At 38.1% G+C, this 144,179-nt stretch overlaps 4 protein-coding genes across 6 annotated transcripts in view; 2 read left to right on the forward strand and 2 right to left on the reverse strand.

Moving 5' to 3' along the window:
* The first annotated feature begins 1,767 nt into the window (after nt 1-1,767).
* Nucleotides 1,768-72,285, forward strand: ZDHHC2 (zinc finger DHHC-type palmitoyltransferase 2). The gene is made up of 12 exons (XM_065899852.1): nt 1,768-1,894; nt 29,812-29,838; nt 30,950-31,044; nt 49,313-49,433; nt 53,763-53,832; nt 54,571-54,603; nt 60,382-60,502; nt 62,641-62,773; nt 66,066-66,192; nt 66,465-66,557; nt 70,348-70,460; nt 72,245-72,285. The coding sequence occupies exons 1-12, from the start codon at nt 1,768-1,770 to the stop codon at nt 72,283-72,285; spliced, it is 1,101 nt and encodes a 366-aa protein (XP_065755924.1).
* Nucleotides 72,286-81,859: 9,574 nt separating this feature from the next.
* Nucleotides 81,860-98,060, reverse strand: CNOT7 (CCR4-NOT transcription complex subunit 7). 2 transcript variants are annotated; one of them, XM_065899795.1, is made up of 7 exons: nt 97,852-98,060; nt 96,039-96,249; nt 94,008-94,201; nt 90,467-90,628; nt 87,584-87,728; nt 85,136-85,246; nt 81,860-83,503 (listed from the first exon to the last, which is right to left on the reverse strand). In XM_065899795.1, exons 2-7 carry the CDS (start codon nt 96,153-96,155, stop codon nt 83,375-83,377), a joined length of 858 nt encoding a protein of 285 aa, XP_065755867.1. In that variant the 5' UTR covers nt 96,156-96,249; nt 97,852-98,060; the 3' UTR covers nt 81,860-83,374. The 2 variants fall into 2 exon arrangements, with proteins under 2 accessions (XP_065755867.1, XP_065755868.1); XM_065899796.1 differs by lacking the exon at nt 96,039-96,249 and having other exon boundaries at nt 82,777-83,503; nt 97,852-98,022.
* A 343-nt stretch (nt 98,061-98,403) lies between these two features.
* VPS37A (VPS37A subunit of ESCRT-I) lies at nt 98,404-134,502 on the forward strand. Of its 2 annotated transcripts, XM_065899933.1 has the most exons (11): nt 98,404-98,528; nt 110,947-111,021; nt 112,923-113,037; nt 113,570-113,670; nt 124,177-124,402; nt 125,877-125,947; nt 128,495-128,622; nt 128,703-128,761; nt 128,840-128,908; nt 132,555-132,698; nt 134,422-134,502. In XM_065899933.1, the coding sequence occupies exons 1-11, from the start codon at nt 98,404-98,406 to the stop codon at nt 134,500-134,502; spliced, it is 1,194 nt and encodes a 397-aa protein (XP_065756005.1). The 2 variants fall into 2 exon arrangements, with proteins under 2 accessions (XP_065756005.1, XP_065756006.1); XM_065899934.1 differs by lacking the exon at nt 110,947-111,021.
* A 9,674-nt stretch (nt 134,503-144,176) lies between these two features.
* MTMR7 (myotubularin related protein 7) overlaps nt 144,177-144,179 on the reverse strand; it is a 94,136-nt gene continuing 94,133 nt past the window's right edge. The window contains exon 14 of the mRNA XM_065900067.1: nt 144,177-144,179. This exon is cut by the window's right edge and continues 1,065 nt beyond it. The gene's annotated coding sequence lies outside the window, so the exon portion shown is untranslated.

Consider the following 144,179-nt stretch of genomic DNA (forward strand, 5'->3'; position numbering starts at 1 on the left):
AACACTGATTTTCTCATTTTGTGGAGGTATATCAGTCCTGGTACGAACTTTTGTTTCTTGTTTTTAGAGTCTTCGGACTGGGAGCATAAATTTGATATCCATGGGAAAAGTTGAGTATTCCAAGGAAGTTATGTTCTTATATTAACCTACCCTATAGGATATCCATAAAGGATATAAGGCGTTATACCAATATACAGTGATTCACTGGGATAGAAATGATCTCAGAAAGATAATCGCAAAGACATAAGAGCTTAAATTTCTTTACGCAAATCAGTACTTTTTATCTGTTCATTCTACAGATGAATACGAAGTAATTTCATCCAATATGGTTGCTGTGTAGTGTACACACACATATTCATTAATGTTAAAATCGGGCACATTATATGTAATGATTATGCACATAATTCAGAGACACTCCATTTACTGGGGTACTTCCATGCGGAGTCAGGTGCGTTCATAATCAGAGGAAAGGAGAAAGAAAACAATCTCAGAAGCATTCGTTTCTTTTCCGTTTCACCAACCATAAAGCCGGGCCTTCAGTCTCACTACCTTCAGGATTCTTTCGGGGTTTTTAGCAACCACTTTAGAACCACCTGTATGCTAAGTTGAGAATTGCCACCACAAAAGAAAACACTGTAGTGAAGAACCGGCTGGGAAAAAAGCGTACACCAAGAGAAGCCCCGGCCTTTCCGGAGGCGGCGGTGGCGATGGTTTCTCCTACAATCCCTAAGTGGCTTAAAAGAGTTCAAATTCTCAGAGCACATGATTTGTGTTTCTAACTCCGGTGGTTTCTGGATTCACAACCCAAGGTGTTCCTTCTCACGCACAGTCCACGGCGGACGTCGGCCCCGCAGCCCCTGTTGGTGGTGCATTCCCGCGTCCCCCCAAAACGCCCCGTGCAAAGGGGGCGCCCCAGCCGCTCGCGCCAGCCTCCGGGACTGGAGCACCAGCCCCGCCCTCGCTGACCCCCGCCTGTTTAGCGGGACCCGCAAGTAGAGGCTTCCCTTCCTAGCAGGAGGCAGGGACGTTGGCCCCGGCGCCTAAGGACGTCGTCGAGGCGCATCCCCAGGGGTGGAGGCTCGCCGCGTCCGCGCGGGGCCGGCGAGGAGTCCGGCCAGTGCACACGACTCCCGGGGCTGCCCCTCCCCGGCCATGCCCCGCGTGTGTCTCCGCGGCCCGCGTCCGCCGCCAAGGGTCCTCGCCCCCGGCCCGGCGCGTTCGCTCCAGCCCAGGGGCCAAGCCGGAGGCGGAAGGGCCAAGGTGGGCGCCTTCACTCCCCGCCTCGGGCGCCCCTGAGGTGCCCAGCGACGAGGGCGCGAGGCCCCGGGGCGCAGCGGGGACAGCCCGGAGCGCCGCGAGAGGCCGCCGGGGGGCGCAGCGGGCCGCGCCGGGCAGGCGGCCGCGGGGGGGCTGGGGCGCGGGCGGGACGCGCGGAGGCGGGGCGGAGGCTCCCGCCGCCTCCTCCTCCCGGACCTCCTTAGCCTCCGCCTCCCCCTCCGCCTCCGCCTCCTCACCGTCCGCCTTCTCCGCGCCCTCCTCTCGCAGCCACCGCCTCCGGACGGAGGAGCCGAGAGTCCGCGGCGCCGGCTTGGGGCTGCGGGATGGGGAGTTAGCGCCACGGCGGCGGCAGTGGCCGCGGCGCAACCGGCCGCCGCCCCCAGGCCCGTCCCGCCGGGGACGCCGGGCGCGGCCAGCCAGCCCCGGAGCCAGGCCCGCGGGCAGCGGCGGAGGCGGCGGCGGAGCTGGGCAGGTGGATGCGGCTGGAAGATGGCGCCCTCGGGCCCGGGCAGCGTCAGGCGGCGGTGCCGGCGGGTCCTGTACTGGATCCCCGTGGTGTTCATCAGCCTCCTGCTCGGCTGGTCCTACTACGCCTACGCCATCCAGCTGTGCATAGGTGAGTGCGCGCCCGCCCTCGCTCGGCCCTCCCCCCGCCCCCGGAGGGCCGGCCCGGCCACTTAGCGGCCTCTGCGCTCGCCCCTCGCCCCCTCCGCCGCCCACTCGACAGTCCCGGGACGCCGAGCGCACGGCGCCGCGCGCCAGCTTTCCCCACCCCGGAGCCTGTCGCGCCCCATGCGCCGCCAACTGGCTGCTTCTCGGCCGGCGCCGCGGCCGAAAACAGCCTCGCGGCAGCCTCCTTCCGCTCGCGCTACCGTCGCCTTCCCCTCGCAACTCTCCGGCTACGGTGTCACCTCCACCCCGACGCTCGCGCAGCCCAGCCACCCCCGCCCTCGGCAGGACGGCACTCGGGACAACGGCGGTGTCCGCCGCCCCAGCCTCCGCCGAGGGGTGAGGCCCGGAGAGGCTGCGCTGGAGGCTGGAGGGCTCCGAGCTGGGCCCGGGATCTGAGCTGCGCCAGACCGGCGCGGGGGACGGTGGCCTCGCGTGTCAGAGCTGCCCGTTTCTGGTTGTCCTTAATCCACTTTTAAAAAATTTGTGACAGCCCGCAGGGGCGTTTTTGCTGCCTTTATGATCTTTGAGCGTTGCCAATTGGACACTTGTTAGTGAAGTGGAGGTGGGTGGGTGGTCAGCTACTATAAAGTATTTTCGAAGATACATGCAGTACGCAAGACCGTAATTTACATGTTAGAATAATAGAAGGAAGAAAGGAGGCGACCATCTGATGTTTCTTCATCCGGAGAGCCAAGTGGCTCCAGTCCAAGTTTTAGGCTCCAGAATCGGTTGGATGGGGTATTTGCAGCGCTGAAGATGAGAAGAAAAAAAGTTGATTACGCACGATTAGGGAATACAATTCTGTTTCTTAATGTAAGCCGGTTTCTACCTTAGAGGTTTTGTGAAAACTCATCTGTGTTATCAGAAAAGGTGATAAACCAGAGGATGACCTTTCTGCCAGTGACTTGTGAACGCTTTTTGTGTTTTGTGTTTTCGCCCTCGGGAGCATTAGCTTCCCGTGAGGCCAGGAGAAAGGTTAAACGGTGGCCTGTTTAGTTGAACCTTCTCAATTTAAGTGTTTTGCAAGCTGCAAGATTCAGTCATAGAATCTTCTCTGAAGCCATCTTACCTCAAAATGTTACCCCTTGTGAGAAATAATAGGTGTCAGAATAATACACCAAAATAATTACTGGCAAAACTTTTAACAGAATTGAGACTAACTTCCCATTTCATATCGTTTTAAAATTTGATATTATTACTATATTGTTTATTGAATTTAGAAACAATATTTCAGTACAAAAGTAGCTTTTTAAAAAAAAAAAGGATTGGGTACCAAAATCAAGACAGTGCAACTGAGTATGTAGCATTCAAGTTATCAAAAATGTACAGGAAAAAATTTTCAGAAACGTACTTTTTGTATTAACTGTTAATATTAAAACAACTTGCCTTATTGAGGTATACTGAAATGTTACATAACTATTAGAAACGTTTGTTGTATTTCATTCCTTCTCTTAAAGAGAAGCAGTGAGCAGTTTCGATTACTGTAACCGGTGCAAAAGAGGAAAGTCTCAGAAGAAGACCTCAGTTATCAAAACAGGCAATTTATTTGCCTACATCCTCACAGTAAGATAAGAAGCTTAGCCTGATGCAGTCTCATGCCTGTCAGGAAGAAACACATGAAGGCTGGGAGAGCTTTTCTTCCCTTACAATTATCTCTGTCCCAGCTGAGTTCTACATAGTATGTCTTACTGTATTGAGTGGACAGGTGATGGGGAGGAACTAAATGGAAAATCGCTGTTTTATCTGGATATTATTTTTATATATTTTATATATTTATATTTTAATTTCTGTAAGTTTAAGGTAAATCTAAAGTATCCATGAAATCCACATCACTATTTTAGTAAGTGAAAATTTGACTGAGAGGGGAATGCCTCTTTTTAAACTGCCTAAGTGACATGGCCTGTTTTTGATACTTTCCCTGGAGATCAAAAGTGAAGTCTCATATCATTTCTCATCACTGCCTCCCTCACCTGGTACAGTGCGTGTCATGTTGAAAGCAATAAATAGCCTTGAATAAACAACAAGAACAAAATAATTCAGAGGCAATCTCTCTGAAGTTGTCAGAAAGTAGTTTTTATATTAAAGCTATAGAAACAAATTGTAAGTAATCGTATGAAACGTCTAGATCCTAGAGTCAAGAAGACAGAGAAAATTGAAAATGAATTTGATTCTAGACGCTGTGACAGTTGAGGGGTAAGCTCTAAAAGCTTGGATAGTCTTGGTTGGGTGGGAAGTTGAAATTAACTGTACAGTTCCCTTACAGGCACTGGGAAAGGGGGCCACTGGTGTGGCAAGCACACAAAAGCAGGCTTCTCTCCTTTTCACAAACAAAGCAAAGAGGAATGCCAGCCTTCCCAACCCCCCAGCGTTATTCGCATCTCTGACGGCCCTGCCCTTTGTGGATTCTGTTGCTCTTGGAAGTTGCTGTTTACCATCAGATTTTCCAAATTTTACCCATAAAACATTGGCCAGGGTTGGGACCAGGGGATGGGGGTTGGGGGTTGGGAATTAGAGTGAGTAACAAACAGAATAGAAAAACAGGGCGGTTTACCCTGGCCTTCCCTCTGTATCTGCTGTCAGCAGAGATGACCCTGAATATAAATTACTTTGTGCCCTTTGCTGAATTAACTGCAGTTTAGGAGTGGTGCTTACCCTGGTATCCTTGGAAACTGGAGATAATGATTCTCCTTACAGTTAGTTTCTATATTTAACGATGTGGATGTGTGTGGCTCTCTAGGCACTTTTTCAATTAGCATAATGTTTGCTTAGTGTTTGTATTTAGAAAAAATAAACTCATATCTCTTTGGACTATGTGTACATAAAAAATATACGGGATGTACATATGTTGTATGAGAGTCAAGTATTTGGGGTTAGTTTCCTTCCTCGTCTACCAAAGAAGAGAGAAAATAGAGCTGCTGCTATGTGCTCATTTCAGAACATGTTTATCTAGTTAATTGATTAACTAACTGATCTCTTCTAGTCCCTCCTTCTGCCTCCTACTACTCTCTCCACTCCGGCTTCTTTTGTGTCTTATCTGTCTTTGGATCCCTTTAATTACTAGTTAGCTCATTTTCCATAAAGTAAGATAAATTCAAAGGGTAAAATCTGTAAGGTGGGTAATTAGGATGCAGAACAGAGGGAATGACGGTAATCTGCAGGCGTGCTTGGTTCAAGGAACATACTAAGCATGGCGTATGTGTTTTCCAGATCCATTATGGCAGTCATTGTGTTAACTTTGTGGAATACGGTGACTGAAGTTTTCCCTTTTAAGTGCTAACATTTAAAATTGTTTTAACTATTTTTATACCTTTTAATTTGATAATAATTTCAAAGTTACAGAAGAGTTTCAAGAATAGTACCAGAAAGCTCCACATACCCTTGTTTAATAATTTTGGTTTCCACTTTTCTAAAATGTATTCCTTCCCTGCCTTCACCTTAGGCAGGTGCCATGAAACATTTATTATTAAGTTGTGTGCTCATGTGGTTCTGAGTTTGCTTATGGATTTACTGAAGTCATTTCAGAGAATCATGAAGATTGCAAAGCTTAAAGATCATTTAGGCCAACTCTCTGGCATTTGTAGATGCGGACATTAAATGTCCAAGAGTTGCTACCAGTTCTATGTCCTTTTTCCAAATTAACCAATGTGACTTCAGCTTCTGTGGTACAAATGTTAAAATGTCTCCCTTTCCTTGCAAACCCCTCACCGAATCTCTCTAGCCCAATGAAGTCCTTTAGCAAGTTCATTAAACTTTATTGTTGTTGTTTAATAAGAGTTAACACAGCTCTGAAAGTAAGGGAAACAGCCTTTATATAATGATTTCAGAATTTTCAAAGGGTTTATAGTTTGGGCCAGATAGTTACAACCACTCAACACTACTGTTGTAGCACAAAAGCAACTTTAGATAATTTAACAAATGGGTGTGACTGTGTTCCAATAAAACTTTATTTATAAAAATAGCCAGCAGGCCAGACGGCCCTTGGGCAATAGATTGCTGACCCTGGATTATGTTAGAAGTTAGACCATTAGAATATTGGGGTTTTACTCATGGGTTTGCAGTCTTTATTATTAATAAACACCTCTCAGAAATGACTGCAACCTCTTGTATTCCACAGTGATTATTGAAGATGTTCAAGAATTATAAGATTAGTCTACATACTTAGGGATCAGCTTAGGAGATAGAAAATTACATTTTCTTTCTTTTAAGGATATCTTTAAGGATAAAACATATAAAACCTCATACGTGGATTCTCTTATGATCTACCATTAATTCAAGGCCATTGCATGTTCAAGGATGGAGACTGAATGGGGCTCTAAGTTGTTTTCCATCATGAAATGAGTTTGAGCCCCACAGAGAAAGAACTGTGTTTTTGTTATTGGTAAACTATCATTTTTTAAAATTATGCAGGACATTAAAACTTTTTTAGAAAAAACTACTGACAAACGATCTTGAGAATACAAGTGTTACAAGTCTATAATTATTAAAATAGTTTTAAATGACACAGAAAGCACATCCATAGAAGATGTACACATGCTATAAATGTTTAATGCCTAAATACTTAGAAATTATTTCTTGTTGACAGTTGATTTAAAATATATTAGTTCTTTAACTTTTCTTGATATTATCAAATACTTTCAAGATTTTTAATTGTCTAAATAGAGGGATAACTCAACATTTCTTCAGATCTAAAATTCAAATGTATAAAATGTGATATACTCCAAATTCTTGACCTGTGTACCATTTGACTTTAATATAAATGGTCAGTGGGGAAGGAGAAAAAAAGCCTCTGCTTAATGCTTTCTTGGTTCCACTTAGTGTGTCAGAAAACTTTTTAATTTATATATTGGACAATGCAGCATTACTGTTTGCTATTAAATCCTATTAGAGATGACATGACATAAGTAACGCAGTTACCATGGTACTTAGCATGCAGAGGTGCTCACTAAAAGTCGAATGAATTAATGTCTTTGATTTTTATGAAACAATTGTATGAAGTAAATAGGTAAGAGAAGAGGGTCTAGAAGTCCAAACTCAATTTAAAGTTTGTTGTGGAGAATAAAAGTTTACTTTGAAATGCTTACTGAGAATGCCGTGTCCATGCCATCAAATTAAATACTTGCTCAAGTGTTTCCAGTAGTTAAGCAGAAGCTGAAGGGATGGTTTCTTAGGTCAAGATAATTGTCTCTAGAGAAGGTGCATTTCTGCAAGGTTAGAAAGAGGCCAGCTTCAGAGGGGTTTGAGCAGGGTTCATTCAAAAGTGTTTATTGAACCTTTGTTATGTGCTAGGCACTTTTTCCCCACAGAGATGATTTAGAGGAGAACTGAATAAGACATCTTTTCCTCACAGCTAAGGGGAAAAATTGCCTCTGGAAAAACAAAACAGAACAAAACTGAAGCCTTCCCTCCAGCTTGCGCATGAGGAGAAGGGTTGGTAACTTTCAAAATGCGGCTCCCATGGCACAGGGGCAGGAAGGAGAAATGGAAAATGAAACACCCCACTCCTGGGAGCCTGTGAGTTGGTTGCTGTACCAGTGTTAAATCAGAACGATCAGTACAGCAGGTCAGAAGAGCCGATGGAGAGCATTTCACTAGTGATGACTGTCTAATCATAGTATCAGTCTACCACATATAAATATCTCAGAGCGAGATTATGACCAGCAATTTTTGCCTCAGCTACGTACTACATGGTTGTTTCAGTTGCCTCATTTCTACCCAATGCTTGGGCAACTTTTACTGTGCTCTCAGCTTAGGGCCTGTGGCTTGGTGAGTAAATGTGAGAGCTTCCTGAACACACCTCATTGAATCCATGGGAAGACTGGAGAACCTAGCTTAGAAAATGAGCAGAAACCAAGAGAAGGTGGGTGAAGCAGAGCTGACGTCATACCCTTGGAAAGAGCTGCTGCCCTAGTGGCCAGCCCTCCCAAGCCCTGGAGCCATCCCTGCGCCCTGTGACTCCATAAAGATGGTTCTGGGAGCATCAGCTGGCCGAGCTGTTGTTGTGCCCACATCCCAGGCAACAGGGTTTATTTAGCAAGAGCAGGTGTTTGATCTCTTTGGCCTCCGTAGTAGGAAGAAGTGCCAGGAGGACAAAACCCAAACAAACCAAGAAGACAAATATTCCAGAGATTAGTATAGATGGAGCGTTCTCAGTGAGAAGATTCTCAGTGGACTTTGTTTGCTTCGTTTGTTTTTCTTTTTCATCTTGATGGAAAATTTGTGGTTTTTCTTCTCAGAAAAATGGAACCAGGACTTACATGTTGTAATTTATACTGCTGATTTCATGCATTTTGACTGTTGTATCACATCACTCAGCCTTCTTTCCTCTAGGAAGTGGTGAGTTCGTGGGTCCCCTGAGACTCCAACATTGTCATGACTGGAGAAATACTATCTCATCTTACTTGCAAAATGATAGATTTGCCATAGATTCTTAATGTTTTCCATTGGGCAAACAGTTTTACAAAGATTGTTCAGAAAGACAGTCTTAATAGTATGTGGAAGCCTACGATGTTATATTACCATGTAGATATATACCAGAGAATTAATAATAAAAGCATAACATAATTGAATTAATTTCTTTAATAGTCCATTAAACATTGTTGAAATATTTTTCTCTAATTCTTTTAAGGGTAATTTTATGTTATCTTAATTGTTATCTCAGTCAAATGCTGAGAATGGAAAAGGGTGGAATTTGCAGGGCAGGGGGTGGGGTGAGGGCAGCTGGGAGGAAGTAGATGACCTGGTTTCTTAAGAAGCATATGTTAGCAATAAAGTAACTGGCTATGATTGCCTGAAATTTTTCCTTTCAAAATTAAATCACATTTGAAACATTTGTGTAGCATTTTTCCTAATTTGACTTTTCATCTGACTGTGACTTTTAAATTCAATTTTAAATATTTGTGCCAGAAATGTTAAAAATCCATTTTTATTTGGGAGACGCTGGAGCAAAACTATCTGCTGCATTTATCATCTTAGCGCTTCTCTGCACTCTAAAAAATGCATACTGATGGTAGTTCATTTTAGATATGTTGTTGATTACATTTTTAAATGCAAATGAAAGAGAAGTGCTTTTACAGATCACTGAGCTTTATTTCTTTGCCAGTATTTCTCCATGGTATCCTGAAATTTCTCCGCATGTAGAGTGTCAGTTAAGCTTTCCTGCTATAAAGTATTTTGACCTCTGGATTTATTCACTAGCACCGCCACCCTAAAGGAACAGAATGGTCCAGATCAGTTCTTCAGTAAAATAAACACCAAGCAATAATCAAAACACCTTTTTCTCTACATCCTTTAAAACCAAATACCCAAAGAGTACAATAGTTTCAAGGTAATTTGTTTATCTTCATGGTCATCTTACAATAGCAACAGTCCTTGTAAAAAGCAGCTCATGTATTTACAAGAACTTTATAGATTTATTTGATTATAACTAGGTGAAATTTGGCAGACCAGAATGCTTTGTAATGCTTATCTATTTTCTCATATATATAGAGATACAATTAAATTTCTGACTCTGTTTATTGCATTATGTAAAAAGTGGATTTTCACTGTATTTGAATGAGTATGTTTAGAATGAGGTGACTGAAAACCCAGACCAGACTGTGTCCCTGATGGTTTTGGGGGTCCAAAGGTCATCTCAGGAGAGGTAGTAGGTGGCTGAATCTGAAGTGTGGCTTTTCACCAGATTGGTAGGGATGTGAGAGATGGTGCAACTTAAAGTACAGTCTCTGTAATGTCCATATAATTCACATTGGGAATATGGTAGTGGGAAAAACAGCCTGCTCCAAAACAGCTGATGCTGAGCCCTAATGGGAGACACCTGGTACCATTTACCACCGGAGAAAAAGATTTCAGTGTTATGAGCCTCAGACTGTAAGTCCCAAACCTGCTCTGAATTGCAGGGACTAATTTGTGATCAGGGTTTTTACTTGGTGGCCACCTCCATGTGACATGTTGTAGGAAGAAAGGCAGTAAGGGATTTATGTGCTTAACTATGACTAGTGATTATACAGGACACCTCCAGGGAGGTCCATTAATGTGAAGGGATGCAGGGCAGAGACCAGCTGGAATTAATCAAGGTTTTAATTATAGCATATTTTTAATGAAATGCAGCTTATTTCAGGACTAGGACATACTAAAAACTAAGATATGCACAACTGAGAGCTGTATGTAGGTTGGAGGAGGTGGAGAGCAGTGATTCATTTGGAGGCCCCCATAAACTTGCATTTTAGCAAGCAATTTTAAAATCCAAGAATAGAATGCATTTCAAACCATCCATAATTTATTGAGTACCTCCCTAATTTGTTCATTCATTCAGAAATATTTGTTGGGCTTCCCTGGTGGCTCAGTGATTGAGAGTCCACCTGCCGATGCAGGGGACATGGGTTCGTGCCCCGGTCCGGGAAGATCCCACATGCCGCGGAGTGGCTGGGCCCGTGAGCCATGGCCGCTGAGCCTGCGCGTCCGGAGCCTGTGCTCCGCAACGGGAGAGGCCACATCAGTGAGAGGCCCACGTATCGTAAAAAAAAAAACAAAACAAATTAACGGCTCTTAGAGTTTACATTCTAGTTGGAGGATAGGAAGAACAAGAGACACAGTAGCTTATGTAATGTGTTAGAGGCTCCTAAGTATCATGACAGCAGAGCAAAAATGATGGGGAATGCCAGTGGAAGTTTTCCTTTTTTAGTTTTTAGATCACCATAATAAGTCTAGTTGTCATCTGTCACCATTCAAAGATGTTACATAATTACTGACTATATTCCCCACACTGTACTTTGCGTACTTGTGACTCATTTATTTTGCAACTGGAAGTTTGGACTTCTTAATCTCCCGCACCTATTTCTCTCCTCCCCCCACCAACCTCCCCTCTAGCAACCACCTGTTTGTTCTCTGTATCTAGAGCTGTTTAGTTGTGTTGTTCATTTGTTTTGTTTTTTAGATACTACATATAAGTGAAATCACATAGTATTTGCCTTTCTCTGTCTTATTTATTTCACTTAGCATAATGCACTCTAGATCCATCCATGTTGCTGCAAATGGCAAGATTTCATTCTTATTTATGGCCAAGCTATATTCCATTGTATATATAGACCACATCTTTTTATCCATGCGTCTGTGTGTGTGTGTGTGTGTGTGTGTGTGGGTGTGGGTGGGTGGTGGGATGGTCAAGGAATTTAAGCAATGACTCAAAGATGCTGAGGGATTGAACCATGCTTGCACTGGGAAGAAATGCATCTCAGGTGGAGGGAACTGTCAGTATGGAGGCCCTGAGGCAGGAGTGTGTGAGCATGTTAGAGGAAGAACAAGGTCATTTTGGCTGGAGGGGTGTGAGCAGGGGGAAGGGACGTAGGTGACAAGGTCAGAGAGGTGCAGAAAAGGTACAGATTATGGGACCTCATAGGCCATTGTGAGGATTTTGGCTTTACTTGGGGTGAAACAGGGATCCATGGCAGAGTGCTGAGTAGCACAGTGACGTGCTATGACTTATGTTTAAAAAGATCTTCCTGGCTGCTGCGTACTCTGGGCTATCTACTTCATCAATCCAGGTGAGAAATGATGATCTGTCAGACCATGGTGGGGACAGTGGGAAGGGAGAGAGGTTGCCAGCTTCTGTATTTATTTTTAGAGACAACAGGATTTCCTGACAGACATTTGGGAGTTGTGAAAGAAAGGAAGGGGCCAGTCGATTCCAATGTTTTGGCTTAAACAACTGGACGAATGGAGATGAGCTGAGATGCACAAGATGTAGGTAGGGTGGAGCTGGGTGGGGATGGGGTGGCCGTAGATCAGCAGTGGTATGTGGACATGGAAACAGAGATGCCGAGTGAGTAGTTGTGTAGATGAGTTTGGCATTGGGAAGAGAGTCTGGACGGGAGGAGTAAATTTGGGAGTCCTCAGCGTTTAAATCGATTTAAAGACTTAACATCGGTTACATTTGTCCCAACAAGAGAGTGAACGTAAATTGAGCAGAGGTGAGGACCGAGGACCAAAGATGACCAGCACTGAGAGTTGAGGAGATGAGTAGGAACCAGCAAAGAAGACTGAGAAGGGACGACTAGTGAAGTGGAGGAAAACTAAGAGGATGTGGGGTCCTGAAGCCTGGGGAGGAGAAGGTGTCAAGGAGGAGGGAGCAATCGATGTTGACAGATAAGCTCATATGTTAAGTAAGTTAAGGACTGAGAATTTAACAATGTGAGATTGAACTCTTGTTTTTTTTTTTGTGGTACGCGGGCCTCTCACTGTTGTGGCCTCTCCCGTTGCGGAGCACAGGCTCCGGACGCGCAGGCTCAGCGGCCATGGCTCACGGGCCCAGCCGCTCCGCGGCATGTGGGATCTTCCCAGACCGGGGCACAAACCCGTGTCCCCTGCATCAGCAGGCGGACTCTCAGCCACTGCGCCACCAGGGAAGCCCTGAACTCTTGTTTTAATTTATTACTGACTATGCTCTGAAGACCCCCGAATTTAATTTTAAAAGTTTTACCAAAATGAAACACATATACCAGTGTGTGAGTCACTGGGATATCTGGATTCCTTCAATCCACATTAAAAAGACCTTATTCTATTAGACAAGCTTAACTTTCTTATTATCTGAAGATTACCTATAGAAAATTTCATGAGAGCAGTAACCATGACTGGTTACAGTAGTAACCCTGATGCCTGACACAGAGTAGCATTCAAGACATACTTTTCTTAAATGAATGGATGCCCACTGAACTTGTTTTAATTGAGCCTTTTGTGATCGCAGTAGACATTTCAAGCTTAAAAGAACATGAATCTTTTATGAGAGACTTACCTTATTATTATTTGATCACTCAGATGTTCATAAACGAGTTTGTAATATTTTTATGGTTTCAAATTATTATGGGCCAAGTTGTACCCTCCCCCCCATTTCATATGTTGAAGTCCTAACCCCCAGTACCTCAGAACATGACTGTATTTGGAGATAGAGCCTTTAAAGAGGTAATTAAATTAAAATTAGGTCATTAGAATGAGTCATAATACCAGATGATTGGAGGAAATTTGGACACACACATGTAGAGGGAAGACCATGTGAAGTCACAAGAAGTCAGCCAAGGAGAGAGGCCTCGGAAGAAACCAAACCTGCTAAATCTTGATCTTAGATTTCTGGCCTCCAGAATTGTGAGAAGATAAATTTCTGTTGTTTAAGGCACCAGTCTGTGGTACTTTGTTATGGCAGCCCTAGTGAACTAATACACAGATATAATAATCAAATGCCTCTTTCTTTTTCTTTCTGAATATTGAAATGTAATCATCTATAATAAGGATTTAGATGACAACATTAATTTTATAACCCATTTGAAAAGTTAAAAGATTAAGAACAATTTAGAATATGCAAAATATTTGCCCTAATATATAAGTATAAAATAATCACTAAAAAAATGAGTGAAATGCATTTGCAGGAAGCGCTCACACTTAGCCAGCATTGCCCAGAGATGCTACATTCCATTTTAAAAGTTTTCAGCTAACTAAAATCTCCCCTTATAATGCTAAAATTTTTACCCATTTTAGATTACAAAAAAGAAAGACTTTCTAAAATATTCAACTCCCCCTTCCTTGCCCCCAGCCTTCTTAAATAGAGTATGCTGTACGTAATTTAACTTTAATTTGAAGCTGTCAATCTGAGGTGGATACATGTACGCAGTTAATATCCAAAAATACCCAAGACCCTTGAAGTCTTTGGATTTTGCATTCATTCACTGAAAAAGGCCCAGGAGGTGTGGAATTTGTAATTTTGCCTAGGTGTTCTTCTGAATCTCAGACACTGAGAATCTGGGAAGGCTCACGAATGAACCACTTCAGTGGAAATGCCTAGCTAGACATCTGCATCTCAGCAAAGCTTTGTTTTTCTTTACTTACCACTTCTGAGCTTACTTTCTTGAAAAGATCAAACAACAAAAATCCTTCATTGTAGAAATAACCAGAGATGAGAAAGAAAACTTGAGCTACAGGTGAATATTAGTTTAATTTGTGGTTTGAGAATAGTCTCTGGAGCAGGTGATTTTTAAATGTTTTGATTGTGGTAAAATATACGTAGCATAAGATTTTGCCATTGTACGCATTTACCATTTTGACCGCATTTTAAGCGTGTAGTTCAGTGGCGTTGAGTACATTCCCACTGCTGTGCGACCATCACCACCATCCACCTCCAGCCATTTTTAATCTTCCCCAGATGACACTCTGCATCCATTAAGCAATAATTCCCCATGCTCCTTTTCCCCCATCCCCTGGCACCCACCGTTCTACTTTCTGTTTCTATGACTTTGACTATTCTAGGTACCTTATGTATGTGGAACCATGTATTTGTCTTTTTGTGTCTGTTTATTTCACTTAAGCATATGTCTTTAAGGTTTATCCACGTTGTAGCATGCGTCAGAATTTCATTCCTAATCGTCTGTAATATTCCATTGTATTATATACCACATTTTGTTTATCTGTTCATTTGCTGGTGAACATTTTGGTTGTTTCCACCTTTTGGCTGTTGTGTATAGTGCTGCTGTGAATATTCGTCTGCAAATACGTGTTCAGGTCTCTGATTTCAGTTCTTTGGGTATATACCCAGAAGTGGGATTGTTGGATTATATGGTAATTTTGTGTTTAATTTTTGAGGCCCGCCATGCTGTTTTCTTGGAGCAGGTGATTTTGATGGAACTGTGATTCCAGAGAAGCCTGTATATACCCTTGTAAACATATCTAAACCTGAAGGTCTCTGGAAGTGTCTGTGAGGTCCATATTCAATGTCACTGGAGTAGTTTTTAACTACCTTGCCCTTTCACAGTGCAGCAGGAAAGCTGGTGGCCAGGGAACTGTGAGTAACTCCATTTTGCCCATGCAGTAGCTTTCTTCATTCCTAGGGACTGTGTCCCTCATGAGAACACCGGCCATCAGGTACGGCCAAGGCAGGAATGTTGAGAGCTGCTGGCCTACTGTACGTAGTCTAAAATTCAACAACAATTTTTGGGTAACCAGAGCACTAATGATAACTGGTAGAAATTTTATCTTTTTAAAGAGCAACATGTTATGAGTTTAAATGGTACATATACTGGGTAAACATGAGCTGGTGGCATGAGCTGGTGGGGAGAAGTCGAGGAAACATACCTGTGTCTCTGGATGCGTCAGTATCCCACGGTGTTAATTATGAGCTAGGTCCTTAATACACAGCACAGGCAGTGAACACAATTCATGAATGAATATCAGGGCAATTGTTTTGCCTGCAGATCTAGAGTAAGTGACCGTGGTTTCAGGAACAGAAAACAAAACTCAGCACATTAATTGGTGGAGAGATACAAGTAGGAAACATGAGATGCAACTCACACACTGAGCGGAGAAAGAGACTCAGTCCAAGTATTGATGAGTGTCTTAGTTCTGTACACAATTGTGTAGAACTTCCTGTTTACATTATGAATACATCTAGTTAGGATTAGGTGGTACTTGTATACTATTGTGCTCTTATACTGTGCCTTAAGCAGTAGTAGGGCCCGTCTTTCATCTGTGACCTGCCAGTTTACAACTATGTCAAATTTGCTTTTGCTGCAACTGAGTATAGGTACTATCACTGCAATTACTGTCCGGCGGGCTGTGCTAGTGCTGTTGGTAAATGCAGTACAGAGTAAGGGTATGATTTGCTGCAAGTAAGAGGAACAAGGCATACTGTAATTCACGCTGAGATCAAAGAAAGATTGCGTGAGAAGTTTACTTCATGAATATATGACAGTGAAGTTATAAAAGAAAATACTGACTCACCCTTCAATACCCAGTACAGAAGGGTGAGTCAGTGAATAGTTTAATACCTTTGCATGTTTTAATAGATGTTGCGACTCATTGCTCGACTGCAGTAATTACTGCTGGTGCTGATATTGTTTTAAATCTTTTAATTCATCCCTTCAAGTGTGACACTGTAAATTCTATTCTGATGAGCATCGTAAACACAAAGGTTGGAATTATAGCTTTGTACCTTTCTCTGGAGTACTATAGAAGTGTCAGATAATTTACATGAACCTAGAAATATTGGTTTAATTTTTCAATATGTTATATGTGCTCTGTTGTAAGTGCCCTGGTCATTTGGTACTCAACATGTAGCTGCTAACCCCGGGAGATAGTTTTAGAAGGTTATCTGTTTCTGTGGAGAAGCACACAAGAAGCACTGACTTTTCTACAGAAAAATCAGAAAAGCTAATGTTCAGTAGTGAAAAAAAAATTCTCTCAGTATTGTCCTCTGTGATAATTCTGAGTATACCAGGTAATAAGGGATTGATCTAATGACATTAAAAAATACACTACAAAAATTGTTTCCATCTGATCTTATATGTGTATTTTTAAATGCTGAAATAACCAAAATACAAGTGGGGTTTTTGCTTACTACGAATAAATAAATACATACATATATAAGAAAGATGAGTAGTTAACACTGAGCAAAATAATCATTAAGGCCCTTCCAGTTCTAAAATTTGGGTTCTGACTAATGAGGGGGATGTTTTCAGGATTTAAAGTCTCTGCTTGACCTTCCCCCAATAGTAGACAAGCATTATTTGGGAACCGGGGAGAACTTTGCTGAAGGTGTATTGTCCGTACCATCCTGCCTGATTCAGAGGAGTCGGTCATGCCTCTCAGGGCCAACCCAAAGAAGGTCATGTGGAACTGGAAAGAAAGGGGACTGGAGTTGAAAAGACCCAGGCATTGTTGGAACTTGAGTTGAGCTGTAGCCACGTGTGGAAGAGGGGGGGACCCGTACAATTCTGTCTAACAGGGTAAATAAACTCACCTGCCTTGAAATCTGTACAACTTGCTGGCACTGGGAATCTCCTCTATTTTAACTGAGACAGAGGGATTGTAGGATTCCATTAGAGTAAGCTTAGAAGTGAGGGCACTAAGTCAGGGACCAGCCCTGAGATCAGTCCCTTGTTTAACAGTACTGCTTAGTACCCTCAGTGAGTCAGGAATTGTCTTTCTCTTTGCCAAGAGGAAAGTGGCAGTGAGTTTTCTCAGGGCCATAATAGTGAGACAAAATCTTCATTCCCCTTTCAAAACTACTGAATCAGAAGACCACACATCCCTAATGATTAAGTACAAACATTCGGTGTGTTCCCAGCCTTCAGTGGGGAAAGTCAGAGTTTACACCAAATGTTTCTGCAGAGCAGAGCTTAGGTATTGAGAACAATGATGTGGTCAAACTGCTAAAGAAGGGGGAGAGAGAGAGAAGAACTTCTAACTTGGAAAATTTCGATAGCGGTAGGAATTACAAATTCCCTTTCCGGGACAGTTGTATGTTCCTTCACTCTTCATTGCCAGTTTCTACAAGTGAGGGATCTTCCTGTAAGGGAGTGTACCTGGGCTGTACTGACCTCAAGAATGATCTTTCCCTCTGCTACTGAGAAGGCAGGTCAAGAAGTCCCAGTCTCCTCTCCTGACTTTCTTCCATGCATCACCATCTCACTCTTATCCTTGGAACCTGGAGCTCTCTTCCTTCCCCAGCTCTTGAATTGAGAACTCAGGAAAGCCGAGCTCTCGGCACTGAAATATAACCAAATATTTGAATTTTTTTGTGCCCAGAGTTTGTAAAATGACCTGTTTCCAGGTTATGTTTAGGTTGGTTGGTGGAGGAAGGGTGACAAAAAGAGGACGTCTTAAACCTTGATCTCCAGAACATCCCTCATCACAAGTAACAGGTAGCGGCCCAGGTGTTAAACACAGAGGGGCCACTGTGTGGGAGCAACCAGAGAAGGAACAGCTGCCCAGGACAAAGAAGCCTGGAAGGGATATGCAGTCGGGGGCACCAGATGTCACACATCCTGGGAGGGCAGGTGGAATCCTTGAAAGAGCTTTGGAGTCAGACAGACCTAATATGTAGATCCTAGCACCACAGGTTATGACTGAATGACACTAGGAAAGTTATTTTACTTTTGGGAGACTGTTTTCCCAACTTTTAAAATTATGATAATAATGCCTTCCTTACAGATTGTTGTAAGGTTTAAATGAGATAAACATTTGAAAAAAATTAGCACAATTCCTGGCATAGAGTTAACATTTAACAAAACACTCCCTTTAGTTTATTCTTGCCCCTTGTCATCTGACTGCCCCCACCAGCCCAGTGATGCCCTGTCACCCCGACCTAGCCTTCACCCTGCTCGACCTGCAGGCTTATTTCAGAGAGTGTTTCGGGCTGAATTGTGTCTTCCCCCAAGTTCATAGGTTGAAGTCTTAACCTGCAGGACTTCCGAATTTGGAGATAAGGACTTTAAAGAGGTAATTAAGTTAAAATGAGGTCATTAGGGTGGACCCTAATCCAGTATGACTGATGTGCTTGTAAGAAGAGGAAATTTGGTTCTAAAGATATACAGAGAGAAAACTATGTGAAGATACGGGGAGAAGATGCTCATCCACAAGCCAGAGAGAGGCCTCAGAAGAAACCAGTCCTGCCGACACCTTGATCTCAGACTTGTATCCTCCAGAGCTGTGAGGAAATAGCTGTCTGATAAAGAGGCCACGGAGTCTGTGGTAGTTTCCCAGACCCCCTAATACAGGAGTCATCACTGAAGACTTGGGGTGGGAGGAACGTCTGCTCTCGTAGCCCGGCAGGTAGGGGAAGAGAATGAGGGCAGCCTCTTATCTATCCTGGCAGAAGGAGGTGAGTTTGGAACATCCGACAGCCAAAAAGCCTCCCCAGACACAGAGTAGCTGATTTTCGTAATATTGTTAATTCACAGTTTTGTAATATTGTTTCAGGTACATTAAGCGTTAGAAAGGCTTTTGATGGCTGATATGGAGGCATGACCACCCAGATAACATACGACTTGCATAACCTTTTGGATCATAACCTGTTTTTTTTTTTTTTAATAAAGTACAGTTGATTTACAGTGTTGTGTTAGTTTCAGGTGTACAGCAAAGTGAATCAGTTATACATATATCCATTCTTTTTTTAGATTCTTCTCCCATGTAGGCCATTATAGAATATTGACTAGAGTTCCCTGTGCTATACAGTAGGTCCTTATCAGTTATCTGTTTTATATATCATAGTGTGTATATGTCAATCCCAATCTCCCAATTTATCCCTCCCCCCACTTTCCCCCCTGGTAACCATAAATTGGTTTTCTACATCTGTGACTCTGTTTTGTAAATAAGTTCATTTGAATCGTTTTTTTAGATTCCACACATGAGCAATATCCTACGATACTGGTCTTTCTCTGTCTGACTTACTTCACTTAGTGTGATAATCTCCAGGTCCATCCATACTGCTGCAAATGGCCTTATTTCATTCTTTTTTATGGCTGCATAATATTCCATTGTATATATGTACCACATCTTCTTTACCCATTCCTCTGTCAACGGACATCATAACCTGTTCTTAAGGTTCCTCTTCTTCCTGTGTCTTGGTTTATATTGACTGGTTTACTGCCATTCATTTTTTTTCTTTGATGTTGCATTGTGCCATTCTTCTGGAGAAGGTCTCCCTGACCATTTTTCCATGGTGGTTTGATAATTTCTAGCACACAAAACATCTAGTTTAGATCAGTATAGTTTGTTAGATATAAATCCTGGGATAGAGGCAGGGGAGATGCATCAGACCACCTGGGAAATCCTACTTCTCCCCAAATTACACAATTTCCTCCACTCTTCACATTGAGATGCTGATGCATGCCAGACCCTATCAGAACCTGGACGGGCCTTGGTGGAGGCCTTGGCATTTCACTGTCCAGAAAATTGTAGCACTACAGCAAGCTAAAAATGCATGGTGTGCTTCTTTCTCCAGGTTGTTTATAAAACTGTTAACACTAAACGTTGGGGGAACTCCTACTCTTAAGGTTTCACTGTTCGGTGATTTATTTATGCTCCATATTCAACTAACATTTATTGAGCTCCTCATATATGCCAGCTTCTATTCGAGGTGTTTTTACTTACATTACCTAGTTTATTCTCAAAACAACCCAATGAGATAAATATTGAGATAAAACTGAGGAGAGAATAAGTAATTTGGCAGAGATAAAACATCAAACTGGACAGAGCCAGGAGGCATACCTCAGTGAAGGACATAGAAAAGAAACAAATAAAAACAATCACAGACTGTGCTAAGTGCTAAGAAAGAAACAGTGTGTGGTGGTAAGGATTGTAGCCGGGTACTGGACAGGAGGACCTCTATGAGAAACTGACCTGTCACTTGCAAGCTGAAGGACGATCAGGCGTGAGCCAGGAGTGGCAGCAGGTGAAGAGGGTAAAGACACTAAAGTTTAGTGTGTTCTGGAAGGTCAGCCTGTTTGCAGCTTAGTGAGCAAGAGGATGAGGAGTGAGAAGTGATCTTGGAGAGGTGGGTAGGGGCCAGAGTGTGTTGGTGCACTGAGGCCTGAGTAAGGAGATTGGACTTTTAGTGTAAATTCAGTGCAAAGCCACGGAAGGGTTTTTAGGGAGATGACATCAATTGACATTTTAAAAGAGACCATGGTTTTCTTATCCCAAAATGAGTATTTAAGGAGCCGTATGGGGATCTGACAAGGAATGTAGACTGCCTGGCCTGTGTTTGTGGTTGGGATTGTGACGTCTGGCTTTTATGTAACCGTGAGAACCCACATTGGAAACCATGTGTTTTCGGGTCCAGATAATGTGAAGCCTTACCCTTATTCTTTGTTTCTGTTCTGAAACTGCTTTCCTGTCCTTGACAAAACAGTTCCTACAAACCCACCGATTCTATTTGTAGAATGACTTTTGCCCCAAGTTTTTATTTTTATTCATCTATTTACTTAAAAAATTTATTTATTTTATTTATTTTTGGCTGCATTGGGTCTTCGTTGCTGCCTGCGGGCTTTCTCTACTTGCAGCCAGCGGGGGTGGGGGCTACTCTTCGTTGCGGAGCGCGGGCTTCTCATTGTGGTGGCTTCTCTTACTAAAATGGTCTTGCAGTAGTGTCGCCAGTATTCATGGGAATGATTTGATGTATTCTACTGCCCCAGTTTTGATCTCTAATACATTAAAAGTGAACTAGTGCTTCTTGGAAAGTAGCTGAAAGGACAAAGGATTCTGCTTCAAGGGGTTTTCCCTGGCCGGATTCACCAAAGAATTCACTGTCAGTTCAACAAAGCATTTCAAAGAGAGAGTAATTAATTCTGTTAGAGTAACTTGAGTACCAAGAATTAGGGGGGGTATTGATGACCTTGACAGGACTGATAGCAGTGGAATGTTGGGGGTGCAGAACCACTTGGTGGTGGTCGAGTAAGTAACAAGAAATTAGGGGGTAGGGACTTCCCTGGCGGCGCAGTGGTTAAGAATCTACCTGCCAATGCAGGGGACATGGGTTCAAGCCCTGGTCCGGGAAGATCCCACATGCTGCCGAGCAACTAAGCCCCTGCACCACAACTACTGAGCCGACGCTCTAGAGCCCGCGAACCACAACTACTGAGCCCATGAGCCACAGCTACTGAAGCCCACGCGCCTGGAGCCCGTGCTCCGCAACAAGAGAAGCCACCGCCATGAGAAGCCTGCTCACCGCAACAAAGAGTAGCCCCCGCTCGCTGCAACTAGAGGAAGCCCGTGTGCAGCAACGAAGACCCAACGCAGCCAAAAATAAATAAATAAACTAATTAATTAATTAATTTAAAAAAGAAATTAGGGGGTAGAGGCAGTGTGTTTGGATGATTGTTAAAATAAGTTTTCCTGTGAAAGGGCCAGAAAAATGGGGTGGCAGCTAGAGACTTGAGGTCAAAGGACAGATGTTAGGACAGGAGATATTAAAGTATATTTGTAGCACTATTCCTATTTTCATCTTAATTTTCTGAATCTGAGGGGCTTCTGTTTCTTAACTGAAAATGTTTTACTGTTTTAATGTCCTTGTTTTTTCTGTTAGTTTCAACTTCTATGTAAAATGTCCCCATGAACTCTAAGCTTTTTGAGCAGAGGGATGGAGTCTCATTTACCATTTTGTCCTCAGTGGTGTAACTATGGTAGAGTCAGTGATTGTTTTTCAATAAATGAGTTAAAGATAAGTAGAAAAAAATAGAGCTTGGCTATAAAGTTACCCTTCAGATTCATTCATTAGAACCAATTCTTTACTTTTGGTGTTCTTCATTATCAGACTGAATATATGGGGCTAAGGTATATCTGTGTCAGACTACCCTAGTGGATTTATACAGAGAAGGTACTGTGTTTATGCAATAAAAGTAAATTATTCGTCCAAAACAGAGTTTGAATTTGAAGGCAAGAAAAAGAAAATTCAGATTAAGAAAAGAAATAAAAAATCACAGCAGTATACATTTGTGATGAAAACACCCCAAAACCAGATTGTTCTGGAAAAAATTATGTAACTGTTCTTTGCTAATTTAAGAGGGAAAGTACTTTTTTTTTTTTTACCTACTATGAAGGCTTGTTTTAGTATCTGAAGTTTTGGATGTACTTAGGACTGAAAGTTGAACTAGATTCAAGTTACTGACTGACAGTGGTAGCCTGCTACTCATCAATAGATAACATTTTTGACAGCAAACTCTCAATTGTATAATCACTGAAGCAAAATTTTTAAAAATCAGTTGGTAAAATATAGGACTGGAAGGATCTTTGAGGTGAACCTTTGCTTTTAATCAAGATTGAATTTAAATCAATCTAGACTAAATCGGCTCTAATATTTTTAGAGCTCTTTAGAAAATAGGGTTGGATAGCATCCTTAGGGAATCATATGGGTGTATATATAAAGTTAATTTGAATAGGATTATTTGCAGTCAAGCTTTTAGAGTATGACAAAGGATTTCATTATTGTTTTCCCTCTAGCAGGTACATAAAGTTAGTTTATGTAGTTACTTTGCTGGCTATAATTCCAATTTATTAATTTACAGTAAATAATGAACTTGGCTTCAGAACTTACACAGAAGATCAACACATGTCTTCTTAGTAAACTGTTTCTAGAATAAAATTAGATTCTAGATGCAAGGTGTGATGATTAATTTTTTAATTTAATTTTATTTTTTTTGCGTTACGCAGGCCTCTCACTGTTGTGGCCTCTCCTGTTGTGGAGCACAGGCTCCGGACGCGCAGGCTCAGCGGCCATGGCTCACGGGCCCATCTGCTCCGTGGCATGTGGGATCTTCCCGGACCGGGGCACGAACTTGTGTCCCCTGCATCGGCAGGCGGACTCTCAACCACTGCGCCGCCAGGGAAGACCCAATGATGATTAATTTTATGTGTCAACTAGGCTAGACTGTGGTGGCCAGTTGTTTGGTTAAACACCAGTCTAGCTCTTGCTGTGAAGGCATTTTTTTAGATGTGATTAACATTTAAATCAGTGGACTGTGAGTAAAGCAGGTTACTTTTCATAATGTAGGTGGGCCTCATCCAATCAGTTGAAGGCCTTAAGAGCAAAGACTGAGGTCTCCTGAGGAGGAAGCATCTCTGCCTCTAGTCTGCCTCTAGTCTGCCTTCAGACCCAAGACTGCAGCATTAACCCTTCCCTGGCTCTCCAGCTTGCCAGCCTGCTCTGTAGAGTTTGGACTTGTCAGCCCCCATAACCCTGTGAGCCAGCCCTTAAAATTCATATTCATTCATGCTCTACCCTCTCTCTCTCCTTCCCTCCTCCCTCCTCTGGCCTCCCTCTCTCTCTCTCTCTACACACACACACACACACCCTATTGGTTCTGTTTCTCTGGAGAACTATATTTATACAGGGGTTGAAAAGCATTCTCTATAAGAAGGCCAGATGGTAAATTTTCTTGGCTCTGCAGGCCATACTCTTCCTGTCACAACTACCCAACTCTCCATTGTAGCACAGAAATAGCCATGTAAATGAATGCGTGTGTCTCTGCTCCAAAAAACTTTATTTACTGAAGCAGGTGGCTGGCTATATTTGGATTGAGGACTGTAGTTTACTGACCCCTGGATTAAATGACTGCTTGATAATTCATGTGGAAGAGATAAGTGAGGTATGCCTTTAATTTTTTTTGTATGCATTTTTAAGGATGTTTACTCAAGTCAGGTTTGGAATAAGAAGCAGTTTTTCACCCTTTTGTATATTAGGGGTTTCTACTTTGGCTGACAGTCTGACTTTTCAACTTTGGTTTTATCTGTTTTATTTTTACACAAGAGTTTCTTAAAGATCAATACTACAACAAAAGTATCGTGCATCAATTCCAAACTGATGGCTGACCAATCAGCCTTTTCTCTAATGCCCCCCTCTGTTTCTTAGAAAAATGACTAATGAGGGAGGAGGAGGGTTAGCAGAAAGGGTGGCCAGAAAACACAACTGGCCCCCCGACCTACCAGTCTTGCAGTTATATTGACAGTTCCAGATTCCAAGATGTAATTCTTTTTTTTTTTCCTGGTACGCGGGCCTCTCACCGCTGTGGCCTCTGCCGCCGCGGAGCACAGGCTCCGGACACGCAGGCTCAGCGGCCATGGCTCACAGGCCCAGCTGCTCCGCGGCATGTGGGATCCTCCCAGACCGGGGCATGAACCCACGTCCTCTGCACCGGCACGCGGACTCTCAACCACAGCGCCACCAGGGAAGGGAAGCCCCCCCAAGATGTAATTCTTAAAGGCCTTCATTTTCCTCTTGGCAAAAGGAACATTCTTGCAAACACTGGTAATAATTTATCATTCTCACTTTCTCCCTTCCAATAGACCAAGAAAGTACTTCAGTTCTTTAGGATCTTTCAACAAGGCAGAGTTCTTGTTGCCTATTGTACTGCACTTAATCTGGGAGGAATGTTAAGTCCTGCAGGTAGATTGAAAGTTAGCCATCTCTAAAGCAGCATATTATCATTGTAGGCTATGGAACTGGAAAGAAATTAGGCTAATCCAAGATAAAATTAGGCAGTTAAGTTTTTGAAATGAAAATTAGAATCTTGACCCATGGTGTTACTATTGTATGTATTTAGATGGTCACCATATGTATGAAGGGTAAATATTTTAGTGTAACAACAGCAGTGCTCTTATTCTCAAGAGTAAATTGCATCTAACTTTTTTGGAATGAATATAATATTTAGGCCTTTAAAAAAAAAAAGTCATTGTTCTTATTCATTAAGTTGAACAGATTGTGTCACATCCAAAATAGATCTTCTCACTTTTAGTGAAGTTCTCACATGGACTGACTGCCACATCAGGAATGAAGTCTTTATGTCTCATCATTACCCTGTGTAAGGATGAGTACCACCATTTTTATTTATCACGTTTCTGGAACGACACATCTATATAAAAAGGCAAGATATGGAGATCTAAGTTATTTTTCACCTTTTATTTTTCACTTTGTAAAGTCTATTTTTAGTCAGAATTTTGCATTGATGTCTTTCAGAGGTCTGTACAAATACTACTTGTCTCTTTGTAATTTGTAGTCCCCTTTCCTATATGTTATCTATTACAGTTAGTATTTGCAAAATTAAATATCATGTATTAGAATTGCTTGTATATTTGGGGGGCTTACTGTGTGCCAGGTACTATGTTAGGTACATTACATGTATTACCTCTTTTAATTCCACAACGGCTCTGATGATATTGCTGTTGTTATTACTACCCTCACTTCATGATGGAATATGTAGAATCACTGTGTAAACCAGCAAGTGGCAGAAATCGGATGGAGCTTTGCCGGTCTTTATCCAGAGCCTTTGCTCTTTAGTTTGGTTGTGCTTAGTAAGGTTCTTCTTCACTTTGACAGACTGAACTATTAAAAAGTAAAGTACTAAGGAAGAGCCAAAATTAGGAGGGAAAACCCCTATAAACGTATAAAACCTTTCTATCTTCTTTTAAAGTTGCTTGAAGTCAAGTTGAAGCCAGTGTCGTCTTCAAGCTTTTAATTTTTAGAGGATCATGAACCACTTGGTCGTCTCTGTCTCCTTTGTGTAATGAGGTATTGTCTTCACTTCTGGGGATGTATGCTAGCAGGCAGTACAGATAAGATTACTCTTGGTTTTGCAAATTACTAGTTGAGTTTCTACGGTGTGCTAAGACGACAGGTAAAAGAAATAACTTTGTTCTTGAAATTTTCAAGTCAACAGAAGAAAGAATTAACATTTCTCATAGGTGTGCTTTGGGATTCCACTTTTATGATTCAAATTAATGGTGTTTTCTTCTGTTTGTCTTTTTTTTTAAGTAAATTTATTTGTTTTATTTATTTTTGGCTGCACTGGGTCTTCTTTGCTACGCGTGGACTTTTCTCTAGTCGCAGAGAGCAGGGGCTACTCTTCGTTGTGGTGCGCGGGCTACTCTTCGTTGTGGTGCGCAGCCTTCTCATTGCAGTGGCACGGGCTCTACGCGCGAGCTTCAGTAGTTGTGGCTCGCGGGCTCTAGAGCACAGGCTTAGTAGTTGTGGCGCACAGGCTTAGTTGCTCTGCAGCATGTGGGATCTTCCTGGACCAGGGCTCGAACCCGCATCCTCTGCACTGGTAGGCAGATTCTTAACCACTGTGCCGTTTCTGTCTTTATTCAGTAAACATTTACGGGGCAGATGCTCTATGCCAGTTGTTGTACTTTAATAAGGAACTAATTTTAATAAGATCCAGCAGAGCCCAAATCATAATATTTTTGTCACATGCATAAAACTTTAAAATTGAAAATAAAAGAATTTCTCAGATAGAATTAACTAATGTGCTACTCATTGTGACTTGGAGTAAAGCTCATCTGCCTCCATTTTCTTTTAATAAAAATAGAAATAACTATATTAAATTACCTCAAAAGTCATTTTTACAAAATATGTTAATGATGGTTATAAAAGATTTGAAATTTCTGTGTGTGTGTAGTTGGAGAATAAGCATAATTTTTAAATAGACCAAACTGAAATTCTGTGAAATAATAAAATTAAATAATACTGAATAAAACTCAAAATTCACATTAAAACCCAATAGATCTTTGGAAGATCTGTCATAAATATGATCAGTATTGCTATTTAATTCTCATGTTGATGTAAATAGTCAAATTACATTTGACTTACCATCTATTTTTTCCAAAAATGAGTCTGTAGTTCCCATATATTATCTTTATATACATATAACATATGTGGCTAAATTATAACCTTTTCTTCAACAGTCATTTATGAACAAAATAGAAAATAACATTGTATTCTATGTGGTTTTGTCTGAGAAAGGAAATGCTGAAATTGACAACTCTTCCACTAAATTGAAAATTACGAGGTGAACCATTGACCCACTAAACAGGTAAACATGGTTGAAAGAACATTAATTTCCTCAAGATCATAAAGCAAAACCAAGTATAGTCCATATATCTGTTAGTGAAATAGGTCGGTTTGAAAGTTTTGATACTGCTGTTTAATCAGGGATAAACCATAAGATTTTGCTAGTATTTATTGTCTTTTTTTTGCTGCGGCATGCCGCATGTGGGATCTTAGTTCCCCAACCAGGGATCGAACCTGCGCCCCCTGCGTTGGAAGTGTGGAGTCTTAACCACTGGACCGCCAAGGAAGCCCCTAACCTATTAAGTCATTTGAAAGTAGTTATACACAACTTTATTTGGAATGTAACAAATATGGGATTACTTCCCAGGGTACTATATAAAAGGCTCTCAATAAGTAAAAGAGAAGTAGACCAATGGGAAAGTGGTAATTTAATCAGAAGAGATCGGAAAAGCCAATCATTTTACTTTTTAATAAAAATTTTTAAAAGTTCACTAGTAATCAGGGAAATGAATACTAAAACAGTGATTTTTTATTTTGGCCTAAAATGTTGACAAAAATTAAAGACATTTTACATTCATAGGAAATTGGATAGGTTCACAATTTGGGGGAGTGTAATTGATACAGCCTTTTTGGACCTTCACATTTAACTCTATAAATGTTATCAGAATTATTTACCATAAGCATGCATCCATGAGTAACTTGTTTAAATGAAAAAAAAAAAGAAGAAGATCTGTGAATTTTGAAGTACATTAAGAGAAAAACAAACTGTGAGGGGCAGAAATAGCTTTTTAAAAGATGTCTTTGAATGCATATCCCGTCAATATAATAATGGTCCAGGGCAAAAAACTTCTCACCTCATAATAATTGTACTTTTTCTTTTCTTAATGTCATTTTGTTTTACTGTTTCAGTTCTGACAGCTAGAGTCATGGGTTAGCAAATACATTTTCTTTAAAACACCAGCACCTCTGAAATGGTCATTAAGGGTCATTCCTATATAAATGCACGAATGCATTAAAAGTGCTTTTGCATTTCATTAGATTAGCTGAAGGAGGAAAAATGTTGATCCAAGGAAGAGCTGTAGTCAGTTTTGGAGCACTTTGAAGACAGGGAAGTCAGAGCCTGGAGAGAAATGCATGAAGGGAGAGGTAGAGGTCAGACAGAAAAGCCAGGTTGGTCCTTCCTCTGGCCTCACATTAACGTCTTCACGTATTCTATGAGAAAGTGCGCTATGACTCTCGCCTCTGGTGGACAAGCACACTTGTGGAACAGGCCATTTGTAAGTCAAAGATCACCTGTGTCTGCCTGTCCCATCATGGGGATCAGAAAGGTAAAAGGAAATTGAGAGACCAGGAAATGTTTAAAGGAGCCACATCAAGGTTGGTGAGAAATCTGGAAATCATCTATTTTTCGGTACACGGGCCTCTCACTGCTGTGGCCTCTCCCGTTGCGGAGCACAGGCTCCGGACGCACAGGCCAGCGGCCATGGCTCACGGGCCCAGCCGCTCCGCGGCACGTGGGATCTTCCCAGACCGGGGCACGATCCCGCGTCCCCTGCATCGGCAGGTGGACTCTCAACCGCTGCGCCACCAGGGAAGCCCGAAATCATCTATTTTTTAGGTTAAAATAGAACACATGAAGGTCTGCCATTTAGATTTTCTGTTTATTGCTACAGATTGGAAGCCTAGATTCCATAGGTAGAAGCCACAAGAGGCTCATTTCGGCACCCTCTGATCGTACAGTCATTAAGAGCAATCCAGGAAGGGAGTGGGTTACTCTCCAAAACAGTGTCTCCTGCTCACTCTAGAAATGGCTAAACGGTAGCTCTCCTGTGAAGGAGGTTGGTTGGATCAGGTAATCTTAAAAATCTCTCACAACATTACCCTCTGATTTCAGTGCTGCTTAAGGCAATGAAAGTATACTCCAGGACAAAGGCCCAGAATACTGTATCCCTTTAAATAGCCAAGGAGGGACAAAACTACGTAAATGAAGTCAAATCTTCCCTTGCTACAACTGAGATAGGCCAGAGCTTCCTGAAGACTTTAGTACAAATGGAGGATGACCACCACATGCGAAACAAAACAAGTAGACAAACAGAAGGCAAGAAAACTGCCAGAGTGGGGCTTTTTGTCCCAGCTTGTCTGAGCTCTGTGGTCCCTGTCCTCAATCTACCTGCCACCTTGCGATATTTACAGCAGCCCTTCAGGGATGGCAGTTTCTCGGGCACGTGGTCTGGGCCCCTTGTTGTACAGTAGGACGCAGTTAGTCATCGGGCGTAAGAATTCATCCTTTCAGAAACACGGCAAGAGAAGTGTATGCCGTGGACACAACATTTTTTTCCTTCTGGAAAGCTAACTCGGTGGTTGCCAACTTATGAAGAGCAATCAGTGTCACTGGCAATGTGATGAGCTGGAGAGCTTTCATCCGAGCTCTGTAGTTGGAAGGAAACCCGAGAAACCGATCGATAAAGGAGTGAGACCCGCCAGGGCCACGCTTGGCAGGGTTAGTTTTCTGCGTGGCAGCCAGGGCTGGAGCACCAGCGGGGGCCTCGTGGAGGGCGGCCACCCTCCTTCCCTCCCCACCTGCCTCCCGTAGTGCTCATCTCTCCTCGAAACAACGTTGAACAAATATTTAAAGAACGTTGGTTTGAAACAGAGCCACATTATTAACCTACCCAAGTGTCTTCTGTCTCTGTCAGGCCCTCTGTTTGCCATAAGCTTCTTATAACCTATTGCCTGTCTCTTTTCTCTATTTATTTCTATAGTGTCCATGGAAAATATTGGAGAACAAGGTAAGATATATCACTGCCTTCAGTCTAAAATTTTAAAAATCGTTGGCAAAAACAAATAGCATTCATTTTGATTTGGTTGGAGTAAGTCATACTTGGAGAATGTTGGAGTCAGGATGGGTTAAAGGCGTCTCATTCTCTCAGTCCCCAGACTGAATTCTCTCAGACGCTTGGCAGAGAACTTAAACCTGAAATGGCAGTCACTGTGCCAGGTTCTTATGGCTCCAAGATAACAGGAATATCAGCAATCTCCTGTTTCAACTCAGAGTCTGACCCCATACCTGAGTCACCTAGATAATTCATGAAAAATATCATTGGGTCTAGTCATCTCACACCGATTTAAGTGCCTTATGAGGTAACTGAATGTTTTAATGGTTCTATAATAGGAATATCAGCTGCTTTTAAAAAGCTAAAATGGCTGTTAAGGTTTAAAGATACCAAACATGCTATATTTTAAATTAAATTAGCATATTTTATTCAACTGTATCTTACACAAGTAAGTTATATATTAATGTATTATCCAGAATTAATCATCATCACTGTGTACAAAATTAATATTTCAGCTTTGCATAAGACTTCAAGGCTAAAATACCACACAAAGTGTGTTTATGTACACTACCTTAAAAAAATATTCAGAATGCTTTTGTTAAGAATTGTCCCATGTGATCAGTAAGAAACTTGAACTGTTCTTGAGGAAATCTCTCTTTGTTCAGAAGATCTCTGTTTCAAACTACTGTCCTTGAAACAGGCCCACCAGGTTTGACTCCAGCTGAGCAAAATAGGCAAACCGCTCAAGCAGGAACTGCTTTTGCTATTCTTTGTTAGTGAAGCAAAGTTCTTACAGCCTGAATGTCTTAACATTCGTTTAACACTTTGTTTATTACTTAAAGTTGCAGGCATAACTGCCTTATTTTTACAACTCAGGAGAGGTCCCCGTAGCCATTTTGCCGATAGATGGGCTTGTCTACAGATGGGAGGGTTCTAATCATGGGCTAGTAAGTAATTAAATAATTAAATTATTTGGTTATTTTAGAACAAGCACATCTTTTGTGAATACCATGATTTTAGCATGTACTTGCATATTAAAGTGATAATTTTGTTTCTCTCATTTTAGTTGTGTGCCTGATTGCGTATCATCTACTTTTTGCAATGTTTGTCTGGTCGTATTGGAAAACTATCTTTACATTACCAATGAATCCTTCAAAAGAAGTAAGTTAAAATATTAGTATAGTTATGTCCTAAAGATGGAAGTCTGTAATGCTGATGTCTGAAGAATGAGTTTTATGTCTTTTTATTAATGTTGCAAACTTAGTGTAGTGATTTTTATATTAATGTGTTAATTAAATACTTGAATTTTCACTTGATAAATATTATTTTTGCACTGGATGAGTATTATATTTACAATATTAAATACGTTATACGTTCCGTTTCTACTTTAGAGTGAGGCAGAAGGATGGATGGATGGATAGATAGATAAAAAGATAGAGCTGAAGGTAGACATATTTCTATTATAATTGTCATACTAATGGTGCATTAGTTGGCTGTCAGCCACCAGAAACAATACCAACAAATCAACGACTTAACTAATCTTCTCTACTTTATTTTTTTTTAAATTAATTAATTACTTTATTTTTGGCTGCATTGGGTCTTCGTTGCTGCGTGCGGTCTTTCTCTAGTTGCGGCGAGTGGGGGCCGTGCATGGGCGTCTCAGTGTGGTGGCTTCTCTTGTTGCAGAGCACAGGCGCTAGGTGCGCGGGCTTCAGTAGTTGTGGCACACGGGCTCAGTAGTTGTGGCACACGGGCTTAGTTGCTCCGCGGCATGTGGGATCTTCCCGGACCAGGGCTTGAACCCGTGTCCCCTGCATTGGCAGGTGGATTCTTAACCACTGCGTCACCAGGGAAGCCCGATCTTCTCTACTTTCAAAGTGTAGCTAGTCTACAGCTGTCAGGTACCCAGGCTCCTATCCTGTTGCTCTGACATGTATAGCCTCTGTTCCCAACATTACCTCTTGGCCGAAAATGGCTGCTTCATTTCCAGCCATCATGTCTACATTCCAGACAGCAGGCCAGAGAAAGTAGAAAAGAAGAGTAGAAGTAAATGTCCTTCTCTTTAAGGACTTTCTGGAAGTTGCTGATGCCATTTCCACTTACATTTAGAACTTAGTTTTATGGCCACATTTAATTGCACAGAAGACTGGAAATTTAGTCTTTATTCTCAATGGCCATGTTAACCACGTTAGAAGGAGTAGATATTGGAGGACAACGAGCAGTTTCAGCTACAGAAGGTTTTAAATAGAGTTATATGTTCAAATATGCATTTTGAAAAGATCATTCTGGCGAACTTTTTGTTTCCTGGTTTTTTTTTTTTTTTTTTTTTTGCTGTACGCGGGCTTCTCACTGTTGTGGCCTCTCCCGTTGCGGAGCACAGGCTCCGGATGCGCAGGCTCAGCGGCCATAGCTCACAGGCCCAGCAGCTTCGCGGCATGTGGGCTCCTCCCGGACCGGGGCACGAACCCGTGTCCCTTGCATCGGCAGGCGGACTCTCAACCACTGCGCCACCAGGGAAGCCCGTTTCTGGGTGTTTGATCCTGGTTAAATGTCCTTGAAGCAGAGGACTGTGTTTTACTCATTTTTGGACCCTTGGCACTTAGTCTAGTACATGGTATTGAATAGAAATAAACTCTGCTCCAGTAATAATAATGTAGTTTTAGTAGGCTAATGTTAAAAAAAAAAAGAAGTCTAGGCATCACTTAGAATTGTTTCCTGAAGTAATCTGTTTGAAATGCAGCTGTGGTCAAAAAGGCCAATAAATATGCTGTATGAACTGGGAAAGGATATTAAAAACAAAACCACAGATATTTGCACAGTATTAATGGCATGCTTGGCCTAGAATGCATTAGATATATAGCCTTTTTTTCTTCTTCTCTCTACTTACTTTTTTTCCTACCTCTTTTTCCTCCCTCCTACCATGTTCTCTTCTTTCCCATCATCTTTCTTACCCTCATCCTGGCCTTAGTTGTAGGTTTGAAGGAAAATGCTGACTTTTATCATAGGTCATCTCATCCACTCTGGTGGTTTGCCTGTGACCTCTGTGTTGACATGTCCCAGATCTGTTTCTAGCCTGACCTCTCCCACGAATTTCAAATTTATATATCTCCCTGCCAAACATAGCTCCTTGATCACTGCACTGACACCGCAAACACAACACATCTGAGACTGAAGCCACCACCCTCTCCTTCCCCAAACCGTGACTCATCTGTTTCTTCTACGGGTTAATGCCACTGCCAACCACGTTGTCATTCGAGCCAGAAGCTTGGCATCCTTGCACCTCCCCCAGCGTCCAAATCCTGGAAAGGTTTGCACTTCCTAACTTTTCTTTTTCAGTTCAAGCCCCTTTCTCTTTATTTTCCATCCCTGCCGTAATTCAGAGTCTTGGTCACCTCTGTCATCTGAGACATTGCAGTCTTCTCTGTGGTGTCACCCTTGACAATCTTGCCTGCATTCCCTTCGGAGAATTCTGCAAAAATCCATCCTTCACTCTGCTGCTTGTGTCTATTCAGTGACTCTGCCCATCCCACAGGGTGAAGGCCAGTCTCCCTAGTTTGGCAACGATGACCCTTGTCCAAATTTCTGACTCCTCATTTTGTACTCTAGTCGTTCTTATGTACATGGTTTCCTGTGTACACCATGCCATAGTTTTCTTTCTAGAATATGCTTACCTCCTTTCTCATCAAAATAATTTTATTTTTATTTATAGTGGCAGCTCCTTCTAGGTCTCCTCTGCTGGTTCCTCATTATCTCCTGAACTTCTAAAGCATTGGATTATCCTAGAGTTCAATCTCTGGACCTCTTCTCTTGTTTATCTACATTATGACTTTATATACTATCTCATCGCTTTCAAATTACTCATTAGCCTGATCCTCTCTCCTAAACTCCAGACTCCTTTCCTGCTTCTTATTTGGCATCTAATAGGAATTTCAAATTCAAATTCCAAGTACCTGAAAATAAACTTCTGATTTTTTACTTGCTCCCCAAATCCTTCTATTCCTACATTTTTCCCATCTCAATAATGGCAATTCCATCCTTCCACTTGTTCAGATCAAAATCTTGGAGTCACCCTTCGCTACTCTTTTCCTCTCAGACGCCACACTCAATCAGTCACCCAATTCTGTAGGCCATACCCTTAGAGCACGCAAGTGTTAGTTCGTGCCCCTCCATGCTCCCACCGTGGTCCAAGCCACCAGCATCCCTGCTGGTCTATGTACAGCACCCTCTCAGCACGTTTCCTTGCTTTTGTGTTTGCCCTCTTCCGTATATTTTCAGCACAGTACCAGAGTGATCCTTTCAAAACACAAGACAGGGCTTCCCTGGTGGCACAGTGGTTGAGAATCCGCCTGCCGATGCAGGGGACACGGGTTTGTGCCCTGGTCCGGGAGGATCCCACATGCCGCGGAGCGGCTGGGCCTGTGAGCCATGGCCGCTGGGCCTGCGCGTCCGGAGCCTGTGCTCTGCAGCTGGAGAGGCCACAACAGTGAGAGGCCTGCGTATCGCACACAAAAAAATAATTAATAAATAAATAAAAACAAAACACAAGACAGTTCATATAATTCCTCTGCTCAGAACTTTGCTGTCATATCTGAGCTCACTGAGAGTAAACACCTAATTCTCTACTGTAACCTAAAAGGCTGCACGTGGCCTGGCCTTACACCACTTCTCTGACCCTCTGTAATGCTGTTTTAGTCACATTGGTTTCCTTGCTGTTCTGTCAACACACTAAGCATGTGTCTCCTTCAGGGGCCTTGAGAGCTGCTATTACCCCTTGATCTGGAACACTCTTCTCACAGATAACTGCATGGCCAGGTCCTTCATTTTCTTGCTATCTCTGTGTCTCTGCTCAAGAGTACCTTTCAGGCATTCCATGACCACTTCCTCCAAAATAGCAAAACCCTGTCCCTGCATCCTTCTAAACCTTGCCTTGCTGTATTTCTCCCCATGGCATATCATTCTGTAATTTATCCCATGGTCATTTTTTATACCATCCCTAGAATATAAGCTCTACAACAGCATGAACTTTATCTGTTTTATTCACTAATCCATCACCAGTACCTGGTGTCTGAGCAGTGTCTGACCCCTAAAAGGTACGCAATAAATATTTGTTAAATGACTGAAAGTTGAGAAGTTATGTGTATAGAGGCAGGTTTGTGTTTATAGCTTTGGTGGAAAGTTGAAGTGACTTCTGATTTCTCCATAAAATTATATGTGAGATCGACAACTAAGAATAATGGGGGAAGTAGATTGACTGAGGTTTGGAAGAGCAGAGAAGGTTTGAAATAGCAGTTAGAGAGAGAGGAAAAATGAAATGATAAAAAACGCGGAATTGAGGGAGTAGTGGAGTTTCATAACAGTGAATTTACAGTTTTGTACCAGGCCTTGTTGGATGACTTTTGTACAGAAGACGTATACCTTATTTGATTCATATTACTGTAGGAGATGGATATTATTTATTACCATTTTACAGTTGGAGCAGCAGGCTTGAACATGAGCCAATTATCCTAAGGCATCAAGCGCTAGTATGTGGCAGAGCTAATAACATTCAAAGCAAAGTCCTTTTGACCATGGAGGCTGCACTCTTGTCACTACACCATGCTCTAGCATGAAGAGTGGACCCCACATCGGGGGCTGTGGAGGGGACGTGTGCCAGGACATCAGTTGGTGCATGGAGGAAAAAAATAGCCAAACTTCTATTTATATGCTGTTCTTTTATGTTTCTCCATTTTAAAAGTTTCTTATATAAGATACATACTATATTTGCTAATAGCACATCTGTAAATAAGTAAATATGCATATATTGGCAGTGCAGTCTCAAATCATTTTTTACTGGTAGGGGTACATTACCAAAAGAGTTTGGACAGGGCTTCCCTGGTGGCACAGTGGTTGGGGGTCCGCCTGCCAATGCAAGGGACACGGGTTCGTGCCCCGGTCCGGGAGGATCCCATATGCCGCAGAGCGGCTGGGCCCGTGAGCCGTGGCCGCTGAGCCTGCGCGTCTGGAGCCTGTGCTCCACAGCGGGGGAGGCCACAACAGTGAGAGGCCCGCGTACCGCAAAAAAAAAGAGTTTGGAGACCGTTGTCATGAAAGAAAGAGCCCTTGCTTGCTGGTTAAGAATCTTGGGTTATTCCATTAATAAAATGCAAGATCTTGGGTTTAATCTTCTAACTGATTTGCAGTCAGAGACCCCCTCACTTGTAAAATGAGGGTCTTGGACTTCAACTGGGACTAAAAAGGTAGGAGAAGAGATAATATAAGAAAATAATGTAAATATTTTCTTGTCACTGTTCAGAGAATATAATTTTTCAATTCATAACATTTTCTCCCGATATGAAAGTAATATAACCATACGAAATTGTATTTTGAAAACGAAGAGTAGGCAGAAAGAAAAAAGAAAAAATCCCACCACGCTCATTCAGCCAGTTTATATTCTGAATTTCTTTCTGGTTATTTTTCCTAGTGGTATTCAGAGCACACATATCCCAGTGTTTTTCATGCAATAGTTCTTCCTTGTTTTATTGTCATTTTTAATAACAACATGATATTCTCACTGAAACACTGGATTTTTAGTCCGACCCCAACTTTTCATGTTATAAACAGCGTTGTTAAAGTGTTTGTTCATAGAGCTTTACCCATATTTTGGGTTATTTTTCTTTTTTTTTTTTTTTTTTTTAAACATCTTTATTGGGGTATAATTGCTTTACAATGGTGTGTTAGTTTCTGCTTTACAACAAAGTGAATCAGCTATACATATACATATGTTCCCATATGTCTTCTCTCTTGCGTCTCCCTCCCTCCCACTCTCCCCATCCCACCCTTCCAGGCTGTCACAAAGCACCGAGCTAATATCCCTGTGCCTTGCGGCTGCTTCCCCCCAGCTATCTACCTTACTACGTTTGTTAGTGTGTATATGTCCATGACTCTCTCTCGCCCTGTCAAAACTCACCCTTCCCCCTCCCCATATCCTTAAGTCCGTTCTCCAGTAGGTCTGCGTCTTTATTCCTATCTTACCCCTAGGTTCTTCATGACATTTTTTTCCCTTAAATTCCATATATATGTGTTAGCATACGGTATTTGTCTTTTTCTTTCTGACTTACTTCACTCTGTATGACAGACTCTAGGTCTATCCATCTCATTACAAATAGCTCAATTTCATTTCTTTTTAAGGCTGAGTAATATTCCATTGTGTATATGTGCCACATCTTCTTTATCCATTCATCCGATGATGGGCGCTTAGGTTGTTTCCATGTCCTGGCTATTGTAAATAGAGCTGCAATGAACATTTTGGTACGTGACTCTTTTTGAATTTTGGTTTTCTCAGGGTATATGCCAAGTAGTGGGATTGCTGGGTCATATGGTAATTCTATTTGTAGTTTTTTAAGGAACCTCCATACTGTTCTCCACAGTGGCTGAACCAATTCACATTCCCACCAGCAGTGCAAGAGTGTCCCCTTTTCTCCACACCCTCTCCAGCATTTATTGTTTCTAGATTTTTTGATGATGGCCATTCTGACTGGTGTGAGATGATATCTCATTGTAGTTTTGATTTGCATTTCTCTAATGATTAATGATGTTGAGCATTCTTTCATGTGTTTGTTGGCATTCTGTATATCTTCTTTGGAGAAATGTCTATTTAGGTCTTCTGCCCATTTTTGGATGGGGTTGTTTGTTTTTTTGTTATTGAGCTGCATGAGCTGCTTGTAAATTTTGGAGATTAATCCTTTGTCAGTTGCTTCATTTGCAAATGTTTTCTCCCATTCTGAGGGTTGTCTTTTGGTCTTGGTTATGGTTTCCTTTGCTGTGCAAAAGCTTTGAAGTTTCATTAGGTCCCATTTGTTTATTTTTGTTTTTATTTCCATTACTCTAGGAGGTGGGTCAGAAAGGATCTTGCTGTGATTTATGTCATAGAGTGTTCTTCCTATGTTTTCTTCTAAGAGTTTGATAGTTTCTGGCCTTACATTTAGGTCTTTAATCCATTTTGAGCTTATTTTTGTGTATGGTGTTAGGGAGTGATCTAATCTCATACTTTTACATGTACCTGTCCAGTTTTCCCAGCACCATTTATTGAAGAGGCTGTCCTTTCTCCACTGTACATTCCTGCCTCCTTTATCAAAGATAAGGTGTCCATATGTGCGTGGGTTTATCTCTGGGCTTTCTATCCTGTTCCACTGATCTATCTTTCTGTTTTTGTGCCAGTACCATACTGTCTTGATTACTGTTGCTTTGTAATATAGTCTGAAGTCAGGGAGCCTTATTCCTCCAGCTCCTTTTTTCGTTCTCAAGATTGCTTTGGCTATTCGGGGTCTTTTGTGTTTCCATACAAATTGCGAAATTTTTTGTTCTAGTTCTGTGAAAAATGCCAGTGGTAGTTTGATAGGGATTCCATTGAATCTGTAGATTGCTTTGGGTAGTAGAGTCATTTTCACAATGTTGATTCTTCCCATCCAAGAACATGGTATATCTCTCCATCTATTTGTATCATCTTTAATTTCTTTCATCAGTGTCTTATAATTTTCTGCATACAGGTCTTTCGTATCCTTAGGTAGGTTTATTCCTAGATATTTTATTCTTTTTGTTGCAATGGTAAATGGGAGTGTTTTCTTGATTTCACTTTCAGATTTTTCATCATTAGTATATAGGAATGCCAGAGATTTCTGTGCATTAATTTTGTATCCTGCTACTTTACCAAATTCATTGATTAGCTCTAGTAGTTTTCTGGTAGCATCTTTAGGATTCTCTATGTATAGTATCATGTCATCTGCAAACAGTGACAGCTTTACTTCTTCTTTTCCGATTTGGATTCCTTTTATTTCCTTTTCTTCTTTGATTGCTGTGGCTAAAACTTCCAAAACTATGTTGAATAAGAGTGGTGAGAGTGGGCAACCTTGTCTTGTTCCTGATCTTAGTGGAAATGCTTTCAGTTTTTCACCATTGAGGATGATGTTTGCTGTGGGCTTGTCATATATGGCTTTTATTATGTTTAGGAAAGTTCCCTCTATGCCTACTTTCTGGAGGGTTTTTATCATAAATGGGTGTTGAATTTTGTCGAAAGCTTTCTCTGCATCTATTGAGATGATCATATGGTTTTTCTCCTTCAATTTGTTAATATGGTTTATCACATTGATAGATTTGCGTATATTGAAGAATCCTTGCATTCCTGGAATAAACCCCACTTGATCATGGTGTATGATCCTTTTAATGTGCTGTTGGATTCTGTTTGCTAGTGTTTTGTTGAGGATTTTTGCATCTATGTTCATCAGTGATATTGGCCTGTAGCTTTCTTTCTTTGTGACATCCTTGTCTGGTTTTGGTATCAAGGTGATGGTGGCTTCGTAGAAGGAATTTGGGAGTGTTCCTCCCTCTGCTATATTTTGGAAGAGTTTGAGAAGGATAGGTGTTAGCTCTTCTCTAAACGTTTGATAGAATTCACCTGTGAAGCCATCTGGTCCTGGGCTTTTGTTTGTTGGAAGGTTTTTAATCACAGTTTCAATTTCAGTGCTTGTGATTGGTCTGTTCATATTTTCTATTTCTTCCTGATTCAGTCTTGGCAGGTTGTGCATTTCTAAGAATTTGTCCATTTCTTCCAGATTGTCCATTTTATTGGCATAGAGTTGCTTGTAGTAATCTCTCATGATTTTTTTTATTTCTGCAGTGTCAGTTGTTACTTCTCCTTTTTCATTTCTAATTCTATTGATTTGAGTCTTCTCCCTTTTTTTCTTGATGAGTCTGGCTAGTGGTTTATCTATTTTGTTTATCTTCTCAAAGAACCAGCTTTTAGTTTTATTGATCTTTGCTATTGTTTCCTTCATTTCTATTTCATTTATTTCTGATCTGATTTTTATGATTTCTTTCCTTCTGCTAGCTTTGGGGTTTTTTTGTTCTTCTTTCTCTAATTGCTTGAGGTGCAAGGTTAGGTTGTTTATTCGAGATGTTTCCTGCTTCTTAAGGTGGGCTTGTATTGCTATAAACTTCCCCCTTAGAACTGCTTTTGCTGCATCCCATAGGTTTTGGGTCGTTGTGTCTCCATTGTCATTTGTTTCTAGGTATTTTTTTATTTCCTCTTTGATTTCTTCAGTGATCACTTCATTATTAAGTAGTGTATTGTTTAGCCTCCATGTGTTTGTATTTTTTACAGATCTTTTCCTGTAATTGATATCTAGTCTCATGGCGTTGTGGTCGGAAAAGATACTTGAAACAATTTCAGTTTTCTTAAATTTACCAAGGCTTGATTTGTGACCCAAGATATGATCTATCCTGGAGAATGTTCCATGAGCACTTGAGAAAAATGTGTATTCTATTGTTTTTGGATGGAATGTCCTATAAATATCAATTAAGTCCATCTTGTTTAATGTATCATTTAAAGCTCGTGTTTCCTTATTTATTTTCATTTTGGATGATCTGTCCAATGCTGAAATTGGGGTGTTAAAGTCCCCTACTATGAATGTGTTACTGTTGATCTCCCCTTTTATGGTTGTTAGTATTTGCCTTATGTATTGAGGTGCTCCTATGTTGGGTGCATAAATATTTACAATTGTTATATCTTCTTCTTGGATCGATCCCTTGATCATTATGTAGTGTCCTTCTTTGTCCCTTTTAATAGTCCTTATTTTAAAGTCTATTTTGTCTGATATGAGAATTGCTACTCCAGCTTTCTTTTGGTTTCCATTTGCATGGAATATCTTTTTCCATCCCCTTACTTTCAGTCTGTATGTGTCTCTAGTTCTGAAGTGGGTCTCTTGTAGACAGCATATATAAGGGTCTTGTTTTTGTATCCATTCAGCCAATCTGTGTCTTTTGGTGGGAGCATTTAGTCCATTTACATTTAAGGTAATTATCGATATGTATGTTCCTATTTCCATTTTATATATTGTTTTGGGTTCGCTACTATAGGTCATTTCCTTCTCTTGTGTTTCGTGTCTAGAGAAGTTCCTTTAGCATTTGTTGTAAAGCTGGTTTGGTGGTGCTGAACTCTCTCAGCTTTTGCTTGTCTGTAAAGGTTTTAATTTCTCCATCAAATGTGAATGAGATCCTTGCTGGGTAGAGTAGTCTTGGTTGCAGGCTATTCTCCTTCATCACTTTCAGTATGTCCTGCCACTCCCTTCTGGCTTGTAGGGTTTCTGCTGAGAGATCAGCTGTTAACCTTATGGGGATTCCCTTGTGTGTTATTTGTTGTTTTTCCCTTGCTGCTTTTAATATGCTTTCTTTGTATTTAATTTTTGACAGTTTGATTAATATGTGTCTTGGCGTGTTTCTTCTTGTATTTATCCTGTATGGGACCCTCTGTGCTTCCTGGACTTGATTAACTATTTCCTTTCCCATATTAGGGAAGTTTTCAACTATAATCTCTTCAAATATTTTCTCAGTCCCTTTCTTTCTTTCTTCTTCTTCTGGAACCCCTATAATTCGAATGTTGGTGTGTTTCATGTTGTCCCAGAGGTCTCTGAGACTGTCCTCAGTTCTTTTCATTCTTTTTTCTTTATTCTGCTCTGCAGTAGTTATTTCCACTACTTTATCTTCCAGGTCACTTATCCGTTCTTCTGCCTCAGTTATTCTGCTATTGATCCTATCTAGAGTGATTTTAATTTCATTTATTGCATTGTTCATCGTTGCTTGTTTCATCTTTAGTTCTTGTAGGTCCTTGTTAACTGTTTCTTGCATTTTGTCCATTCTACTTCCAAGATTTCGGATCATCCTTACTATCATTATTCTGAATTCTTTTTCAGGTAGATTGCCTATTTCCTCTTCATTTGTTAGGTCTGGTGGGTTTTTATCTTGCTCCTTCATCTGCTGTGTGTTTTTCTGTCTTCTCATTTTGCTTATCTTACTGTGTTTGGGGTCTCCTTTTTGCAGGCTGCAGGTTCGTAGTTCCCGTTGTTTTTGATGTCTGTCTCCAGTGGCTAAGGTTGTTTCAGTGGGTTGTGTAGGCTTCCTGGTGGAGGGGACTAGTGCCTGTGTTGTGCTGGATGAGGCTGGATCTTGTCTCTCTAGTGGGCAGGTTCACGTCTGGTGGTGTGTTTTGGGGTGTCTGTGGCCTTATTATGATTTTAGGCAGCCTCTCTGCTAATGGGTGGGGTTGTGTTCCTGTTTTGCTAGTTGTTTGGCATAGGTTGTCCAGCACTGTGGCTTGCTGGTCGTTGAGTGAAGCTGGGTGCTGGTGTTAAGATGGAGGTCTCTGGGATATTTCCACCGTTTAATATTATGTGGAGCTGGGAGGTCTCTTGTTGACCAGTGTCCTGAAGTTGGCTCTCCTACCTCAGAGGCAGAGCCCTGACTCCTGGCTGGAGCACCAAGAGCCTTTCATCCACACAGCTCAGAATAAAAGGGAGAAAAAGTAGGGAGAATTAGAAGTATGAGTAAAGAAAGAAGGAAAGGAGGAAAGGAAGGAAGGAAGAAAGAAGCAAAGAAGGAAAGAAAGGAGGGAGGGAGGGAGGGAAGAAGGAAGGAGGGAAAGAAGGAAAAAAAGACAGAAAGAAAGATGATACAGTAAAAATAAAATAAAGTATAATATAGTTATTGAATTAAAAAATATTTAGAAAAAAAAAAAAAAGGCACGGATAGAACCTTAGGACAAATGTTGGAAGCAAAGCTATACAGAGAAAATCTTACACAGAAGGATACACATACACCTTCACAAAAAGAGGTAAAGGGGGAAAAATCATAAATCCTGCTCCCTGAGACCACCTCCTCAATTTGGGGTGATTCGTTGTCTAAAGGAGGGAAGGAAGGAAAGAAAGAAAGAACGAAGGTAAAGTATAATAAAGTTATTACAATTAAACTTAATTATTAAGAAAAAGAATTTTTTAAAAAAAAGTCATGGACGGATAGAGCCCTAGGACAAATGGTGGAAGCTAGAGTATACAGACAAGATCTCACACAGAAGCATACACGTACACATTCACAAAAAGAGGAAAAGGGAAAAAAATCATAGATCTCGCTCCTAAATTCCACCTCTTCAATTTGGGATCATTCCTTGTCTATTCAGGTATTCCACAGATGCAGGGTATATCAAGTTGATTGTGGAGCTTTAATCCGCTGCTTCTGTGGCTGCTGGGAGAGATTTCCCTTTCTCTTCTTTGTTCTCACAGCTCACAGGAGCTCAGCTTTGGATTTGGCCCTGCCTCTGCGTGTAGGTCGCTGGAGGGCGTCTGTTTTTTCGCTCAGACAGGACGGGGTTAAAGGAGCCGCTGATTCGGGGCCTCCGGCTCACTCTGGCCGGGGGTTGGGGGATGGGGGAAGGAGGGGCACTGTGTGCGGGGCGGGCCTGCGGCGGCAGAGGCAGCGTGACGTTGCGGCAGAGGCCGGCGTGACGTTGCACCAGCCTGAGGCCCGCCGTGCGCTGTCCCGGGGAAGTTGTCCCTGGATCCCGGGAACCTGGCAGTGGCGGGCTGCACAGGCTCCGCGGAAGAGGGGTGTGGAGAGTGACCTGTGCTCGCACACAGGCCCCTTGGTGGCGGCAGCAGCAGCCTTAGCGTCTCCCGCCCGTCTCTGGGGTCCGCGGTTTTAGCCGCGGCTCGCGCCCGTCTCTGGGGTTTGCGCTTTCAGCCGCGGCTCGCGCCCGTCTCGGGGGTTCGCGCTTTTAGCCGCGGCACGCGGCCGTCTCTGGAGTTCCTTTAAGCAGCGCTCTTAAACCCCTCTCCTCGCGCACCAGGAAACAAAGAGGGAAGAAAAAGTCTCTTGCCTCTTCGGCCGGTGCAGGCTTTTCCCCGAACTCCCTCCCGGCTAGTCGTGGTGCACTAACCCCTTCAGGCTATGTTCAAGCCGCCAACCCCAGTCCTCTCCCTGAGCTCCGTCCAAAACCAAAACCCGAGCCTCAGCTCGCAGCCCCGCCCGCCCCGGTGGGTGAGCAGCAAGCCTCTCGGGTTGGTGAGTGCCGGTCGGCACCGATCGTCTGTGCAGGAATCTCCCCGCTTTGCCCTCCGCACCCGTCGCTGTGCACTACTCTGCGGTCCCGAAACTCCCCCCTCTGCCTCCCGCAGTCTCCGCCCGCGGAGGGGCTTCCTAGTGTGTGGAAACTTTTCCTCCTTCACAGCTCCCTCCCACTGGTGCAGGTGCCGTCCTTATTCTTTTGTCTCTGTTTTTTCTTTTGCCCTACCCAGTTACGTGGGGAGTTTCTTGCCTTTTGGGAGGTCTGAGGTCTTCTGCCAGCCTTCAGTAGGAGTTCTGTAGGAGTTGTTCCACGTGTGGATGTATTTCTGGTGTATCCGTGGGGAGGAAGGCGATCTCCGCGTCTTACTCTTCCGCCATCTTCAAGGTCCCCCCTATTTTTCTTAATTAAGTTCTCAGAAGTTGAATTACTAGACGAAGGAAACTTAAGTCACTTGCCAAATTGTTTCCCAGAATAATTACAGCAATTTCCAAAGCCACCAGTTTTTATCAGAACCTTGGCACTGCATGCTGTTCTTAAGAACACTGTTGTGAATTTAATAGGCAAAAAAAAGTTCTACGTTTTAATTTGGACATTTTAGATACTAGTGAGGTTATATTTTAATTTTTGTCCTAAGTCAAAAACAACTAGCAAAAAAGGAAATACAATTCTTTGAGTTTTCTGTTTATTATTGGATTCTGGTTTTTTTCTTAATTTATGCACCCTTTTAAAATTATACTCTCCTTTAATCTGAAAACTGTGTTTGGTCCCAGATGTTGGTTTCTAATATCATTCTCTAAGGAAAGGAAGAAGGGCTCCTTGGAGAAATGGCTGATTCTAGAACTAGGGCAGGGTATTTTGAAAATGAGCCTGGAGCGTCTTATGCCAGAAAGTAAAAGGTACTCCAAAAAATAAAATAAAATATATCGATGGTGGTATATCAAAGGGACATAGGATCCAGTTGAAAATGTCCCAGTGACCAAAGCCGGAACAATTTCAGCAGGAAAATAAATAAAATAGTGTTCATTTATAACTCAGAGTATAAATAATGTATAACTAAATAAAGTATAAATAAAGTATAAAAACTCAGAGTATAATAAATATCTTTGAGTCTACCGATACAAAGAAATGATTGAATGAATAAATAAATGGGGAGAAAAGAGAAATCTCTTTTACAGAAAAATTCTGAATAATTTATGTACATACTCTGCCCTCAAGGAGGGGAAGAATAAATCTCCACTCCTTAAATGTGGGCTGCATGTGGTGACTTCCTTCCAAAGAGTACAGGATGAAGACAGGGAAGTAATGAGTCACCTTACAGCGGAGAAACCTGGAAAACTCCCTCAACCAGGTGATTAAAGCCAACATCAACAGTGCTAAGTCACATTGATAGTGTGTTCCCTTGATATGACGTGGTGAGAAGGGCACTTTGCCTTTGTGGTCTTCCTCCCCAAAACCCGTAACCCCAGTCTAATCATGAGATAGACACCAGAAAAGTTCCAATAGAGCAGCATCTTACAAAATACCTGATCAGTACTACTCAGAATTGTCAAACTCAACAAAAACAAGGAAAATCTGAAAAATTGTCTCAGCCAAGAGTAAGGAAACATGAAAAATAAATGTACTGTGGTCTCCTAGATGGGACCTTGGAACAGAAAAAAAGATCCTCAGTGAAAACTAAGGAAATCTGAATAAACTGTGGACTTTGGTTAATAACAATGTATCCATATTGATACATTAATTGTCCTAAATGTACCATGTTAATATATGATGTTAGGAATATCAGCAAGTTGATGAGAGGATATATGGGAACCTTGTACCATTTTCTCAATTTTTCTATAAGTCAAAATTGATAAAACTATTTAAACAAAAACAAAACAGCTTGCATTACTGACCAAAGGACTGCTGCAATCTGGAAGATTGGAGGTCAGGTATATTATCTTTTTCACCCCAGGAGATCTCTCATTCCTTCAGATCTCTACATCTTTCCTGAGATCTGTGATGTGCGTTTGTACATAAAAGTGTTCTGAGGGGGAGGGGACTGCATATTTGATGCATTCCAAGATAGAACTAGATATTTTGGCATCCATCTTACATAAACAACAATTCCACCAACATGTATTTGGTTTTTAGGACCTGATGGTTGCAGTGTGTGATGTTTATTTATAAAAGTATTAAACATACTAAGGACTCTTCCATTTCCATCACTCACTAGAACTTACCTCTAAAGTTAAAAGGATCCAGAACTCTGTAGAAAATGTAATAAAAAGTCAATGGTTTTATTCCTTTTGAGTATTAAGTCTTTTACGAAACTAACTTTCAATGCTAGGTTTTAAATTACTTTTAGAAAAGGGCAAGGGAGATATATCTGCCTGAATTATGGGACTGATGGTTCTGACAATGGAAAGTTAGAGACTAGGATACAAAATAACTTTTGCTTTGATCTTCAGTGCTCTGACTTAGGCTTCCTGGTACTTTCTCTTTTGTCCATTCCACAGTTCTAGCAGAGGGCTTACTCTGTGCTAAGCTTGATCCCCTTGTGGGGTTACATGCTTGTGGAAGAGACAGACAAAGGACAAATGAACCAACAAAATAATTTCAAATTATGGTGTGTAGCACAAAGCAATCACACATGGACCTGATAGACAGTATGGCAGGGGGAAGGGACAGAATGATCAGGGTCCCTATCCTAGTAAGGGAATCGTGGAAGTTCTTTGAGAAGATGACATTTAAGCTGAAACCTGCAAAATGAGAAGGAGCCATCCAGAAAGTATAAGGAATAATGTTCTAGGCAGAGGAATCAACATGTACAAAGTTCATAGATACTTTCTCTAGATCAACCCTACCTTTTCTCGACTACTACAGAATTACAGCATCATTTGATGTTATACATTTTATACCACTCAAATATTTCCAAACAAGATAAACAGTTCTATAAAGACCATCAGTACACTTACCTGTTTGTCAGTGTTTTCTTTTTTTTAAAACAATGAATAATAGCATGTTTCAAATTTTAAAGTAGTGTCATCAACAGGTGCATGGTGCCCAACCTAGAATTTTTAAGTAAGAAAGAAAATCTGGCAAATCCTCTGATAAACCAGTATGATTGCATATGATGGGTCAATAAACAATTTGGATTTTTCTTTGTTAGGTCTTTAATTCTGTTAGTGAGACCTGAATGGTGACAGCTTTCTCATTGACTCTGCTTCCCAGTGAACTGCTTTTTCAGAGTAACTCTGAAAACAATGGAATAGATTCTAGGAATCCACGATCCAATTGGGAGATAGTTTTCCACCTGTTGGAAATGTGGTTCCCAAACTTTTCTTTGACTCTAAGGTATTTAATCTGCTGCTACTCCTGCCCCAGCCTCTAGGATCAGGCTGCAAGGTCCTATTTTTCTGGGTTTGAGACTCAACACTGCTCACTGCCACTCACTGCCCTCATTTATATAGTCATGCAATCCGAAAAATTGTGTAAATATATTTCGTTTTATAAACTGAGATTTAAGGTAGCAAACGAGTGAAGAGCGTCTGATAGAACGAATACACCAAGGCTTTATAAATGTGGCCTTCATTTATTTGTTATTCGTATTCATTTGAAAAGGACTGGTTAAAGTGTAATTTGAAACACTATGAAATTAGTTAATAGTAAGCAAATGCTGTGAGCATCTTGCAGGAGGAATATTTAATGTGGAGAATACTTTTTTTCAAATATCTTTCACAAACTCTTAAGGGGCCTAACTGTAACATACCTACTAATTGAATGTAAGTAAATTTGATATACTAATTTGGAATAATTCATATTATGTAAATTTCTACTTAGAGAAAACTTATTTTTATTTTCTTTACCTTAATGAGTCTGAAATTTTACAACTATATTAAAAATCATGCATTTGTGAATATTATGGTACCTTAAAATTATTTACATTTGGAAGCTGAAGATTTGTTTTGTTTTTGTTTTTAATTTATTTGTTTTTATTTTTGGCTGTGTTGGGTCTTCGTTGCTGCGCGCGGGCTTTCGCTAGTTGTGGTGAGCGGGGGCTACTCTTCGTTGCTGTGCACGGGCTTCTCATTGTGGTGGCTTCTCGTTGTGGAGCACGGGCTCTAGGCACGCGGGCTTCAGTAGTTGTGGCACATGGGCTCAGTAGTTGTGGCTTGCGGGCTCTAGAGCACAGGCTCAATAGTTATGGCTCATGGGCTTAGTTGCTCTGCGGCATGTGGGATCTTCCCGGACCAGGGCTCAAACCTGTGTCCTCTACATTGGCAGGCGGATTCTTAACCACTATGCCATCAGGGAAGCCCTGAAGATTTGTTTCTAATTTTAAAATAACCTCAGTAGAATTATCAACCTCTAAACAAAGATTTTTAATTTTTATTTCTCTGAAGATAATGATTTAGGTTCAAATATCATGACCTCATTTTCATCAAATTGTTTTTCTTTCCTTCATTGACATACTTAAATCACTTTTTTAAAACTTTTTAAAAATTGTAAAATATGTCTTACATTCAAAAACCATATATAAGGCACAGTTTAAAGAATAATAAAATGAAAACACCTGAACAGTCACCCAACCAAATAGAAGCTTTATTTATATTTGAAGTATCTTCTGTGTACTTCTATGTTGTATTTCCCTGCATTTCTCAAGAAGTAACAGCTATCCCGAGTTTTGTGTTAATCATTTCCTTGTTTTTAAATAATTTTATCATATATACATATCCCTAACCATAATAATATATAGTAGTTTATTTTATATATCTGTTCAATAGGTTGAGAGTCTTGGTTGTACACAGCTGTAGTTCATTAAATGTTAAGTGCCATATAGGATTCAATTATTTGGATAGATCATACTCCCGTTTATTTATCTATTCCCCTTTTGATGGACATTTGGGTTGTGTTTAGTTTTTTACATTTTAAACAATGGTGCTGTGAATACCCTTGTACATGTCTCCTGGAGTACATTTATAGGAGTTCAAATAGACTTTTTAAACCATATTTTTGTGATTATCAAGTTGGAGCCCAAACAAATTTTCGTTTTTCTCAAATAAGTATATTTTTAAATTGGTTGGGTCCAGTTGGCAGTATAAGAAGTAAAATCAATGACTAGTTCTGGGTGCTAGAGAATTCATGTAATGATTATCCCTAAGTTAAAACTCACTTAGATGAGAATACATGCTTGATGTATTTGTTTCTATTTTTGTTTTTAATTATAACCAATTGAAAAATACATCCACTGAACCAAATTTGTTTATTTTGCCATTTCATCTATTAATGTAACTAATATTTGGATAGAACTCTACAGTTTATAAAGCACTTTTACATACCTTATTTCTCTTGAGTTTCACAAACATCTGAGGAAGTAGGTATTCTTCTTCTTCTCTTTTTTTAGATTTATAAACTAATGATCCATGAGATTAACAGACTTGCCCAGATTTTAAATCTATTACCTCTCTGAATCTATATGCTATATACTGTTAATATTTTATAAATACCTCTTTGTGGGTATAGTAGATAAATATGTTATCATTTCTTTGAGAACACTGATTAAAATTTAACTTTCTTCCACAGTTCCATCTCTCTTATGCAGAAAAAGAATTGCTAGAGAGAGAGCCAAGAGGAGAAGCCCATCAGGAAGTTCTTAGGCGAGCAGCCAGAGACCTTCCCATCTACACCAGGACCATGTCTGGAGGTAGAGGATAACGAGTGCTTTGGCAGGATGGGTTGTGGTGATGGTTAGAAAGCATATCTATACTCGAAACTGTCAAGCACTCATTGAAACACATTGTGCTTCAGCTTGGATTATTATTAAGTCTCTCCTGTACAGTCCCATAAAACAGAATGGAAACATGAGCAATGCTATGGCACAGAGATCTCAACCAAGTCCGAACTGACTTTACTTCTATTCTGCCTTCGTAGCTGTGACTCAGTGAAGATGTTAGAACTGCTGAAACTTGATTTGTAGTTGCGTTCATTTTTAAAGTTTTAATTCCTATTCTTATTTAATTCAAAAGAGCAGTATCTGTTATGAACATAACATTGATAATTTTACATAAATTTTAAACTTAGTATGTAAATTATACAAAACTTAATTCGGGTATTGATAAAATTTCTTTATCTTTAAAATTTATGGTTTTTTTTTTTTTTTTTTTACAAAAGCAACTCAATAAATCTCATTTACTTGGACTAAGATTTTTAAGGTAATTTAACAGCTATCTAATTAAAGAATTGTCTTAAAAACTGACACACATGGACTGCTGGTACTTGCCCACAAAGGCTCACCCAGAAAGAAACTCTGTGACTTTAGACGTATCCTGTCCCTTTCCGTGGCCACTAGCCCCATGTGGTTGTTGAGCACTTAAAACGTGGCTAGTCCAAATTGAGATGTGCTTTAAGTGTAGAACACACAACTAGTTTCCAAGACTTGGTATGAAAAAAGGACTGTAAAATACCTCGTTAATATTTTTATATTATTTATATTTGTTTCTGACTCACTTTAGAGTCCTAATTGAATATAACGCTAAGCTTCGCACTTGATTTCTTCCTGTTGCTTTTACTGTTTCTCAGTGAGCAAGTGGTCATTCCCTGGTTTAATATTATGCCACTGGTTCTGTCCCATAAAGAGAGCGATGTGCTTATGTATGTTTACATATATTTGCTCTGCATAAGCCTAAACTAATATTGAGGAAATTTAAGCCCCCTAAAAATAAGTTAATACACAAGTTGCCAAAGCTAGTTAATGGCAGTGACAGTATCAGCTGCAAAAATCTCGTCTCCTCATTCCTAGTGAAGTGCTTTTTCTGCTAGACCCCTTGCTACACCACATTAAGACCAAGGAGGGAAGTATAAGTCATACCAGGATAGAGTATTACTATTCATTAATAGCAACTGCCCTTTGGATTTATAAGTTATCTTCTTGTGTGGGTTATGTACTGGTAAGGCTGTCATCTCTTGTATTGTGTGCCTATCTCCTGGGATGAACTTACATTTCTCAGTATTTGTGACAGTCTGGGACAGAATCTGGACTTCCTGATAAAGTCTTTCTATTTTTAGCGCAAAAATTCTGGATGCATGCTAAAATCAATATTAACTGACTAGAGTCACTGACTCAAATTACAGAAAGTATAATAGATTATAATGCTGGTGCGATTGCTCTCCTTCTGGAACATGTGGAACGTAAAGGTAATCATGATGCAGAAAGGGCGTCCAGTGAAGCAGCCACAGTACCCCCAAGGCAGGAATGTGAGCAGGGTCCTTCTTACCCCATCCCCAGCAAAGACCCTTGGGTCGTTTGGATAACTTCCTTCTTCACCCTGCGAAAGGCCGTGGACTAAAGCAACTGAAAGGCTCAGTTGATGTTCACACACTTTATACGTCTTAAGAGAACTGAAGAAAGTAGATGGCAATATAATTTGGGGTTTTCCCATTCATTTTCAATCCACAGTCCTTCCTCCAAACCTAAAAGAGAAAAATACTAGCTGCCTGTATACTGACTGCTGTACCCAGAGAACAAAGTCAACCATATACAGACTTGGGTGTAGGGTGTAGTGAGGCAGGTATTAAGTCTCCTCATCTCACTTGTTTGTCCTGTGCTTTCTTCTGATCCAACCATCTCCTGCCTTCTTACAGGGTTCTCCAAACTCTGTTATATTATTATTTATTTTTATTTTTATTAATGAGGACTATTTGCTTTCTTAGCTCTCCCTTTCCTACAAAAAAATATTTGTAGATTTTTTGACAAGGAAGGTAACCATTAGAAGTGAGGTAATCGGGCTTCCCTGGTGGCGCAGTGGTTGAGAGTCCGCCTGCCGATGCAGGGGACACGGGTTTGTGCCCCGGTCCGGGAAGATCCCACGTGCCACGGAGCGGCTGGGTCCGTGAACTATGGCCGCTGGGCCTGCGCGTCCGGAGCCTGTGCTCCGCAACGGGAGAGGCCACAACAGTGAGAGGCCCACGTATCGCAAAAAAAAAAAAAAAAAAAAAAAAAAAGAAGTGAGGTAATCAGTTTATCATTTTGCACACAGATGTTGGTAATGTTTCCTTTTCAACATGTACCAAAAAAGTTTTAAATCACATAATACATGAATAAATTCTCAAAAAATTCGAGCAAGACAGTTAAAATAAAATGCCCCCTCCACTGTTAAGACTTTTTAAGTGATAATTAGATGGCTCATTTAAAATTCCAGTGGGATGATTTTAGTTGAATATAATATGGCACGTGGAGTGTTTTTTTATTATAAGACTAAATTTCTGTTTCTGAAAGACTGTAAACAAAACCTTTTTCTACGTTGTTTTGATTTCTTGTGAGTTATTACCCACTTTAATTTGAAAGGTTTTTTTACCCCAGTGTACTTTAGAGATAATCACCACTTGGAGAGAATCTAGCATTGCCCACCAGAACTCACCTGGAAATTCTGTGACTTTAGACCCATGCTGTCCATTGTGGTAACCACTAGTCTTTAAGTTGTGATTACTGACAACTTAAAATGTGACCGTAAGTGTAAAACACATAACAGGTTTCAAAGGCTTGGTATAAAAAAAAGTAAAATATGTCACTAATATTTTATATTAATTTTATGTTGAAATAATATTTTGGATATATTAGGTGAAATAAAATATATCATTAAGGGGCTTCCCTGGTGGCGCAGTGGTTGAGAGTCCACCTGTTGATGCAGGGGACACGGGTCCGTGCCCCGGTCCGGGAGGATCCCACATGCTGCGGAGCGGCTGGCCCCGTGAGCCATGGCCGCTGAGCCTGCGCGTCCGGAGCCTGTGCTCTGCAACGTGAGAGGCCCGTGTACCGCAAAAAAAAAAAAAAAAAAAAAAAAGAAATATATATATATATATATATATATATATATATATCATTAAAATTAATTTCCCCTGTTTCTTTATACTTCTTTTAACGTAGCTCCTAGAGAATTTAAAAGTACTCATGTGGCTCACATTATATTCCTTCTGGACAACACTGCCTCACACTTTGATACTTCGCATGAGCCAGTAATACCTTAGACCGTCACTTGGGATGTACCCGTGAGGCTTCTTCATTCAGGAGATGAGCAGGCCATGCCATCCATCTCTGGAATTTCTGAAAAAGAAAGTTATAAGGGAATGATTAAGGAATTATTTCAATATTGAAAACAACTCCATCTAGGCCTTGTTGTCTTAAAAATAAACCTCATTTTATTCTTAGTTTATAGCAACCATTTCTGTTTTTTAGAGATTATAGTATTAGCTAATATAATCTTGGTAACCGTGTTGCAAGTATTTTTTCCAAATTTTAAGTTCATTAGTATTGGTTTTGCTGGTTCTACTGGACTGCCCACTTAACTGATCTCCTGTAATTTTGGCAGACTGAGTGCATCCTGTCAGATGCCTGTGTACTGAAGGAGCATCTCCAGATCAGTCCTCCATAATTGTCTTTGATATCTGTATTAGAGAAGAAAGGATCAGGACTTCAGTCACAAGAATTAAAATTCTCTATTGGAAATACCTCTTGCAATACTCACTTCTAATCTTGTATTTCACCCAGCAGAAAAGATGTGAGTGCTTTCCCAATTCAAGCAACCAATTGAGTTTATTCACAAATTTCTAAAATGTGTTTCTCAAAAAACTTCTAGAATGTGGTTGTATCCTCCCCTAGTTATCCTGGCAGGGTACTGGAAATGAATTGATTTAGTCGAGGGAGACATTCTGTTTACTTTGATAGAAATGGACATGGTTGCACCCTTTGTGAATCTTACTGTGACTGCTTTATAATTATATAGTATACTTATAGTTGAGCGTGCCTTAGAAAAATTTCCCCAAAAGATTTTCTATTCTTGGGAAACCTCTCCAGACAACTGAGGCTATAGGCAAGTCATTCCATTTTTGTATTTACGCAGTCGGATATGTCATTTTTACCGAATTTAAATTCATTATGCTTTTTAGAATTTAAATTTGGATAGATGATTAAAAGCTATTTAATTGTATATTCAATTCACTGTTAAATCTAAGGCTAAGTGGAACTCTTTTTTCATAGCAATCCGCTATTGTGACAGATGCCAACTTATAAAACCAGATCGCTGCCATCACTGTTCCGTCTGTGATAAGTAAGAAAACCTTTTACTTCTAAAACGTCTACATGCTGGTGGTCTTTTTATTTAATATGTTTCTTTTCTCGCCGCTTTCCACATTATTTCCTTTTCTCCTTATTCATGCTTCTCAGACCTTTATTTAAGAAGTATAACCAGCATGGTCCCTTGCATTAATATGAGTGTGGCTGAGGGCCGTGATTGTTTGCCCCTCTCCCCCCAGATTTTCGCTGATATGAAATGCATGATTTTTCGCAGCTCATACTTAGCTGGTTCTAGTTAACAAGTACTTCTGTGATTCATTTCCCTCTTTATAAAGATAACTCAATTGGCTTCATGACAGTCAGATGTTATTATATACTTATACAACAAGGACAGTACTACTTGGCTTAAGGTTGGATATTAACGGAAAAGCTTTATCCAGACTTCGTATAAATCTGTTGACATTTTGCACTTTATCTTTAGCATAAGAGTTGTATATTAACATACTGCTTGTTTTTAGAAAATTGTTTTATTTGCATCTTAAAGTGTGTATATTTTGAATTTAAAGTTCTACTATTGGATCGTCTAGAATTGGCCGTAGTGTGTTTATTTTAGATGAAGCCTTTGGCTACTATTCAGTTTTTAGATAAGTAAATAACTTTGCAATATTTTACTCACCATGACTCTTTTGAAATAGTATTTCCTCTTTATAAATGTATTGGGATTAAAACTTTGTGGGATGTTGAGTTTTATATGTGTGATTTTTTTTTTTAGATGTATTTTGAAGATGGATCATCATTGCCCATGGTGAGTATGGCTCTATACTTAAAGAAGTTTCTGTCCGTTATAACAAGTTGAATCATAGATCTATTTAAATCTTTTTATAAATGAAATCTTGCCTTAGCTGACCTAGGAGGACCTTTCAGATTAAGTTTCTAGTATTTGTTTAGTTAGCTCAAAAGAGCCTTTATTCAGGAGAGTTTCCGTGAAATAATTTTAACACCAGTAGGTTAACAATGTAAAAGTTATTTTCTCATATTTGCTCAGAACAACCGGTTTTCTTTGTATGCACATGCATAAACACAGAGATTCTAAAATACTTCTCAGAAATTACACCAAAATGTACACATAAATTATACACGATAGTGCACTCAAAGTTTCTAATAAAGAATGAATTCATCTAGAGCTTTAACAATATTTTAAATAAAACAACACTTAGGAGTAGAATAGGAAATATACAAATACACACATATGTTTAAAAAAGGGTTTCCACTTAGAATTCATTAATATTTTTTTTTAAAAAGTGTGAATCATGAAATTAGATAACTTAATAGAGGATTATTTGAAAGATCTGTTTAACTAATGAAGGTTGATTTTTCTACCTTATAATTCTTCATCTCAATGTGCACATCCCTGTGACAACCACGCTGAAGTTGCCAGCCAGGTCGGATTTAGACATTAATCATGATCATTCTAAAAGCCTTATCTTCTTTCAGGGATGGCACTAGGGAAAGGTAGATGTGCCCACAAATCTACACCGGGGGTAGGTGGAAACATACATAGTAAATGGTTATCTTAGCTACCGGAAACAATAGAAGAATGTCGGGTTTGCAATGTTATTTACCTCTCTCCAGGGTACCCCGTACTTTTCTTCACCTAGATTTTCTGCTTTAACATGTCAAGGCTAGTTAATGCCTATGAGAATAATGCTCCTCTCAGAGAAAGTTGTCAGGAAATAACCTCTCTTTGGAGTATTAATTTTCATTTGAGGTCATTCTTTTGCTTTCCTCATTCTTTCCTTCATTCCATTCATTCTGTTCTCTTTCTCAGCAAGTTCTTTCCCCCTGACATCTCCAATTATACGTTTTCTTAGTCCTCCTTATACTCCTCTGTTGATCCTTCCAGTAACACCTGCTGTCAGTCCCTCCCCACTGCCACCATATCCCCACCATCCACCTGTGCATTCTCTGCACCTGTGGTGGACACTTCCCAAGCCCACCCACTGTTCCTACTTTGGGCACTACCTTTTCTTTGCTTCTCTGCTGAGGACTCTCTTATGTCTGGGGGGTTTGTTCAGCTCATAATCCAGGCAATTCAGAAGTGCCAGGGCATTAATGCTTCCAGAGGCCATTCTCACCCAGTGAGGGCCTGGCCAGGAACACATGCTTTCTCAGCTTTTCTCCTCCTTTCTGGATAGCTGGGTGGTCTAGCTGTGATTGAGCAGAGTGGTAAAGAAATCAGGGACATAGAGTTCACTCCCGTTTTCCTATCTTAAAGTGATAATGGATAGTGGTAATAAGCAATGGAGAGCTGGAAACAGGATTAATCCCAAGCTAGTGCACACCTATAAAGCTTGCCATGCCCTTGCTATCCTCAGAAAATTACACATATAGAAATGATGATTTACTACGATAGCAGTCTTTCTGTTTGTTTGTTTTTTTAACTAATTTATTTTTGTCTGCATTGGGTCTTCACTGCTGAGCACGGGCTTCTCATTGTGGTGGCTTTTCTTGTTGCGGAGCACGGGCTCTAGGCACGCGCGCTTCAGTAGTTGTGGCTCGTGGGCTCAGTAGTTGTGGCTCGTGGGCTCTAGAGCACAGGCTCGGTAGTTGTGGCTCACGGACTTAGGTGCTCTGCAGCATGTGGGATCTTCCCGGACCAGGGCTCAAACCTGTGTCCCCTGCATTGGCAGGTGGATCCTTAACCACTGTGCCACCAGGGAAGTCCTGATAGCAGTCTTCCTAAACCTGAAATTAATTTGGCTTTAAAAGAAACATAGCATAATTGGATAATCTTTTCAATTTTGACAGACCCTATTACATAAGGGGGACAGATGTGACCCTAGAGTTTTTAAAAATGGGTTCAGGTTACATGTCTATACACTACCTGTTGTCACCTTCACGCTGCGTGGCAATGTGGAGGAAGTTGAATGGACTCACTGCAGTGCCTTTCAGCTTCTGCGTTGCTGCTTCTCTGCACTGTCACCTCCTGTGCTGCAGCCACTTGCCCCAGCCACCATCCAGATCCGGGCACTCCCTTGCAGAAAGCAGTAGCCAGGTCGACTTGTGAAGGGTTTGGTGCCGAGGACCTAATATTCACCTGGTGCCAGCTAATGGAGCAGCCATTTTATTTATTTTAAATTTCAAATTAAAATTCTAAATGAAAAAATGTACAGATAATACACGCTCGCAGTTCTAAATTCAAAAATAAAAAGGTACAGGTGTTCTTCTTAGCCCCTCCTCCCCACCTCCTTCCACTCCTCACAGGGAACCAGTGTTGGTTGCTAAATGTCACGTGTGCTTTTCAGATATAAATCTGTATGTGTGCGCTTCCCTGGTGGTGCAGTGGTTGAGAGTCTGCCTGCCGATGCACGGGACGCAGGTTCGTGCCCTGGTCTGGGAGGATCCCACATGCTGCGGAGCGGCTGGGCCCGTGAGCCGTGGCCGCTGAGCCTGCGCGTCCGGAGCCTGTGCTCCACAACAGGAGAGGCCACAACAGTGGGAGGCCCGCGTACCGCAAAAAAAAAAAAAAAAAAAAATCTGTACGTGTGCGTGTGTTTAATATTTTTTATACACATAAGAAAATTTTTTACACGTTCTTTTAACACAAGTGTTTGCCTTATGGACTGGGTCTCTGCCTTTTTTTCCCTTCACTTAATATATCCTGGAAATTGTTTCATATCAGTATATAAAAGATCTTCTTTACAGCCATTATGTGAATGTGTAACAGTCACTTACTAAGACCTTTAGTATGTTCCCAAACTGTGGGGAACCTTTTTATCCAGGTCTTGTGTATGATTTTGAAGTTCAGTATCTGTCAACTTTTAGTGTTGGAAAGATCATAGAGCCATACCTCTTCTGTTCTCAGTCACTTCAGCATGTCTGCTGTGGCCAGTTAAGAGTACCCATCAGGGTGCAGGGGATCAACCTCACACTTCTTTTTTAACTAAAGTAGAGATCCTGCAGTATTTGCCTTATTGGGTTTCCTATCAAAGAAGTGCTTTTTCTTTTAATATAAAATTTTCATTTATCAATTAATTATATTAACAGTATACCTTGACATGCTTGCCAGTGGTTAGGTAGCCCTAATTAAATAAAATAACTTTAGCCTCCGTTTATTGAGTGCCTGTAATGTCTAAAGATGATATATCCATATATCTGTAAAAATCTGTAATCCTTAAAACAGAGGATTATTATTAGAATTTAATTAGAAATTATTAGAAATTACTTGTTTCATTTTAAAGAAGAGGAAAGTTGAGCCTCAGATAAATTAAAGAGTGGGCTTAAAGTCATATAGCAAGTTTTTTGGACTTCAGAGGCTACTTTCTTTCCATACTTTTTTTTTTGTATTATGTTCTTTTTCCAATTTAGACTCAGAAAGCAATTTCCCTAAAACAGAGCCAAGAGCTGTTTACCCTGAATTTAAACAACATATAAGGCATATTTACCTAGAATGTGTTTTATTTCTCCATATAAAGTCATTCAGACTCAGAAACATGCACTTCCTTTTCAAATTGAGTCTACAGAGTAGTAGGCAGTTAAAATGTCTAACCAAAAGCTGTCTGTCATGATGAGACTAAGATGTTATTAGAAATAAATATTATCACTCTTATTTCCTCAAGTTCAAAGTACCTATCAGACTCTAAAATACCTACCTGGTCTTTATTTACTGACTTTCTCCTGTTTCCTGGCTCTGACATGGCAAATTACACCATGACCCTAAGTAGAAGTTAAAGTAAGCTAAATTACATGTTGTAAAATCTACGTTCAAAATCATTTTCCTTTCTATAAAAACGCTATTTGTCATCTAACACAAAAGCTGCTTCTTACATTCCTGCAGGAAGAGAAACAGTCTTTCCTATCCCATCTCATTTTCCCCTCGTCCACAAAAGAGTCGTTGTCTCCATCCACATGTCCAGTCTTAACGCACCCAGCCTTTGTCTGCCCGTTCTCTCCTCTTGAAACCAACGCATGGAAGCACAGGGAATATCCTATATCCTTGTGTGACAGAATACATTTAGGCTAGGCTAGTATGGAACTGTTTGCGGTATTATTTCTTGCCATTGTTTCGTTCAGATGTCGTAAGAGGCAATCTCAGTAACTGGTTTGCACTCACACTGGAATCTCTAGAACTGCAAATGTTACTGTGTGCATACAGCGGGCACCCTCAGTTTCGCCTCCTTTATGCATTTGTCATACACAACACCCTTAAGTTCCAAAATTACTAAATCTAATGCTGTTCCCTTTGCCTTATATTTTTTAAGGTAGATGTACACATTTTCCATTTTTGTTTCAAATTTCTGTTTACTCATAAGCCCAGTGTTTGACTTCTGAATTTTTTCAATTACAAAAATTTTTTTAATTGTACGAACACTTACCATGAGCGCTGTCCTCTTAGCAGATTTTTAACTCCACAGTACAGTTTGCCGACCAAGGTACAGTGTTGTACAGCAGATCTAGAACTTGTTCATCTTGTGTAACTGAGTAAACATTTTTCATATGAACATAGTTTCACCTTAAGAGAGACAGAAAAATGTTTCAGTTTATTGGCAAAGGCAGTAGAGAGCAAGATTACCTTATACTAACATTAGAGTAGGAACAAAGGTGTTTGAGGAGAGGAAACACCTGTGTGTTCTATGCAATGAGTTTGTTATACCAATTAACAAAGTGAACCCGTGAAGATAGCAGCCAGTTCCACTTAGGTGTTGTGTCACATTTATACATTATCTAGGAATTCCCTTGTCTCTATGAAAAGGGGGGAAAAAGCTTTGATAGAAAAAGTGTGACTGTAAAGTATGAGTTGTATTTATGTTTATTGGTACAGTAGTTTGAATTCTTACCACCCCTCTTACCAAATAGAGTGATTTCAGAGTAAGGACTGAGAATTATATATCTCCATTTTTGGAATCATTACATATAGAGCTGGCTCTCATAAAGGATCTCAGAGTGCTTGTTTGACAGATAAGGAAAATGAAATTCTTAGAGACGATAGCACTTTATCAGGGCCACATAGTTATTTAGCATCAAATGTGCACGACGACCTGGCTGTCTGGTTCCCAGTCCTGTTTCTTTTCTTAAACCTACCACTTAATATGCTTTGATAATCTGGTTGCTTCAGTGCTATACTGACGGCATGCAAGTAGTCTCTGAAGAAATTTCATCTAATTTGGGAAAACTTGAAAGGTTTTTAAATTACTTAATCGTAGTTAGAAATCAAACCCAAAGGCAACGCAGAGAAGAACTTAGAAAATTCCTTTTATCTGCTTGGTATGAGTAGATTTCTCACAGTATCTATGCTTAAGGCATGTGTTTATTTGTATAACTGGACAGGAAATATAGGGGTCATGATTGATTAAAGCAGTATTACATATACATCAAATTTTAAAAATCTGAACATAGAAATTCCTTTTTAGTGAAGTGGATGTTTTAGTGTTTGTATGTATAAAGATATCTGAGTTATGCTTAAAGAAATGCCAATAAATTTTAAATGTTAGGAAACAAAATACTTGTATTAAGGTTGAGCATATGTATACCTAGGGTGACAATGTAAAACTCATTGAAAATGTTGTTTTTGTTTCGTTAACAGGGTGAACAATTGTGTTGGATTTTCAAATTATAAATTTTTCCTCCTTTTCTTGGCTTATTCTCTGCTGTACTGCCTTTTTATTGCTGCTACAGATTTACAGTATTTTATCAAATTTTGGACCGTAAGTCATTACCTTGGTGACTTTTTTGGTATATTATAGATTTTCAGTAGTGAATTAATCCTGACACTAATTTTATAGAAGAGAGCTAACATATATAGTCAGTCCTCATTATTCGCAGATTCTGTGTTTGTGAATTCACGTACTTGCTAACATTTATCTGTAACCTCAGAGTCAATACTCAACGTAGCTTTTGTGGTCATTTGCAAACATGCTCAGAGTAGGGAAAATGTGAGTCACCCACGTGCACATTTCTAGTTGAGATCAAACCAGAGGACCTGCTGCCTTCTTGTTGGAACTCACATACTGTAAATAAGTGTGCTTTTTCATTCTATTTAGTGCCATGTCTTTTGCATTTTTTGTGCTTTTTTGTTGGTGATTTCATTGTTTAAAAGGTCTTCAAGCCTAGCGCTGAAGTGCTGTCAAGTGTTTGAGCGGAAGAGACTGAGATGTGCCTGACGGAGAAAATACATGTGTTTAGTGTTTAGATAATCTTCCTTCAGACCTGAGTTATGGTGCTGGTGGCTGTGAGTTCTGTTATTTAATATGCATTAAATAAGGTATAAATTAGGTTTTATAAGCAGAAACACACAGAACAAGGTTACGTATTGATCATTTGACAAAAATATTGTGACCAGAGGCTTACAGGACCCTAACGCTGTATCTTCCCAGGAGAAATGGTTCAGGATTCACAAATTCGGTGTTCATGGCAACTTTATAGAACAGCACCACTGCGAATAACGAGAATTGACTATATAAGAAGAATGTTTTTCTTAGTATTGAAAAAATAGAAGTATTTCTTTATGTGTAAAACGATTATTAAACTATTATACCTATAATGTCCTGAATTGTTATTAGATATTGTATATGCTTTAGGCAGCTCATTTGTTTTCTTCACTGTATATTTTAAACATAAGCAAAATGAAGTTAGAACTATGTGTTTTAAATACCCAAAGATATTCCTTACAACACCAAACAATGGTAAAAAATAACAGTTATCCCCTGCAGGGTTGCTTTATTACATTCATTAAATTATCCTTTCTTATGGTAAGGGTTTCTGAATTGCTAGATCACTGATGTGAGATTTGAACCACATTCAATACTAAAGATAATTGAATCCTGTTATGTGCCAGTTATATTGCTAAGTGCTAGGAATCCACAGGTGAATGAACATGGCCTAGCGTTCAAGGATACTTCCAGTGACCAGCTGGGAAGAATGATCTCTAATGAATGTCTGAGAGCCTGTGGCCTCACTGCTCCTCATTCCTGTGGATGATTTTATTTCCAAACCACAAGTAAATTTGTAAAGGCACGACTGGTTTTCACTGTGATGACTCTGCTGTCAAAAGCTATCAGTGAGATCTTGTGACCTGGGTCAATCTGACAGGTACTACAGGATATTGAAACAGAATATCAGAAGGGGACACGTCCTGGCAGCTCTGGTGCTTCACTAAGTGTCCCCAAGCCTGCCATTCTAGAGGGACTCCAGATCTCCTTGGACATACGAACAAGGAGCAGTCTGGGCTTTTTCATCCCATGGGTACTGTAAGGTTTATTTTAGACAGGTGTTATAAACCAGTGTTGATCTTTTTTGTGACGACGTTGTTTAAAGTAGCTTGAAGTATTATTGTGGATGTGTTCTGTGTGTTTGTAGTTGATGCTGTTGTTTGTAGTGATGTAAAACATCAATGAGAAGAGTAGCTAAATTGTGCCAATTAACCTTCCATTTTCTGGCATTATAATCAAACTGTTTAAGCATTTGTAAATCTGGAGTATGTTAACAAAACATTTTCAGGAAGTAAATTAAAAGCTATATTTTATAGCTTGTTTTATCTTGTTCCCTACTGATATAGTTTACACACATCATAATTTTTCTATGAATTTGGTTATACAAAAGAAAATAAAGATCCCAAATTTTAATATATTTTCCATATATATATATATACGTATATATTCATGTTCTAGTAAACATTTATTCGAACCTGAAGATGTATTTTTTTCCTCAGAGTTTTAACATAAAGCCATATATCTTTCTCCATACCTAAATTTAAGAAAAATTTTATGGAAAAAATCTTACTTATAAAAGTAGGGGAATACTTATCCCTTTGACAAAACATTTTATTTTCTTCCTTTCTTTATAGAATGGCCTACCTGATACTCAAGCCAAGTTCCATATTATGTTTTTATTCTTTGCTGCAGCTATGTTTTCTGTCAGCTTGTCTTCTCTGTTTGGCTATCATTGTTGGCTAGTCAGCAAAAATAAATCTACATTAGGTGAGTATCCAATTATTGTAGTTAACAGAACTTTAAATACAAAACCAAATAGTCATCAGAAGTTGCCATATGATTAAATGCTAACCTGTCCTGAAGCTGTAAAATCATTCTTGTTTCCCACATTGTCTTGTGGGACAAATACAAATTCACTCATTCCATATATTTTTTGACTGTCCATTGTGTGTAAAGCATTGTGTATATACAGTGGTTAGCAAGGGTGAAATAGTCTAGTGAGGGACACAGAAAATCAATAACCAAACATAAACGTAATTACAAAATGCGAAGTGCTTTGAAAGAAACAAACAGGATGTTCAGGTATGAAGCAAGGTCTGGGGATGGTAGAAGGGAACTATTTAGATGGAGTGGTCAGGGAAGAGCTCACAAAAGCAAAAAGTATATTTAAACTAAGAAGTCAGAGCCAGAACATCTCAGGCAGAGAAAACAGTATGTTCAGAAGCCCTGCAGAGATGGGATACAGCAAAAGCAGTGCTTAGCAGGAAATGTATAGCTATAAATGCTCACATTAAAAAAGAAATACCTCAAATCAATAACTTTACACCTTAAGGAACTATGAAAAGAAGAGCAAAAAGTAAACGCAAAGCCAGAAAAAGGTGGGAAATAATAAGGATTAGACAGGACATTATGGAAACAGAATTCTAAAAAACAGAAGATCAATGAAATCAATAATTAGTTTATTGAAAATTATCAACAAATATGACAAGCCTATAACTAGAAAGCAAAAAAGAGGACTCAAATCATGAAAATCAGAAATGAAAGTGGGAACATGACTACCAACCTTGCAGAAATAAAAAAGTTTAATTAGGTAAACTTGGGACTTCCCTGGTGATGCAGTGGTTCAGAATCTGCCTGCCAATGCAGGGGACACGGGTTCAAACCCTGGTCCAGGAAGATCCCACATGCCATGGAGCAACTAAGCCCGTGCACGGCAACGAAGACCCAGCACAGCCAAAAAATAAATTAAAAAAAAATTAGATAACCTAGGTGTAATGGACAAATTCCTAGAAACACAATCTACCAGTGTGATTCAAGAAGAAATAAAAACCTGAATAGACTTATAATAAGTAAGGAGATTGAATCAGTAATTTAAAATCTCCCAACAAAGAAAAGCTCAGGACCAGTTGGCTTCACTGATGATTCTATCAAATTCTATCAAACACTTAAGAATTAACATGAATTATTCTCAAACTATGCCCAAAATTAGGAGAGAAGGAAACATTTCCTAAGTCATTCTGTGAGGCCAACATTGCCCTAATACCAACGTCAGACAAAGACATCACAAGAAAAGAAAGCTATAGACCAATATTCCTTAGGAATATAGGTGGAGAAATTCCCAATAACATATCTGCAAATCCAGCAGCACGTTAAATCCTACTTTGTCATGGTATATAACCTTTTATCCCAGGAATGCAAGGGTGGTTCAATGTATAAAAATCAATCAATGGTAATATACCACATTAACAGAATGAAGGGGAAAATAGCACATTTTTATCTCAACTGTAACAGAAAAAGTGTTTGACAAAATACAACACCCTTTGATGATAAAAACACTTAAGCTGGAATGGAAGGCAACTTCTACAACCTGACAAAGGACTTTATGAGAAATTCTCAGCTAATATGATACTCCGTGATGAAAAATAAACCTTTGCCCTAAATAAATAAACCAAGGATTCCGTCTTTCACTATTGCTGTTCAGCACTGTACTGGAAATTCTAGCCAGAGAAATTACTCAAGAAAAGGAATTAAGGTATTCAGATTGCACAGGAAGACGTAAAACTATTGTTTTTGTGGATGAAATGATCTTACGTATAGAAAACCATAAAGAATCCACAATAAAAACTATTAGAGCTAATAAAATCTGCAAAGTTGCATGATCAATATGCAAAAACATCAGTTGTGTTTCTATATACTATCAGTGAACCATCCCAAAGGAGGTTATTGAAATTTCGATTACGATTTCAATGGCCTTTCATGCATAAATGGAAAAGCTAATCTTCACATTCATATGGAATTTCAAGAGGCCCCAAATAGCAAAAACAATATCCACCAAAAAAAATTGTTAAGTTCTTCCTGTTTATAAAACTTGCAACAAATCTATAGTAATCAAAAGAGTGTGATACTGGCTGTGAGATTCCGTTATTATAATAGTGAAGATTAATTGTAGTATATAGTCAGTGAATGTTCATTTTTAGGATTCAGGTGAAATCTTATCCCAGCAAGTACTATTAAGGTGAAAATATTGGTATAATAATTTCTAAACAAAGTACCTTATTTCAAATTATATGTAGAGCAATTAAATTATTTTTCAAACGTAAATTTTTCTACTAGCTTTTAACTTCTAGAAACGTCTAGATTTAACTTGTAACACTGAAAGGACTTCCTCTGGACAGTATGGTCCTATAATTATTAAAGCATTTTATAAAAAGCTATATAACCTAGGCTGATAAATGTTAAGGATCTTGCAAATCACATTTTTCATCGTACCATGACTCTGCTAGTTATATTTTTCCTTTTTTAAATTATGGGCAGAAATCATTACACTTCTATGTTTATTTGCACCCCAAAACTAACATGTTAGATTTTGCATCTCGGCATTATTTAAGAAGAAAATGTAGCATCATAGACAGAAATTTGATGACCTTGTTCAAGGTCCACTTCTGTCATTTATTTTTTGTGATATTTTGAGCAAGTTGCACGGTCTCTCTGAACCTCAGCTTCCATATGCAGAGTGGGCATAACCAGCTATGATGTACGGCTCTGCATTGGACCCTGGTTTGGACAAAGAGCTTTAAAGTACATTTTTGATCAGCTAGAAAAAAAATTATGATTGGATGAGATAAAATTTTAATGAAATTGGAAAATGGAATTTATTAACTGAAAAAAGGTTGTAGAATGTATCTTTAGTCGCACTTTGGTTAAAAAAATGTACATTTGTAATTATTTTCTCTATCCATCCAGCCGTCCATTTAATAAAGATTTAGAAGCTATAAAGTTTTATTTGCTTGTTTGCATTTTCTGATTTTCTGCAATGCAGATGTGCTGCTGCAAGAATAAAAGGGTTACTTAAAAACTAAAATAGATCTGATCATATTTTATGTTTGTTTTAAAAGAACAGACAGTCTTCATTGCAGGGCTGTTGATAGGCACATAAGCAGTCACAGGAGGCTAGCCATCGGTGTTCAGAGTTTCTGCATTTAATTCAGTCATTTCTAACTATGGGGGTTGCTAGATGATGTGCCCTTTACTCATGCGATTGCTCTACCATCTTTTCTAGAGGCATTTAGAAGTCCAGTATTTCGACATGGAACAGATAAGAATGGATTCAGCTTGGGTTTCAGTAAAAATATGCGACAGGTTTTTGGTGATGAGAAGAAGTACTGGTTGCTACCCATTTTTTCAAGGTACTTTGTTGTGAAAATTTTCAGGGTTTAGACTGAAAATGGAAGTAATCCAACAAAAGAACTCTGTAATTCTGCATAAAAACTATTTTTTACAGTATTATTTTATGACTCACTGTTGTGTCAATGTGGAAATCAGTTGACTCACATCTCCGTAAACATACCACATTCAAGCCAATGTCTGATATACACGTTTTGTCCATAATATAGCTATGTTCTACTCACAGAGATCATCTTTTTTACTGCATAATTGTAAGTTTTTATTTTAATTACAGTCTAGGTGATGGCTGCTCCTTTCCAACTTGCCTTGTTAACCAGGATCCTGAACAGCCATCTACTCCTGCAGGATTGAATTCATCATCTAAAAAGTGAGTCCATTTTTTTTTTTCTATTTTACTTTGAAAGAATATATTTTATCCTCTTGCGTCCTTCAATTATATGTTCCTTTGAAAAAAAATTTTAAGAACTTAAGATAATTTACTACACTGGTTTCTACCTGGAATGAGGGTGAGAGGAAAGTATGACTGGGGAGGGTTACATAGGGAGCTTCGGTCATAATTATAAAATTCTGTTATTAATCTGGGTGGTCAGTAAACAGGTGTTAACTCTCTATACATTTTTGTTAACGGAAATAAATTTTGATTTTTTAAAATGTGGTGCTTAAAAGAAAATAATGTAAGTCCAAATTAGTCCCCCTAGTGATCAGGTGAGCAGACAGGTTAAACTTTCCCTCTGACCCTCCAGGCCTTTCTTCTCGGCAGTAACCATTATAAAGAGATCAAAAAACTTCCCTGCCTGGATCAGGCCTTTGGAGATGAAGCGGAATCCCAGACATCTGCTTGACAGTCCCGTTAGCAATGGGCACCATATCCTTGGTACTCTTCCAAGACCTCTAAGCATGATCTGAGCCATTTCTGTGGAGAGAGAAAGAAGGGAGTCTTGGAAATTCATTGTCTGGAGACTTTGGTTACTGCTTTAAGTCTCTTTTGGTTCCAGTCTATCAGGCATTTGAGGAAGACCTGAAATTGGATTCTGACTTGGCTACTAACTGCCAAAAGGCAAAACTATCTAAACGTTTCAAAATGCTCTACGTGAAGTTTTAAGTTGAAACATTTTTTTACATGTTCAAGAGAGACTTTTTTTTTTGATGTGACCATACCTCTGATTTTTAAATGAAAGCCAATAGTAAAAGCATGACCATAATATCATTAGTTACATTTTAAAGGTTTTCTTAGTTGCTGGAATGCTGTGTTCATAGCACCTGTGCTTATAGTCTCCCCATCTAGTTCGTGTTTCTTACTGATCACGGCGCTTTGTCCCTTGGAGCCTCATGTGACCCCAGCATCCATCTCAAGGTGGTGATTCTGGCAGCCATTCCAAAGTCATCTTAAATTGTCATGAGATGAAACCTATTTGCCCCCCGTCCCTAGAGTGAGCTCTGTGCAGTCCAGACTCTACCAGTTAATGAGGAGGCCGTTCTCACGTGTGTCACATTCAAAGGCACCAGAGTCCTACTGGGTCCTGCCCTGTGAGTTTTGGCTTTAAAATTCCACAGAGCTAAATGCTAATTTTTTTTTTTTTATATACCTCAGGGCAGAAAAATCTAGTTTTAATAAATTACTTAGAATGCTTTCCTGCTTTTATAAAAGTTAACAGTAGTTTTCAATAATGTTTTTTATCCTTGTTAAGAGGTTTTTGCAGTTTAAGACTATCTGGGTTTTAGAGATAGTATCTCTCCTACTAAATGTACAATGGGCGTTGGGAGAAATCCTAGTTCTGGCACTGTTACCCAGCTAGGTGATCTAGAAGAGGTCACGTAACCTCTCCGGGCTTCTCTTCCCTTTCCTTTAAATGTTGAGATTGGATTTTGACAGCTAAAGTCTCTTCTACAAAATTCTATAATTTCCCCCGATTAGCCCCTGTGAATTGTCTACGGCTAGTGCTGGTCTCCCCTGTGTACTCCAGAGTTGTATATTTGATTGTCTACACAGTGGTCCCACCTAAACATCTAAAAGTCATTGCCAGCTGAACAGGTGCAAAGCAGAACTCTTGATTCCAAGCCATCTATACCCTTGCCCCACCCAAAACTCGATTCTTCTTCATTCTTTCATGTATCAGTAGTAGTGACCTCCATTCTCCCAGATGCTCAGGCCAGAAACTTGGGAGTCATACTAGATTCCTCTCTTTCAGGGACCCTGTATATACAGATGTAGATCCTGTCAGATATCCCCTCCAAATCTATCTATAACCTGGATACTTTTCTTACCACCTCCAAGGCTGCTTTCCTGGTCCAAGCCATCATTTCTCACATGGATTATTTCAGTACCTTCGTTACTGACCTTTCTGATTCCATGTTTGCCCTCCTCCAGTTTATTCTCCATTAAAATGTCAGAGTGATCCTTTTAAAGGGTAAATCATATTGTGTCACTCTTCTGCTCAGAACCCTCCACTGATTGTCCATCTTGCTCAGAATAAAATCTAATGAATGTCCTTACCTTGCGCTGACTAACCTCTTCCCCAACACCTCTCGATGTCACCCCGTACCACCTTCCCGACACTCACAATCCTCAGACACACGGATCTTGCTGGTCCTCAAATATACCAAGCATGTTCCTTATTTAGTGGCTTTGTACTTGCCAGTTCCTATTCCTAAAGGTTCTTCCTCTGGATACCTGAACGCTCTGTGCCTTCACTTTACTTTCTGCTCAGGTGTAGCTTTACAGTAGAGGCCGCCTTTGGAAACCCTTGGATAATCGTAACTTGCCCCTCCATTCCCTTCATACTGTCTTTTACTGTGGTCAGAGCTCTCCTTACCACCTGACTTACTATATATTTATTATACTTCTTCCTCAGTTACAACAAAACTTCCATGAGATCAAAGACTTTACTCACTGATGTAACAGATACTCAATGAGTATTGTTGAATGAGTGGATCCTTGCCATTTGTTAGATTCCTGTTGGCAGTAATGAATCTCCAAGCAGTCCTTAAACCAGGACTTAGTTAGCTGTACTTAGTCTAAGGTCCCTTTCCTGAGGAATAATTAGAATTAGAGTTAAAGAGATATTTCATATGAATAGGAGACAAGCTTTTCTTTTTTAAGATTTTCCTCCCAAAATTTTAGTAAGGGGTTGTTAAAGCAGCACAAAATTGAAATAGTCTCAAATTTTAGATACGAGGTAATTGTTAAGGAGCAAAGGCATATCCTTTAAAAAATATAATAGTTATAGTCAACTAAAATATGTGAAATTACTCTTGGAAGAACTTTAAGTGGGTTTTTCTTTTGAACATTATTATAATTTCTATTTTGGTGTGTTGTAAAATAATACACTAATAGTTTCTGTGCCAATAATTTTTTTGATCTAAGTGAAATGCTATTTTATGTACATTTTTTTCATACCATCTAATATGTCATATGTGGCATGTCTACTTAAATTTTAAAACCTAAAGTCTTTCTTTTAAACTCTTTATTTACCAAATTAAACGTCAGATTTTTAAGACCTGACAATGTCAGATGTTTTCAACATTCCTGCAAGATAACGTTCAAATTTGTTGTTTCAGTTTTATAGAGAAAGATAGAGAATTCTTTGTTTGTCGAGACCAGTTTGGCCACTTTAGAAACAATAAGTAGGTCAGTTTTTCTCAAACTTATCTTTCTACCATCATCTTCATGTATTTTTTTCCATATTTTTTCCACTTGTAAAATTAATATTTTTCTTTAAATTGCCACTTAAAATTTTTTTAAACCAAACTTTATATCACTGTCATAAATGAGAAATTAGTATAATTTGCCATAGAATATAACTTAAAAAAAAATAAAATCAATAATAAAATACTGTTAAGTTCTAACTAGATTCCCTTACCTGCTAAAGTCTTAGGCTGAGGCCTATTCTCCATATTAAGAATGGAGATTTGCCAAAGTCAGAGATTGTCATTGTATTGTAATCAGAAGAAAGAAAAGTGAACTGAAGGGAGAACGCTTTGTTCATTGTGAGTCAGTGTGATTTAATGCCTTGTTCCTGTTTTCCCCAAATTCTCTTGTGTAACTCCTGCAATTATCTTGCACCACAAGTGGGTTGAGTTCCATCCTTTGCAAAACACTCACCCTAATACTATCAAGAGTTAACCTAATGATCATGATGATAATTATTGTTATTCAGTCCTGAAAACCATCAATTTCCTGCAAAGCCATTGAGAGAGTCCCAGAGCCACCTTCTTACTGATTCTCAATCTTGGACAGAGAACAGCACAAACCTGGGAAAAGGTAAAGCTGGTAAGAGTATGCTTGTTCGGCTATTTCGATATATTTTATTTTTAAAAGGTGAAAGTGGTAAAAATTTTTCATTCTTATTAGCTGTAGAATTTTTCTTGTTTTGGAGGCAGACTACCATTGTAAATATAGAACTGTTTTCAAAGAACTGCTTGTGAAGTGCTTTGATTAATGTCTGGAAGCTGTAGAAAATCATTTTGTGAAAAATAGATTTACATGGCCTTTTTCCAATTTAGAAAACCAAATCTTTATTACCGCATATTAAATAAAATGATAAACTCAAAATATAATTTATTTAAAAATTGGAAAAAGTGCAGTAAGCTCAGACAAAAGGTTGAAAACTATCTACTGAAAGGGATCTCAGATTATGTAGTTTTTACTCAAAAGTTTTATCCATTTCAAAATGTCGAAGTAAAGCCACTACAGAATTGCTATAACTTTAGCTACCTGTCATTTCTTCATATCCCACTCACAGTTCTCTTGATATTGTTGATTTGAATCTTCTGATGATATGGGTCAATATAGTTTATTGGCAAAAAACAAGGAAGTGTTTGAAGGCAGACAGACCTGATATCAAAGCCCAATTTGGGCACCTAATCAGTGTGTGGTATTTGTTAAGTTACTTAACCTCCTTTAGACTTAGCTTCATCTTTAACATACTACTTACTTCTCAGGGTTGTTAAGTATTAAACAAAAGATGTGATCATACGTGCAGGGGTGTGTGTATATTATATGTGTGGTCTCCTGAGTGCGAATCAATTAAGGCACTGTTAGCCAGAAAACCTCCAAATTGACCTATTTAAGTTTTCAAATGTTTCCCCTTCATTTCTAGTCTTTTCTTCAGACCTTTTCCTAGTGCTTGCCTGACTTTGGCTTACTGCACTTTAAAGTGTTTCCTGGTTTATTTGAAATCTCTTTGGGATTTAGTGAAAAACAAACGGATAGTCCTGAGTAAACATTCTTAAGTCATTATTTAATATATAATCAGTCACATTCTCTCTTTCTTTAAAGAGTCTTGTTCTTGAGAAATGCGTATGCCCTCTGAAGATCCCCGTGATTTGAGCATTCATAATTTGGTCTGTCTCTTCACCTTCAAACATTCCATTCCATTTTTCAGTCTATGGGAGGGACTAGGTATTACCTGAACAAAATTGATGACACCTGTTTGCCTTTTGAATCCCTCAGTTTCCTTAGAGACAAAGAAGTGATGTATATTTGGGGGGTAGAAAGACAAAGAACTGTCTTTCAGAAGAGATTCATATTTCACTTTATGGTTCTACATTAATGTAGAAGTGATTTTCTGGTTTCTGTGTGCTGTTAGTTTGGAGACATAGATTAATTTTCTGTTACTGTGATAACTTGAGAAGTTATTTAAAGTTTAAAGGATGCTGTAAAAGAAGGAAGAGAAATACGAAAACGGTGAGACGAGAAAGGGCTCCAAGATTAGTTTGACAAGAATGAGGTAGGTAGATGAAGAATTAGAAAACAGTGATTTAAGGTAGTGTGAGAAGTGCCAGGCTCAATGTTTCTTACGTTATTTTATTCACACCCCTACTTCCTCAGGTGTATATATTTAACTGTTTTTAAAGTGCTTTTTTTGTGACACCGGTTGTGGCCAACTATACTGTATGTGTGTGTGTGTTCTATGTAACATCTTCTAAATACCCATACTACGTACAGGTCACTTTTGGAAAAACACTGGCAGGATTCATGACTGAATAAACAAGTCTCTGCCTATTTGTTCAAAAGCAACAACAAAAATTGCTAACTTACGTCCTTTCTTGAAGGTATGAGCAATCCTGCACTTACCATGGAGAATGAGAATTAACTCTTCTGACAAAATTTACCCATACTTCACGGAAGTAAGAAAAGCTCTTCCTTTCTTGTTATGTTTTATATTTTCAACAGTTCTCTAGCTCTCTTAGGGCAAATAGTTTCCATAAACATTTATTTATTATTTATAAATTTATTTATTTATTTTTGGCTGCGTTGGGTCTTTGTTTCTGCGCACAGACTTTCTCCAGTTGAGGCGAGAGGGGGCCCCTCTTTGTTGCGGTGCACGGGCTTCTTACTGTGGTGGCCCCCCACCCCGTTGTGGAGCAGGGGCTCCAGGGGCACGGGCTACAGTAGTTGTGGCACGCGAGCTCAGTAGTTGTGGCTCACAGGCTCTAGAGCACAGGCTCTAGAGCGCAGGCTCAGCAGTTGTGGCGCACAGGCCTAGTTGCTCCGCAGCATGTGGGATCCTCCCGGACCGGGGCTCGAACCCAGGTCACCTGCATTGGCAGGCAGGTTCTCAACCACTGCACCACCAGGGAAGTCCCAACATTTACTTATGAGTGACTCAAATACAAGATGTCTTAGCTGACCCTTGGGATTACATCAGTCATGCTGGAGACCTCTGGGCATGCATTTAGCTTGAATGTTAGCTAGTACTTAGGTTAACTTGATAAAATATAAGTTGAACAAAATTCATTTTTATAGTAATGCATTAAATAGCAAAGATTGATCCTAAAATATCGAATTTTACATGACAATTGTCTTGTCATTTCATAGGATCATGCAATTTTTTTTTTTCTTTCCTTCAGGATATCCAGTGGTCTTATTCTTGACCACCCATTAGTTGAATCTCACTGGGTCTAAATACAAGATAATTATATCTTGTTAGCACACATCTCTGCCACCCCTATTTTTGGTCACAGTAGGACCCCAGAGCATGTGTCATCCTTAAAATACTAGGTGTTCCGAGTCATTTTCTTTAACCCGTAATTTTTTTAAACCTGTAGTTCCAAATTAGTTTCCTTAAAGTGAAATCTATTTATAAGGCTGCAGTCAATAAAAAGCTACAATAAGGAGCCCCTTTGGAACAAAGCCATAAACATCTTAACAAATCAAACAACTATGTGTACTGTTACAATAAACAATATGAAGAATTGGACTTGTGGTTGTCAAGGGGGAGGGTGGTGGAAGGGAAAAGGATTGGGAGTTTGGGATCAGCAGTTGCAAACTATTATATATAGGATAGATAAACAACAAGGTCCTGCTGTATAGCACAGGGAACTATATTCAATAGCCTTGATAAACCAGAATGGAAAAGAATATGAAAAAGAATATATGTATATATGTATAACTGAATCACTTTGATGTACAGCAGAAATTAATGCAACATTGTAAATCAACAGTACTTAAATTAAATTTTTAAAAATTAAAAAAATATATGAAGAATTGAACATGGAAATTATCAAGATAACTCTCTACTTATAAAACTGTGACCTAGCAAGAGAGTAGCACCTAAAACAAAATTGTGTCGAAGTAGTTCATGGATATCTGGTTTTTATTTTACTTGGTTTTGGTTTTGATGAATAGCCATGTAATTCTGTGTGCCATTTGGCCAGTGTTTTGGTTTTAGATGACTCTATATGATGGTATAGTAGATCAGATTGATTGTAACTATGGTTGGGATCGTGAAAATTTAATGTTCTTAATTTGGTTAATTAGCGAATACAGTGTAAATTTCTGGAAATAATTCTTAAAATATAACTGATTATATAAATATGAATCATTAGCTAATACCACAAGCAAAGTATTTTACAGAACATAGTTCTGCAAACCATACAAAGTTTCACAGGATTTTTTTTAGTACGTTGAATTAGTTATAATTACCATTGTATGTGAGGTTATCTGTGTTAAATATTTTATAAGCTTACATAGTAAGGTAACTTTGTGTGTAAATCTGGTAGATTTCCCAGTATTTTGACAAGATCAGTGTTGTGTTTGTTCATCATTATTCTCAACCCTTTGCAGTGCCAGACACATAGTAGGTTCTAAATAAACAGTTGGTAAATGGGTGATAAAATAACATCATTGACGTTTAATATCTCACAGAAAGTTGACGTTATTACACTTAAATATATGACAGTAGTGGTCATAAAAATCAACTGCGTTGACGTAAAAGAAAAAAAAAAGTGTTTTCTGATGTAATGTTTTTCATTCTGTTGACATACCAGTGAAAAGTTCCTTAAAAAATTGAATTTTCCTAAGGTAGCTGATAGTCAAAATAGTTTTTTAAAGTTTTTCCTGCTTTGTACCTCAGACTTGCAATTCATTCAATACACATTTATACTGAACAATATTATCTGATATTGATACACCTAATTTGATTATATTACTAAATGATATCTCTTCTCCCTTTTCAACTACATTAGTAAATGACCTGTGACCTTTTTATAAAATATTTCTTGGTTCAGTATAGTTTCCACACAGTGAAAATGTGCCTAAATCCATAATAGTGCTAAAGTATAGGTTCAACTTAGCCTGCCCAACCTTCACTCTTACACAACAGAAACTTTAAAATGCTGTGATTCTATGCACATGGTATTCCAGAATTACTTCCCTAAATCCCCTCACAACTCACTTGTCACTTGTAAACTCCTATTGGCCTCAGACCAATTCAGAACTAAGAACATAGAACCCTGTGGCTCAAATTGGGGCCCCAAACCAGCAGTATTGACATCACCTGGAGCTTAACAGAAATGCAGAATTGTGGGCCTTACCCTAGACTTACTGAATCAGAATCTGTATTTTCTGCATTTTAACAAGATCCTCTTCTCTTGTATGTGTGTATTATAGTTTGAGAATTGATGTAAAGTTCTGTCTGTATTCAAGAACTCATCTGATGAGCCTTCTAGTATAGAAAACATTTAATTTTGAACAAGGGATGTTATTGCAACAATGAATGAGTTGGTTCATTTTTTGTTTGCTTGTATTTTTAGAGTTAACACGAGAGTTTCATGTTTTCTGTTTCATCCCAAGGTAATCAGTGCTGTCGATGGATGGAAGAGGCTTCCCGCAGGAAGGCACCACTAACTAGCTGTTCCCACCCCCTCTGGCTGGATATGCAGAATGTGAATTGACCGTTTCTCTCTGAGCTGTTGCTTAAAACATAACACATTTTTACTCCAGTATACAGATTGTTTCAACTAACACAAATTCCTCTTAAACATTAAAAGTAGTTATGGTTTATGAATCAAGACAAAAATATCTTCTATCATAAAAACTTGGAATAAATTCATGGGCCAGTTTTCACCCAGATATTTGGGGAGCACAACTTACCACATAAAAAACCCACTGATCCTCTGATTTTCTGATTCAGAAAATTGAGACTATTAAGATATTGAGATTTAAAAGATTTCACGTAACGTTATAATGATAAGCTTTATTCGTAAAACCTGTTACCTACGAGAAGGTGGAGGTAGCAGATGAGACTTGTTTACTCCCTCTGATGTGAATCTAGCCTTAGGCTGCGTGAACTGTAAAAACTATGAATTCATCACAAATTTCAAGTGGCCTGCAGTTGAAGATGACCATCCTTTTTTTTTTTTTTTTTTTTTTTTTTGCCAGACTTTAATTCTAGCCTTTGTTCCCTGCTGGAAAAGAAGTGTGATCATTGAAGCTTGAGCTCAACTGGCTGGAAAATCTTTGTCAGAATTAATACATTTCTATTACATCAGAAATATATTTTTCATTTATTTTAATTATCTGAAAATGGGGGAAAGTCTATAATAACAATTATGAAGATTGGTTTATGATATTCTTTTGCTGGTTTAGCTTTTAAAAGTCTCTTTTTAGGTTATTCTATTGAACATAGCAAACATTGAATTTTTGTTAAGAATCTCTGATGGGCCAATGGATTAATCCTTCATTGACATCTATATTATTTCTTTTTCCTCTCATCAGAAGTATGACAGTTAAACTACATAGGTCCTCAAATACCTGTTAAGATTAAATTATGCAGATCATCAAACAAAAGTCATATCCTTTTGGAAATTTAGTCCCACATGAACTGAATGGTGTGCTGTTTGGAAACTGAGTTTAAGATAAACTACAGTGGTGTGTTTGTTGATGCCAAAATGTTCGGCTTCAGTAAATATACTAAGAAGCTCTTGTGCCTTCTATGCACTATTAAAGAGTCTTATTCTTTTTTAATTTGATGGGGTGCAAGTTTTGTAAATGTTAGCAATTAGAATACACTGTATACATTTTTTTGGTACTGATTTTGAGAATTTAAAGCAGATTACCCTTTAAGACTACACAGCTAAGGAACTGGTATTTAAACAAAGAGAAAATGGTATTAAAGTTTTCAAAATCTGAATTAGATAAATTCAACACAAAGTAGACTAGAAGACCAGAGGATAATGGAGTAACAGATCTTTGCAGTTGCTCATCCTTGCTAAAAATATGAAGTTTTATATTAAATGACTTCATAAAAGAACCAGTGTCAGCCCAGTCCATTTTATAAATCATTTGAGTGCAATTCTTTGAGCAATAGGATGGTGGTCTTTTTCAGGTTTTTTTTTTTAAACTAAAGATTTTGATCTGACAATCTACTTCAAGAAAACTCGGAAGATATGATACATTCTTACTTTTATCCTAAAGCATTGTTTGGTCATCGTTTTCATTACCTGAAGTGCCAGGTTGGAACCTATAGCTCCTGTTAGAAGTCTTAAGGGCAAGAGCATCACATAATGTATTAAGAATTATATGCAGCCTGATGTTTTTCAAAGCACAGGACTAGAGCTGTTTTTACGGACAGGATTCTGTTGGGTGACCCCTCCTGTCAAACTAGAAATTAGGGGAAAAAGAGGGATTTTTATTCTTTACCTTGCTAGAGTACTGTTAATTTCCCCCCCTCCCTTTAGCTCTTTCATGTAATTATTCAAATCCATAAGTCAATATACATTAGAATCAGATGAAAACATTTTTCAAAATAAAGTTTTTTCCATTAAGTTGTAATGGTTCCCTTTTTGGTTTCATACAGTGACTAATCTTTAAAATGTTTTTTGTTTAGTTTTGTTTTTAACTCTAAGGGGTTATAATTTTTGGAGATGATGGCATATCATTAGATTTGCAGTATAAATTTTATCTGAGTGAACAGAGCGTCAAATAGACCTACGTTTTGTATATATTTATAAAATGTACCTTAAAAACACTTTAAACACTTTGCTTTAAAAAATTTAATCGCTTAACTCAAACTTGAAGACACTTGAAGTATGTCCTGACAGTCCATTAAATGATCATTTTGATTTTTTCCTGTTTTTAGAGATTATGTCATATAGGTATCAATATTTAAGAATTTTTTTCATTTAAAAATGTTGTACAAATGCTTCATATTAGCTATTTGCCATTGTGCAGTGAAAGATTTGTTTTTTTCAAAGAGAAAAAAACTGCATCTGAATACAATGATGAGACATTCAAGTAAGTGCTTATCTATGAATTCCCTCCTGTTATACCATAATAAAGTCTGGTTGATCACCTTTGTTAGCTGTCTATATGAAATTGCCTTTGCACTAACAATCTAAATTGCTTTAAAGATATACTTTTCCTAATCATCTACCAGAGCTCCTGCAGGCAAGATTCATGTCTACAACCTGGTTATAACGTAGGTCTTTGGAGAAGTGGATGACAGGATGAGGTGACTGCTCATTAGTAGTTAAAGGAGCCTGAGGACAATTAGAAAAAGACTGACATTTGAGTGTGCTGTAATCAGTAGATAGCTGTTGGAAATATGGCATATGTTTGACAAAAAACCATCTTCACTGGGAAAATCATACACAAAGGTCTTATAAACCATGTTCATAAAAAATTAAGCTAGAAATGTGATTCATGCTTCAAGAAAACCTGTGAAAAAGCTGCTACTCCCTTATATTATAAACTAGCAAATTTTCCCTATTTTGCAATAGTACATGTAAACCTGCTGGGCTGATTCTTACTGTATACTGTGGTGCACACTTATTGTCAAATATTTACCTGTAAAAGTGATAGTTCTGATACTATTATGAATTTTTTTTAGAAAAGCTACCACGTATATTCAAACCTCATAAAACTTAAACGCAAATCCACTTACACTGTAAACCGTGATGAAGGTATCCTCCAGTACGACCATCCCCCTTCCACAGACTACAAATTCTGATCTGCTAACATTTTGTCTGAAGTGATGCATTTCAACAATGGATTTTCGCTAGTAACATACATCTCTGGGTAAGATCCTTCGGTGGAAAACTGTTCTAAGTAACCCCAAATGTTTTTTAACAGCCTGCACTCCTTTTCCACATACTTAGCCAACTTAGAAGTATTTCCTCTTACCTGTGGAAGCAAATTGTGTTACACACCTCAAGGATTTGTTACTCTTTTACAAAGACACCACCAGAACTTTTTTACCTTGGTAAAAATTCATAGATTCTAATTTTTATTAAAACTTTAGCAATTTGATGTCACTTACTAAAAACATTAAATACATTCCAACATTAGAGAAGTCTTGATTTTAAAACTGAGCGATCTCTTCCTCCACTAGATTAGAATTTACTACCAAAATATCTTACTTTGTTACAGAACACAGGCAACTGTGTTAGACTTTATAATGGTCCAAACCGTGCACCCTTCCTGTTGTCTTTGCCATGATGGATTTGTTATTCTTTTACAGTAGTGTCCCGATTTGTATCAAGTGGACATCACTGAAGGGATCAGTTCAAGTAGGCTTGTTTCAGAGGAACTCCTGTGGATCACAAACTATGAAGTATCTCCCAGCACGATGTTCAGTATAGCAGGAGGTTCTGAAATAGGATGTTTTTTCCATCTTCCAAAAAAAAGGATGTAAGTAAAGAGGATGCTTGTCCATAATGCAGTCTGGGTTATTAGGAGCTCAGTCTCTGACACCCTTGAATTGTTCTTTACCAACAAAAAGGTCAAATGAAAGTCTGGCCAATGTCAATAAAGACAACTTTAAATCTCTTGAAGCCCTCTCACTGCAAAAGAGTGACAGCAAAAACAAAATGGTGACAACGCCCAAACGTAGATCTTTGATGTTCCTGTTCATATAGCCAATATTCAGTATTTCTGTACTGTTAGTTTACAGTTGGGGGGAAAATGTGTTAATGTTATTCTTTTGTGTTGACTTATTTCTGAGTACCAATTAAACCAAAGGGGGGCTTTTGATAAGTGACTTTAAGCTCTGGTTTATGCTAAAGCAGCTCCTTACTGCTCAGAAAGGACATATTATTTTATGATTCATGAAAACAAACTGATTTCTGTTGCATCTTCCAGGGAAGATTTAACAATGTAAGGAGTTCAATCCTGACCTGAATTTAATACTTAATGTTTCTTGTTTGACAGATAAAGGTGCTTAATCAAATTAAGAAAAAAACATAACGTCCCAAAGTAGAGTTCTGTTGATGCTGAATTAAAGAACTGTTACCATGGAAAGCTTCAGTTCTGTTGTTTTTTTATTCAGCTGAAACTAAGACTATTGTCAGAACTTAGGTTTGTTTCTTTTTCTGTCAGTATGTATAGCCCCTAAAGCCTAGTATTGAAAGTATCTTAAATGCCCTCATCATTTATAATGTGAAAGTTGAATGTTTTAGAAAAGCAACCTTGATTATACACTAATCTTAGTGTAACATACAAACATGTTTTGAAGTTCTTTAAAAAAATATACTTAGGCAAGAAGTAGAGAATATGGATGAGCCCTGGAGTAATGGCTAGAATCAACAGAAGGACAGTCTGTATACAGATGTATACTTCAGGTATGTTTTTTTTTGTTTTTATTTTTTGGTTTATGCTCTTTCTACATGGTCTTTGCAGTGGTATAAGACACCAGCTATCAGTAAACAATGTTAATTCTTGTTAGGAAAAAAAACAAAAGGTGTATGACAGAAGTGAAATGGGTCCCCGCCAAACCAAACACCTTACATTTCCACAAGTTTTAAAATTTGATCAATTAAACTTTTTCCTGCTCCATGCATACTTTTACCACCATCAGTTACATCACATCCTTGTAGATTCCACTTCAGGTTGTACTTAGTGGTTTCTCAACTTCTTTGAAAATATTCTCACCTGTAGTTGTTTCTTCTTTACTCAAACTCAGCACTGGTTTCTCAAAAGTAAAGAACAGCTGGCAGTACTGATAACATCTGACTCATTAAGAGCCAAAGAAAAACACTCAATCATTTGTCTTGTTCCATAATTAACTGCTGATGTGCCCCACTCTTCAAGCAACTGTTCTCATCAGAAAGCTGTACACAAAGCTTAAGTTTTCTCTGGATACATTCTTTGGGCTACTGCATTCAGACATGATACATAACTCACCATCAGTAAACAGCTTTGCTTGGCTAACAAATGGGCCACTTGTAAACATACTTTGGCTGCAGGCTTATTTTCATTTTTTATTTTTATGAAGAAATTATGCTGTGATGAGATACTCCATTTTAAAATTGCTAATTCTCCTGTTGCTTTCCCATGAGTTGGGAATATTGTGATGAGGGCTTAGTCTGGTTATATCAACATACGTTGTATTTTTTTTTAGGACAGTTACAGTGTCACAGTTTATTAAAATTTGATAATATAATTCACACTCCAATGTGCCTTAAAAAGCACACCAAAGTGCACTTTTCTTGTTTTGACATAGTGGGTATGAATTGGTAATATAAACAAATAATAAAATGTGGTGGTTCAGAGAAATACATGGCACAGCTGCTGTCAGGTCATGAAATGATGAGAATGCCATAGGCAGTTTCTGTAGCAGCTACTCAATTCCCACTGTAGTGCAAAGATAGCCATAGACAGTACATAAATGATGTGGCTGCAATCCAATAAAACTTTATTTATGGACACTAAATGTTGAATTTCATAATTTTCACATGTCAGGAAATGCTCTTTTTTTCCCCCCAACCATTTAAAAACTGTAAAATCCATTCTCATGTAACTGGCCATACAAAATACAGGCAGCAGGCTGGTTTTGATCAGTAGGCCATAGTTTGCTGATTCTTGCTGTAGTAGACTTAACAGAATATGGTTAAGTCCAGAATTAATGGCTTAGGAACATGAAAAAATGATCGAATATCTTTTATCCAAAAGCTAGGTTTAGTAAAGGTTATAATGTTCCTCTTTTAGAAGTTATAAAATATATTAGTTCTTGGAGACAGAAACCAAAACCAAAAAATTGATACAAACTCTGAAATTCAGCAACTACAAACTGAAATTCAGCAACTACATGGCTATTTAAAAGGCAATCTTTATAAAAGATCAAAAGAAAAAGAAACCAATTAGATAGCTAATTTGTGTTTGACTTTAAAAGAAGCCACAGTAAGTTATACCAAATGCATTTACTTTGTACATCTTTCAGAATAAATGGGGAGACAGAAGTCCAGTCTTAACATCTAGTTGAAGTATGCATTAAAAAATAAGCCAACACTGTTGAAATGTAGAAGGCTCAGGTTGATTTTTTCAATTAAGAGATTAAAAATCATCTAGTTAATGAAGTTACTGAGTTATGTTCAGTTGCCCAAATTAAAAAAAAAAACCCACAACAGCCCCCAAATATTTCTGAAACAAAATTACTAGTCATCAACATATATAAGAAAACATTTCTGAAGCCTTTATTTACAAAAGCTTTAAAAACAATCCCTCTGTTTCACAAATGTTTTGTTTAAAAAGGACCACCCAGTTACAGCATTGAAGTATCATGAATAAAGAATGGACAAGGGAAACAAACCAATGTGGCTAACATTTGGAGATTTGCTAATACTACTGATTGAAGTGCAGATAACACACATCATAACTTGTAGTCCATCATTTCAGGGCAGAGTTAATGATTACCAAAGTGTCTTCCTACACATGCTCTGATCTGGTCACATATTCTGCATGGCTAAATATTTCACAGTCTCTTTTGTCAATATATATAAAATAGATTGCAAAGATATACACAAAAAAATAAACAAGCATTACACTCCTCAGGTAATTTTATTAGCTACACTGTATATAGCTAATAAATTTATATTTTTTGTATTTTGTTGTTTTGCACCAAATCTCTCCATTATTTATATTTGTAGCAACTATGAAAGCACAAATTTTTTGTCTTCTAATTTAATCTGGTACAAAATATACCTAAAGACTTGCAATCTTTGGATTTTAATGAAATTGATTTGTGTAATCAACAAATCAAGAGCATCATTAGGTATGGCTATAAAATTTTTTAAAATTAAAAATAAGGGTAAATAGCGATAGAATAAAAAGAAGCAGATCAAGGGAAGTGTGCTATCATAAAATAACCGCAGCTTCAACATCTTGGATACCAGTTTCCGGGCAGACACTAAACATCCAATCACAAAGGATTTTTCCTGAAGGGTGTAAAGCTGGTTTGAAAAGTTCTTCCGTCACAGAGCAGCCTACACATGCCAATTAGAAACCGACAGACACGAGATGTGCTTGGGAGATTAAGTACTACGTACAGAAACAGCAGTTACTAAGCTCCTCAGTAGTTTTTTTTGTCTTTTTTTTTTTTGTAGTCTTGCTGAATCAACCATTTGCACAATGCATGTTCTATATTCTGTGGGTCAAAAGCAAGTAAATACTGTATAAAGTTGGCAGATGGTCATTTTTCCAGCTAAGAGCAAGAAAAGCCAAAACTGCTGATAAAACAGAGGATTTGAGTCAGAATCACTCTCTAAAGTGCAAAATTGATGGTCCACAATCTCAAATAGCTAAAACTCCTGCAGAATGGAAGGGAGACATGAAACAGGGAAATAAATTACAGTCAGTGCTAGTTAATTTAGGAAAGGGAAAAAACCCAAGCTCAAGTAAGTAATGTTGATCAAAGTATTCAATATGATGTACTGAATAGCTTTCCCCACTCTGTCACACACGCCTACTAACAAGTATATTAAGGCCAGATTTAACCTGAATGCTTTTCTATTTATTAAGATCTGAGATAGGAATGGTCATACTTAGTACTGAAAGGCAGAAAATAAAATGAGCTATGAGAGAAAAAACAGTAATGTCTATTGTTCAAGGGATTCAACCAGAGATAAAACCTATATACAAGCATGTGCGTAGCTCAAATAAAATAAAAATAAAAGAACTATTTCATGTCATGACTGCTTGTTGGCTTCCTCTTCATATGCATTCCCTGTGCCATTCTGTACATAGGATGAACCAGAACCAAGGCCATACAAATGACCACAATATTTGGCATCATCAATATGATCTTCAAAGAACATCTAAAAAGGAATTTTGGAAGAAAAAAAAGATAATTTTAACCAAAAGGTACCACTGGTAATTTATATTTCAGCAATGTAAGTACTGACTGTTCATTAACTATAATGACAGCTCTTTTCTATGGTGCTCCTCTGAAGCCACACATTTAAATTAAACGTGTAAGACTGACTTTCTCAAGAAGTACAGAGCTCAAAAGAAACCAAAGAAAAAGACTACCCAAAAAATGTATAAACACAACGCCTTTCCTATTAACACTCAGACCATTTTTGAGAATTTGTAACGGAAAAATGGCAGGCATTTTTATTCCATTAATTTAATAATACTTAATCATGAGAATGAATAAAAACAGCCAGTAATGGGCAGGGGAGGGGAAGTTTAGGTTTATAAGTAGCCTTGAGTCTGTGTGCAAGGCTAAGTTGGCTAAAAACAATCAAACCCCAAACATGGCTGGACAGCAAACCCTGAACATTCAGATTAGGTTATTATCCTTAATAAAGCCAAGAAAAATAAAGATAACGAATTAGTAGCAGAGAATCCACCATTAATTGAATCATAAAGGCATTTTTAAATGCAAAACTGAGAACTCAAAAGGTTGTCTTAATTCTCTAATGAAGCACTGGGAAGAAGTACAAAACAAAATATTTACTTGTCATGAACAGTCCAAATCACTTCTGAATCAATACCACTTGGCAAAATAGCTATGTGCTTTCTATTGTGTGTATTATTAATACATTTCTACAAAAAGTTTTAAATCCCCAGAAGTAGTCTCAGTCATTTCTTTAATGTCTAAGAGGATATACTCAAAAGAATTCTACAGTGAATATTTTGCAAGAAGGAAAACTCTTTTGTAAGCAAAAAAGTCCATTCTGTTTTGTTTTTCCACAACTGGCTTTCTTTTCTCTGCATTTAGCTACAATGAAGTATACCTGTCACTTAACCTAAGAGTAGACTTGGGTTCATTAAATTTCATTCTTCCATACCTAACTTTATATTTGAAGAACTTATCTCTGTCTTTTGCCACTTAAAGAGTGTCTGCCCAGCATGGTTTTTGATTTAACTATTTCAGATTTAACCCCTTTAGAATTCAAAACCTCTTTGTAAGAATCTACTAAAAAGCATGAGCTCTACTCTGTAAATCCTCAAAGAACTGAAGAATGGCAAGAGCAAATAGTATTTTCAGCAGCAGTTTTAATACCTAAGAGAAGCCAGTGCCAGGGAAAACTTAACATGTGGATTCCTTGACTTGACAGAAGCAACACTGATGTGGTCAACAGAAAGTCCTCTGGAGTTCTCCCATTAGTAATGTGTATGACCTTGGATAAAGGCTACCTGCATCTGGCCTCAGCTTCCTCACCTAAAAAATAATATGGTTGGACCTACATGACTTCTAAGGTAGTTTAAATTTTCTATTCTACAAAGAACTTATTTTTTTCATTGCCTTCTGAACTACATTTCAAGATGACTTATGATGACTTTTGATTACTTTCATTCAAGTGTAGTGAGTATGACTTACATGGTACCTATAATTATATACTTCACTTAATATGTACTTATTGCCCCAAAACTTTTGCCATTAGATTTTAATGTTCTCAACCTAACAACCAACTGAGAAAAATGCACTGATGTCTCCATACTTCTCTCATTTTGAAAAAGGCCATTCCTGTGAGCAATGAGTCAGATCCTGCCTGATGCTGTGGTCCTATCCGTTCCAGCTCTAACTGTTCAGCAACTTCCTGTAAACCACCCTACAAGAAAGAAAAATGGCTTGTCAAAAGAAAGGAACATTGCAACACTCGAATTCACAAATTACATAACTTAGACAATGACCAAAATAGAAATGAACTTCAGTATGTAAAGACGGACCTTATGAAGATCAGCAAAAAAACAGAGAATGTGAATTACTGATGTATTTGTTGAATGGGGGAGATGTTTATAATTTAATAAATGAGATCCTAATTGGGAAAATTTATCTTCATCATACTCTTTAAGGCATGTGGCAGGCAAATAACTTCCCTAAAGATATGGGGGAAGCAGATCATATATAAGGTAACAGGTACACAGGGTAACATTTACCAAGTACATCCACAGTCCAGCTATCATCCATCAATTATAAAACTGACTGTAGGCAGTTACTTCAAATTTTCTTAAGCTTCACACCAATCTATCTCTAAATAGTTTCACCTAAATAATTTGCACAAAACAAAGCTGTTATGATTAAATCCATAAGAACGCACTAAGTGCTTAACTATGGTTTTGTTAGTTTAAAAAGGTTATGTTGTTGTAAGAATACAACTCCTTAGAAGGGTCTGCTAAACACCCTCCTATGTAAATAGTGCTAGGATTTAAAAAAAAAAGATAATGTGATTGAAAGAAAGGAAGAGAAAGAATACAAGAAAAGAAGGAGAGAGGGAGTGAGGGAAGGAGAATAAAGAGGAGGAAAATGGGAGGAGAGAAAGTAAAGAAACATCAGGACCAACGACACACACAAATTTCTCTGAATTGTTAAGGCCTCTACCACCAAACTAGCCCTTCTCTACAACACAGCTTGAAACAGTGCTTTGCACAGCAGCTGCTTCAGAGCTAAAAATAGCACAAGGATTAGGTATCATTAGCAGCTGCTTAGGAGAGCAACAGAATAGAGCTATTCAGTACCACTGACTATAGGTCAAAAAGTACCTTTGTCATTAACCTAAGTTTTAACACTGCCGGTAACTCGGGGCATATTCAGAATATCTAATATGCTTAGAAATTTTTCAACAACATACACATAATGAACAATAATTCGGTTCTCTGTTCCCCAAAACTGTCATTGTACAGACATGTCAATTTTAAAAAGCATTTCCACAGCCAGATTAAAACATTTACACCTTGGATTCTCAGCACACAATACTTTCAGGGGGTACCCTTTCTAGAGTAATGAGGATAACCTACTGTAAGTTCACTTGAGTCACAGTAGTCTCTTCAAATTGCACAGAATTCTGCTGTTCTTTGGTGCTACAAACGTGAAGTAATATTTCTTAAAAATTTCCCTGGTTATATGCTATATCCTGTAATGAGGCAAGCAAACTTTGGACAAAAGACCACTCTCATGATTTTCAGTTCATCTGTCAAAAGCAAAGTTTCCTTATTCAATTCCTAAATTATTTCTTTTTGCATGAAAGTAAAACTCTTATTTAAAGTTTTTACCATCTCCTAAAAGTATAACCTTCCTTGCACTTCTAAAAAGCTGGTGAGGAGAAAACTTGATTACCCTTGATGTAAGTTCTATGAAGCAACCACTTTACATCAATGTTTTTCCTGAATTACAGCTTAAACACAAACACACCAGAAAAAACAAAACCACTGTATTCCTTAGGAGTCTGTACCCCCGTAGTGAATTCATTCTAAGACTAAAGGAGCACTTTTCCTTCATAAAGACACTTTCTTTTCTTTTTGAAAGAATTAATGTTCAGAAGTAACAAGTCATTTACACACATGGTAAGCAGTGTCAGAATGTAAGCTGCTGTCTAGACAGGACCTACCCAATCACTAGCACTACTAACAAGCTGACATCTATGGGCCAGGGGAGGGGAAAAAAAACCCTTTTAGCTATGTAATTTACTCCTAGTAACATGACCCTATGACTAGACCCAAGAAAATAATCTCTCATGAAGGTAAGCTGAAGGGGAAACACTTTTTGCTACACAACTGACTATATCTGCACATTGCTGGCCACTTCAGACTTTATCTTGCATGGAAAGACTATGTGCGTGTTGCAAGAGAGTGAGAACTTGGACTTCTGTGCCTGAGAGGCTCAGATTCTGTGCTAGTTTATGTTCAATCTGGCAAGCAATGACAAAAATCTGATCTTCTGTTTAAATCTTGTTGAAAATTTATTCTGCCAATCTATACTGGAGCTCTGAAAAAGGATTTCCTATAAACTATTTATGCAAAAAAGGAATCAAAAAATCAGATAATGTAACCGCATTTAACATAAAACTTAAAAATAGGGTTTAAATCAACATCCCAACCCAGCACCTTGTCAGTCAGTCACCCATTCTGAATACTGTGCTGATTACAGATAAAGACATTCGAAGCCTTACTTTGAGATTTTTGCAGCTCTTCATGAGGTACTTCACATCATAAATGACAGGAAAAAACAATCGAAGGATCTCAAAAAAGTCAAGTTCTTCTTCAGGCAAGTTAGAATTGGTCAGGATTTTGATTAAGTAGCCAAAGTCATAACCACTACAAAAGGGTGAAAGAATAAAGAAGAGGGGCCATAAATACCACAGAAATGAAAAGATAAATTTTTTTCTGATACAACTTTTAAGTGAGTCACACTGTAGGCGGAAAAAAAAAATGAACCAGAAAAAAGTACACAGAATAAAAGAGAAAATAAATATGTTTACAGTTATAATGGGGAAAAAATGCCATCTTTTACAGACAGTGTCATTTCATCATTCAGGGATACCAATATACAGAGATCTCTACTACCCTCCTAAGCGTGTAGTCACTAAACTACTATTTTGCTAATCCTTGAATAGAGAACTCTCTAAATAGAGTATCAAACTGTCCATAGCAGATAGCTCAAAAAATAAAGATGAAAGGAAACTTGGCAAAAATGTCAAATGACGCAGGAAAACTGGCATTCAGAAGGCAAAAATAATGCATATCTTCGCATCATTTACATAACAAGGTCATACACTTCAAAAACCCAAAGGGTAATTCCCTAACAAAGTATCTTCACTTCCCTTAAGTGATTTTATTAATACTACTCTCTTCCCTCAAAATTTTGTTCCTATCTCAATCCCCAAGAGATACTAATGGTAATAATGTTGAACCTTGAAGCGAAGGTAGTAAAGGCTGAGAACTAGTATCTAGAAAATAAAAAACCAACTCCCACACTCTCAAATCAACACCTCCTCTCCCTACTGTTTGGCTTTTCCACAGCTTTATATCAATACCTCTCTACACTCCCGTGCCACAATCACACCCCTTCTTTTCCCTGTCTACCTTTCCTTTAAGGACCTCCCAAAGGATGCCTTCCCTCAAGAGCTCAGCTCCCACAGATTTCTCAGACAAGCTGTTTTCTTGTACTTCCCTTTAAAGCACATGTATTGTTTTCTCCACGTTTAAAGGGTAGGTGTCACATCTTAATTTTTTTTCCTTATGGCACATAGTTGGGACTCAAATATTTGATGAGAGATGCTATTTAACATATCTTTCAGGGGAGATTACAAATAAAATTTCTATTCAATGTTTAGAATTTTACTTCTTACTTTAAAAAGAGAAAAAAATGTTTTTACATTGAAGACCATTAAGGAATATCAAGGAATAAACAGCAGAAACCTTTAAATTTCTGGTAGCTAACAAGGAAGTAACTAACTTTGCTGTCTGCCTAAAATATGTCAGTATGTTTGCTTAGCATCAATACTAGTAAAAGGAAGATCATATTAGAGTTTAGGATTTATAAATTTCTTCAACTAGTCTTTATCTACTAGAAATAGATTAGAATATGAAGAAAATATTTAATGACATTTAGTAGAATAAAATCTTAACATATCTTGACAAATACTCAAATATATCAGAGTCTAATCCAGACTCTAAACTCTAAGAAGACATGACCCCTTTCTGTTTTTGTTCATCTTATCCTAGTACCTAGCATAGGGTATTTGCTCAGGGTATTTTTTGAAAGAAAGAACCTGTCATACATAGTAATAAAAAAAACAGGACTATGCTTTCCAGTTTTTTTGTATCTTCATGACCAGGAAAGTAAAAAAAAAAGAACTCAAAAAACGTTCCTGAAATTACCAGAGACTTAAGCCTCATCTCCTGAGGTATAGGCTCAAATGGAGAACAGAGAAAAAAAATGATAGGTGGGAATTGGTATGCTCAATACTCCAACTCAAAAATTACTGCTTAGTACTGCATTGAAGCTGACAGTATGAACAGTCCTTCACTATTCTCATTCATTACACAGGCCAGCGCTGGAAATTCTAAAGCACGCAGAAACTCTTATTTTTTTTTAATGTGTGAAGTGGACCAAGTATAAGAACATTAATATATGCAAAATGCAGTGCTTTTTAAAAAGATAACAGGCCAAATAAAATTCCCAAGGTCACTATTAGTCCCTGGGCTGCCAATTTAATTTAGTTTACTTAGATAGGAAAATTCTTTCTCTTACCTAAAAGTCTATATTTACAAAATGGAATTAATTTCCTTTCCAGAAATTCTCTTCAACAATCTGATTTTATTTTATGATAAGAATTTAAAACTACCACTTATTGAGAATTTACTGTGTGTAAAGCACTTTACTAGATGCTTTAAATATGTTATTATCGACCATTAAAACAATTCTGTAAGGTAATTCTTCTAAGTGATTTCTTCCTGACACTCTATTAGAAAAAAAACATTAAAATCCACCACAGAGACCCACCCCTAGCTTTCTCTTTGCCATTTTTTTTCCATAGCACTTAATCACCATCTAACAAACCACAATATACATCTCATCATTTTAAAAAATTGTCTGCCTACTCCCACCAGAATGTAAACTCCATGAAATGATTTTACTCTATTTTGTTCGTAGCTTAATGCCTAGAATCTTACCACAGTGCTTGGCATATGGTAGATAATAAATAACTTTTTTGAAAAAGGAATAAATGTTTTCATTCTAAGGCTTAGAAATGTTAAATAACCCTAGGTAACAAAGATTCCAAATGGCACTGCTGGATTCAAACCAAGGTCTATTTTTCCAGCCTGTGCTCTTTCCACATGCAATACTGTCTCTTAGTCCAAAATGGATCCCATATCATTAAATTCATCTTTAAGCAAACCAACATTAGCCTGTCAAGAGTTAGGAGACTGCTACATGGCAGCCAATTTTTTGTAACTAAGCCTGAAATTGCTGACACAGTGACCCAAGTGAAGTGTGAAGCAGCCAGGAAATGATAACACAAATGCCATTTTCAATGTAATCTTTTTACCTATGAAATGATAACCATTTGACCCCTTCACAGAGGACTACTCCTGATGTCATAAGAAGTTCTGCAAAGTACTGGGTCTCAATTCCTTCCTCCTCATGTTTTTTAAACTGGATACCAGATGTTGTTAGTAGCTCTATAGAGTCTTGGGCATACATGTCCTCCCTGGCAGAAGAAAAAGAAAAACATTCAAAAGTGCCATATTTCAAACTGTTTTTCTCCCACTTATATCTACAACTACAGCGCCAGAAATATCAAGAGAGAGAATGGGCTTGGGTCCATTTATTCCAATGCTTCACATATATGGAATGAAAACACAACTTAAGTACAAAGGTCATTTAGTATTTTAGAAAAATGTTCATGTAGTAAATAATCATTCACAACAGTCCAATGGTGAGATTTTCATCTTTACTATCAATTTCATTAGCCTTTCACAAGTTAAGTAAATTTAACTGGATTTGAAACAAAGGGTCTTCTTCTAACCAGTGGCTACCACCACAAAGTAAGAGACGTGTTCTTATGGGGGCTTTCAGTCTCAGCAGCCCTTTTAATGCTGCCAAATGGAGCTGCAGCCCCCAGGGGTGAAGGCCTGTGTGTATCTCCCGGGCTCTCAGCAGGAAAGAGAATGAGTAGAAAACATCTGCTGTGGCTGAGTTAAACCACATTCCATTTTAAAGAAAAAGGAGATGCCTCCTCTCACTAATGATGAGCCTTTCAAATAGCTCTAATAAGCAGTAAACTGTTTAAAATGAAGGGCTCTGCTAGAATAGCATTAATTTCTTCTTCTAACAACCTTACTCCTAGAAGATTACCTCCCAAAAATCAAGCCAGGAAATCTAAATATAAACCAATCTTTCAAGATTTTACTTAAGCCAAAAAGAAAGCCATCTCTAATTTCTAAGCACAAACACACAGGTATCCAAAACATTATATTAAATCAAAAAAGTGATCAAAATGAAAGTATGTTCCTGAGAATAAATGAAAAGTATTTCATGCATTGCCCACTGGTTGTTTCCTTTTATTTACTTTTAAAATTGTGAGAATACTGGTTTTTACCACTTAGCAAAAAAAAATTCTATAAAAGCTTTAATAAAACAAAACCAAAAGGAACATTACACTTAGGCCAAAAAGTATCCTTATGGGCTACTCTCTGGAAATCAATTTACTATTAAATGTCTTTGAAAAATAACAAAACTAGCAACTGAAATATTTAAAAACAGAGGAACCACAATGATCACTGTAAGTCAAAATTCCCTGGAAAATTTCCCTGGAAAACCCTTGTTACAGAAGGGTATCTGAATAAATCCAAGTTTTTTCATTACACAACAGATATTACTGTCCTTATTATACTAAAATATGTACCTTAAACAAGTAGAATCTCACTCATCATGCCCCAATGCTAAGAGACATGCTTTAGCAATTATAACCAACCAAAGGCATACCAGATTCTTTCTCCAGGCACACATTATTCTGGGCCATATGTTCACTTTACTTTTATTGTAGTTTATTATCTCTCTCTCAATCAGAATTTAAGCTTGAAGAGGGCAATGATTTTTGTCTGTTTTGTTCAATGTTATATCACCAAGGAGTACTGCACTATTCAAGTCAGTATTTCCCAAACCTGACCAATGATAACAATCGCTCAGAGAACTTAGCAACAATATGGATTCCCAAGTCCCACACCTGGACCTAATGAATCACAGCCTCCAGGAGAGAGACCTGGATGAGTACCTCTGGTGTTTTATGATCAAGTATCAAATTATATTTTAATTTTCATGTACATATCAACTCCAAATTCAGTTTAGAGCAAATTCCCAAACATTGGACTTTGGCAATAGAAAGCTGACAGAAGAGTTATAGAAACACTAAGTTATAATGACTATGACCAACTTTCCCCAACACTGTGTCCCTGGGGCCTAGCACAGCTGCTGACACATTCATTCTAGGCACTCAATAAAAAAGTCAATTTTCATCTTTCTTCAAAATATCCAAGATTCATGGTGCTCTTTCTCCACATTAGGTAGAACTGGTTTTACCTTCCAACTGACCCTTTCTACTTAAATAATATTTTTCACTGTATCCTTAAACATCTATTAAGATATTAACATTAGTATGAATGGTGGCAAAACTACAGTAGCCCTCTCTGTATAAGAAAAAAACGTCTTTCAGAGATTGTAATAATAAAGCAGTTATTATTAGAACAAGGATGTTTCTAGAAAAGAAAAATGTCAACTTTACCAAAACTGAGACACTTAATGGTCACCTACTCACGTAATACGATCACAGCAGTATCTTAGTAAAGACCAATGTTCTAATGATCAGCTTGGAAAAAAGGTAACATGGAACAAATGAAATGGTAAAGAACTGATTTTAAAAAGGGTTATCTTTTGGGAAAAGGATAAAAGGGAATTTTTGGAACTAAAGTACATATAAATGGTTATTATCAGTTTTAATAGAGATGAGTACCTTTCACCCTCTACCAAGTTCTGGAGCATATATTATTAAATTCAACAGAGTAAAAACAAAGAGTCAGGCTAAACATAATGCAATTAGAAGCCATACTATTGCATCATTGACAACACTACCCTCTGAATTCATCAGCCCTGCTTTTCTTTAGATCTTATATGCTAAGTATCACATTACAGAGAATGGAGGTTCTTACGTGGCACTACCATTAATTGTCCTACAGCTTCTTTTACAATTTTTCAAATCGGATGTTAGATCATATGAAACAATCAGAGGCTGTCAAATAGAAGGATAGTGCAGTATAGTAATATACTCAAAATGTATTAAACATTTCCCCATCTCACAGTCAGTTTGTAAACAATCTGCCCTTACCCCAAAACACTGGAAACTTCCCTAAGCTATCAAGACTACTCGTACCAATGATATAGAAGTATTGTGAGTAAAGAAACTGGGTTTTGACCCAGGGCTTGAGTTAGAATTCAGATTTTGAATTGTTTCTAAAAGAAACACCAGGCTCAAAGATACTATTACTTCTCCCATATATAACTTACAAAAGGTTTTGTGGACTGACCTGAGAATATAAACATTATATAATATTGATTTAAAAGGAAAATGCACCCAAGTTTCCAAGAACTGTCTTACCACCTGTGATGTGTAATCTACTCATACACTGGAGTATGACCGTAATAAAAATCTCTTCACAAGGATAACTATTACAACAAAAACATATATATTTCAAATTGCACTCAAAGTTTGAAAACAAAATTAATGTTGTAAGATAATTTTTTCAATCAAGAAGTATTTTCAATACCCAGTTTTCCAAATTTCAAAATAGTGGCAGTCATACTTTTCAAATAACATCTCTAAAACTCAAAGTATTTGCATTTAAGTCTTCTTTAGCCTAATTTTTTTGTCCCATGATAAAAAGAAACGTAAACTTTTGAAATTTTAGGTTTTAAATATTTCCAGGATAATGACACCAAATTCAGTTATAATTTCATTTGTCATACTTGAGGGAAATTAATTCCTAAAATTAAACTAAAAAAAGAAGTTTGGGTTAAATTTATTTCCCACTTACGTCAAATTAAATTTAAAATTAAACTGCCAAGTTGAAGTTCCTGGAGGGTATTCTCCTTGCTCATTCATAAATGTCAGTCCTAGCTGAATTATCTTCAACAAGTCCACATTACACCGCAATAGTTGGTACTGATAGTCAGCATTGCTCCTGAATTCTCCAATGGGTCTTGCAACCACACCTGGAAACTCGGTGTCCTGTAAAATAGTTTTAAGGTTCATTATTTACTAAATGGTCGAAACCACAATCCACATATTCCTAGAATAAATAATTAATTTGGGGTACAAGTCAAAGAATCCTGTTATAGGTTATATTCTACACAATTCACGTTCAATTGCAAAGTACCTTTTAACTAGGAAGAGCATTACTTTTTAGAACCATAAAAGAAAACTCTGCACACTTAACAACTTCTTCTTACTTTAAATATCATATTAGTAAAAAACTACTATGTATTAGATACACATAATAATGCAACTGAGTACTCTATTCCCAAGGAAGGGGGAAAAAGTCACAAATTCATGTTTCTCAACCGGTGTGTAAAACTATGCTCACAGTATTCTAATGTTAAAACCAATGAAGAACTGTTTAAAAAGAATGGGAGATGCACCATACTTTCCGATTGCTTTTCTGAGGTAAGGTTTATCTAAATACCAAAACCCTCCTAATTTCTTGGGCTAAAACAGTACTCTCTCTACAGTCCAGAGAAAGCACATCCTTAAAAACTGCATGCCACCACTCATTCCTGTAGAATGTTGAACACATCTCTAATGTTGTCATTCCTTATCATCTGAGAAGGAAATGATCACTATAAATTCCTACTAGAAAAAAATAATAATTTCATTCTAATTGTAAGTACATCTATTAAATAGGACATTATCTAGGTACACTCAAATATTCATATTTTAACCAATCAACCTGCCCCTCCCAAAAAAGAGTATTAATTTATTTGTATTAAATATACTAATAATATATCAGTTTAGTATTAAAATTCAAATTAGGAAACTAAGAACAAAACCTAAATACCAACTCATATGAAGCAGTAAAGAAATTAAAACTTTTCTAAATTCAGTCCAACTCAACAACCACTTTATTGGACGCTATGTGTTATGCTAGGTGTCGGGGAAGAAAGGATGATTAAGACACTAATCTCTTACTTCTCGAAGCTAATAATCTAGAAAACAGTAGAGAAGCCAAAACACAATAGTAAAGAAGTAAAATAATTAACTGAGTAGACAAGCTAGGCAGATTGAACAGTACATGCAAAAGTAGAAATGCTTAACAGTACAGTGTGTCCACGGAACTCCACTGGTAATTAAAAAACAAACAAAAAACTGCAGATCAACAGTGCTTCACTGGGAAGTGTGAATTTTTTTGTTTGAGAAAGACATTTAGGAGTTCCATCTGGTATTAATATTAGGCCTTAATGTTGCTAGGAGCAGACCTGGCATTCACAGCTAGGTCCTAGCATTCTTCTGCTGAATATAAACAGTTTCACACTATAACATCAGACAAGGCCAGTCTGTAATCATGACTGAACATACGCAAAAACACAGACATTTGTCCAAACCACAAAAATGACCAAACATCTTTCTATCTTGGCTGAGTGACTGTTGCTTCTTTATGGCTTTAGCCTCACTCCAGTCTTCTCTCATTCTAGTTGAGACTCAATAAGATACCCTATCATGGAATTACCTGAGCTTACTAACAGCATCCAGTTCAGAGCAAAGCCCTGCTTCCTTACTCCTTTCCTAAAACCACCTGCCACAAGCACAAATCCTAAAAGTCCCTTCTAACACTCTCTTACTCAAATGCCCCATGGTTCTAAGAATGCATTTTCCCTCAGTGCAATGAGTAAGAAACCCAACTTGTCATATTACAGCTGTGTTCTTGGTGGTCTTTAGTCATTGACAAAATTCTTTTTATAATTAAATTAATCACTAAAAAAAATCAGCCAGAAGGGCTGAATTCAAGATGTTTAAAATCCCCTTTCCTCTTTCATAAAAAGCATTTTAAGGATTTTGCTCATAGGCATACCATAGCAACGTAATTATATTTTCGGATAACTTGACGAATTTTCTTCATCTCTTCATCCAGGTTGCAAGCCCAAACTTCACAAATTCTTTGGCTATGATCTACAGTCGCTGCTGGCATAGTGAGGGCACAAGGAGTCTAGCTGCCAAGCATCAAAATGTTATACTTGATTGAAGATTTGTTTCGTAAAATACTTTATCCTTTATTTATGTACCTGTCAAAATAAGAACCAACTATATGAGGAATCTGAATCACAGAATAATTGAGTTGACAGAAACCTAAGAGATTATCTATTCAGTCCTTGCTTTATAAGAAAATCAAAGTTTAGAAAGTGACTTAAGTCACACAGCTAATCAGTAGGAGAAAAAGGACTACAACACAGGTTTCCTGGTTCTAATATGTTATGTAAAAACAGTGTTTTTTGTGTACATACTAATCATTTTTAAAATTTTTTCATTACTTAAAAATTGCTATAAATTCAACTCACTCTCTGAATAAAACTTTATAGACATCCCTTTCCAGAAAAAAAAGGAAAAGTGACATGCTGATATACATGTGAAAAGATCAGATCAGATGTTACTAGGGCAAAGATAGTATTTGCTTTTATTCCTCATTAACTGAACATTCAAAGTCTGATTTAACTACAAAATCTACTGGAATTTATTCAAGTCAGATTGGAGGGACCAAAAGTAAACCAATTAAAAAAAAAAGTTCTTTTTGCAATAAGTAACAGCCACAGAAACTGTTTCCATGTCTGTAACTGTGCATGGGAGAAAGAAAGAAAGCAACAGAGGGTCTGCATTTCTAATTTTTTCTTTCTAATTTCCTAAAAACCAGAGCATTTTCCCTGGTTACCAAACACACATGTCACGTTTCTGGTCCCTAAACACAGGTTTCATGGTATATAATGAGAGCAGTACAGACCAACATTGATTCTTGAGCAGGGAAATTCCAGATGCGCTTTCATTTTTCACACAACTTTGAAAAAAATCATAACAGAAAATGTAAAAAAGGGAATTATGACCTCCCCTTCTAAACTCTGCAGTCACAAATGTAACCTCGAGTGCTCTAAGAACAGAAACCAAAGATCCAGGGGCTCCTTCCTTTATAACCCTCTTCGCTAAACACACACACACACACACACACACACACACACACACACACACACACAGGAAAGATCCAGGGCCCCTTCCTTTATAACCCTCTTCACTAAACACAAACACACACAGTGGAAAGACCCTGTAGTTGAACATTGCTTTCCTCCACCTCTCTCTACTACAGTTCCAGAAGCGCCGAAGAGGCATCAGAGGCCCTCTCTTTACTGGAGGTAGCATCTCCGAACAGCTGGTTCCCAACGAAACGCGAGGACAGTACAGACACACATCTCCGAACAGCGGGTTCCCAACGAAACGCCAAGACAGTACAGACACACTCAAGTCACAGATAACTCTCTTCCCTGGCAGAAAGCCAGAGCGAAGGTACTGATAACCATTGACCGGAGCCGGATGGACTCCCAAGCACCGCTGCGTGAAGGAATACGAGAAGCTAAGGATCTAGGCCACCGCCCTCCACTCCCAATTTCCGCCCCACAGCATTGAAGCACCAGGTACAAAGCCTTCGCGTCATCACTCTGCGCCACCCCGTTGACATACCCCCCAGTCCCAGTTACCCTCCCCCTCCACCCGCCGCCCAGCCCTTTCGTTAGCCAGCTGCACTCCAGCTGGCGCCATCGCGCACCCGCTTAGGTTCGTCATTCCCGCCCCCTTTCTACTTCTCCAACCCGCCCCTCCCCCCGCAAGTCTGTGGCAAGATCTACTTGTGTCGCTGAGCTCGCACTTCTCCTCCTCCTCCTCGCCATAGAGACAGCACCCAGCGGCGGCGGGGGTGGCGGCAACGACGGCGGCGGCGGCGGGTGCCCCATAGACACCTCTCGCCCGGCAAGGGGGAAAGGGGAGCCGGAGCTCCGCCGCACCGCGCTACGCCGTCGCTTCTCGCACGTCCGGGCGGGGGCGCCAGATGATGACGCGACACGCAGAGAGGGCGGGGCACGCAGGTGACGGAAGCTGGGGTGGTGGAGAGCTGCGCGGTCAGGCGTCCTGACTGGCTGGTTGGGGCGTCAGGGCAGTGAAGGGAGGACTGCCGGTCCCGGGCGGCGAGTTCCCTGTCTCCAGCTGTCCGCAGACAGAGCATTCCCCCCTGACCCCGAGGACCCCCGGCCGGGTTTGCTTAGAGAAGACGCGGCTCCCCAGCACTTGGGCTGGGACGTCCCTGCCCGCTCCTCCTCTGTCGCTGGGGAACCGCCGGGCTGAGCAGCTGGGAGAAGCAGGCCAGAGCCTTCTAGGGCCTCGGGCCCGGGGACCCGTGGAGGATGAGCTGGCTCTTTCCCCTGACCAAGAGCGCCTCCTCCTCCGCGGCTGGGTCCCCCGGTGGTCTCACCAGCCTCCAACAGCAGAAGCAGCGGCTGATCGAGTCCCTCCGGAACTCACACTCCAGGTGACTGGTCGCCGCCTCTCCGACAGGAAGAAAAAGTAGGGCGGGAGGGCGGGCTGGTCCTAACTACACTCGCAGCTCCTCAGGCCGACTCCCGCCAGCTGCCGCCTTTTGACCTACCTCCCTTCGTCCTGCCTCTCACGCTTGCTCTCCTATCCCTGACCCACGTTCAGGATTTTCTTCCGGGCCCTCCTTCCCTCCGTCCCGCCCCACCACTGCTCAGCTCCTCTAATTCCGATTTGCTCATCCCTCCTGACACAGCGCTGCTGACTGTAATCTGTCTCATAGTCTGTCTCCAGTATACCTTGCTTTGCCCGGCTTCCACACTGATCTTTCCCTTTGCCCACCTGTTTGCTGCGTTGGCAGAATTGTTAAAATTCTGTACTTGGGTAAAAAGAATCGTGAAGAGTGATCTCCAAGTTTCACAAATAGTGGACCATTTTTGAAAAAAAACCCAAAACTGTTTCAACATTAAAGAGAAGGGAAGACAGTTTTCACCAGTGAGTTCTTCTCTGGGAGTGACATACTCAATCCTCTGAAGTCTCTAATAGAAGATTTACCCCGTTCTAACCACCTCCCCCCAGCTGGCAACTATCAGTCTCTGTTCACTTCTCACTTCGTTATTCTTGTTCCCACACTCGGGAATTGCCTTAGAGTCATCTTGATTGTTCTGTTGGCGTTGTATGAGTTGTTCATTTCTAGCGTGGTCAGATTAGAAATATTTTGCAATTCAAATTAATTCAACTGTTTTTATTGTAAACTGGTTTGCTGCAGCCCTTTATATTGCAAAAATCTGTGACCTCTAGTGGTTTTTAAAAATTAGAACTGCCTCTTTATATTATATGAATTATGCAAATATATTTACTTGAGTGTCAGCACGTATTTTAATGTAAAGATGTCAACATCTTAATAGACTTTTCATACATTTGAAATATATATATTCAGAGGTATTAAAATTGATTAATTCCTGTGGAAGGAACTTCTAGGAGCCATTTTATCTGTTACACTAAGGATTTTTTCCCAAGCAAGTTATAGTGTAGAATAGTTTTAAATTAGATATAGTGTTAAAAGAAAAAAATCACTGCAAAATGAGTTTGGCTAAAATGAGGCCTATTACTGATTGAACTTCAGGTGTTTCTTGGTTCTTTGTCTCAATTGTTCTGCTTGTTGAGAACTTTAGAAAGGTGAGAATTTGTGGTATTAAACAGGAAAGAATGGCATGGTATTTGATTTAATGGTGGCTTTCTTTTTGGAAAATTAAGTTCATAGAGTTCTTACAAGTCAGTCTTACTCCAAATAGTATTCTCTACTAACCTGTAAGAGCTACTCTTACAAAATATGCTTATGAAACAAGGTGACTCCTTTTTAACAAACAATGAAAGTTTGTCTCCTTAGAAGGCATCTGGAAGACCGTATACTATGCTAGTACTACTATTGCCAAAATACTTTTTAGAACCATACTTTTGGAATTAATTGCTTTTAATCCTTTAGTATATTCTGTTAGATATTCTCACTGCTGGCAAATTTTTATTCTTTGAGGTTGGAGTTGAATTTTTCAAATATTCCAAAGTCCCTTGCTGCTAAAGCTGGTAAATAAGGAAAGCGATTGATGTGAAATTTATTGTATATTTTTTTGGCCTTCAAATAAGGTGAGATTCTAAGGCAGGAATTGCTAATCTAAGGAGTTCTGCAATTGGCTTAAGAGGATCGGTAAATACTCTGAGTCAAATGCAGAAGGGATCTATTTTGTTATTTTTTGAGCCAGAAATTATGGACATAATCAGACATGTGATATTATCTACATATTTGTAATGTTTTATGAACAGCTAACTTTAAGTACTTGATTCTTTTAAGTTCTTTTATAAAAATATTTGAAGTTTTTATTGAAATATTTTATAAACTATACTTGGATAATTCTGGTGACAGTTAAGGAGGTCATGTACTTCCGTTTTTCAAAGAATGGTACGATCCCAGAAAAAATGTCTTCTACCTATTCTTGTTAAGTCTTCCCTTTTAACTCATGACATACATTTTAAAACTAGCTGGTAAAAATGATGTATGTGTGCAGTATCTGAAAATATGTTGCTTGAGTAACCAAATTCAATACTACAACTTATGCTTAAAGATTTTTGTATAAAAAGACACTGCGATTGGTTACTCTGAAGGTGCACTTTTTAAAAGTTCAAAGAATGTTTCGAACAGTATTTTAATGAATAATAGAAAACTTCCTCAGTTACGAGTATTAATATCTTGCATGCTGCCCACCTGCCTCACGTTTAATACTCTATCCCTTCTCCAAATATAGGGTCAGTAGCTCTTTCTTGGCCATGAAAGCGTCTGACTTCTTTTCGTCTCCTCAATAACCTTTCCCACCCCCATTCTCACATCTACCTTCCAATTCCTTATAATTAAAAAAAAATCCCACTTCAGGGAAGAGTCTCTTTAATTCCCTTTCTCTAATTAATGTAAGCTTCTTTTCAGTTACCTTAAGAAATTCCTACCTCCTTATCTTCCTCAGGCCTCTCCTAAAGGTTAGCTGAATTTTATGTGTATTTTTTCCTCATCTAAGTCTTATTGGTAAGGCAGGGCAAATGGGACACTGTCATAATGATGACCAAAAAAGTGTTTACCCAAAATATAATAACATATTTGTCTGCTATGAAAATGGAAACAAAGTTATGTAGATTACTAGGCTCAAGAATTTTATTCCATCTTCTAAATAACAGTCATCACAGTATTCAATTTACCACTAAAATTCCTGACTTTACAGGCAGGAGTAGAACTAATTCTGTTGTTTCTTTTACTTCCTAAAGAAGCTTACTCTAAGAGACACTGTTGATTTCCCATCTAAATCCATTTCTTCTGATTTCTTGGAAGAACATTATTTTTATATGGGTTCCTGGTCTGTGGGACCAATTATTTAATGGAGGCTGTGCTCTTTCAACCTGCTTAGGTAAATAGTAAATAATGATTGTTTACGCCAATGATGATGGTCTCATTCCCATTGCTAGTTATTGTGGAAGCAAGACACTTGACCTCATCTTAGTCAGTGGAGTGGTGGGTTGGAGAAGAGGTCTGCCGGGGAGCTGCTCAAAACATTTTCTTAGTAATAGTAGTGTCTAAGAGGAAATGCTTTGTATTTTGGATATCGTTGTGTTACATGGGACATCTAGAACTGCTTGGATCATGAAGGAAGCAGACTGACTATTGAATGTGGTAGAGTAGAAAGATGGAAAGTCTGTGATAATATTATGATGCTGAATTAACCAGATCTGGAAACTTCCTTCCTCCGGACTTCTTGCTGTTTAAGATTATACGATACATATACATTTGTATTATACATACAAATAACCCCTCACTGTTTAAGACACTTCCGGCCTGGTTTTTCAATTATTAATACTTGCAGTTGAAACTGCCCCAAGTGATGCTCACTAATTCCAGTATTTAAAGATTCTTCGAACTGAAGCTGTTAAGTATCTCCCTGCATTGACCCTGCAATCAGAAAATACTAAAATCTGATGGTAGCTCAACAGTTACTTTACCATCCTTACTATCCTGGTTTTTCCTCTCTCACAGTATCTACAGTTAATTAGCTTATTTATTATTTTATTTCCTTAGCTCTGAAGGAACAGCCTGGAGCTGTGTTTGTAAATGGTAATTGTTATCTGTAATTAACTATATAAATTCAAAGTTATACAAATAGTACTCTTTCTTTGTTACCTTTTACTTAGGGAGATCAGCTCTCTCAAGTAAAGGACTTCTCCGTTTTAATAATCAGTTAGTTATGTGGTAATTCTGGTGCTATTTTTATTTTACATTTCATCAGAAAATCTAATTTGGGAGTTATTTTTATCAGACTTGCTTTCTTTTTCACTCGGTGTGAGATGTTAGACAAAATGAATTTGAGGAACATAAATGCAAACAAGCAAAAATTATTGACATTGGGAAAAGCAACATGACTTAGGTGAAGTCTGAGTTCCAATTCCCATCTGTAGAATCAGGAATTGTGATTTTTATTCTGCAGGATTGTTGGTATTTAAGTAATATATATAAACATTTATTAGAGTATCTGATGCGCAGTAAACAGGCAGCAGATGGTATTCCTTCTTTCCACTGCATAGAATCAGTGTGCCTGGAACCTTTGCCTCCTAGCCTACATGGATCTAGCCAGCTTATTGTTTATGAATTGCTCACAAGCTTACAGCTCACTTGCCTCTGGCAGGACTACTTCTGACTTTCCATTCAGAAAGCATGTCCATTCCAGAGAGTTCTTTTCTTCACAAATGACATGTAAGATTTCATTTTGAAAGATTTTAGACAATACATGTAAAGAAACTAGAATGTTATTGGACACACAGTAAGTACTCTGTAAATGCCAATTATTTTATTTTTGTATCTTAAATATAATGGTGCCAACCTCATAGTTTTTAAAAATTGTTTTGAAATCTTCTTTTGTTGCCAGTCCTTGGATATTCTTTCTGATTACCCAGATTCTTTTAAAAAACCTTATAACATCTTTGGAGAGCCTGCTCTTGTATAATTTTCTACCCTATAGCTGTTAAGTTTAACCCCTGTTCTCAGGTATAAAACTCATGGGTTTCTTAGTAAGCCTAGATTCCAAACCTTTCTTTCTGTAGTTTTTACTGTCAGCTCATAAGGACTCACATGCAAACTTGATAAGACAAAAAGTTTGTAATGAGAGGATATGTGTATATGTTTTAACCTGTCTAGTGTTGTATTTTTTAATAGATCTGGTGTCGACATAATTTGAGATTTTTCATTAAAATATCCAAATTTCCAACTTTTAAAAAATAGATTTTATTATTTAGAGCAGTTTTAGGTTTACAGAAAAGTTGAGCAGCAGGTACAGAGATTTCCAATATAGCCTTTGCCCTCTCCAACTTTTCTTTTAAAATGGAAAGATCTGGCAACAGTTCCCACATAACAGTGCTTGCTTTGAGCTTAAGAGTAGCTGTCCTATTTACTGGGCTGCTCTTCTCCATTTTACCAGTTTGCAATCACACCCTTTTGTACTACAAGCAACTGCCTTCATTTCATGTACCTTTCTAACTCTTAAAGGTATTTGAGAGTAAAATTTTCTTGGGGAAGAAAATCACCTTGACTTGTTGCAATAAAAAATTCTATAAGAATCTGCTGTGCCTTAGCCTATTGAAGCTACAGAAACCTACAAAATGTCAATATTTTGACTCTATAAATTTGAACTCTTATAGTGAACTTAAAAGTTATGTATATCAAACAATCCCATAATTAAGTGAATTTTAATTTGATACATTAAATCATATAGTCTATAACCAGTGATTAAACGTTATAATTTCAGAGTATATGACACAATAAAGCATGTTACCATTTAAAAATTTTCCTAAATAGATGGTAACACTCAAGTGCTATTTTCCCTATAGTAGTATCAGTCCATACCTGCTTTTTAAAAAGTTACCACACAGGTCGTCATTTCTCCATTGCCAGTTGAATCCAACCACATCTACTCCTTCCCTCCTACCTCTGAACTCTTTCCAAGCTGCGTCTACTGCCTGCTCACCTAAGCCAAAAACCTGGTCATCCTGTTTTCACTTGGTCATCCCTGCTACCACTGGATTGTAACTATTCTCTCTGCCTGCAGTGTTCTTCCCTTACTTTTTTCTTCCACATGGGTGCCAGAGTCATTTTTTTAAAATTTGAATTTGACCATGTTATTCCTTTCAGTAGCTTCCTAACTCTTGCCAGCCTCCTTAGCTTAAAGCCTGGTTGTCACAGAAGGTGGTGATGTGACTGATGGAAACATGTCAGCAGACACAATGTAAAGTTTCTTTAGGGCAAAGGATATGGACACTCTTAGAGTTATTATTTCCTACTGAAGCTTTCCTAGTTGTGTTTCCTCTTGTCTAGAATGTACACTTCATTTCCCCGATTCTCTTTCCTAAGGTTAACTCTTACTTGACTTGTTTTTTGTGTGTGTGGTACGCGGGCCTCTCACTGTTGTGGCCTCTCGCATTGCAGGCTCTGGACGCGCAGGCTCAGCGGCCATGGCTCACGGGCCTAGCCGCGCGGCATGTGGGATCTTCCCAGACCGGGGCACGAACCCATGTCCCCTGCATCGGCAGGCGGACTCTCAACCACTGCGCCACCAGGGAAGCCCCTTACTTGACTATTAAATGTAGCTCAGATACTGTTTTTTAATCCGAATACCCATCCATCCCTGTTTAGGTTGTTTCCTCTGTGTTCCTATAGCTCTGTGCACATCTCTGTCATGATCCAATGTCTTCTACAGAACACTGTTCAAAAACTACTGTAAAATAAGTGGTCCATGTCAAACAGACATAGAAAACAAAATCGAGTACTCTAGAATTTCTAAAAGCCTTTAATATGCTAAAGTGCATCAATATTCTCCAAGAGAAGGATACAGTATGAAGCATCTTCCAAGCAGAGCACTGAACCATCTATTGGAGCTATTTAGCTATTTATTTTAAATTTCCAGTTTCTTAATTATTCATTTTCATATCAGCGTGTGTGTGTGTGTGTGTGTGTGTGTGTGTCTGTGTGTGTGTGTGTGTGTGTGAGTGTGTGAGAGAGAGAGAGAGAGAGAGAGAGAGAATGCAAATGTTAATAAGAAAGAACCTTTGTATTCTATTACAAGTTAATTACTAAAGGGATGTTGCCTATTAGCTTCAATTATACATCATGGCCCATATCTGGGAACCCTGCCTCCCAGGTAAAGAGCATTAAGCTAAAATACCTTTGTTTAGCTCCTGAGCAGGCCCACCTGTGAATGACTGCAGGGAGGAAGAAATTAACACATCCCGTTGGGAGGCTGACTGGAAACTGGAAATGTTTGGCCTTACTCCCTCCCCTTTTAGTATAAAAGAAGCCCGAATTCTGACTGAGGCACAATGGTTCTTTGGGGGCACGAGTCTACCATCTTCTTGATCTGCTGGTCTTCCAAATGAAGTCGCTATTCCTTACCCCAACAACTCGTCTCTCAATATATTGGCTTGTCGTGCAGCGAGGAGCTCAAGCTTGGACTCGGTAACACAAGGGCTATTTTCTTTTGTTCCTCTGAGGGTATTATACAAATTGATAGTCTTCTGTTTGCTCATTTAACTCTGTTTCCTTGAAGTTTTGTGTTTGGGGCTTGTTGAGTTTGGTGCACGCTTTGCGTGGTTTTGTTTTGTTCAAACCTTTTCTGTATTTGAGATTCCTGGTTGACTTGTTTGTAGATATTTAATTCTGTTTATCATACCCTGCCTCAGGTGATAGGTGAAAAAGAATGACTCTCTTTGTTATGGGCCAAGCTGTTAGCTGTCTTTTGGAAATGGAGGCTTCCTGGGAGTCAGTAGCTTCCTAAGGCACTGCTACCTTAGAGGCTACATCCCCGTGTTGTTCAGGGGGCAGATATTACTGCTGTCCTCTGGTTGGAACAAGCGGGGCACCAGGAGAGTGCTCTAGCTTCTTGCTGGTCCACGTGTCCCCGCACTGTCTACCCTGAGAGGCGCTCCTGCCCTACCCTCCACACTCTGGTTTGCGTTGAATCGGTTCAAGGGCTTGGAGGACCTTCAGACTGCTCCTACTTTGCTTTGGTCTTATGTTTTGGGTCGTCACTAGTTCCTGTATTTATTTTCTTTATTTTTTTTAACGCTGATCTTTTCCTTAAATCTAATCCCATCTTTTTTTATCTTTCTAAGATTCCTCAAAACTTCTTGTCAGTTTATGGTACTATTTGCTTTCCAGCACTGTTACAGATTTGCTTTTTAAAAGTCAGTTTCGATATTTCCTGGAGAAAATGGGATGGGAAAGGGAAATTGTCTAACCTTCATCTACTGTCTTGAAGCATCTAAACCCTTTATTGGAAAGGATCACTTAAAAACCCTCCCTTGAGCTACCCAGCACTGCCAGAGATGCATGAAATCAGTATCTTGAATTGCTCTTTTTCAGTCACTTGATGTGCTGTGTGCCCCATCAGAGCAAAGACCACACTATTTCCATTTCCTTGGAAGATGCTGGATATATGGTAGTTGTTCAGTTGAACCTAATCTTACTTACAAAATACAAGTTTACACAAAATACTAAGTAAGGAGATAAATGATTGTTCTATAAAAGGAATCTTTTAACCATAACTAGTGCCTCTCTTGCATTTCAAGGTCTGCTTGTTTACAGTTTTAGGGACTATTAAAGAAATGTGGATGCCAGTTAGTGACACATGCTGACAAAGTTTTCTGTTGTTTCAGCTTTCTTTAGTCCCGAACAGATCCAGAGCCACTGAAGTAAAGCCATAGTAATTCACTGCTCTCAGAGAACCTAGGAAATAAAATTATTAATGGAAGGCTATTTAAATTTTCTCTGGTGTGATTACAGTATTACTTCAAAGTGTGTGTGTTTACATCCAAAGAGTACTTACCTGTCAGCATAAAGATATGGCTATATGACTGTAAGAATGTTTATCAAAGTATGGTTTATAGTAGTAAAACTTGGCAACAATCTAAATATTGATGCCAAAAACTCAGCCTCTGTGCACCAGTGCCAAATCAAATCTCGGAGACAGAGTTTCGGAAGAAGTAGAAAAGAATAGCTCCATTGCTTTGCCAGGCAAATGGGCACACAACAGGCTCATGCCCTGAGAAACTATCCCGGCCTGGGAGGATTTGGTGAGTTTTATAGCAGTGGTTCAAGGATTTGGTGAGTTTTATAGCAGTGGTTCAAGGGCGGAGTTGCTAATAAGGATCAGGGTGTGTGCAGGGCCTGAACTCCTTTAATTTGGCCTCAGGTGGTCTCCTCCCTTGTCTCTGCATCCCCTCCCTTCCCTGATTAGCAGCTGTTCGAATCTGCCCTTTAGAATTCAGGGAAGGTAATGGAGGCTGGAGTGTATTCAGTGTATTCCCTACAAACAAGAAACGGAGGACACAGAAAGGCTTCCATGCCCAGGAGCCCCACAGGGTCCTGCTCAGTTTCAATATCTAATAGTATGGAGTAGTTTAAACAATATACTAGAACTTTATGCAGCCATTTAAAAATATTGTAAAATAACATTTGCTGATTTGGAAAAATAATTTTTTTTCTAATGAGAATGAATTATTTTTGGAATAACTTTTTTAAAGTTATTTGAAAATAGCAAAAACTTCAAAATAAATTTGTGATAAAAATTCAGGGAATGATTCTTGTTTTAATTAAGTAGGACAAATATCTGCCGTTCTGTCTAACACAGCTAGTGTAGAGGAGGAAAAAGCTTTCCTTGATGCTCTTAGGGTCCCTGGCTGGGTCTGAAAATTAAACTGACAAAGACAGATTAACAGGAGAAAAGCATAGAAATTTAATTAATGTGAGTTTTACGTATCAGGGGGCCTTCAAAAGGAAATGAAGACCCAAAGAAACAGACCTGAGTATTTTATGCTGGGTTTGATGAAGAGTGGACAGTTGTGGAGGAATATGATGGGTTAAGGGGTATGAGGCACATCTTAGAGATATTGCGGGTTCAGTGCCAGACCACCTCAATAAAGCAAATATTGCAGTAAAGCATGTCACATGAATTTTTTGGTTTCCCAGTGCATATAAAAGTTATGTTTACACTATACTGTAGTCTATTAAGTGTGCAATAGCATTATATCTAAAAAACAATGTATATATTTTAATTAAAAATACTTTATTGCTAAAAAATGCTGTTATCTGAGCTTTCAGCAAGTCGCAATCTTTCTGCTGGTGGAGGGTTTAAAATATTGCAAGAATTACCAGTATGTGACACAGAAACATGAAGCGAGCAAATGATATTGGAAGAATGGCACCAATAGACTTTCTCTATGCAGGATTGCCACCATCCTTGAATTTGTTAAAAAAAAAAAAAAAAAAAGGGAAAAGAAAAGAAAAAGGCAATATCTATGAAGCACAATAAAGTGAAGTATGCTTGTAATTGTAGTAAATGGGGCAGGGGCGTGTGGTTGCAGGTACAAAGATGACATAGCAAGGCCGGTTTGTTAGGATTCTTCTTGGTGTCCCTATGTCTTCTGAGATAAGGGTGCTCCTTTCCTCTTGGCATGGGGAGGGCACCTCTCAATGAGGTTTTATGACCTGTTTCAGGGAAGAAGGGTGAGGGGGGAGAAGGTCAGAGTAACCTTCCTGTTTCTGCTATTTTCTCAGACTCCTTCAACTTAAAATATTCAAGATGCCAAGGTGCCACATTTAGGGGTAGCGTGTCCTGAACCCCATCAATTGCCATGATTAACCTGTTGTTTTGGAATTTGTTAATGACGGTTTAGCTCTCATTAATGTTACAAATATTACCTTTAGTTATTTTTGATACCTCATTTGTGGAGGAAACTTGTCAAAAATTTTAATAAATGTCAAGAACATAATTATGGGAACAGTGAATTGAACACTTCTAGCCAATGATTTAAGTAAAAATCATCTTAATCAAATTCACTTTGTTTTCTATAAAAATACAGTATCTGAAAAAATGAGTTAAAAGTTTAGTATTACAAATTTCGACAGGCTCCAATTTAGATGTGTGTTCTAAATGCTTATTTAATAATAGCTAACATATTGAACAATTATTATGGTATTATGTGGGGAGGGCTTTGCATGCATTATCTCACTTAATCTAACAGTTCTTTTAGGTAGATGGGTATTTTTAACATCTGCGTTTACCATTTGAGAGATAAGGCTTAGACAGGTTAAATAAGTTGTCCATGATCACACAAGTGAATGGTAGAGGATTTGATCCCAGGAAGCATAGATTAAGAGGTTGTGCTCTTAATCACTAAGATGCTCCGCTTGGCTTTGAACTGGTGGATGCTTTTGTGATCAGTATTCCCTTAAAGCATTGGACACCTTAGGGTCCTAAGATAACAAAGAGGAATAAAAAACTTAAGTCATTTTATTGATTACATAATGTTTATACAGCTGAGAAGGCTGTTGGTATCCTAGTCCAAACGTGATCCCCAAAGAGAAACTTTCATAAAAATTGTGTTAGTCCTAATATTGAATATCTTCTTGAGTCTTTTCTCAACCATTTCTTCTCTTCAGTCATAACCTCATTTCATGGGATGTCAGAGGAGATATCTATGATTTCTCCATAACTCCATCCCAACACTTTAGAACCTTTCAAGCTACCTAAAATTTACATATTTGAGAGGCTAGATTTTTATTAGAAGGCAAAAAAAAGTCGTAGTCCAAAAAAGAAAATGAGGAAAATAAGAGGTTTTCTAAAGCTACTAATTGAAGCAACCAAAAGAAAAGTAAATTACGTAATTGCTAGATCTTTCAAAGGTATTTATGCTTGAAAAAGTTTCACGTCTGTTTGGATATTAGGCTTCCTTTCAGTGTTAACTCATTAATACTACTTAACATTTTTCCCTTTGGAAAGATTATGAATGTTGGTTAGCATTCCAAGTGATCCCCCAAGAGATTTGGTTGGTAGATTATAACTGTAATAATTGCATGCCTGCAATTAAAAATAAATTCTGAATGTAGAACGTTAAAGTATATGGGATTTATACTAGTTGGCATTTATATTCAGCTGCTAGTAACAAAGACTCCCAAAATAGTAACTTAAATGTGATAAAAGTTTCTTTTTCTCTACATACAAGAAATTCAGTTTGACAATTCCATAGCCATCAAGGACCCAAGCTACATCTTCCTGCTGAGCTCTCCCTAGTGTATGGCTCCCGTTCTCAGGGTCACTCCTGGTCCAGTATGGCTGTTAGAAGTTCAGCTATCAGGGCCAGGCTGGAAGGGAAAATGGACTCATACCAGTTTTTTTGTTCCCTTTTAAGATGCTTTCCTGGAAATTCCACCTCACAACTTTTCTATGTTTTATCGACTGGAACTTAAGTCTACAGCAACAACTTGCTGCAAGAAAAGTTAGAACATTGCTACTCAGAATAAAATCAGGCTTCTCTTATTTAGGAAGAAGGGGGATATTTGGTTTCGGAAAGCAGCCAGCGGTCTCTATCATAAGACTGTAGGAGACATCTCATCCAGACTTCTAAGTTTAAGCTCTTAAGGCCCAGGCTTCCCCAGCTATCTATACAGCTGGGCAATAGCAGAATTATAATCAGAACCCAGATGTCTTGCTGACTTGTTCTAACTAGAGGGCTGACAACTGCTTCTCCTGAGGATGAATTAGATAAAGTGATAGTAAATCGATCTAGCACTAATATAAGAGTTTTTTTGTCTCTTTACCTCACCATTTAACTCCCCCTCTCAGCAACGACCCCGCCCATATCTCAGAATAGTATTGCCTGCTTATTCGATAAACATGATCATTTTACCCTCAAGATACAAGTTATATTGGCCATCTAAATTCTATTATTAAAATAAAGTAGTTTTAGTAGACTCTAAAAATATTTAACATTTGTTTTTAACATTAATGGTTTTTATAACTTTAGATAAATTTTTTTTCTCAAATTTTCTCCTACAGTATAGCTGAAATACAGAAAGATGTGGAATACAGGTTGCCATTCACCGTAAACAACCTGACAATTAACATTAATATGTGAGTAGAATTGTATCCTATTTTTTCATGTAATAGGACTTTAAAATCTTTTTATTATTTTCTTAGCTATTATTAGAAGTAAACTGTTTAAAAGTGAATTTATTCCCTTTCTAGTATTTATCTCCCTCTCTAGTAACTATAGTTTATTAAACTTAAAATTTTGTGAAATAAAAAAATTTTTAAGTCATCATTGTAATAGATACTGCTGTAAGAAACTGTAAAAGAGGAAATGTAGTAAAAAGACGTAATCGTTTTTATTGTTTTGCACTAAAGTCTAAGCTGGAGGTAGACTGAAAGAGTAAGAATGATAATGACAAACACTCAAAGGGATCATATGTGGAAAACCATTAGAGATATAGACACTTTTATATCAGAAATAAGTGAAAATATTCTAGTTTTCGGCAACAGATAAACTACGTCAACCAGAAAGTTCAAGACTGAATTTGATCTGCTAATTATTTTTAAAGAAAAAAATTAAAAGTTGAAAATGTAATCATGAGGTTATTAAGTTATAAAGAGGAAAGGTTGGACAAAGTGATTGCTGAAGTACTCATTTAGCCTTAAGTGCAGTTATTAGTCTTTAGCATGAAGGAATTAAGTTATTACCTCAGATTGCATCAGGTGGCTAGCCACTAGAGTGAGTGTTTGGGTGAGGTAAAAAGGCATTCAACTTGAAGATAGGAACCATACTTGTTCATCTTCCTATCCTTATTGCCTAGCGTGGTGCCTGCACATAGGAGGCCTTGTTAAATCCTAGTTGAATGAGTGGATTAAAGCATGACTATATAACAGTGACAACTATTATGCTGTGTTATCTTGATATATGGGAGTTTCTGAATCATCACAGCAGCCCTGCAAATTGGAACAAATAGGTAGTGAATAGCATAGTGGGGAGAGAAACTCAGATTGGTTGGGGTCCAAAGGCCACACATTACATTGCCTTTTTTTACCAAACTAGTTTAACATCTTCAACTATATAAATGAAGTAGTTTTATCTCTAATCACATGCCTTAGGTAGAGCTAAGTAGGAGAAGCCAACAAGGACCCAGTTTTCTTCTTGACAGTGTTGCCAACACATAGTTTTCTGAGCCAGAAGGGGAACAGAGTGGCAATTTAAAGGGACATACTGGTCTGAGTTTTTAGAGATTTGGAAAACGGTTCCATGTCCAGTAAACTCTCATTTTTAAAGACTTTACTCCCTAATTTTAAATTTGTAGTAGCTCAAAAAAGGTTAAGGTTTTTACTCTTTATTTTTTGTATTGAGAATTTACTGTTATATACTTGAAACCGTGTGATTGACTTCAAAGTTGGGAGAGATATGTTAATTGAGACATTTAGAAGAGAGCCCTATAGAACCAAGGCATGATGATAGCTACACTGTTCCAATCCTAGCACTTCCCATTTTTTCCACTCAACTCTTTAAAAAATTCAGCATATAATGAAATAATTGTTGGCAGTATTTCAAAAGTAGGAAAGCCATAAGAAAAGTATATGGCCAGAACCTGTGGTCCACTAAGTAGCCAGACTGGGTTAAATTAGGGTTCACCTGATAAAAATGCCTGGTCTAATTTTAGCTGAGATTTTGGATAGTTTGGTATATTGTGTTTGAAAGCAATTAATTGGCATGGTGTGAAGAATAGTCTATAATTCACGGTATCCTTATTCCACATTAAGAGGGTTTTACTATACTGAATTACTTTATAGTCTTGTTGCCAAAGTGTGTCTTTTTGTATACTTTCAATCAACTCAACAACCATAGTAGAGCACTAATTACTGAGTAATCCAAATGAAAGTACGAAAATTTTATTTGCTTTTAAATAATTTTGTTTTAGGATTATGACTGTATAATATCACATTTGTTGTCTTTGTTTTTGTTTTTTAATCTGTTCTACCTTTACCAGATTGCTTCCTCCACAATTTCCTCAGGAAAAACCAGTGATCAGTGTTTATCCACCAATACGACATCACTTAGTGGATAAACAAGGAGTGTATGTTACCTCTCCATTAGTAAACAATGTATGTATATGGTATAATTTATTTCAAAAATGTTCCCTGTATTTAATAGATAATCCTGATTTGAACGTTATTTGTTTTTCAGTGGTGAGGACCTGTTGATGTTAAGAACTTTGGTTCATAGTAGATCTTTTATAGTGGTTAGGAAGGGATAAAATTCAAATATGCCTTAAATTTCTTAGGATATATATACATATATATATGATTGATCAATGTGAAGGACGGTAATTTAAATGTACTCAGTATTTACCTTTGAACCTTCAAATTATTGTCAATAGTGAAATGTGGAAATATTTCAGCTCCATTATTGACTAAATAAACTTAACCTCATTTATGGTATTGATTCTATAAGAAAATATTGTAAGTTGTGGATTGCTGATATGTTCAATTGACATAATATCCTTTGCTTTTCATTTAATTCTTGACTTGCAAAAGTGGATTTAAGATTGAGTTTTACAGTTAAATTATCCTAATGAGACTTTATAATCTTTTTCTGAAGATGAATTTGATCACCGTGTATTACTGTTACTTTTAGTTTACAATGCACTCAGATCTTGGGAAAATTATTCAGAGTCTGTTGGATGAGTTTTGGAAGAATCCTCCAGCTTTAGCTCCTGCTTCAACAGCATTCCCATAGTAAGTATGTTTATATTGAAAGAGTTTGTATATACATTTATTTACTTTTGATCTAAGTAATCAAAATATAGTTTAAAAATTCAGATAATGTTAAAAGGCAGTCCTCTGTTTTCCACATCCCCACCTTCACACACAGATACATTCATACTTTTCAGAGGCAACTGTGTTTTTCTTTTTTAAGCTGCTTCTCTAATGTTTACCTTCATCTTTCTGAATAATGTATACATACTGCTATCTCTTGATTCTTTCATTTTAGATACTATCTATTGACTTCCTATTATGGATTGATGAGGATTTTATTTCACAAACCTTCCTTTTCCCTCATCCTCTGAGAAATTTTTGATTTTTACTTAAACTCATGTTTGGTACTTTCATTACATTGACTCTGAATATTCCTTGCTGCTGAGCCTCGTACTTTATAATGATTATATTTCCCTGATGGTATAACTTTTTACTTTTCTCTGGAGTTATTAATTACTCCATTTTTCCATTGGTTTTATTTTCTTTGATCTTCTTAATTTTCCACATCTTTTAGCAGCTCTGAAAAATACCGTTCAAATCATTTTTTCACATTATCAAACCTGTCAGGTAATCTCTAGGTTCTGGTATTTTCTCTTTGCAGACATTGCTCCATTTTCCCCCTCCATTCTGAATTAGTTACTCTACAACTGCTATAAAGCTGTCATCCTGGGATTTCCCTTTCCCACTCTCCTGTGTTGGATTCTCCTTTTCCTGCATCCTAAGTTTTTTTCTTTCTCAGGCTATTTCCTAGTTTCTTGCATTACTGCCTCCCTATAGCTTCCTAAGTAACGGCATGTTCCAGTTACTAAGGATGAATAACAAATTATCCTAAAACTTGTGGTTAAAATAATGACAACATTTATTTTCCTTGTGAATCTGCAATTTGGTTAGGGACTAATAGAGCTTGTTTGTGCTCCACCTTCTGCATCAGCTGGCATGGCTTAAAACAATGAACACATTTATTTTGCTCACTGATCTTTAATTCAGGAACGGTTCATCAGGGAAAGCTCTTGTCTGCTCTACTCGTCATCAGTGGGCTCTCATCAGAGGCCTTACCTGGGGAAGTCAACTAGAATACCTAGATGCAGCCTGGGCTTCCTCACATCATAATGGCTGGGCTCCTGGGGTAAACATCCTGAATGAGTTATGAGAAAGTCATATTCGCCTTCTCTGACATAGCTACTGAAGTCATTCAGTTTGTTCTGCTTCATTCAGTTTGTTGAGGCAATCAAGAAGTTCTGATCAGATTCAAGGGGAAGAAAACAGGCTCTTCCTCTTCATGGTGGAGTGGCAAGGTTCTAGAAGAGTATATGGGACCAGAAATAGTGCTGTGGCCACATTTGGAAAATACAGTATGCCACAAGGTGCTTGGAAGAATAATTTTGAGACTTTTTTTTTTTTTTTTTACCTGCAAATGTCTTTAATATACCTCACACTTAAAAGTTGGTCGAGTTCAAATTCTATGTTGAAGTGGTTTTCCACTGAGAATTTTGAAGGCATTCCTCTTTTGTCTATACATAGGCTTCTGTTGCCAAGATGTCCAGTGCCATTTTGATTTCTATCCTTTGTAATGTTTTTTTCTTTTTTTAATTTATTTATTTTATTTATTTATTTTTGGCTGCGTTGGGTCTTCATTGCTGCACGCAGGCTTTCTCTAGTTGCGGTGAGAGGGGGTTACTCTTCATTGCAGTGCGCGGGTTTCTCATTGCAGTGGCTTCTCTTGTTGCGGAGCACGGGCTGTAGGCACACGGGCTTCAGTAGTTGTGGTGCGTGGGCTCAGTTGTGGCTCACAGGCTCTAGAGTGCAGGCTCAGTAGTTGTGGCGCATGGGCTTAGTTGCTCCACGGCATGTGGGCTCTTCCCGGACCAGGGCTTGAACTCGTGTCCCCTGTCTGCATTGGCAGGCAGATTCTTAACCACTGTGCCACAGGGAAGTCCCTGATCCTTTGTAACTTTTTATATCAGATATTCTGAAATTGCATGATGATACAACTTCATACAATCTTTACTTCCTTTTCCTGTAATATCTCTTGGCTTAATTACCCAGTTCTTCTACTTAATTTCCAAGAACTTTTTCTTGTTCAGAAGTCAGGTGACATCTTTAACACTGCCTGGAAATCTGCTTAGGCTAGATTATCCCATTCATTGGGTGTATCAGCCCCAGCCATCATCTTTGCCCTCCTGTGTCTTTGTCCTAGAGTCATAAACCTCACTGATATTCTTTATCTAAAAACTGTATTTCCTATCTTCTGTCAGGAAAGAGTTAAATATACCTCATTCACCTTATTTGAAGATATAAGCCAACAACTGTGATACAGTACACATTGTTAAAAAGCAAGTTTGATACATTTCTTAGATTATTTTATAGGTTGTACCTGCTACTGAGATTAAAATAAAGCTGACTGGTTCCAAATTAGTAAGACTATTTCAAGGATAGTACAAATATTCCCTCACATTGAACATATTCTTTCTAAATAACTTATGTTATATTTACATACCTGCTAATAATATACCTTTACATAAAACTAAAGCTTTAAGATAAAGGTGAGCCATACTTTGAAATAAACAAACTTTTTAGAGAACTTTTTTAAACTTAATTTTTTCAATCATATATTCACTTGGCTCAAAAATTTTTAAACTGTAAAAGGGTATGGGGCGAAAAGTCTCCTTCCACCTTTTCCCTTGCAGTTTACTTTTTCTTCTTATTGGTATCCAGAGTTTTTCATTTGGGTGCATATGTATAGAATTCCTGAGATATTTTATGCATATACAAGGAAGTATGTACACATAGTATTATTCCCTCTTTTTTCACACAAATGGTAGCAAACTATTCCCTTGCCCTTTTTTTTTTTTCCCCTCACTAAATGGTATGGTTCAGAGAGCTTTCCATGTTGGTTACTAAAGCACTTCCTCATTCTTTACGACCACAAAGTACTTGTTTTATGGATATAGCATAAGTTAACAAAACTCCTATTAATGGACATTTTTGTTGTTTCCAATCTTTCCTGAAAGGCCCATCCTTCTTTGCCCTCAGTGATGCAGTGAATAACATTAAAAGTAATATTTTACCCAAGTGTAATTTTATTTGTTAGATACAGTCTCAAAGTGGTATACATGTTTATAATTTTGACTAATACTGCAGGATTGCCCTACAGAGTAACTTGTACCAATTTCTACTCCTGTACGCAATGCTTATTCCCTTTGCTGACATAGTAAATTATCAAAATGGATCTTTGCTAATTTATAAGCGGAAAATGTGTTAGTATAACTTTATTTGTATTTATCTTACAGTGAAGTTGACAGTTTTTTCCTATGATTTAGAGATTTTTTTTTCCTTTCCTTGAACCTGTGTATTCTGTCCTATTCTCCATTTTGCTATTGGGTTGTTAGTCTTTTATTAATTTGGAGAAATTCTTTATATATTAGAGAAATTATCCATTTTCCTATGACATGTTTCAGATGTTTTCCCCCAATTTGTTATTTGTCTTTATAATGGACTTTGTCATGTAGAGGGTTTTTTTGTTGTTGTTTTGTTGTGTTTTGTTTTTTATGTCATGGGATTTATCATTATTTTGTCTTATGACTTTTGAATTTGGGATCACAGAAAGTCCTTTACCACCCCAAGTTTTTAATTTCCCAGTGATTTCTTCTAGTTCTTTTAAGATTTAAAAAAAAAAATCCAAAAAACATTTTAAATTTGTTACATTTGGTTTTTATTTTATTATAGATATGAGGGCTTGTCTCCGTTTTTTTTTGTTTGTTTGTTTGTTTGTTTACTAATTTGAGATTCTTTTTATTATATCTTAATTGCCATATATCTTTGGGATTTTTCTGGATTTTGTATTCAGTTCCATTGATCTACCTATCCATTGCCAGTGTTATGCTTTTAAAAAGTTTTGTGGTTTTTTTTTAATTATTAAGGTTTTCTAATGTGTTTTGCTATATGGCAGGGTTAATCTCTCTTTACCCTCATTTTTCAGGTACTTTTCTCTATATTCTTATTTATTTTTCCATATTAGCTTTAGTATTATAATTTCAAAATCTGTGATAAATGTTTTCTTCCAACACAATTCCAATTTATGTTAACTTATTATGTCATGAAATATGACATTAAATTATGTCATGAAACAATAGCACTCCCGTTCAAAAAAATTGTTTAAGCTTGATATATTATGGAACATTTCAGTACTCTGATACCCGTTTTTTTTTTCCAACACCACCAAGTAATTCTCCAGTTCTCACCAGACACTGACTGTTTCCTATGAATTTAACTTAATTCTGATGCTATCCACCAGGAGATGGCGTCAGATCCCACAGATTAGGGGCTCAGTCTCACAGGCTGCTCCATTTCACATACCAATTGAAAATGTATAGTTAGTTACCTGTGCTATAAATCACAGGTTCCCATGACCTCCACCTCAGGTTTGAGTAATTTGTTAAGTGGCTCATGGAACTCCAAAATAAATTTACTTATGTTTACTAGTTGATTATAAAGGATATTATAAAGGATATAGATGAATAGCCAGATGAAGAGGTACATAGGGCAGGGCAAGAGCTGCAAGCACAGGAGCTTTTGTCCCCATGAACTGGGGTGCACCACCCTCCTACCATATGGATACATTCATCAACAAGAAGCTTGTCAAATCTTATTGTTCAAGGGTTTTTTAGAGCTTATTCAGCAGCCCCCATCTTCCCTGAGATCGATGGGTGGGGCTGAAAGTTCCAACTTTCTGTCAGTTGGTCTTTTTGGTGACCAACCCCGTCCTCAGACTATATAGGGACTCAGCCTAAGTCACCTCATTAGCATAAACTCAGATGTTACTAATAACAAACAAGGGTCCTATCATGTAGAAACTTATCAGGATTTTAGGAGCACTTTGTCTAGAACCTGGTCAAAGACAAATATGTTTCTTATTATACCACAAATACAAAGTAAAGTATTTAGTATTCTATTTTTTTAAAAAGTCTTTTAATCTTTTATACAAGAGTGACTGACCCATTTAAACTTAACTATATTAATTTAAGTATTGGTATTTAGATAATTCTCATCTGCATTTCGGCCTAAATTACACTAATTATTTTAGAGTGTGGTTCTCTTTGAACTGCTCTAAAAGAAAAAAAAAGTTAAATGTAAAATATCTTTTTTAGGTATAATTGACATGTAACGTGTACAACAGAATGATTCAATAGTAATTTATATTACAAAATGATCACGATAAGTCTAGTTAACACCCATCGCCATACATAGTTACAAAATTTTTTCTTGTGATGAGAATGTTTAAGATTTACTCTTAGCAGCTTTCAAATATGTAGTATAGTATTATTAACCATAATGATGCTGTATATTACCTCCCCATGACTTATTTATTTTATAACTGAAAGTCTGTACCTTTTGACCATGTTCACACATTTTGCCTACCGCTGCCCATCACCTGCCTCTGGCAAACACCAATCTCTTTTCTGTATTTATGAGCTTAGTGTTTTTTGTTTTTGTTTTTCATTTTTAAATTCTGCACATAAATGAGAGCATATGGTATCTGCCTTTCTCTGTCTGACGTATTTCACATAGTATAATACCCTCAGGGTACATCCATATTGTTTTGAATGGCAAGATTTTCTTTGTTTTTATGGCTGAATAATATTTCGGTATATATATACACCACCTTTTCTTTAATCATCTACTGATGGACACTAGGTTGTTTCCATCTCTTGTCTATTGTAAATAATGCTGCAATGAACATAGGGGAGCAGACATCTTTTTCAGTTAGTATCTTCATTTTCTTCACATAAATACCCAGAAGTGGAATTGCTGGATCATATGGTAGTTCTATTTTGAGGAGCCTCCATCCTGTTTTCCATAGTGGCTATACCAATTTACATTTCTACCAGCAGTGTACAAGCATTCACTTTTCTCCATAGTCTCACCAATGCTTGTTATTTCTTATCTTTTTGATAATAGTCATTCCAACAAGTTTGATAGTAATCTAATTATCAAAGAATTAGCATCTTTTCTTGTACCTGTTGGCCATCTGTATGTCTTCTTTGGAAAAATATCTATTCAGATTCCCATTTTTAAATCATATTATTTGTTTTTTTGCTGTTGAGTTGTATGGGTTCTTTATATATTTTGGATATTAATCCCTTGTCAGATAGATGGTTTGCAAATATTTTCTCCCATTCCGTAGGTTACCTTTTCATTTTGTTGATGGTTTCCTTTGCTGTGCAGAAGCTTTTTAGTTTGATGTAGTCCCATTTGTTTAGTTTTATAAGTGAGGTATTAAAGTCCCCTATTTTTTTTTAAATAAATGTATGTATGTATTTATTTCTGGCCACATTGGGTCTTTGTTGCAGTGTGTGGGCTTCTCATTGCAGTGGCTTCTATTGCGGAGCACGGGCTCTAGGCACGCAGGCTTCGGTAGTTGTGGCATGTGGGCTCTAGAGCACAGGCTCAGTAGTTGTGGCGCACAGGCTTAGTTGCTCCTCGGCATGTGAGATCTTCCTGGATCAGGGATCGAACCCGTGTCCCCTGCACTGTCAGGCAGATTCTTAACCACTGCACCACCAGGGAAGTCCCAAGTCCCCTATTCTTATTTTATTGCTCTCTATTTATCCTTTTAGGTCTGTTTATATTTGCTTTATATATTTAGGTGCTCCTCTCTTGGGTGCATAAATATTTATAATTGTTATATCCTCTCGTTGGATTGACCCCTTTACCATTATGTAACGCTCTTCTTTGTCTCTTATTACAGTCTTTGTTTTAAAGTCTGTTTTGTCTGATATAAGTATAGCTACCCCAGCTTTCTTTTGGTTTCTATTTGCATGTAATATCAGCATAAAGAAGTCCCTTTAACATTTCTTGTAAGGTTGGTTTAGTGGTGATAACTCCTTTGGCTTTTGCTTGTCTGGAAAACTCTACCTCTGCTTCAATTCTGAATGAGAACTTTGCTATGTAGAGTATTCTTGAAAGTGTTTTTCTTTTGGTACTCTAAATATGTCATTCCCCTGCCTTCTGGCCTGCAAAGTTTCAGCTGAAAAATCTGCTGGTAGTTTTATGGGGGTTCCCTTGTACCTAACAAGTTGTTTTTCTCTTGCTGCTTTTAAGATCCTTGCCTTGTCTATAACTTTTGACATTTTAATTAAAATGTGTCTTGGGGCTCCCCTGGTGGCACAGTGGTTAAGAGTCCGCCTGCCGATGCAGGGGACACAGGTTCGTGCCCTGGTCCGGGAGGATCCCACATGCCGCGGAGCGGCTGGGCCCGTGAGCCATGGCCGCTGAGCCTGCGCGTCTGGAGCCTGTGCTCCGCAGCGGGAGAGGCCACAACAGTGAGAGGCCCACGTACCCGCCAAAAAAAAAAAAAAAAAAAAAAATGTGTCTTGGTTCATCTTGTTTGGGACTTCCTGGCTTTCCTGGATCTGGATGCCAGTTTCCTTTCCTACGTTAGAGAAGTTTTCAGCCATTATTTCTTCAGATAAGTTTTCTGCCCCTTTCTCTGTCTCTTCTCCTGCTGGTACCCCTATAATACAAACCGTAAGTTCCTTAAGCTATCTTCACTTTTTTTCCTTTTTTTCTCTGCTCTGATTTTGTGAGTTCCACTGCCCTGTCTTGAGTTCACTGATCATTTCTTCTGGCTGATGAGTGTGACATCCTTTGTTTACTGATATGGCAGGAAATATTCCATTTCTCACTCTGCTTCATCCAGTCTGCTATTGAATCCCTCTATAGTATATTTTTCAGTTCAGTTGTTGTATTCTCCAGCTTTGCTTCTTTCTTGTATTTTCTTTCTCTTTGTTGAGGTTCTTTCTATGTTCAGGGAGCATTTTTATGACCTTTACTCTGAACTCTTTATCAGGTAAATTATGTATCTTCATTTCATTTCATTAAGGTTTTTTTTCTAAGGTTTTATCCTGTACTTTTATTTGGAACATATTTCTTTGTTTCTTCTTTTTGCTTGACTCTGTGTAAGATAAAACAGTTACCTCTCCCAGTTTTGAGGACAGGACTAGGAGATGAACCTTATCATTCAACCCTACCCTGGCTCTTGACTGTCTCTCAAGCCTTTGTGATTGTCCAAGCAACCTATTATTTTTTTAATAGCTCCCAGGAATTAAGGGTGTGTCAAGACCTGTCGTTGCCCCACAGGGGAGGGTATCCATACCTAGATTTAGGCTGATTGGAAGCAAGACCCTCAGGTGGCAGCTTTTAATGTATGCAAATATATACAGTTCTGTGGGACCACAAGCTTATTAAGTCCTGCTAGCCACCTAAGCCAGGTGATGAGAATGAAAACATGGTGTCCATTGGCCTGTTCCCTGAAGGCACTTCCGTAGGCCTTCACATGCATGGATTCCAAGCCTGAAGCCCACCCCTCAGACTGAAGCTTCAGGATAAGCAAATAGGCCTGTTTCACATTAAGACTGTGGGTGTGTTTAAGTGTGCTATCTGCAGTGCCCTGGTGTGGTAGCCTGCCAAGAACTGTCTACAACTGTTACAGTCTCATGGGACCCAGGAATGTCAGCCCCCCTGGCCACCAGAGCTAGGTAAGTAAGGGGCATTCCCTGGTTGGCAGCCACAAAAACCAGAGCACCAAATACAAAACTGGGACACCAAACACACGTAAGATCTCCCCTGCAAGACATGCTGGCATTCCGGAACGTGCAGAGGGAGAGCACAAAGATAGTAGAGCCCGCCCTCTGGAGTCTGTGGAAGGATTACATTCAGTCCTTAGAGTTGTGTTTAATTAGAAGCCTGCCCCTCAGGCTATAGCTATGATAATAAGCTAATAGGCCTCTTTCAGCAGAAAGACTGAGCTCCTGTTGTCTCATGCTGTTCCCCTGGGGGGGTAGCTGATTAAGAACTTGTTCTCCATTTCTGTGAGTGTGAGCCCAGCTGGCTGTCAGATTCAGACAATGTTGTGGTGTCCTCTGGTTGCCACTGCAAAAACAAGGGTATAAGCTCCTTTCTCTAAGATACTGGTGAGCTGGAGTGAGGCAGAGGGAGAGTGCGGAGATGACGTCCACTGGCCTCCATTCCCTGAGAGCATCTCCGTGGGTGCCTCAATGTCAAAGCCCCTGGACAAGCACATAGGCCTCGTTCACAGAAAGACTGGGGGTTGCTTCTGTCTGCTGTCTGTGCAGTGTCCTGGGGGTCATAGTCTACCAAGAACCTTCTCTCTGATGGTTACAATCCTGAGAGACCCAGGAACATTAGCCTGCCTGGCATCCAGAGTCAAGCAATCAAGGGATGTTCCCTGTGCAGGAGCTGCAGAAACCAGAGCACCAGATGCATATAGGAGCTCCCTCTGGGTGGTACTGGGTCTCTGGAGCACAGCAGATGGGAAACAAGATGTCGCCCACCAGCCACCATCCCCAGAAAGTATCTCAGTGGACCCCTAGATGTGTGTTAAGTTAGATGCCTGCTGCCTGGAGCTGATGCTTAAGATTGGCAAGTGAGCCTCTTTCACATTAAGTCAGGTCCTCTTCTGCATTTGGCCCTAAGGCAGGGGAGTCCAAGAGTACGAGCCCTGTAAGAATTGTTTCTTAGTTCGCGTCTCGGGGACATGAGCTCTTTTGGTCTTCAGAGCTAGATGTTTGGGGGCTTGTCTCTCAGGTTCAAACTCAACCCTTAACTCCCCAGAGAAAAGCTGTGGGTTTTGAGTTTTCTCCAGCTTGTGGGTTGTCCTGCTGAGGGTGGGGTTTATGGTGAGATTGTGTCTCAGCTTCTCCTACCAGCTTAGATGTCATTTTCTTCTTGTTTGCCCAATGTGTAGGAGCTGCTCAGCTAGTTTTTAGGGTTTTTTTCAGAGGAAGTTGTTCCCTGTGTAGCTGTTGATTCAGTATTTCTGTGGGAGAAGGTGAATTCAGGATCTTCCTATGTCACCATTTGATCCAGAACCCAGTATTTATTACCTTGCAAAAATAAATTATTTTCTGATTATATCTTGAGTACATACTGCTGTGCCGCTTTTTCTAATATATACATAGTTTTTATATGCATCTTTTTTATGTTTTAACATTTTTAGCAGCTCATCTATATATTTAATTTTTCTTTGAAATTTTCCAGAAAAGCAGTCTTGACTTGCAGTCAGATTTTGCCAGATATAATGAAAGCTACGAATTTATTCAAGCTACACTTGAATACATTTCCTGGACTTAAATGTTCTCCATTTCTTCTATGAAGATACACATTGATGCCAACAGAAAGGCCATATTTGAGTTTTGAGCATTCTGTTCACTTCCAGTGTGACCAGTTGAATTGTATATTTTCTAAAACATTTTTCTTTTTCATGGAAAGAAACGAAAATTTTCTCTTGAGGGGTGTTCATATTTTATCAATTTATATGATACCTGATTCACTTATATAATTATAATGACTAATGGCACCTGCCATCTGTACTGCATAACCACTGTTATTTAGAACAATTTAGGAATACTTTTACAAACTTACCGCTAAAATCTAACCTCATGTTTTTCGTCTCTTTCTCTTTAGCCTGTACAGTAAAGCGGGTGGGACGCCTCCTTGTGCTTCTCCGGGTTTTCCATTTCTTCCTCCATATCCCCCACAAGAAGCTACGAGGACTGTCAGTTCTTTATCTGTTGCTGACACTGTTTCTTCTTCAGCGACAAGTCATACAGCAGCCAAACCTGCTGCTCCTTCATTTGGTGTCCTTTCAAATCTGCCACTGCCTGTTCCCACAACAGACACTTCAGCACCGGTTGGTATCAGATAGTAGTTTGTACCCTTGAAATATTCAGTCAACATACATTAATTATATCCCTCCAGTGTGCCAGCCACCATGGCACAAAAGATAAAAAGATAAAAGATGAAAAGATTAAATCACATTTTCAACTTAAGTAACAATTTCAAAGAGGTAACCAGCAGATAATTAAATAATTGTAAGTAGAAGAGATAGTCTAGAGCTATGGCAAAGACAAAGTTAAGGGAATAGTCAGTGCTCCCAGGGACCATTGTAGAGCTAGAAAGATAACTTTATAAAAGATGCAATTCTTTTTCTTAAACCACTTTATCCTTGGTGCCTCAAAGCATGCCTGATGCATATAGTAGGTGCTCATTCAAAATGAGACAGATGAATGAATGGATTTACACTTGGGGCCAAATTTTGATAGATGGTAATGAATTTGCCAGGATGATAAGGGGTCACATAAGGCAATTCTGTGAAGAGACAACAGCATTGACAAAGATTTGGGAGCATAAACCAGATGGCATATTTGTGAAGCTGCCTGTTACAGAGCCGTCTGGTTGTCATATAGGACACAGGCAAAGATATGAGAAGGATCGTATAGGAGAAGCATGTATCAGCTTATGGAGGGTCTGCTCTAGCATACTGAGGACTTTTAATCCAGTGTCTCATTGGTGTAAAAAATTGTGTGTTCTTAGGTTAAGCTGGTATCTGCTGCCATGTGGGATGTTACTGAGGGACAGACTGTGCATTAAACATATTAAAGGGATTTTAAAACCTTCATTTTTAACCCTTAGTGAATATCACCCATAGTAATACTCAAATATTAAAAAAATATTATAATCAACTTTACTAATTTTAGTGTTTGTAATAATTTAGAATATAGACCCATTAGAATATAGACCCAAGTAGACTTCATTTTTCCAAAACCTTTCATCATTGTATTAATGAATATTATGAACAAATTATAATTAGTATAAATAAAATTACAAGAGAACTTTTCATGGGTCCTTGATTTTAAAATGTCATCTATATTCAAACAATGTATACTCTATTCCTTATCTACCCTACTCTCTCATGGAACTTAGGTAACTATTCAGATTTTTGCCAACTTACTAATTTTTCTATACTTAATGCCTTTCACTTTGAGACAAACATTCATATACATCAATGAAACCCAGAGATAATTCTCCACATGTGTCACAGATACACTTAGGAGATTTATTTTACAACCGTGTACTTGTCCAAGGGCTAAACACAGGTACTCACGTGATCCCCATTAAAAAAAAAAAGTAACCCTATATGTATAAAGATACACTGAAAAAACAGTGAAGAAAGAAGGGGAGGGTAAGGACAATGTAAAGTGCAAAGATTAAGTGTGATAATGAAAACAGTTATGGGATGCAGTACATTAAAAATTACTTTTATAACCAAATAGGAGCAGTCAAAAAGATGGCTGAAATTTAACACCATTTCACACTCTCTTTAGATAAGCCAAAATGGTTTTGGTTACAAGATGCCTGATATCCCTGATGTATTTCCAGAACTCTCAGAACTAAGGTAAAAAAACTAGGAGAGTAACATTGGTGTTTGTTGTCTATTTAATTTGTAAATAGAAACCACATCATCATTTTCATATCCATATTAAGTTAAAAAAATCTTTTAAGTCATCACTCTTCCTATATTGTGGTTGTCTTAGTGGGAAAGTTCTATGAATCAGTCGTATGTCTTGTAGGTTATATTTATTGAGTTACTGGTCTGTGAGAAATCCTAGTTTAAAAAGGTTTAGCTTTATTTGATCCAGTGTTTTACAGTCACTTGTAGGAAATGGTGATGTGTTATTCTCTGCTAATAATTAAGGAAGTTTACACGCAGCACGTACACGTTAAAGCAGTCATACACGGAGTAATGCTTGCAGCAACCCGTGAAGTAGGGGCTGTTATTGTTGCCGTGTTATAGAGCATTCTCCTCCTCCTTTCCTTTCTTCCTTCCCTTTAAAAACATTATTATGAAAACGTCAAAAATACAAAAAGGTGAACCTCTTTGCCATCTTCCAGCTTTTTTCAGGAAGTATGGGTATAGGTCAGGATTATTTTAAACCAAATCCCAAATATTCTGTTATTTTTACCTATAAGTTCTTCACTAAATCTCTCCACCAGGTAAAGACTTTTCCTTTGCCATAATCCCAATCCACATCATCATCATACCTCACAATATGAATGCTCATTCTTTAATTCTTTGATATTATCTTATTTCCCCAGGGTCTTAATAATTAAATCTTTTGGTTGGTAGTTTATTTGAATCAGGGTTCAAAATAATATCTACCTATTGCATTTGAATACTGTTATCTTTTATAGTTCTTTTAATCATGAACCATTTCTCCCACGTTTATTAATATGTATGTACATATACACACATATGCATGCATACATATACATACAAATATATATACATACACATATAAACACATAGAGAGTAAATTATACACATATTATTAAATATTTATGTAAGAAACTGGTTATTTGTCCTATAGAATTTCCCATACCCTGTTGCCTGATTGCATCCTTGTGGTTCCATTGAGGGTGTTCCTCTGTTTCTCATATTTCCTTCTACTGGTGGCTAGATACAGAATTTTGATTAGATGTAGGTTCAATTTTTTTTGTCAAATTATTACATTGTACACCTTAAACTTAGACAATGTCTCAAGAAAACTGGGGGGAAAATTTAGGTTTAATTCTTTTGGCAAGAATATTTACATCATAGTAAGTGCATATTTCCTATTACATCACATACGGCAGCAATGATGTCTGGTTGCCTTTTTTTTAGTGACATTAGGATTGAAACAGGTTGAAATCACTGACTGTGCATTATTTCATTAAGGATTGCAAATGTGATTTCCTACTGCCAGAATTAGCCAGAAGTCTATGAAGACTTTCCTTCATAGAAAAGGAAAGTTTAGTTATATTGAAATATACTTCATACAGAAAGACAAGATATATACTTGATTTTTTTCCTCTTAATTTATTGATTTTGAGAATAATGAGTTGATGTATAAGCTAGCTGCAAAAGTTCTGATAGGCGAGGTTTTTTTTGTTGTTTTTTTATGGTTGTTTTTGAGTTATTATAAACTCATAAATTAAAAAAGAAATTTGTGTTTCAGTCCATTCAAACATTATTCTTTTTGCTGCTTAAACAGTTCTTTCTTTCGTCAATAGGAAACTCTGGCAAAACAAAGATGTCATGGGCTCAACATGAACATTTTTTTTTCCCTGACCTGAAGCCAGCCATTTCTCTGAAAGGCACTTGTTCTTTTTCAAAATAACAATACTAATAAAATAACAATATCAGTAGTGATTATTGAAAGCAGGATAAGTTTTTGTTTGTTTTGTTTTTTACACTTCTTTTGTCTTTAGGATATAGCACACCAGAGATGTACAGCCAAATACTATTTTTTAAAGTCTTTTCAGTAAAATTTCTCTGGATGATTATATAACTTAGGAAAAAAAACCAGGTTCATTTATTTCCATTTGCTTTGAATTTTAGACACTGCATTTTCTTTTTTAATTTTGTTTTTTAATTATATAATGCATTTATATGGATCTATATGTAGTCAAAACTGAAAGATAGGTTCAGAAAGGTTTCCCTCACTCCCTATCCCACCCATCCAGTTCCCTCTTTCACTCTCTGGATATGATTTTTGTTCTGGGATTGGCCTTCCACGATTGCTTTTTAAAAACATTTTTATGACTATATGTACACAGACACATATACATGTATCATTTATTGTGACAGCCACATACCTATTAGGTAAATAGACTCAGAGGTTAAAATTGGTAGGTTATTAGGGCTGTTCATAAACCCTCGTCTTCATAGTCCTGTAGTGACTTGACACTGTACTGTATTTAGAGTACTTTTTGTTCTATTGTGATTGATGTTTTATTTGCTTTTAAGGTTATAATTTGCCTTCTTCTGTGTCTATAAAAATATATATGTCAAAAATTATTTAGAACTCTATCAGCTGAATAAAACTGAAAAATGGTGAATATTTATTATGGAAAAAACTAGATGACTGATATTCATTAACATTTTTTTCTGTTGTGTTTCTAGTGTATCACAACTTACAGATATGAATGACCAAGAGGAGGTATTACTAGAACAGTTTCTGACTTTGCCTCAACTAAAACAAATTATTACTGACAAGGATGACTTAATGAAAAGTATTGAGGAGCTAGCAAGTATGTCTTTCCTTACTTATTAAATTTCCTAAGAAAAATGTGATCTTTACCTAGCAATAAACTAAAAATTTATCTTACAGGAAAAAATCTCCTTTTGGAGCCCAGCTTGGAAGCCAAAAGGCAAACTGTTTTAGATAAGGTGAGTTAGTTATCATTTTTTAAGAAATCCATACAATTTTAAAATAGAATTAAATAGCATTTTAATTTTCTCTTTTAGTATGAATTACTTACACAAATGAAATCAACTTTTGAAAAGAAGATGCAAAGGCAGCATGAACTTAGCGAGGTAAGATTGTTTAGCTCTTTTCTTTTACCATAAGAATTTTTCATCTTAATGTGCATGTGCCACATTCTTAAATTCATTATTACCAGAAAGCACTTATTAGGTATCTGAGTTTATCTTATCTGTTTATAAGTCATGATAAACAGCTCTAAGGTACGCAGATGAACAGCTGTCAGTTATAAGCCATTGTAAATCAGTTGTGCTCATGCAAGAGCATTTAGTTCCAAAATAGAAAAATAAAAAGCCCCATAAAGAACTCTTCTGGGAGAGTTATTATAAAGGCAGTTTAACTCTTCTAATAAAAGCTACGAACAGAAATTTAAATTTTAGACTACTTGTAAGCCTATATACAAGTATCTTAAATGAAAAGTTAGCAAATTGAAAAATATAATATAATATATAAAAAGTATAATTCACCACAAATAATAGATTTTATGCTAGAAATATGTGAAAAATCAAAAACTTCATAAAATTCAACCCATGTTCCTAAAAAAACAAATCTTTAAAAATAAAAAGGGCAAAAATCATTTTAAAAATTAAAATAAATGTCAGTAACCCAATCATAATATTCTGTTTCCTTTAAAATCAGGAATTCTAGAAGGTAAAGCCAATTTAGTAAAACATAAAATAGAAATAAGACAACAGCAAAAAAAAAAATGGTAAAGGAGAATATAAATTTATAATAGATTTCAGATGATCATTCTTTAGAATAAAATAATAGTAGCTGACATTGTACAATTGTTGTATCTTTTGTATTGCACTAAGCTATTTACATATATTGCCCATTCCACCCAAAACCCTATGAGGTAGATGTTACTGTTTATCCATTTTGCAGATGAGGAAACTGAGGCACATGGATATTCAATAACATCCCTGAGGTCATGTAAATAGAAAGTACCAGAGTCAGGAGTCACATGTAAGCAGTCCTCCCTCACTTAACTGGAAAATCTGACAGAGTCAACTAAGATACCTGTAGATGCTTATTAAAGCTTAGTAGATGCTGAAGAAGCTATTCACAATAATCAGCATCATTCCTTAGACAAACTCTTAGTAAACTAAGATAAAATTAATTCCTTAATTTAATAAGGAAACCAACAGCAAACATCATACCTAATGACTCAACATTTCCAGGATCCCTTTAATGTTAGGAATGAGACAGTGATGCCCCAGTATCACTGCTATATAACATTGCTTGGGAGGTTCTGGCCACTGTAAGAAGACAAGAAAAGGAAAAGAGGTATAATGTAAAAGAAAAGATGAAACGGTTGTTAACCAAAACCAAACAAGTAAAAATCCTAGCAAATTGAGAAGGTTTTCTTCTAGATATCTCGCAACTACCAGTGCAAAATGAAGTAGAAGAAAAAAACTCATTTACAATATAAACAAAACTGTAAAAAATTTAGAACTGAACCCAATGAAGTAAGTTAGGAAACTTTACTGAATGACACAAAAGAAGACTTGAAGAAACAGAGTAACAGAATGTTCATGGACTGAAAGATACAGTATTATAAAGATTTCATTCTTCCCAAAATAACTTAAAAATCTTCTATACTTCCAATCAAAATCCCAAGAGTATTTTTTTTAATTTAAACAGATTTATTCTAAAGTTCTTCTGAAAAACTAAACAGGTTAAACTAGTCAAGAAGAGCTTGAGCAAAAAGAAACCCTTTCCCAATATCAACATACACTATAAAAACTCTTTATTTAAAACAGTAGAGTAGCCTTGTAGGAAGCAAAAAATAGTTCTATGGAACAGATTCTGCAGTTCAGAAACAGACATATATATGAGTAATTGGTTAGAAAAGAATGAGAATTTAATCAAGGCAGTCCATTTAGAAAAAAGTTAGATCCTTATAGCATACACAGAATACTACTCTAGATATAGTAAGTATTTAGGTGGAAACCATAAAATTATGAGAGACAACTATCTGCTAGAGTTTTTTTTTAGGATTATGATGGGAAAATCCTTTCTAAGCATTATGACAATAGGCAGAAGCATAAAATAAAAAACTGATGATTTAAGCTATATATAAATTTAAACTTTGTATACATTGAAGATCATAAAATCAAAAGTGAAGTAAAGGGGACAAATATTTGTAGCAGATATAACAAATATTAATGCCAATGGTCCATAAAGAAACCTTACATACAGGCAAAGGGAAGAACAGGAAACTCACAAAAGGAGAAATATGAAGGTCCAATAAACATTCTGATATAGCAATTATTCTGACTTCTTGAAATGTTTAAAAAAATCCTTGATTCCTAGGATTGTCTCTATAGATGTGCTCACTCAGAACCTCTGAAGATGATGACTCTTCTATACTCTAAAGTATGGAAACCACTTCACTAGACTGTTGGTGCCATTAGTGCAGGAACCTGTCCTGTTTTTTTCCCCCTGTATACCCAATACCTTGGTCCAGTGCTTGGCACATGGTACGTACTCAATAAATATTTAATGAGTAAGTAAATGGAAACATTTGAAAAGATGCTTAACCTTACACTAATAAGGAAAATTACATTGTGTGAGCGAGACTTGTAAGGATAGATAACCAGTGTAGGTAAAGGTGATTAAAAATGGTGTATTTCTATATATACCTGTATGTGATGTATCACAGTGAGATACCATCTCACACCCACTAGGATGACTATTAATAAAAACAGTTTTAGTTCCTACATTTAGATCTTTAATCCATTTTGAGTTAAATTTTGTGTATGAGGTAAGGTAAGGGTGCAACTTAATTCTAAACATGGATATCCAGTTTTCCTAGCAATAGTTGTCCAAGACTGTCCTTTCCCAATTGAATGGTCTTGGCACACTTTTGAAAATATTTGGCCATATGTATGAGTGTTTGTTATTTCATTGCTCTATATGTCTCTTCTGATTGCCAGTACCATACTGTTTTGATTACTGTAGCTTTATACTAAGTTTTGAAGCCAATAAGTATGAATCCTCCAACTTTGTTCTTCTTTTTCAAGATCGTTTTGACTATTTGGGGGTCTCTTGAGATTCTCTGAATTTTAGGGTGGATTTTTCTATTTCTGCAAAAAATGCTGTTGACATTTTGATAGGGATTACATAGACTCTGGAGATCACTTTGGGTAGTATTGTCTTAACAGTATTAAGTCTTCTGATCCATGAACACAGGGTGTCTTTCTACTTATTTATGTCTTCTTTAATTTCTTTCAGCAATGTTTTGTAGTTTTCGGTGTCCTTCACCACTTTGGTTAAATTTAATTCCATCACCTTTGCCATATTCTGTTCATTAGAAGCAAGTCACTAGGTCCAGACCACACTCAAGGGGAGGGGATTATACAAGAGCAGGAATACCAGGAGAGGAGAATCATTGGGGATCATCTTAGAGGGTGCCTACCACAATGATCTGATTCCTAAATTCCCAAGAGAGGACAGTGATCTGCCCAGTTTCTCTCACTCAATAGCTTCTAGGCAATGCATTGGTTTCTATTGTGTTAGGTAGCCATCTCATATCCAAAAGGTGAGGACTTAGATGGGACCAGATTTCCTCAAAAAGCAGCTTTGTAAGGCACATAATGAATTGCTTCTCCCTACCTCTACCTCTACTCCATTTTCCTTCCCTCTAAGGAGTTTTTCTGAGCATTAGAAACTAATATACTTGATTTTCTTTTTCAGAGCTGTAGTGCAAGTGCCCTACAGGCAAGATTGAAAGTAGCTGCACATGAAGCTGAGGAAGACTCTGATAATATTGCAGAAGATTTCTTGGAGGGAAAAACTGATATAGATGATTTTCTCAGTAGCTTCATGGAAAAGAGAACAGTATGTAATACTCTTCAGTTGAGGACAAGTGACAGCGTAATATCAAATAACTTATGTATATTCATGAGTAAAAAAACCTTAGCACATTACTGAGCTGGAGTTTTGAGTGCCGTGAGAGGAAACTGAAGAGCCTCTATTGAGAATGATAGCAACATCCTGCTATCACTTTAAACCTGCTTGTTGTGAGTACACAAGCAGGTAAATCACATAATGGTTCTGTTTCAGAAATGATAGTATCTGTATCGTTCTGTAGTAAAGCTAGTAAGTTAGCTTAAGTCTAGTCTTAATAGTTCTAATATACTCCTGAATAACCTGTTTCACAAATTGTTTAAAAAGAGAATAACCTATATAGTGTCTTTGTTAGTTTGTTTGTTTGGCTGTGCCGCACGGCTTGCAGGATCTTAGTTCACTGACCAGGGTTTGAACCCAGGCCACTATTGTGAAAGTGCCGAGTCCTAACAGCCGCACCACCAGGGAATTCCCTATACAGATTTAAAAAATTTTTTTTTTAATATTACTGAGAACATTCTGGGGATAATTTCTGTTCTAGTATTTCCATTTTATATATATATATATATATATATATTTTTTTTTTTTTTTTTTTCGGTCCGCGGGCCTCTCATTGTTGTGGCCTCTCCCGTTGCGGAGCACAGGCTCCAGACGCGCAGGCTCAGCAGCCATGGCTCGTGGGCCCAGCCGCTCCGCGGCATGTGGGATCCTCCCAGACCGGGGCACGAACCCGCGTCCCCTGCATCCGCAGTCAGACTCTCAGCCACTGCGCCGCCGGGGAGCCTCCATTATATTTAAAGAAAGAAATTTTAAGTCTGCTTAGCAGTATCTTGTCCTTTGATAGCGTCCTAAATATTTACCTAATTTCTCTGAAACATCAGTTTAAAAACAACCTCTTGTTAATAAATGTTATAAAACAGATGTGCCATATATATATATATATGAACTGTTAAGGAAAGTGTGGCAGATTTTATTATCCCTGTTTTCCATGAGAAAATTTGAAGTACAGAGATATTAATGACTATGGTTATAGCATTAGTGAAGTGTCGATTTTGGGTCCATTTCTCTTCAGTACTGTATAACTGTATCTTGAAGTTTTTTTTGTTTTTGTTTTAATTGATTTATTTTTAGCTGCGTTGGGTCTTCGTTGCTGTGCGGAGGCTTTCTCTAGTTGTGGCGAGTGGGGCTACTCTTTGTTGCGGAGCACGGGCTCTAGGCACGCAGACTTCAGTAGTTGTGGGTCATGGGCTCTAGAGCTCAGGATCAGTAGTTGTGATTCACGGGCTTAGTTGCTCTGCGGCATGTGGGATCTTCCCGGACCAGGGCTCAAACCCGTGTCCCCTGCATTGGTAGGCGGATTCTTAACCACAGTGCCACCAGGGAAGCCCTGAAGTTTTTATTTGTTAAGCTTCCTGGGTAACAATAGGATTTATTTTCATATTTTTAAAACACAGATATTTGAAATTGTATAATCAGAGAACTGGTATAAAGGATCAGAGTGTGTTTTACATTCTGGAAGTTTACAAAGATTATCTTCCAAACAAAATTAAAATTTTTTTCTTTTTGATTCTTAAATTCTGCTCTACCTCAGACATCCACAGTTTAAATAATGTCAACAAATTAAAAGATTCTTACTTAGAATTCTGTCAAATTTAGCTAGTAGTAGGAAGATTACTGGAGAAGTGACTGGTATTTTAAATAATTTGTCTTCTAGATTTGCCACTGTAGAAGAGCCAAGGAAGAAAAACTTCAACAAGTGATAGCAATGCACAGCCAATTTCATGCTCCACTATAGGTAAATTGTATTCTAGAAGGTTTGAGTCTTCAGGCTATTGCATGGCTATTTTTAATGAAGTGTTCTTACTAGTGTTTGTTCAGCCAGCTTTAAGCATAATACTGTCGTTATAGCTATTGTGCTATATAACATGTAGAATATATTAAGCATAATGTTTTATACCTAAGCATATAACCAGTAGAAATTGTTTGCATATTTTCTCAGTATGATATTGGCTTAAATGAATTTTTTTTCAGTATTTGATAGCTACTTATGTAGAGTTTAAACTGTAATTAGTTCCTTTCTCTCAGCTGGTGTGGGGAGTATACCATATTAGTTGACATATTTCTCAGTAGTCTCTTTTGTCATTTCTTCCTTTAAAATGAATTTCTGCTCTGTCTCTTTTCCATCTCACATCAGGATTATTCCAATAACTTTCTGACCAGTCCTCTGACTTTAGGGTTTCTCCTTCCTGCTCAGCACTGACAGAATGATCTTCCTAAAATACCACTCTGTGATAACAGTTCTCTGCTCCAGGACCTGCAGTGAACCCCTAGGGATGAGAAATGCTAAATTTCTCTCGCTTATATTTTAGATCATCCATTTTAATTTTCCATTTTCCCCTTATGTTCTCTCATGTCATGTTGTTTTTTCTACCACCATATCTTTGTTCATGCTCTCACCTGATCTCAGGACACTCTTCTGTTTTCCTCTCCATCTGTCTTGTTTTAGGAATGATCTGGTGGCAAAGACTAGCTCCCACCTCAACAACTTTAAAAGCTTGTGTTACTGGATAACGCAGGGAAACAGAGCCAAAATGCAGAAAAGTACACCTCAGTCACCTGGGAGTGAAAACACGACATGAGGCCATCAGTAACCAAAGCAGCTCCTCTTAGACCCTTCCCACGACTGCTTGTTTTTCATTTTTGCATCTCTCTTCTTTTCTGTCTCTCACTCCCATGTGCTTTCTCACTTGCTCTTCAGAGAGCTTTCTTTGCTACCCACAGGCTTGATCATATCATGACAGTCCAAACAGCCAGTGGAGACTGACAAGGGTCTCACCACAAATTCAGGGAAAGAGACTGGCCCTGCATAGACAGTGTGCATCCTGACCTCAGCAGTCTGACCTAGAGATTGGTGTCCTGTGTTCATCTGCCCGCTCTGCTGGGCTAAAGGAGTAGACTTTGAGAAGGGAGCATGGGAGGTTCCCTTAAAAGGGATCAGGCTACAGGGAGGGAAGTGACAGGTATTTCTCACCCCCATTCAAACTCTCTGCCCCTTTTCTCAATCTAGTTCTCCTTAACATTAGTAGCAACGTTGAATTGTTTTATTTTACAAATCAGCCTGTTAATCCCTGAGGGTAAGGGTTGATTTTTAGTATCAACTATGCATTTCTCAAGGTTGAGAAGTAAATGCGCACTGAGTAATTGCTTACTGACATGAGCATGCTAGAATCCTTTCCCTACCTCTTTTCCCTCATAGATTATCTTCTTATAGGTAAATCTTCATTTATCATCTTAAATTAAATCTTAGGTTTTGATTTTCTTTTCTTTTCAGATTTTCCTGAAAACATGAACTGCCAAGAGAGGAATGGGACACAAGACTAAGCACATTTATATTTATGATTTGCAAATTGGCATTTCATTACAGTGGCTGAATTCATAGATATACTATATAGATTGTATACAGAACTGAGACTGATTTTGTACAGATTAGAATGATTGCTATGATCTTTGCTTTGAGAAATTTTTCTGCACTATTTGCACTAAAAATGTTTATTTGTTGTTGATAAATCCTATCATATTTAAGTTCCACTGCTGTTCCTCTCTTACTATTGATTAAATACCTATGCATGTAATTTTAGCTAGTTTCAATATTTTATAAAATTACTTCATTTAAATTTGTAATTTAATTTGAAACTGCCTCATTGCTTTATCAAGAATGGTTTCGATTTTTTCCTCAACCTTTTTTGAAAAATTACCATTTCAACTGTAGAAAAACTGTTATTCTTCCTGTTTCTTTCTGTATGATAAAACTTTCAGAAATAATTTGTTTTTAAATATTCACAGTGTCAGGAAACACCAAACCTGCCAATGTGCCGTCTCAAGGAAGTAACTTTTAATTCATACAATAAATTAAAAGAGTAAACCAGCGTTTTTTACTTATTGTCTTATTTTTAAAATTAAAGTTGCACTTAAGAGGCAATACAGGTAAATAAATATTTTACCTAATAGAAAAAACTGTTTCATTTAAAATAGTCCAACATAAACTTTAATAGTAACTCTTTTTTTTTTTTTTTTTTTTGGCCACACCACGTGGCTTGCAGGATCTTAGTTCCCCAATCAGGGATTGAACCCACATCCTCAGCAGTGAAAGCGCAGAGTCCTAACCACTGGACCACCAGGGAGTTGCCTCATGCTAACTTTGTAAGTATAAGTACCTGCTGGGTTTGTGGTTAGATAAGGATATGCTCTCTAAGTTCCTCATGTTGAAGTTTAAAACAATATTTTTGTTAATAAATAGTAAATTTAAACACACAAAAGTCAGTGAATTTTTCTGACCTTTACTGTGTTAGCTTTTCATAACAGAAAAGCTTTAATAATAAATAAAATTAATAATTTTTAGGCAGTCTAGTTTTTAATAAATTTAATTGGATTTTCGCTTTAACTTGTACTGTGTTAAACAGTTTGCTTTTATACTACGTTACAGAATGAATATATTTTATGGGTAGCTGTGAAAGCTAATTAAGTAGAAAATCTTGAACTAGATATCTGAGGCTTGGTAGAGTATCCAGATCACAGAACAACCTAATGACAATTTTAATTTAAACTTCATCACAGTATGATTGCCATTCCAAACACCAGCATATGGTACAGTTTTTTTCTTTTCTTTATTCTTCTTTCTATACATGTTTTAGCAATAGCACTTTAGGAAAAACAAAATTTTCTTAGACTTGAATAATACTTAGTCTATGTATGTGGAAGGGCAAGTATTCACACGGACTATAAAGATATAATTTGGGTAAAGAAATTAACTTTTTTTAATCACCTGTCTTCCTGGTACTGTGCTAAGGGCATGCCATTTAATCTTCAAAATGACCAGATGAGGAAGGTATTATTATTATGGATGTGTAGACGAGATAACTGAGGTAAGTGTTTCAAATTTGTGGCAGTCGTCTGGGTATTCAGGAACCTTTCCTTACTGTAGTGGTCACAGAAGCTTCAGCTTTCCCAGCAGTCACCACAGTGGAGGACACGGTAGTCCCGATCTTCTGCAAACAATCAGGAAGCTTTCTGAGAAACCAGGCCGAGCCCAGAACAAGAGGCCAGCAGACCACAGCCATTAATTCATTTGATCTAATTTTATTAAGCCCCTACCAAGAATGAGGCACTGTGGAAATACTATACAACGATGACTCAAACATGGTCTAGGTGTTTAGGTACTTATCTACCTTTTCCTCCACCAAAAAAAGAAAAAAAGTCATTTTCTTATATAGTAGATCTCTTCTACATAATCGCATAAGTAATTCATCTCAATGTTTTTTATTCTTTAAAATTGAACGATCCCAGTTTCATTCTGTACCAGTTAACATACCTTGGTTTCTCCTTTTAAAATTAATTTTTTAGATAACCTCCTTACAACCCAGTCATTAATAAGAGGAGTCTGATCATCTTTACCTACATTTAACCGACAAATCAGTTCAGATAATAGGTCATATAAGTCATCCAGGATGGACAATAGTCTGCATTTGAATATGTATGAATTTTGGTTCTGTTACTACAATAAAAATTTTAGTGGCTTTTCTTTAATCTTATGGATATATTATTTTCTTCTTAAAATTGGCTATATTGGAGAAACAGTGCCAGAGGAAGAAAAAAAAGCCTGCCAAAGCAGAGATTCTGATTTTACTTTAACACATAATAGAAGACTAGATGGACGTCACAATAGTACAGAAAAGCTTAGGAGTTATTATTCAGAGTAGGGGTTTGTTATGGGTAGAAATTTAAAGGCTAACATCTCAAAAATAGAAGAGTTTTCTAAAATGCGATACATGCTAAACATAATGTTTCAAAGTTGGAAGATTTTCTAGGAATAATTCTAGACTAGGAAATTTATATTGAAATAGAGATTGACAGGTAAGTCTGATCATAATTCGTATGTGCTTAAATTGAAGGACAGCTCAGATTCATTTTTAGGGAAAGAAAGTAATCATGTGCTCTTAAAGAATAAAAACCTATGCCAGGTTTTCCCTTCTCTTCACCTTCCTTTATTCTAAAAAAGTTCCTTTGTTGACTGCTGAGTCATGATCAAAATGCTTACCTACTTCATATTATTAAATTTTCCAGAAAATCAATAATAAATCACTTGAGCTCTAAATATTACTAGTTGGGAAGTAATCTGTCTTGAGTCAGTTTTACATTGGTTTAAACCAACTGCTCTAAATAAAACAGTTCCTTGATGTTTGATTTAAAATGAGAATATACTGTTAGAGATTTTAGCCTTGTTGGATTGGCCATGCTCTTTTAAGGCTCTGTCCAGCACAATAAAGTTTTAATAAGCAATAAAGCTAACCTTTTTAAAATAAATTTCAGTGTTAGGTTAACTTTTAAGTAGTCTAAATTATGTTTTGTAAAATATTTGGTGTGGGGCTGAAAAAAAATTTTGTGTCTGATGTGGAAATCATCACATTAAAGAACTAAATTTTAAAATATCAAAGATTTATAGTATTTGCTTTTCAAAATAAATGCATAATTCTGTTTGGTATAGTTACTGTGTTTTTTTTTTAATTTGTTATTTATTTTTGTAGATGTATACTGCCAAATGGAAGAAATTAAAGTCTCATCCTCAACACGAGGCAAAGAAGTTTCTAAGAGTTAATAATCAACTACAAGAGTGGTATGAAGTGAGTTATGTTATAAAAATGCAAAAGCTATTACAACTTATCCTAAGTATCATTAACAAGGTATTCCCTGCTACAGAAAGTTTGTACCTTTTGACCACCTTTCTCCAATTCCCCAACCCCACCTCCACCTCAGGTTAACCACAAATCTGATCTCTTTTTCTCTAACTTTGGTTTGTTCGTTTGTTTGTTTTAGATTACACATATAAGTGAAATCATACAGTATTTGTTTTTCTTTGACTTAGCATAATGCCCTCAAGGCCCATTCACATTGTCGCAAAAGGCAGAATTTCCTCATTTTTTATGTCTGAATACTATTCCATGGTGTGTGTGCTTCTTTATTCATTCATCTGCTGGTGGACAGTTAGGTTGTTTCCATGTCTTGGCTATTTTAAATAATGCTGCTATGAACATGAAAGGGTACAGGTTACCTTTTCGAATTAGTGTTTTCATTTCCTTTGTATTCCCACAAGTAGAATTTCTGGATCATATGGTAGTCCTATTTTTAATTTTTTGAGGGTCCTCCATACTGTTTTCCATAGTAGCTGTACCAGTTTATGATCCCATTAACAGTACACAAGAGTTCTCTTAAATTCACATTATCACCAGCATTTCGTATTGCTTGTCTTTTTGATGTTGGCCATCCTACCAGATGTGAGGTGATATCTCATTATGGTTTGGTTTTGATTTGCATTTCCCTAATGACCAGTGATGCTGAGCACTTTCCATATACCTTTGACCCTTTTATATATCTTCTTTGAGAAAAATGTCTACTCAAGTCTTTTACCCATTTTTTAATTGGATTTTTTTTTTTTTGCTGTAGAATTGTATGAGTTTTTTATATAGTTTGAATATTATCCCCTTGTCAGATATATGGTTTGCAAATATGTTTTTCCATTCCATATGTTGTCTTTTCACTTTGTCGATTATTCTTTGGCTGTGCAGAAGCTTTTTAGTGTGATGTAGTTCTACTTATTTATTTTGTTGCTTGTGCTTTAGATGTCATATCCAAAAATCACTGCCGGGACACATTCCAGTGAGCCTTTTTTCTGTTTTCTTCTAGGAGTTTCATGGTTTCAGGTTGTACATTTAGGTCTTAATCATTTTGAGTTCATTTTGGGGAGTGGTATAAGATAGTGGTCGTTTCATTCTTTTACATATGACTATCCAATTTTTGCAGCACCATTTATGGAAGAGACCATCTTTTCTCCACTGAGTATTCTTGGTTCCCTTGTCAAATATTAGTTGACCATATATGCTTGGGTTCATTTCTGGGCTCATAATTTTGTTCCATTGATCTATTTGTTTTTATACCAGTACCATACTGTTTTGATTACTATAGCTTTATAGGATAGCTTGAAATCGGGAATTGTGATGCCTCCCGCTTTGTTCTCCTTTCTCAGTATTGCTTTGGTTATTCCGTGTCTTTTGTGGTTCCATATAAATTTTAGGATTGTTTTTACTACTTTAAAAAATGCTACTGGAATCTTGATGGGAATTGCACTGAATGTATAAATGGCTTTTGGTAGTATGATCATTTTAACAATATTCTTCCAATCCAAGAACACAGGATGCCTTTCCATTTATTTGTGTCTTTGATTTCTTTCATCAGTGTCTTGTAGTTTTCAGAGTAGAGATGTTTCACCTCCTTGGTTAGGTTTATTCCTAAGTATTTTATTGTTTTTGATGCTCTTGTAAATGGGATCATTTTATTTCTTTTTCAGATAATTTCATTATTAGTATATAGAAATGCCATTGACTTTTTACGTTACTTTTGTATCCTACAACTTTACTGAATTTGTTAATTAGATGTAACAGAATTTTTTCGTGGAGCCTTTAGAATTTTCTATGTATAAAAACATGTCATCTACATACAGAGACAGTTTTACTTCTTCCTTTCCAATTCTGATATCTTTTGTTTCTTTTCCTTCTACTTTGGTCTACTTTGTGGTCTACTTTGTTGAGTAGAAGTGGTCAGAGTGGGCACCCTTATCTTGTTCTTGAAATTAGTGGAAAAGCTTTCAGCCTTTTCAACAGTGAGTATGATATTAGCTGTGGGCTTATCCCTTGTGGCCTTTATTATGTTGAAGTATATTCCTTGTATACCTAATTTGTTGAGAGTTTTTATCATGAATGAATGTTGAACTTTGTCAAATGCTTTTTCTGCATCTAATCAGATATTTTTTTCCTTCATTTGATTAATATGATTTATCACATTGATTTGTGTATGTTGAACCATCCTTGCATGCCAGGTATAAATCCCAGTTGATCATGGTGAATGATCCTTTTAATGTGCTGCTGATTTCAATTTGCTAGTATTTTATTGCAAATTTTTACATCTCTATTCATCAGGGATATTGGTCTGTAGTTTCCTTTTTTGGTAATGTTCTTTTCCAGCTTTGCTATCAGTGATGCTGGCCTCATAAAATGAGTTTTGGGAGTGTTCCCTCCTCTTCAATTTTTTGGGAAAGATTGGCATTAATTTTTAAGATGTTTTGTGAAATTCACCAGTTAACGCCCTCTGGTCCTGGGCTTTTCCTCCGTGAGAGATTTTTGATTACTAATTCAATCTCTTTACTATAATTGGTCTATTCAGACTTTCTATTTTGTCCTGATTCACTCTTGATAGTATGTTTCTAAGAATTTTGCATTTCTTCTAGGGTGTCCAGTTTGTTGGCATATAGTTTTTCATAGTAGCCTCTTACAATTCTTTATTTCTGTGCTATCAGTTGTAATGTCTCCTTTTTCATTTACAATTTTGTTGATTTGGGTCCTTTCTTTTTTCCTTGGTTTACCTTTTCAAAGGACCAAGTCTTAGTTTGGTTAATCTTTTCTGTTGTTTTCGTATTCTCTTATTTATTTCTGCTCTAATCTTTGCTATTTCCTTCTGCTAACTTTAGGCTCAGCTCTTCTTTTTCTAGTTCCCTAAGGCGTAGAGTTAGGATGTTTATATGGGATCTTTCTTGCTGCTTAATGTAGGCATTTATTGCTGTGAACTTCCCTCTTAGAATTGCTTTTGATGCATCCCATAAGTTTTGTTTTGTTGTGTTTCCATTTTCATTCGTCTCAAGATACTCTATCCCCTTTAATTTCTTCTTTGATCCATTGGTTGTTCACGAGAGTTTTCATTCCGTATGTTTGTGACTTTTCCAGTTTTCCTCTTGTTATTGATTTCTAGTTTCATACCATTGTGGTCAGAGAAGATACCTGGTATGATTTCAGTCTTCTTGAATATACTGGCTTGTTCTGTGGCCTAACATGGTGTATCCTAGAAAATGTTCATGTCCATTTAAGAATGTGTATTCTGCCGTTGATGAACAGAATGTTCTGTATAGGTCTGTTAGTACATTTGGTATATAGTGTGGTTCGAATTTGCTATTTCCTTATTGATTCTCTCCCTGGATGATCTACCCATTGTCTAGAGTGGGGTATTAAAGTCCCCAACTATTATTTTATTGCTTTTATTTCTCCTTTTAGCTCTGCCAGTTTTTGCTTTATGTACTTAGGTGATCTATTTTGGGGCAGGGCATCTGTTTGAGCACTGAGGGGGAGGCAACGGTCATTGGCTGAGATAGCCTGGTAGGACTGCTGGCTTGGTTCCCCTCCCACCCAAGTGAGGCTGTAGGATGGGCTTCGTGGTTGCTTGGATTCTGTGATGTTACTAGACAGTTGAGACTGGATACTATACTCAGCATTAGGTGGGGCTATGAAATTAGCTTCCCTGCCCTGGTGGTGCAGCAGGATGGGACACAAGGCCTGCACAGCTCATTGTCTGGGAACCTGAATCAGGCAGGAGTGTGCACTGAAGGTGCAGGCCACCAGTCTTGCTCTGCAGACAGGGAAAGTCACAGGCTGTGCTCTCTGTTCAACTGCCACTATAAACGGGGCTGTTGGATGGGTTATGCAGTTTCCCGTGTGTTCTGGTAAAGCTCCCTGGTCAGGCAGGCTGATGCATGTTTTCAGCAATAAGTGGGGCTACAGATGAGTTTCCCTGCTCAGGCACCGTGGGAGAAGCAGCTCGAAGGTCACTAACGCTGTTTGTTCGTGGTCTCAAGTCAACCTGTGCCCCAGGTTCCCTGGCCAAACAGGGCCACTGGCTTTGCTCTCAGGGCAGTCAGCTCTGCCCACCCGCTTCTCAGCTCAAGCGCTGCTGGGATATGCAGCTTCCAGGTGTTCTCACCACCCCTCCCTATCGGGTGGGGCTCTCTGTCTCCGGCCGGGGGAGGACTGAGAAGGCCCATTTCAGGCAGCTCCCAAATCTTCCTGAACAGGCTTTCTGGTCAGTAGGGGCCAGGAGCCACAGTCTACAGCAGAGGCGCCATGGCTCAGCTCTTCTGCCTGGGCGTGGGCAGACTGGACTCCAGGGCCAGCAGCACGTCCCCTCGGGAGCCCAAGCTAGGCAAACCGGCGCCTTGTTGCGTTCTCTGGTCAGACTGCACCACCGACCGACCGGACTCTGTTGATGAACGGGGCTGCTGGCTGAGACAGCTGTGTGGGCTCTGCAGGCAGAACTCGATCAAACAATACTAACCAGTCACACAGTTCCTAAGGCAACAAATGACAGAACTTACTCCACGTGGTAAACAGACATGAAAACCAAATTCTCTAGTTCTTACGTGACATCTTCTCTCATTGAAATGGTGCCCTGTGACTTTATACAGTCAGTCATACTTCAGGGATCAGGCTGGTGGTTGACCCACCCTGTCCTGGTGATGTGGCCTCTGGAGTAGTAATAAAAGGTTGTTATTAAAAAAGAAGTTAATATGATCCAAATTCATATTTAAGAACCAGAGAGTAA

This window comes from Phocoena phocoena, chromosome 21, assembly GCF_963924675.1.
Source record: "Phocoena phocoena chromosome 21, mPhoPho1.1, whole genome shotgun sequence".
NCBI lineage: Eukaryota > Metazoa > Chordata > Mammalia > Artiodactyla > Phocoenidae > Phocoena > Phocoena phocoena.

Coding starts and splice junctions, on each gene's coding strand:
- ZDHHC2 (XM_065899852.1), top strand. CDS start 1,768: ATGGCGCCCTCGGGCCCGGGCAGCGTCAGGCGGCGGTGCCGGCGGGTC. Junction 1,895..29,811: donor CGCCATCCAGCTGTGCATAG/GTGAGTGCGCGC, acceptor TTATTTCTATAG/TGTCCATGGAAAATATTGGA. Junction 49,434..53,762: donor CACCAGGACCATGTCTGGAG/GTAGAGGATAAC, acceptor CTTTTTTCATAG/CAATCCGCTATTGTGACAGA.
- VPS37A (XM_065899933.1), top strand. CDS start 98,404: ATGAGCTGGCTCTTTCCCCTGACCAAGAGCGCCTCCTCCTCCGCGGCT. Junction 113,671..124,176: donor GCTTCAACAGCATTCCCATA/GTAAGTATGTTT, acceptor CTTTCTCTTTAG/CCTGTACAGTAAAGCGGGTG. Junction 125,948..128,494: donor CCAGAACTCTCAGAACTAAG/GTAAAAAAACTA, acceptor TTGTGTTTCTAG/TGTATCACAACTTACAGATA.
- CNOT7 (XM_065899795.1), bottom strand. CDS start 96,155: ATGCCAGCAGCGACTGTAGATCATAGCCAAAGAATTTGTGAAGTTTGG. Junction 90,629..94,007: donor AATTTTAAATTTAATTTGAC/GTAAGTGGGAAA, acceptor TTCTTCTGCCAG/GGAGGACATGTATGCCCAAG. Junction 83,504..85,135: donor CCTTTTTCAAAATGAGAGAA/GTATGGAGACAT, acceptor ATTCCTTTTTAG/ATGTTCTTTGAAGATCATAT.